Source organism: Stylophora pistillata, chromosome 11 (genome assembly GCF_964205215.1).
Source record: "Stylophora pistillata chromosome 11, jaStyPist1.2, whole genome shotgun sequence".
Lineage (NCBI taxonomy): Eukaryota > Metazoa > Cnidaria > Anthozoa > Scleractinia > Pocilloporidae > Stylophora > Stylophora pistillata.
Genome location: NC_142529.1, coordinates 14870292 through 14978300, shown reverse-complemented (window position 1 = coordinate 14978300; position 108009 = coordinate 14870292). Strand labels below are relative to the sequence as shown.

General features: G+C 38.0%; 5 protein-coding genes, 1 long non-coding RNA gene and 1 pseudogene across 17 annotated transcripts; 4 read left to right on the top strand and 3 right to left on the bottom strand.

Moving 5' to 3' along the window:
• Positions 1–19511: 19511 nt before the first annotated feature.
• LOC148720217 (uncharacterized) lies at positions 19512–22535 on the bottom strand. Its single transcript, XM_088739655.1, has one exon. It carries the CDS (start codon positions 22528–22530, stop codon positions 19666–19668), a length of 2865 nt encoding a protein of 954 aa, XP_088595781.1. The 5' UTR covers positions 22531–22535; the 3' UTR covers positions 19512–19665.
• A 4142-nt stretch (positions 22536–26677) lies between these two features.
• On the top strand, positions 26678–52269 carry LOC111346246 (fibroblast growth factor receptor 1-A-like). 9 transcript variants are annotated; one of them, XM_088739645.1, is made up of 26 exons: positions 27334–27504; positions 28507–28677; positions 34700–34873; positions 35571–35843; positions 36314–36637; positions 36817–37080; positions 37262–37546; positions 38258–38506; positions 39512–39757; positions 40280–40564; positions 41181–41462; positions 42852–43097; positions 43830–44114; positions 44866–44916; positions 45634–45741; positions 45834–45938; positions 46370–46385; positions 47050–47240; positions 47631–47747; positions 47877–48061; positions 48838–48957; positions 49268–49344; positions 49444–49484; positions 49961–50057; positions 50414–50510; positions 50981–52269. In XM_088739645.1, exons 1-26 carry the CDS (start codon positions 27471–27473, stop codon positions 51131–51133), a joined length of 4476 nt encoding a protein of 1491 aa, XP_088595771.1. In that variant the 5' UTR covers positions 27334–27470; the 3' UTR covers positions 51134–52269. The 9 variants fall into 9 exon arrangements, 8 of the variants coding, with proteins under 8 accessions (XP_088595775.1, XP_088595771.1, XP_088595769.1 ...); XM_088739643.1 differs by having other exon boundaries at positions 44866–45036; XM_088739641.1 differs by having other exon boundaries at positions 44866–45147.
• Positions 52270–52413: 144 nt separating this feature from the next.
• On the top strand, positions 52414–76695 carry LOC148720216 (uncharacterized). Of its 4 annotated transcripts, XR_015993516.1 has the most exons (4): positions 52414–52648; positions 55596–56038; positions 56432–56590; positions 63651–64717. XR_015993516.1 is itself a non-coding variant. In XM_088739705.1 (3 exons), exons 1-3 carry the CDS (start codon positions 56030–56032, stop codon positions 76602–76604), a joined length of 198 nt encoding a protein of 65 aa, XP_088595831.1. In that variant the 5' UTR covers positions 52414–56029; the 3' UTR covers positions 76605–76695. The 4 variants fall into 4 exon arrangements, 3 of the variants coding, with proteins under 3 accessions (XP_088595831.1, XP_088595832.1, XP_088595833.1); XM_088739705.1 differs by lacking the exon at positions 63651–64717 and adding an exon at positions 76575–76695 and having other exon boundaries at positions 52414–56038; XM_088739706.1 differs by lacking the exon at positions 63651–64717 and adding an exon at positions 74896–76164 and having other exon boundaries at positions 52414–56038.
• On the bottom strand, positions 72723–78614 carry LOC148720215 (matrilin-1-like). The gene is made up of 7 exons (XM_088739669.1): positions 78097–78614; positions 77488–77647; positions 76689–76862; positions 76214–76387; positions 74287–74723; positions 73519–73672; positions 72723–72894 (listed from the first exon to the last, which is right to left on the bottom strand). The coding sequence occupies exons 1-7, from the start codon at positions 78592–78594 to the stop codon at positions 72890–72892; spliced, it is 1602 nt and encodes a 533-aa protein (XP_088595795.1). The 5' UTR covers positions 78595–78614; the 3' UTR covers positions 72723–72889.
• Positions 78615–80967: 2353 nt separating this feature from the next.
• LOC111346350 (uncharacterized) lies at positions 80968–82828 on the bottom strand. The gene is made up of 3 exons (XM_088737585.1): positions 82726–82828; positions 81440–81457; positions 80968–81215 (listed from the first exon to the last, which is right to left on the bottom strand). The coding sequence occupies exons 1-3, from the start codon at positions 82772–82774 to the stop codon at positions 80968–80970; spliced, it is 315 nt and encodes a 104-aa protein (XP_088593711.1). The 5' UTR covers positions 82775–82828.
• A 4683-nt stretch (positions 82829–87511) lies between these two features.
• Positions 87512–89139, top strand: LOC111346351 (uncharacterized; annotated as a pseudogene).
• Positions 89140–89713: 574 nt separating this feature from the next.
• LOC111346348 (uncharacterized) lies at positions 89714–103493 on the top strand. The gene is made up of 4 exons (XR_002696382.2): positions 89714–89802; positions 90771–90823; positions 103176–103258; positions 103406–103493. It is a non-coding gene; the product is annotated as an uncharacterized LOC111346348 (long non-coding RNA).
• The last annotated feature ends 4516 nt before the right edge of the window (positions 103494–108009 follow it).

Genomic DNA, 108009 nt, shown 5'->3' with positions numbered 1-108009 from the left:
TCCGTGAAAGGCCCTCTCACTTGGTGATGTCGACGCACCAGAGTATTCAGACTCGTTAGCACGTTCATTCCTGTTAATTCCTAGCGAAGGATGATGCCATTCTGCTGCTTCGGGATTTAGAGTAGAACAACCAACAGACACTGATGAATGACCATTTTCTCCAACTGGCTTTACTTCAAAGTCCGATAATAGGTGCTTGAACCTTTCCCTCACCCTTCTTGGATTCTAGGTTTATCGGATTCGGCACAAATGGACGCGGAACAGCTTCCATAACTGAAGATAAAACTTTTTCTTTAGCTTTTGACTTAGCGAGTTCGGTTTCAAGTGTAAGACGTTCCTGTTCTTGCTGCAAACGTAACCTTTGCTCCTCTAACAATCGTCGTTTCTCTAGTGCAGCCGTCTCCGCTTCGAACTCAGCAATACGCGCCGCTTCCTTTGCTCGTGCGAACGCTAAGGATGACGTACCACTCCTGTTTGAACCGCTATGACTCGAACGTTGTGATTTCTTTGACGAGGACTTAGTTGTGGCCCGAGAACCGATCTGACTCGCTGAATCTTCAGGATTGACCTGAGAGTTCAACCTGAGAAGCTCCTCTGATCCTTTGATCCACTGTTGAGTTCTTTGATAAAAGAGGTCGGCCCGCAAAGACTCTGAATTTAACTGCTCTTGATATCTTGCTACGCTAACGTCATCCTGAAGATTCGACGAATAGGCTAGATGAGCTTCTTTAAACCTTTCAACAGCAGCTAGGAAGCCGGGCAACTTTTCCTTTACGAGATGAACGTTTTCCTTGCTAGATAACAGCGCATCAATTTCGTTTCTCCTGACACTAACTGTAGAAAGATAGCCTGATCTCTCATTCTTGAGTCGGCGAAGCCTTTCGAGGAGAACGCCTTCTTGATCCAGTTGTTTACTCGGCATCCTAGGTCGAACGCCATCCCCGTCACCAGAATCTAAAGCTTTATCAGCGCCAATATCCATTATCTCCTCATACCAACTCGACAATTTCAAACTATGTTACTGCCAAAAGGCGTGTCCTTTCTTGGCCGCTTACAGTAATGATTTCAAACGCTCGATAGAGGAAGAGGTTTGAACTAATAAAGAACCAACAAAAATACAAGTTTACAAAATGCAGAAATATAAAACTGAAAGGCGGCTAAAGCGAAGGCGATGAACATAATAACGAGGAACTTACACTGTATCGGCGCTGTAGGCCTCGAAAAAAGGTCAACTAAACCAGATGTTCTCTCGATGATATCAACGATGAAACTAAAAAGCTAGAATATTACAACATGTAAATTACAGCGAAAGCGGGAAAGAAAAACAAAACGTATTCCCGAGGGAATGCTAATAAACTGAAATAGAATGCAAAGAATGCTAAATTCTACACCGAGTACTGTACCTTCTTTCATGGGAATTTGAGCAGTCCGAAATCCTCTGACGATACGCCGTTAAACATGTCTGTCAATTGAAACATGTTAAAGTTGGCTGATCTATACGAAACTATCGTAACACCGGTCATTTGTCATAAACATGTTCGTTATCACGATGGCGTGATGCTGGATTTCTCCATGAAGTTTCCATCAGGTCGCTCCAAAGAAGACGAGAAATGGACATTTTTCGATATTTCACCAGATTTCCACGCATTCTGAAGTAAAAACAACTAAGAAAAAAACAGAGGAAAACCTCGATTGAACGTTCGTTACATGTAACACGGAGAGTGAGGGCATAAATGGCAACGTGTCAGCGGTTGTTACTCCATGTAAAACCCAGTTGCCACTACAGCAATTTGTACGACATTTATTGCATCTTCTTACAAAGAGCGGGTTCGGGCAGTAGTCATTTCCGGATGGAACGAACTGAGATATTTCGAATCATCTGAAAACTGTTAGAAAACTTTCAGTAAATCTGCATAAGATATGATAACGAGAGACTTATTACCATCGCAATCGCGGCAATCGAGTCAGTCAATGTTTCCTTCCATGTCTTGATCAAGAAAAAATCAAAACAAAGTTGAAATAAAAGATTCAATGGAATCATAATGTCATAATTCCACCTTTCAAACAACTCATTATCCACACACAGATCGCAACTCGTAACTGGAATGAAACTCCCCCTGGTTAACTTAATGTGTAATCTAGATTGCTTCAGGTTCCTCAGGAAAAAGAACAGTGATTTTATCACAATTATTTTCCACAATTTTTTTCCTGAATATCTTTTATAAGCTTACAGAAAGATGAATATAACACAATCTTCCGGTGATTTACACGACAGAAAGTCAAAGGTCTCTTCAATTTCCCTGGTTCATCGGTGACAAATCCGTGTACTCCTCGGTCCATGCGACACCGAAAAAAGAACCTTTGTAATTTTGTAGGCACTTACTGTTCCATTTTGTTGTCAAGAAAAAGAAGTCTCAAGGCTCAAAGCCAAAATATTGTTCAAGCATGTAAAAGATGCCCTGATCATGAAAAAAAGCTAAATTTGTGGAAAATGATTGTGATAAACTCCCTGCTCTATTTGCTGTAATGAGGGGATACTGAGTTGTTCAAAATCTTCACTTGTGATAGTTTTCGCGCAGGTGGTGGGTTTTACATGTAGTACTACCGCTGACAAGTTATGATTTATACTCCCACTCGTAGTGTTTACGAACGTTCAATCAAGGTTTTCATCTGTTTTTTTTTTGGTTGTTTTTACTTCAGTATGCGCGGAAATCTGCTGAAATATCGAAAAATGTCCATTTCTCGTCTTCCTTGGAGCGACCTGATGGAAACTTCATGGAGAAATCCAGCGTCACGCCGTCGTGATAACGAACATGTTTATGACAAATCGACAAGTGACCGGTGTTACGATAGTTTCGTGTAGATCAGCCAACTTTAACATGTTTCAAATGACAGACATGTATAACGTTGTATCATCAGAGGATTTCGGATTGCTCAAATTCCCATGAAAGAAGGTACAGTACTCGGAATCTGGATGATATGCACACGATTTAAGGTACATGTTTGTAGTTACGTCGGGTAGTCCTGCATAAAGTTTGATCAATTTTTTTTTAAATATTAAAGCTAGAGGCGAGATTTCTCTACGGGATATGTTCAGATAACATTCTTTCAAGGTCTTGCACTTTTCATTTGTCTGAAACGTTTGTAATGTTGCGAAGATTAGATGTAAACATCGCCAATTTATGCAATATCTGATTTTTGAGCTTTGTTCGCGAATTTCCACTGAAAAGTGGAGGCCGGCTCTCAGAGATTTTTACATATTTAAGAACTAGAATATTATAACTAACTAAGTGCGTAGTTTCAGTTCCAGAATCGGTGTAATTTTGGGGAAATTTAGACAAACGTTTTCCCTGTTTTACCCTAGAGCAAAAATGACCGAAACTGTACCAAGATAAGTAATCTATTGGTGTGTTCACATTCACTTCCAGGGAAAATTGAATGCATCAAAGTAAGGACGAATCACTATGTATGCTAGGAGTACCAATCTGTAACGTTGCATTTAGCTTGAGATAGAGAAATAAACATTTTACACTTTTTTGCAATGTTTTTGTTTGAAAATGAGGCCCCAGGCCTCCAACAAGCAGGCGTTATTACCATGGCAACAAGAGTGCTGCAATCTTTAAAAAGAGCATTTTTGTGCATCCCTCCCTGAGTGCCTAACTACATGCAAAATTTAAAGGGGGATTGAAAATTTTCATGTCCCAAGATGTTTGGTTCTTACAGACTCATTCTTGAAAATGAGCTGATGTTTTGAGCATTAGCCCTTCGTCTTTCACTCTGACGAAGGGCTAACACTTGAAATTTCAGCCTTTTAACTCTTAACACTCGCCAATTTACAATTTCAACTTAGTTGATATTACCAAATTTACCTTGTTATACCCCCACTGATGCAGCACCACAGTTTCTTCAGAAACTTACCCCCTTCATTCTTTTTATTGTACTGACTTTCATCTTTCTCCTTTTCATGTGGATGTTTGTGAACAAATCAGGTGGTAAGCTTTTCAAAGCTTTGATATTTTGTTTATTGAGAGTGTTCAGTGTTTTTCATTTTATCATTTTTGTGTTTGTATTGATAAGGCTACCTTTAGTCATTGACTTAGAAAGAATTCCTTCTCATTTAGTCAGTTGGTTGTAATTACCGTATTTAATTATTGTATCACTGTTATAATGCTCAAACCTAAATTTAAGCACCCTAACATCAGTATGCATATTCTCCATACTACTGAGGATACATTTCCTAAGATGCTGACAAGTAGAATTTGTTAAACAGTCAAGAGCTTCGTTATTTATGGATTGTCTCCTTTATTCTTTATGACCTTAGACTTGATTAAGGTGTGATATTGTTAGGAGGAATCAAATACAAGTACTCTTAGGGGTCATTTGAAGGGTTGAGAGTATCCTTAATGAGTTGATCTTATTAAAAAAATTAATGTTCTTTTTCTACCATTGACTTTCATCTTTTTCCTTTTCATGTGGATGTTTGTGAACAAATCAGGTGGTAAGTTTTTTGAAGCGTTGATATTTTCTTTGTTGAGAGTGTTCAATGTTTTTCATTTTATCATTGGTGTGTTTGTATTAATGATCCTTTAGTCACTGATTTTAAAAGAATTCCTTATGTAGTCAGGTGGTCTTTTTTATGTAAAATTATATGTTTATATTTTTTATTTATTATGTTTCATAATTATAATTATTCCTTTTCATGTGGATGTTGGTGAATAAATCAGGTGGTAAGTTTTTGAAGCTTTGATATTTTGTGGATTATTTCCTTTGTTCTTATGATGTTACTACTTGATTAATATGTGATATTGTTGGGAGGAATCAAATACAAGTATTCTCAGGGGTCAATGAAGGGTTAAGAGCAGGTGGTGTGTGCACGCCGATTGCATTGCATTGTGGTGGCGTTATTTTCAATACGGCAGTAAAAGCAGCAGAAATGGGTAGAGTTTGACTGAATATTCCGTAAAAGTTAGGTTGCTTCTTTTTCCTTTCACTATAAGTAAATATAATTTGATATAATTTATTCTGAATGTGTAGAAGTATTTTTCATGCGTATTTGTCACATATGATATCATTCTCAAGGACAAATGTAAGCACGGTATTTTAACATGTAATTTGAGACCAGTTTTTGAACAGGTCAAATTCGTTGTACATCGTAGTTTGAAGTCTTTCAAAGATTTGTATGGCTACTTTGATCCTTTTTCAACAGCTCTGACCCAACGCACTCAAACGCACTCTAACGGTACAAATGTTTTAAGCATTTTAAGTGACAGTGTTTGAGACCCTTTTGTGGAGCAAAAAAGCCCAATGTTGTGTTTAGTGTGTTGTGTTACATAGCGTTACTACCTCAAGGGTATTTATCAATCATGTAAATCTACTTCCGAAGTGAAGGAAAATTAAATAATCGCGAGTATTGTGGGACAAATCTTTGAATGGGGTAGATCATTGAATGAAGGACAGTTTAAGTAGAGCAATAAAAAGAGTCACTTGATCCATGAAAACCTCTACCTTGCGTGAGGCGACACACCGGAAAGCCAGAAAGCAAAAGGCAGTCGACCGTTGAAAGGTGTTGATAGGCCTGTGTGTCTCCTGCCATTCGCTAGCACTTTTAAATCTTCTACCCTTAAAGTTTAGCTCTTATTAGGATATCCTTGGATAACTTTCCTTTGCGATGTGACAATAAGGGTCAGTTTTGAGGTGTCATAATTCTTCATCTGTGTGTTCTTGAGGTTTGGCAAAGCTGGATGAGATTGTGTTACAAAAGGCAATATGTTCTTCTGTGTGCGTGCTATTTTCTTTGTTTCAGAGTATACTTCTCTCCTGAAGTAATAACTCCAGAGATACGTTTCTCAAAACCCTCATATAGGTTTCCTCTATTCTCGAAGAGTATTTTGAAACTGTACATTTTTACTTAATGTGGAGCGAGACAAATTCGTTCATTCTTAGGAGGCGCGGGGCGTATCCTTTAACAAACTCTGTATTTACGCTTGGTGGAAAAAGTTCGTCTATTACAAAGTCTATCTCTCTAATATTATGCGTTTGCATGTCAAGTTCACAGCTGAATAACTTGCGTCTAGGAATATAATTACTGACTTTGAAATTATTCTTGCCACCATCGGTTGTGAGTGTAACTGTTGCTATTTGTGTCGAGATTCTTAGGCAGATTGTAGTTTTGAATCTTTCTAAATAACGTCAGTTGCCTTCTAAGAACAAATTCGTCACGGAGGAATGACAGGAGTCGCACAGGCCTGTCAAATGTTTAACTTTCGAAGGAATGGCAACAGACAGTGAATCCCCATTACAATCCACGTATATTCACGCTTTATCTCCCTGCCACCAGAGATGTTCACTCCAACTCGTCAAGATACAAATGACTCAATTTTTGTTATACGACCATGATGCAACGTAATCAGAGTGCACACACCACACCGCCTGGGTTGAGAGTATCTTTAATGAAGATGAATTGATTTTATTAGAAAATGTTCTTTTTATTCCACTGACTTTCATCTTTTTCCTTTTCATGTGGATGTTTGTGAATGAATCAGGTGGTAAGCTTTTTGAAACTGTGATATTTTGTTTTATTGAGAGTGTTCAAAGTTTTTCATTTTATGAGGTCAATATTTTTATTGACCTATTTTTATTGACCTATTTAACAATATTTTTATTTTATTTATTCCTTTAGTCATTGACTTTAAAAGACTTCCTTCTCATTTAGTTAGTTGGTCTTTGTTACAGTACTTAAGTACTGTGCCACTGTCTTAATTCTCTAACCTTAATTAACAGCCTAGCGTCAGTATGCATATTCTCCATACTGTTCAGGGTACATTTCCTAAGATGCTGACAAGGAGAATCTGGTAAACAGTCGAGAGCTGCTTTAGTTGTGCATCATTTCCTTTATTCTAAGCTTATGACCTTAGTATTTGATTAGGGTGTGATATTGTTAGCAGTGTGTCAATTTCCTATTTTAACCTATCTTTTTTGGCCTGCCTCCTATTTTCTCCTATTTTTTCATGAAATTCCTAGTTTTTCCTATTTTTCCAGGGTATTACTAGGTGCACAGAAATGTTCTTTTTATTCCATTGACTTTCACGTTTTTCCTTTTCATGTGGATGTTTGTGAACAAATCAGGTGGTAAGCTTTTTGAAGCTTTTATATTTTGTTTATTGAGAGTGTTCAGTGTTTTTCATTTTATCATGTCTGTTTTTATTAAAAATGCTTCCTTTAGTCATTGTCTTAAAATTAGACTTCCTTCTCAATTTAGTCAGTTGGTCATTATTACTGTATATAATTACTCTACCACTGTCTTAATTCTCTAACCTAAATTGGCAGCCTAACATGATTAGTATGCATATTGTCCATACTGTTAAGGATACAAAGTCATTTCCTAAGATGTTGACAAGTAGACTCTGTGAAACAGTCGAGAGCTTCTTTAGTTGCGGATCATCTCCTTTATTCTTATGACCTGAGTACTTGATTAAGGTGTGATATTGTTAGGAGGAACCAAGTAGAAGTACTTGTAGGTGTCAATGAAGGGTTAATAGCATCCTTAAAGATAAATATAAATTGATTTTGTTAAAAAATGTTTGTTTTATTTTTATTGACTTTCATTTTTTTCCCTTTCATGTGGATGTTTGCAAACAAATCAGGTGGTAAGTTTTTTCAATCTTTGATATTTCGTTTATCAAGAGTGGGCAATGTGTTTCATTTTAACATTTGTGTTATTTAAAAATGTCAAGAGCTTCGTTATTTATGGATTGTCTCCTTTATTCTTTATAACCTTAGACTTGATTAAGGTGTGATATTGTTAGGAGGAATCAAATACAAGTACTCTTAGGGGTCATTTGAAGGGTTGAAAGTATCCTTAATGAAGATGAGTTGATCTTATTAAAAAATGTTCTTTTTCTTCCATTGACTTTCATCTTTTTCCTTTTCATGTGGATATTTGTGAACAAATCAGGTGGTAAGTTTGTTGAAGCTTTGATATCTTCTTTATTGAGAGTATTCAATGTTTTTCATTTTATCATTGGTGTGTTAGTGACTAATGATCCTTTAGTCACTGATTTTAAAAGAATTCCTTCTTATTTAGTCAGGTGGGAGTTTTTTATGTAAAAGTATATGTTTATATTTTTTATTTATTATGTTTCATAATTATGATTATTCCTTTTCATGTTGATGTTGGTGAACAAATCAGGTGGTAAGTTTTTGAAGCTTTGATATTTTGTGGATTATTTCCTTTGTTCTTATGATGTTACTACTTGATTAATATGTGATATTGTTGGGAGGAATCAAATACAAGACAGTATTCTCAGGGGTCAATGAAGGGTTGAGAGCAGGCGGTGTGTGCACTCTGATTGCATTGGATTGTGGTAGCGTTATTTTCAATACGGCGATAAAAGCGGCAGAAATGGGTAGAGTTTGACTGAATGTTCCGTAAAAGTTAGGCTGCTTCTTTTTACTTTCACTTTTAGGTGAATATAATTTGATATAATTTATTCTGAACGTGTAGAAGTATTTTTCGTGCGTATTTGTCACATATGATATCATTCTCAAGGACAAATGTAAGCACGGTATTTTAACATGTAATTTGAGACCAGTTTTGGAACAGGTCAAATTCGTTGTACATCGTAGTTTGAAGCCTTTCAAAGATTTGTATGGCTACTTTGATCCTTTTTCAACAGCTCTGACCAATTGCACTCAAACGCACTTCAACGGTAAAATGTTTTAAGCATTTTAAGTGACAGTGTTTGAGACCCTTTTGTGGAGCAAAAAGGCCCATTGTTGTGTTTAGTGTGTTGCGTTACATAGCGTTACTACTTCAAGGGCATTTATCAATCATGTAACTCTACTTTCCTAAGTGAAGGAAAATTAAATAATCGTGTGTGTTGTGGGGTAAATCTTTGAATGGGGTAGATCATTGAATGAAGGACAGTTTAATTAGAGCAATGAAAAGAGTCACTTGATCCATGAAAACCTCTACCTTGTGTGAGGCGACACACCGGAAAGCCAGAAAGCAAAAGGCAGTCGACCGTTGAAAGGTGTTGATAGGCCTGTGTGTCTCCTGCCATTCGCTAGCACTTTTAAATCTTCTACCCTTAAAGTTTAGCTCTTATTAGGATATCTTCAGAGAACTTTCCTTTGCAATGTGACAATAAGGGTTGGTTTTAAGGTGTCATAATTCTTCATCTGTGTATTCTTGAGGTTTGGCAAAGCTGGATGAGATTGTGTTACAAAAGGCAATATGTTCTTCTGTGTGCACACTATTTTCTTTGTTTCAGAGTATACTTTTCTCCTGAAGTAATAACTCCAGAGATACGTTTCTCAAAACCCTCATATAGGTTTCCTCTATTCTCGAAGACTATTTTGAAATTCTGTACAATTTTACTTAATGTGGAGCTAGACAAATTCGTTCATTTGTAGGAGGCGCGGGGCTTATCCTTTTACAAATTCTGTATTTACACTTGGTGGAAAAAGTTCGTCTATTACAAAGTCTATCTCTCTAATATGCGTTTGCATGTCAAGTTCACAGGTGAATAACTCGCGTCTAGGAATATAATTACTGACTTTGAAATTATTCATCCCACCATCGGTTGTGAGTGTAACTGTTGCCATTTGTGTCGAGATTCTTTGGCAGATTGCAGTTTTGAATCTTTCTAAATAACGTCAGTTGCCTTCTAAGAACAAATTCATCACAGAGGAATGACAGGAGTCGCACAGGCCTGTCAAATGTTTATCTTTCGAAGGAATGGCAACAGACAGTGAATCCCCATTACAATCCACGTGTATTCACGCTTTATCTCCCTACCACCAGAGATGTTCACTCCGACTCGTCAAGATACAAATGAGACAATGTTTGTTATAGGACCATGATGCAACGTAATCAGAGTGCGCACACCGACTGGGTTGAGAGTATCTTTAATGAAGATGAATTGATTTTATTACAAAATGTTCTTTTTATTTCATTGACTTTCATCTTTTTCCTTTTCATGTGGATGCTTGTGAATGAATCAGATGGTAAGCTTTTTGAAGCTGTGATATTTTGTTTTATTGAGAGTGTTCAATCTTTTTCATTTTATCAGGTCAATGTTTTTATTAAAAATGCTTCCTTTAGTCATTGACTTTAAAAGACTTCCTTCTCATTTAGTCAGTTGGTCTTAGCTTTTTTACAGTATTTAAGTACTGTGCCACTGTCTTAATTCTCTAACCTTAATTAACAGCCTAGCATCAGTATGCATATTCTCCATACTGTTCAGGATACGTTTCCTAAGATGCTGACAAGGAGAATCTGGTAAACAGTCGAGAGCTGCTTTAGTTGTGCATCATTTCCTTTATTCTTATGACTTTAGTATTTGATTAAGGTGGGATATTGTTAGGAGGAACCAAATACAAGTACTCGTAGGTGTCAGTGAATGGTTAATTATAATAACAGCATCCTTAATAAAGATAAATTGATTTTGTTAAAAAATGTTTTTTTTATTCCATTGGCTTCCATGTTTTTCCTTTTCATGTGGATGTTTGTGAACAAATCAGGTGGTAAGTTTTTTTAAGCTTTGATATTTTTTTTTTATTGAGAGTGTTCAATGTTTTTCACTTTATCATATGTCTATGTTTTTTATTAAAAAATGCTTCCTTTAGTCATTGTCTTTAAAAGACTTCCTTTTCATTTAGTCAGTTGGTCATTTTTACTGTATTTAATTACTGTGCCACTGTCATAATTCTCTAATCTAAATTAACACCCTTACATCAGTACGCATATTTTCCATCACGGCTCGACAGTAATTTTTTAAGTTACTAGCCAAGTGGCTAGTGACATCTTAGATGTTTTTAGATGTTATGACAATTCCAGTCTGTTTATACTAGCCAAACTGGTTAGTGGAAATTGAAGACCACTAGTCATAACTGAGTTTCTACTAGTCTCTGGCTTGTGGGCTACCATTAGTGTCAAGCCCTGCTCCATATACTGTTAAGGATACATTTCCTAAGATGCTGATAAGTAGAATTTGTTAAACAGTCAAGAGCTGCTTTAGTTGTGCATCATTTCCTTTATTCTTATGACCTGAGTACTTGATTAGGGTGTGATATTGTTAGCAGTGTGTCAATTTCCTATTGTTTTCTTATCTTTTTTGGCCTGCCTCCTATTTTCTCCTATTTTTTCATGAAATTCCTAGTTTTTCCTATTTTTCTAGGGTACGTATTACTAAGTGCACAGAAACGTTTTGAAATATTTGAAATAAAATTGCCAATAAAATTGATAAATTCTGCAAAAAATGGAAACTTCATGTCAAAACAGACCAGTTTGAAGCTTTTATGAGAGGATTTTATGTTACCACAGTATCCCACCTTTGGTCATGGTTACCCCTCGGAAATAAGCTCTTAAGAGATCTTGGCTGCTTAGATCCCCTCAAAAGGCACCAGAAATCCACAGATTCCTCCATCCAGAATCTTTCGAATAGACTTCAGCCTCAGCTTTATATCTCATCTGCGCTGGATGAGTGGAAATTGCTACAAGCAGATCAAGAGGTATTTGAACTTGAAACTAAGCAGTGGGTTGATCATTACTGGAATGCTCTGTTCCTGCCAAAGTGAAGTGATGGTAACAGTCGATATCAGTGTCTGCCCCTAGTGATCAAATCCGTACTTGTATTTGCTCAAACAAATGCTGAGTCTAAAAGGAGTCTGTAGGTAAACGCAAGAGTTGTCACAAGTGAGAGGTCAGCACTAGGAGAAGTTACAATTAATTACAGGTCTGCACACTGTAAAGGAGGCAGTCAGGTTTTATGATCCAGTTAATGGTCAACCTGAGAACATTGCAATCACAAGAGAGTTGAAGAGATCTGTACAATCAGCTCACACTGCATATCAGGCACGACTAAAGGCAGAAAAACGAAAAGATGAGAGGAAGAGGGAGGAAGCTGAACAAAAGAAGAAGGAGACCGAAAGAAAGAAAGCTAAAAAAGAGACGGCTAAATCAAGACAGTCCCTCCAAGATAGAGAGGATACTTTGATGCAAGAGAAAGAAGTGGTAAAAGTAGACTTAAAAGAGGCTGATGAATTAATGAGTGCTGCAACATCGAAGCTACATGATGCCTTTTCAGCAACAGCTGTCAACATACAAACTGTTAATGTAGCCACAGTGATGCTTGACACTGCTAAGACCAAGTGAGGCCTAGCAATGCAAAGCTTGGAGAAAATAGGACAAAAGAGAAAATCGTTCACTGACAAACAGCTCAAACTGTTAGAAAAGGCCATGTCCTCAACAGAAAATGCTGCCAAAAAAAGAGCAAAGCTAAGGTTACACAATCTACTAAAAGAGCGAAAACAGTATAGTGTTAGACTTTTTGAATGTTGATGTTCAAAAGTCGTGGTTGGCTTTTATTGTAAGGAAGACATACATTTGGTGACAGTGAACTTTGATATTGTTTTGGTTTGTCAAAAAAATAATTGCTGCTTATCATTCTCAGTTTTAAAGGACTAATGAGTTAAATTAAAGACATCTTGTGATGTATCTAATGAAATTTAGAATCTGGTAATTGTTGTAGGATGAGTTGTGCTTTGTAACAGAGGTGGTGACACTTGTTTTTGTTTATACGGCAATGCATTGTGGACGTATGCCATGGTGCCTGTTAAATATTAAAGCGTTGGGTTGTGGAACGGAGTTGCTGTTGGGAGTGTTAAGAGGATAGAACTCAAAGAAATCCTCCTATTTTTACCCTATTTTGGGGTGAGAATTCCTATTTCTTTCCTATTTTTTGGCCACTGTCATTCCTATTTTTCTATTTTCTAAGTGTCATTTGTCACTTGACACCCTGTGTTAGGAGAAATCAGATACAAGTACTCTTAGGGGTCAATGAAGCTTAAGGGTTAATTTTAAGAGTATCCTGAATGAGAATGAGTTGATTTTATTTAAAAATGTTCCTTTGTTACCATTGACTTTCATCTTTTTCCTTTTCATGTGGATGTTTGGGAACAAATCAGGTGGTAAGCTTTTCAAAGCTTTGATATTTTGTTTATTGAGAGTGTTCAATGTATTTCATTTTATCATTTTTGTGTTTGTATTGATAAGGCTTCCTTTAGTCATTGACTTAGAAAGAATTCCTTCTCATTTAGTCAGTTGGTTGTAATTACCGTATTTAATTACTGTATCATTGTCATTGTAAGAAACGGCAAATAGAGGTTTAAACGGTTTCATTAAAAAAAAATCACACTGCGCCAGGACGACCGAACTACGTGGTGCTCATCGAATGACACAAGGTCCCCGCACATGCCCGGACAATGACGCATACAAAAGCTGATTGACAGAATCACAATAGAGCATTATAAAAAGTCACGCAACTTGTCACATCTTCCCTTTTTCCTAAGAAACGTTAAACGAAACAACAACAACAAAAAAACATTAGGGAGTGACAAAGTCTTTGAAACAATGGGGTGGCTTCACTTCCCGTTGTGACCGCCTCGGTCCAACGTGAACTTCAGATGGAGGGCAGTTTCCGGGTGGGACAGTGGCCTCGGGCTCAGGGCTTGCTTCTGCTGACTGATCCGGAATAATAAGTTGTGGGACATCTTTGGGTTCCCCTGCGTCGATTTCTCCTATACACCGTCTGTCCTACCTGTACCCTGTAGCTCCTTGGGCCAGCTGTAGCCGTGCATGTTCCTGAACTCCATGTTTTCTCACCAGGTAGTTTCATTCGCACTGTCCCACGCTGATTGGGTCTAAAGGTTTGGCTTGCTTGTTGTAGTAGTGCTGTTGTCTTTGCTTGGTACCTATCAACTTGCGAGTGTCCTCCTCAGTGGGAAAGTTAGGCTGTAACAGTGAGCCTGCTACCGGCAGCAGTGTTTTACAACGGCGACCCATGAGGCGTTGGGCGGGGCTGGTGCCAATTCCTGCCGTGGGTGTGTTACGCCAGTCTAAGAGTGCCTGAAATTCTGATGCTCCAGACGCCTTGCACTTTGTAAACAAATTCTTAACTGTCCGAACTGCATTCTCTGCCTTTCCATTCGACTGAGGATAGGCCGGCGAGGATGTCTTGTGCTCGAACATCCAGGCCCTTGAGAAAACTGAAAACTCGGCGGACGAAAACTGTGGACCATTGTCTGTGACCAGAGTGTCTGGAACTCCAAATCTTGCAAATATGGCTTTCAGTTCTTTGATGATGGCTCGAGAAGTAATGCTGCTCAGGCGGGCTACTTCAATAAAGTTGCTGTAGTAGTCGCAAACAACTAACAACACCCTGTTATCGAATTCACAGAGGTCAGCGGCAACCTTTGCCCACGGGCGTGCAACGAACTCGTGTGACTGCATTGGCTCCTTTCCTTGCTCATTGCGATGGGATAGACAGATATCGCACTTGGAAATATATTCTCTCAGTTCAGTGACCATACGTGGCCAGTACAGGGTTTCTCTGGCCCGGCGCAGACATCCCTCAATACCAATGTGAGACGCGTGCGTCTTCTCCATGAGTTCCTTTCTCATCACTAAAGGAACAACAATCTGCTGACCTTTGAAGATAAGCTCGTCCTGGATAGTTAACTCATCGCGCACGTCAAAGTAAGGGCGAACACATTCGGGTGCTTGAGCTCTATTTTCCGGCCATCCGCCTCTGGTCACTTCCCGTAACTTCTGCTGTACTGGGTCATCTGCGGCTGCATTTTTCAGCTGTTGCCAGCGGTCAATGGTCACTGGGAGCCAGCTACGGTGGTCAACGTCTTCCAACTCTCTGGAGAACTCGGTGGCATTCACTTCTGGTAGGTAGGCGCGACTTAAGGTATCTGCCAGCAGCATTTCTCTTCCTTTCTTGTATTTCACTTTGAGACTGTACTTCTGCAGGCGCAGCAACATTCTCTGGAGTCGTTTGGGGGCTGATGCCAGTGATTTCATAAAGATCGCCTCCAGGGGTTTGTGATCCGTTTCTACATTCACCAGGTCTCGGCCATACACATGGGCGTCAAAACGATCGCAAGCAAAGACTATCGCCAGGAGTTCTTTCTCAATTTGGGCATAGCGTGTCTCGGCCGGTGTCAGGGCTCGTGAGGCGTATGCGACAGGCTGCCCATTTTGCATCAGAGCGGCTCCTAGGCTGGACTGGGATGCGTCGCACTGTAGTGTAACTTCTTCCTTGAGATTATAGTAACGCAGAACTAGGGTGCGCGTAACCATTTCCTTTAACTTCACAAATGCAGTCTGTTGAGGTTCATTCCAAACCCACTGTACGTCATTCTGTGTTAAGTCCCTTAGAGGCTTAGTTGTATTGGAGAGATGTGGAAGAAACTTAGCCAGGTACTGAGCCAGTCCCAGAAGACGTTGTACTCCTTGCTTGTGTGTAGGGGGTGGCATCTCAACGATAGCTCGGACTTTGGCGGGATCTATTCCCAGTCCCTGAGCAGTGGCCATGTGTCCAATGAAGAATACTTGTGGCTGTCGCAGCTTTAGCTTCTCTAAGTTTAGGCGAACATTTCTTTCCTTGCATCTTTGGAGGAAGAGCAGAAGATTTTTGTCATGATCCTGAGCCGCTTCTTCAAACGTGTCACCGTAACCGACTGCAATAAAATCGTCTGCCACCACCTCAATACCCGTCATGCCTTCAATAAGCTCGTGCATTTTCCGTTGAAACACTTCCGGAGCTGATGAGATTCCGAATGGCATGCGCCTCCAGCGATACCGACCGAAGGGGGTCTGAAAGGTCGTCAGGTATGAAGATTCTTCATTAAGGTTGACGTGCCAGAACCCATTCCTGACATCCATAATTGTGAAGACCTTTGCTCCATGGAGGCGTGTCGCAATGTCCTCAACTGTCGGAAGCTGATAATTTTCTCTCTGTATTGCACGATTCAGATCTTTGGGGTCCAGACATATGCGCAACTTTCCATTCTTCTTTGGTACTGCGACAACGGAGTTTATCCACCTGGTGGGCGTGGTCACCGGAGCTACGACACCCTGTGCTTCTAAATCATCTAATGCTTCCTTAAGCTTGGGCCTTAATGCCACTGCGATGCGACGTGGAGCATGCTGTACTGGGGGGATCGTTTCATCTAACTTAATTTTGTATTCACCGTCCAGTTGGCCTAGGCCATCACCAAAAACGTATGGGAACTTTGACATGAGCGCCTCTTTGCTTAAAGGTGAACGCGGGGCATCCACTACAAAAACCGAAGCACTGTGGATAAGGTCATTATCTTTGTACTGGATAATACCCATAGCTAAGCACGACTTGATGCCAAGGATAGGACGTAGTTTAGCGTTGTTGACTAAACGGCAGTCCAGACGGAATGACCTTTCGTTTCTCCAGACGCGGATGCTGACGCAACCAATGACCTTAACTTTCGAGCCCCCATAGGCGACAAGCGATGCCTCGGTGCGAGTTACCTTTTCAAGTGTTTCGTCTTTGGATGCTTTCTTATAAATATGTAGTGGCATCACGTCACACTGAGCGCCAGTGTCCGGCTGAAAACGAACGAAGTTACCCGACTCTAATTTCAATGTGACCAGTTGTGAATCATCAAGCTCCACGGCTGCTACGTCTGTTTGGTACATTTCGCTGGCCTCTTCGTCTTCTAAATCGGCGGCTTTGACCTCCTTGGACTTGCATTTCGCTATGAAGTGATTCCTCTTTCCACACTTCAGGCATTCCTTACCGAGTGCGGGACAGGATTCCAAGTTTTCCATATGTTGATATCCACAATTGTCACACTCTCTCCAGTTACGTCCGCGTTGACTTTGCTGTTGTCTTCTCCGCATATTCTTCTTTGGTTTTCTTACGTTAGAGGTACGCTCTTGATCTACTTTGTTGGTTTCCGATTCGGTGGCATCTCCAACAACTTTCATTTCGGCTTGCATGCTTTCGGCGGCGCGACAAATCTCGTCTGTTTTGGCTAAGGTGAGAGCAGCCTCGCGAAGTAATCTCTCCCGGACTTTTGTGTCGCGTATGCCAAAAATCAAACGGTCTCTGAGTATTTCGTCCGGAGTTATGGTATTGAATTCGCATCCCGCGGCGAGTTTACGAAGTGCGGTCTTGTACTGGTCATATGTTTCTCCTGCTTCTTGTGATCGGCGGTTGAATCGGTAGCGCTCAAAGGGGACATTTTTTCGCGGTTGGCAATATTCGGCAAACTTCGTCAAAACCGGGGCAATCTTGTTCTCGTCGCCCTCCTCGGTCCAATCTGTAAACGTGGAATAAACATCGCGAGCCTCTTCGCCTATGACTGTGAGGAGAGTAGCAACTTGGACTGGTTGGGCTTTCTTGTTAAGTTCCGTAGCCAGAGAATAGCTTGTCCATGCTAAGTGAAATTTCTTCCACTTCTCCGCGGCGTTTTGATCGTGAAGTTCTAGGGGTGCCGGCGGCGGTAAACTAAATCCTGATGCCATACTAGTAGTCTTCCATCCGTATGGGTCCTGTGACCGCTACCACCATGTAAGAAACGGCAAATAGAGGTTTAAACGGTTTTATTAAAAAAAATCACACTGCGCCAGGACGACCGAACTACGTGCTGCTCATGGAATGACACAAGGTCCCCGCACATGCCCGGACAATGACGCATACAAAAGCTGATTGACAGAATCACAATAGAGCATGATAAAAAGTCACGCAACTTGTCACAGTCATGATGCTCAAACCTAAATTTAAGAACCCTAACATCAGTATGCATATTCTCCATACAACTGAGGATACATTTCCTAAGATGCTGACAAGTAGATTTTGTTAAACAGTTAAGAGCTTCATTATTTATGGATTGTCTCTTCTTTATGACCTTAGATTTGATTAAGGTGTGATATTGTTAGGAGGAATCAAATACAAGTACTCTTAGGGGTCATTTGAAGGGTCGAGAGTATCCTTAATGAGTTGATCTTATTAAAAAAATTAATGTTCTTTTTCTTCCATTGACTTTCATCTTTTTCCTTTTCATGTGGATGTTTGTGAACAAATCAGGTGGTAAGTTTTTTGAAGCTTTGATATTTTCTTTATTGAGAGTGTTCAATGTTTTTCATTTTATTATTGGTGTGTTTGTATTAATAATAATAATAATAATAATTGTATTTATATAGCGCTAAAATCCACTAATTGTCCAAAGCGCTGTATACCCACCCAACCCACCCCAGGGGAGGACATCCATCACACAGTAATCTCGTGCGTGGGAAATTAACGTCTCCTGCCCCTAACCCTGCAGGAGACGGGACCTCCATTTATTCGTCCCTATCCGAGAAGACTAGAATATCTAACCATTTCTTGATGTTAAAGAAAGGAAGCATATTCTTCTCAGTTAATTTTAAGACCCTGAGTGTTGGTCCGGCCGGTATTGAACTCTCGACCTCCTTTAGTCACTGATTTTAAAAGAATTCCTTCTTATGTAGTCAGGTGGTCTTTTTTATGTAAAATTATATGTTTATATTTTTTATTTATTATGTTTCATAATTATAATTATTCCTTTTCATGTGGATGTTGGTGAACAAATCAGGTGGTAAGTTTTTGAAGCTTTGATATTTTGTGGATTATTTCCTTTGTTCTTATGATGTTACTACTTGATTAATATGTGATATTGTTGGGAGGAATCGCGAAAATACAAGTATTCTCAGGGGTCAATGAAGGGTTAAGAGCAGGCGGTGTGTGCACTCCGATTGCATTGCATTGTGGTAGCGTTGTTTTCAATATGGCAGTAAAAGCGGCAGAAATGGGTAGAGTTTGACTGAATATTCTGTAAAAGTTAGGCCGCTTCTTTTTCCTTTCACTATAGGTAAATATAATTTGATATAATTTATTCTGAACGTGTAGAAGTATTTTTTGTGCATATTTGTCACATATGATATCATTCTCAAGGACAAATGTAAGCACTGTATTTGAACATGTAATTTGAGACCAGTTTTTGAGCAGGTCAAATTCATTGTACATCGTAGTTTGAAGCCTTTCAAAGATTTGTATGGCTACTTTGATCCTTTTTCAACAGCTCTGACCCAATGCACTCAAACGCACTCCAACAGTACAAATGTTTTAAGCATTTTAAGTGACAGTGTTTGAGACCCTTTTGTGGAGCAAAAAGGCCCAATGTTGTGTTTAGTGTGTTGCGTTACATAGCGATACTACTTCAAGGGCATTTATCAATCATGTAAATCTACTTTCCTAAGTAAAGGAAAATTAAATAATCGCGAGTATTGTGGGACAAATCTTTGAATGGGGTAGATCATTGAATGAAGGACAGTTTAATTAGAGCAATGAAAAGAATCACTTGATCCATGAAAACCTCAACCTTGCATGAGGCGACACACCGGAAAGCCAGAAAGCAAAAGGCAGTCGACCGTCGAAAGGTGTTGATAGGCCTGTCATTCCTATTTTTCTATTTTCTATTTTTGGAACAAACTAGATAGTGTCTTCAATCTTTTATTCTTTTTTTATCAATAGTGTTTAACAATAATGATGAGTAGCACAGTCACATAGCCATTTGCTGTAACATAGTCCAAAAATAATTTTTTAAAATTTTTTTCTCTTTTTGTCACTTTTTGCCTTTAATTTTGATTGAAATGTACATTGTAATCAATATCTGTAAATATTTTTATTATTTTGCACTAATAACATTAATTTTGGCATTACCCAGAATCCCTTGTGGGCGTGGCACATTTTGTATTCTCATAAAATCTTAAAAAATTCAATGTAAAAATGGGGAAAAAAGGGTTTTGTAATTTTTATTTCACATCGAAGCAATGATCTCCTCATTTTCTTTCAAAGGGAGTTTGTAAATAGACTTTCGCCCTCTCTTTCTGACTGGTAGGTCACCACAAATGTGACGGACAGTAGCAGCATGTACAAAGGCCTTCCGTTTTTCGTCAATTGTGAAAGTCATGTCATGAATGTTCTCCCTTATATAAAAGTGCCCCTTGAGAACTCTGTCACCTCTGTAATAATGACACTGATAATCATCTGTGACATTACTGTCAAGTTCTTCAACTCCATCAGAAGTGACCTGAAGGAGATAGAAGTCATAGACAGGATCATCTTCAGCAGCTATGGCAACTGTACTTCCCTTGCTGGCCAGGTCAGCTATGTAGGAAGCAGTGTCGTGGTCTAAAATTGGTGCTTCAGTTGCCTGTCGAGTGGTTGCCAAATCACCCTCTCTGGCTAGCTCCACCATCTTCCATTCATCAAGCCATGCCTTGTTAGTACAGTTCTCCTCATCATTCACAATGCAACTAATGCAGTAACATGAACGGTGTCGCACAAACACCTTTCCCTGCTGAGGAGTGGTCTTCACGCAATGCAGTTTTCTGATTCCTTTTAACTCTGTGAATTTGCGTCCAGCTCTATTCCTGACAACAGATCCCTCCCCAGAAGATGGCACAAAATGAAAGATCCTGCGCTTTAGCTGAACTGACTTTGTTCTTGCTGAGAAGCTTGATGGTGCTGGCTGGGAAAAGTGCTGGACTAAGAAGTCATGCATGCTTCTAGCACTAGTGATGGTAGCTGTTCTTCTGAGGACAGCTTGGCTGACTTTTTGCTTTACGTGAGAACCTGCAGCATCCTGTTCTCCCTTGGCATGTGAGGTCTCGAAGTAGTTTCTCTGGATGGGAAAGCCAAAGTCAGCGAGGGAACAAGAAAGATCACCAATGCAGTGCCGGGATTTGTACTGAGCAGCACATCCGTCAGTGAACTCGTGCATCATCTGTGTGTTGTAGCCCAAATCATTGGTCAAATAGTTTTGAATGAACTCTTGCATCGTGTGAACACTGTCATAATCTTGGACAGGGTCATCAGAAATGACAAATATGTGTTCCTTCACAAGATGAGGGTCTTCTTCAGTGCTTGCTACTCCATCAACTTCTTCTACTGCATGGCGATGAAGTATGGTGACATGTAAGGACACTTTGGCAACATCGAAGTATTCTGATTGGATTTCATCTTGCTGCCGACAAGTGTAACCTTCGGAATAGTCATGCACACACACCACATGGCCTACAGGAAGGTTGTCGAGCAAGTTGTCGAGTTGCTCCCGTTGCCATTTTGCCATGAAAGAGTGACTGGGGTAGACTGCAAGGAGCTCCCTGAAATACTGAAAAAGCTCTGATGGGGGTGTTTCTTTCTGGATAAGTGCAATTTTCTTTTTTTCTTGACCATTGGCAAGAAACTTTCCAGTTGGAATGTAGTCATAGCGTGACCATTTTACAGATCCCTCATCTGAAGTTTCAGTAGGAAGAAGCTTGAACAAAGCTACACCACATTGATCGCACTCTCTTTGCAGGCACTTGATGTTGTGGAATGGAGCACCTTCTGGTTTAGAGCATAGGGTTGACTCCACAACCTCAGACAATGTTTTGGGTACTAAAACTGACGTGTCTTCCCCAGCAGAGGTTTTCATGGCTGCTTTTCTAAACTTCATGCATGTAGAGAAAACAATCTGTGTTTCCACATGTTTTCTGCACAAACAAGACTTTCTGTCTCTTTCCCTGGCCTGCCTGACAAAAAAAGGTTTCAAGGTTTCAAACTTTCTTTGTTTTACCTTAATTTCAGGATGAAGGTTGGTGAATTCAATGAACGCCTCGGTTTGTGTCTTTTCAAGCACATGCTTTGCATGGTGAATGTACTCCTTCTTTCCAATTCTTTTCCTTGAAAAATCTTTTTTGTCTCCTGTGGGTCGGCTTGCTGTGTTTGTCCAGTAATCATAGATCACTTTGCTCTCTTCGTCTGTAAGGGCGTCTCCTCTAACTTTTCGTTTTGCGTACAGCCAGTTTTCCACTTCCCCTTTCAAAATTTTTTCACGGTGTTCGATGGCTCTGCTGATACTCTTTTCACCAAGGTTGACAAGTTTGCCAACAGATTTTTTCGCCTTTGCTTTCTTAATTTCTTCTCCAAAAGCAAGAGATTTAAATGCTTTAAACACGGTCCGTTTTTCATTTGATCCTGAACTCTTAACGTGGCTCAATCCTTCAGAAATATCAGAAGCAAGTGCCCTTAAAGTTTCGGTTTCCTTTTCGTCTTCAGGAGTCTTTAGCAGACCACCCTCACATAAAACTTTTCTTGTCCGTGGGCTTTTGACGATGCTTTGAACAATCTCCGCCTTCTTTCGGGGCGTGGAAGGGAGTGTCTTCTTAACTTTATCGGTAGCACGTTTTTTCGACATGCGGTTTGCGAAACCTGGATAATCCACGATATTATCATAATCTTGCGCTTTTGTTCGCTTCTTTTCACGGTATTTTCTCACTCTTTCTCTTGTTTGCTGCCTTTTCTTGTCTCTTTTTTCTTGAGCTGCGGTACGAGAAGCTTCTCTGTGTTCCGTTTCTTTTTGTTGCCGTTTGTTTTTTTCGGCAATGCTTCGCGTCTGCGGTCGAATTGATTTCTCGGCTTGCAATTTTTTTCGTCGTTCTTTAATTTGAGCAATCTTTTTTTCCTTGTTTTGTTGGTAGTAGGCCTTCTCCCTTGCTCTTTTCGCCGCTGCTTTTTTTTCTTGTGCCGCCTTCTTTCGCGAAATACCTGGATTTAGATTGGACTCCTTTGTTTCCATCGGATGCGGATGAATTCCCTCAGTGAAAATGACGCTCGTGTTGAAAATCACGTAATACATTCATTATTATGCAATAGCCTGCCCCTGAAAACACTCTATGTACTCCCCTAATGTGTTATATGTTAACGATCGATGTTCTTTCAAAGAGAAGGCTGCGAAGGAGCCCATGTTGCGGAGTGTTGGACGTGGTCTTCGCCTTATTTCTTCGTCACTTTCCTTCGTTACGGTTCATGAACACGGTAGCAATGGCTGAAAGTGTTTCCGCGTCGATCAAACGTAAATTTCTAGCGTTAGATCCAACGAAATGGGCTGAAACGTTCTGTAAAGTTAGCTTAACACAAGCCCATTTCAGGAGATGTAACTTTGTTTATTCAACTTAACCAGAATCCCGTCCGACAACGGATCAGTTGGTGGATATGTGATGGAATTGAGCTCAATATGGCCATTACGAAATGTGTTTCCGCACGTTTTATTTTGATCTAGAAAGTATTGTACTTGATGGTTGAACTTCAGCGTTGGTTTGTAAATACTATGATGTATGCCCATGACATGTTTGTTATTTGTTTGTTTCTTACACAGTCGGAATTGTCATTTTTTACTAGTGTTGTACACGTTGGTTGCTTTAAGAGTTAGAGCGTTACATCGTTCAGTGATAAAAACAGACATTTATAACTTACATTAGAATAAACCATTCTTGTTGCAAATCTTACTGCCTTTTGCATTTGTCATAAACTACTAACGGCCAAAAAACAATGGATCCACGTGCATTCGATATTGACATATTTCCTTTTTTTCTTCCGTCTTACACATTTCATGTTACGCGTTACACTCAGAAAATCGCGCATTTTCAAGAAATATTTATTTTTTAAAATTTTAGCATCGTCGCAAACCATAATTTGTTTACACCAAAATAAGGTGGGATAACTAAGCTTTCATCGTGGAAAGTGTAAGATTTAGTGGTTAAACCTTCCCGACGATATTCGTTAGCAAAGGCACTCAAGTCCAAAATGGCGGGGTGACTGTGCTACTCATCAATGCCCCTAATAATAATTTAATAATAATTGACTTAAAAAGATTTCCTTTTCATTTAGCCAGTTGGTCAATATTACCATAATAAATTAATGTACCACTGTCATAATTCTCCAACCTAAATTCACACCCTAACATCAGCATGCATATTCTTTGTACTATACATTTCCTGAGATGTTGACAAGTAGAATTTATTAGACAGTCAAGAGCTTCTTTAGTTGTGGACCATTTCTTTTGTTGTTATGACATTATAGTACTTGACTAAGAAGTGATATTGTTAGGAGGAATCAAATACAAGTACTCTTAGGGGTCAACGAAAGGTTAAGAGTATCCTTAATGAAGATAAATTGATTTTATTTAAAAATGTTCTTTTTATTCCATTGACTTTCACGTTTTTCCTTTTCATGTGGATGTTTGTGAACAAATCAGATGGTAAGCTTTTTGAAGCTTTGATATTTTGTTTATTGAGAGTGTTCAGTGTTTTTCATTTTATCATGTCTATGTTTTTATTAAAAATGCTTCCTTTAGTCATTGACTTAAAAAGACTTCCTTCTCATTTAGTCAGTTGGTCATAATTTATGACTGTATATAATTTCTGTACCATTGTCTTAATTCTCTAACCTAAATTAGCACCCTAACATCAGTATGCATATTCTCCATACTGTTCAGGATACAAAGTGTTAACAAGTCGAATTTGTTAAACAGTCAAGAGCTTCTTTAGTTGTGGATCATTTCCTTTACTCTTGCGGCCTTAGTACTTGATTAAGGTGTGATATTGTTGGGAGAAATCAAATACAAGTACTCTTAGGGGTCAATGAAGGGTTAAGAGTATCCTGAATGAAAATGAATAGATTTTATTGAAAAATGTTCTTTCTATTTCATTGACTTTCATCTTTTTCCCTTTCCTGTGGATGATTGCAAACAAATCAGGTGGTAAGTTTTTTCAAGCTTTGATATTTTGTTTATCAAGAGTGGGCAATGTTTTTCATTTTAACATTTGTGTTATTCAAAAATATTCTTTTTTCTATTGAATTTCATCAATTGCTCAAATACAGGAACTTTTAGACTATAGAAATATGCTGAAATGATAGTTAATGTGGCTGGTGTGGTCATCCTGGGGAGCATGGGAGAGCTGCAATGTAACTCGTGGGGGTGGATTACAAAGACCAGTGCACAGTTGAACTATTCCCTCTACAGTGGGGTTGAAGGGATTGTCAAGGACCCACTCTCATGTTGCAACACGTATAACTGTCCATAACTTTCCAAGGGAGAGTCAGTAGTCAGTGTTTTATATCTCCCATCCACAAAAACCAAACAACGGAAAATTTTAAGCTTTACAAAAAAAAGGAAACAAGAAACCAAAAATTACCAAAAATGCTGTGACAATGAAAAAAGTGTATTAACCCAAACAGAAGTAATAATTTATGCAGTAAATTAATTCCTCAATAATTTTTCCTACTTTTAAATATAATGAAAATGTCATAAACATGTGGGGTGAAGCAGGTTTTCTGTTTAACATGTGAGACAAACATGCTGCAACACTTCCTTCTGGTGTTATTATAATAACAACCTCTTGTTCTTTTTATGGTATAAAAATTGTGCTTTGCTTGTAGCCAAGTGCAGTCTTTGACTGTTTATTTTTTCCAACACCAGCCATCTGTTATTTTTATGAGCACTAATTTTTCAGGTTAAGGTGCTCCATCCCCTTTTTTGCCAATTTACATGATTTTCTAGATATTAATGTGCAGGAGTTCAAAGGTTTTTTACTATATGCTGGTATTTTGATTTGGTAAAGCTTAAGTTTCTTTCTCACCTTATTCTCTAACAGTAATTAGTAGTACATATATAATTATATGTCATTTGCATGTTGGCAGGCAGTTTTGCATTACAATTGCAGAACTGCCTAGAGCATATTTAATCAGTTGATCTTGTCAACCACTGATATAATGATAGTTTATGGTGAGTGGTCATCCTTGGGAACCAAAACAAGACAGTGGAAAAATTTCAGCTTTATAAAAAAGGAAACAAGAAACTAGAAATTACCAAAATTCTTGTAACAATGAAAAAAGTGTGTTAACCCAAGTAGAAGTAATCATTTGCATGGCATTTCCTGAATAATTTATGTGATTCAATTTTTTTTTTGAAGTTTTCCTGCTTTTAATATAGTGAAAATACGTGGTTCCAGAAAATATCCATACCCCCCCTACGGAAGACTTTTTGATTTGCATCCCCATCCACCCCCAAGGATCTTCCGTTCCAGGGGGTCTCTGATGACTCCCCCCTTCCCCCCCAGGAATTTCCAGAATTTTAATCGGGATCTTCTTACCACCTTCGAAAATTCAAAGTAGTTTTTGTACGTATAAAAAGAGAAAGTGAACACTAAGTTGGTTACGTAAATGCGGTAGAATTTTACTACAACGCTGAAAACATTAAGGTTAACTTTGATAAAAATATAACGCTTTGTTAAGCTTATACTTTTAGCTTCTTCGCCATTATTTTGGCAAATCATATCCGTGTTGTTTTTATGTAAGATTATAAGCTTAAACATCTGGGTTGCAAAATTTAAACTGATTTAAAACGTCGACTGTTCCACGTACGTTTTCGTGCTAACTCCGATGAGAACGTTTCACTCGCTTAAACAACTTTGTAAACGATAGTAAATAAAACAGAAACTTACAAGGTTCCTTTGTCTACACATTTTGTCACTTTCTTCAGGTTGATTCTTATTTAAAGACCGAAAACTTCACAAGCACACACATGTTAACCAGGTTTCGTAAACATCGTCACGATTTGCTCTAGTAGCTAGGTAGCCGGGCATTTTGAAGGTCGAGCAAGAAATGGGAACCAAAGTACTCCAACAACCGTGAACAATGATAATGGGACTTTAAGCAGTCAGGACGGCAACGCCACGGAAGACGTCGATTAGAAAATGAGTTTCTACTTTTAGTTAGAATTTCGAAAATGGCTGCATGTGTTTACCGTCTCATAGGGCGCCAGACCTCAAACTTAACATAACGCATAAAAGTAGCGTGGAGTTCCAAATGTAAATTAATATAATTTGCCGCCGCGGTTTCGCTTCGCAAACGACGCAAATTTTGGTGATTTCACGTTGTTGTTTTGCAAAGAACGGCTAAGAAATGTACAAAGTTTTAATACCCACGTGCTGGGCTATTGTTCTGCCAATTAGATTTATTGTTTTTCCATGTTCTCGTTGCCGTAGCCGTCGGGGTATGCTTAAAGTCTATTTGACTCCGTTCCTAGCCGCTTTGGGAGGTTGTAGCGCTAGCTAACTCAAAGAAAAACAGGAACATTAAAGCTTTTAATGTTAACCTTATCTCAATGGCCAGGAGAACTGACTTTTGTTTCAAGCAACGTACGTGAGTATGTTTTTGCACTTCAGATCCATCGTATGTTGCATTCAATGTTTAGTACGTGGTTCATCACCCTTTGGAAAAGGAGTTCCCACGAAACCCCCTACCCCTCGGAAATTACTGCCCTTGAACCCCCTTCCCCCACAGAATTTCCAATGATTTTCCGTGAGGGGGTATGGATATTTTCTGGAGCCACACAATGTCATAAACATGTGGGGTGAAGCAGGTTTCTGTTTAACATGTGAGACAAGTATGCTGCAACACTTCTTTCTGGTGTTATTATAATAACAACTTCTTCTTTTTATGGTATAAAAATTGTGCTTTGCTTGTAGCCAAGTGCAGTCTTTGACTGTTTATTTTTTCCAACTTATTCCTTACGTTTGTTTAATTTGGTTCCAAAGTTAAAAGGACAGGTAGTATAGTCATGTTAAACTGTTAATCATGTTAATTAATTTGATGATAGTTGATGGTGGTTGGTCCTCATGGGGGTCATGGGGGAGGTGCAGTGTAACTTGTGGTGGTGGATCGCAGAGACGAGATCGCAGCTGTACCAATCCACCGCGAGTGTGGCCTGGAAAGTATTGCCGAGGAGATAGTCACATGAACCAACTTTGCAACACAAATCGTTGTCCAGGTAAGAAGAGTGAGTAATCAGTGTTATGCCAGCCATCTGTTATCTTTATGAGCACTAACTCTTGAGGTTAAGGTGCTCCATCCCCTTTTTAGCCAATTTACATGATTTTCCAGATATTAATGTGCAGGATTTGTAAGGTTTTTTACTATATGCTGGTATTTTGATTTGGTATTAAGCTAATGTTTCTTTCTCACCTTATTCTCTAACAGTAATTGGCAGTACATATATAATTATAATTTTTATGTCATTTGCATGTTGGCAGGTAGTTTTGCATTTCAATTGCAGAACTGCCTAGAGCATATTTAATCAGTTGATCTTGTCAACCACTAATATAATGATAGTTTATGGTGACTGGTCATCCTTGGGAACATGGGAGAGCTGCAATGTAACTTGTAGGGGTGAATTACAAAGAGGAGAGCTTTGTTGTACCAGTCCCTCCCTACAGTGGGGTGGAAGGGATTAACAAAGACCAACTCTCATGCTGCAACATGTATAACTGTTTAAGGGAGAGTCAGTACTCAGTGTTTTATACCTCCCATCCACCAAAACAAGACAATGAAAAAATTTAAGCTTTATAAAAAAGGAAACAAGAAACTAAAAATTACCAAAGTTATTGTAACAATGATAAAAGTGTGTTAATCCAAGCAGAAGTAATCATTTGTGTGGCATTTCCTAAATAATTTGTGATTCAATTTTTTTTTAGCTTTTCCTGCTTTTAATATAATGAAAATGTCATAAACATATGGAGTGAAGCAGGTTTTTTATTTAACATGTGAGACAAATTAAATATGCTGCAACACTTCTTTCTGGTGGTATTATAATAACAACCTCCTGTTATTTTTATGGTATAAAAATTGTGCTTTGCTTGTAGCCAAGTGCAGTCTTTGACTGTTTATTTTTTCCAACTTAATCCTTACATTTGTTTGATTTGGTTCCAAAGTTAAAAGGACAAACAGTATAGTCATGTTAAACTGTTAATCATGTTAATTAATTTGATGATAGTTGATGGTGGTTGGTCCTCATGGGGGTCATGGGGGAGGTGCAGTGTAACTTGCGGTGGTGGATCGCAGAGACGATATCGCAGCTGTACCAATCCACCGCGAGTGTGGCCTGGAAAGTATTGCCGAGGAGATAGTCACATGAACCAACTTTGCAACACAAATCATTGTCCAGGTAAGAAGAGTGAGTAATCAGTGTTATGCCAGCCATCTGTTATCTTTATGAGCACTAACTTTTGAGGTTAAGGTGCTCCATCCCCTTTTTAGCCAATTTACATGATTTTCTAGATATTAAGAGCATTAATCTGTGCAAAAATCAAACATTGTATGGCAAAGTTAAGAAACTAAAATTAGTTGTTCTTTTGCATACAAGTAGCCTTTAGAAAGTAGACAATTGTTGTGCAGTTTATTTTCTTAAAAAAGTTATTTGCTTCTGAAAAAACGGAAATGTTTCGTTTTTAGTCCTGGGATCAATTTGGCTACACTGAACAGGTTTAAAATAGGTCATGATTCACTCAACTCGTGTATCAGAAAAACTGCACTAGAGAAAGCTATCACAGTTCCAAGTTATTGTACAACTTTTCATTGTCTAAACACCGTGATTTCATAAGGATTAGATTGATTCCAGCATTCAAGTCAAAAGCTTATAGCTCTCCTGTGTTGCATAAAACAGTAGGCGAAAAACAATGATAATTTTTAGCATGTGCCTTTGCTAAGAATTTTGTAAGATTACAAATGATAATACTAGAGTTGATGATCTTTCAGAATAAATTATGTGTAGTTTAGTTTGGGGAAATGAATTTGGAATTTTTTACAATTTTTTGAAATTCATGAAGAAAGACAAAAAAATCCAGCCATCCTGTTGTGTACTTGTGACCATCAAGGCATTGATATAATAAGAATTAACACGACTCCGATGCATATAGCAATTGAAAGTAAATATAATAACCATAACTCAAATATGATATTCTTAGCTGTATATATATATATAAGTCCGGAGTTTCAGTCTGTTTTGCCGTTTTCTTCATTCTGGGGTCTCTGTAAGTTTGACATCTGCATCGCCACTTTATGATGCAGCTCAATAAAAATGGCTGCTCCTGAAAACGTCTAAACTTTGCAATTTGTATTCCTTGTGTGCTTGATACGACATGTTGGTGTTCTTTGCGACAAAATTCATTAAAACACTGATTGAGCCGACTATATAGACTGTATCAAACAACAACAAACATATGAAACATATGTGTGAACTGCGGTTATGAAACGTATATGAGCACGATCCTTCGCAGTAAAGCACTATTTGAGCAATAGTGAAAATCAGACCCGAAAAAAATTTCAGGCCTGTACGGGATTCGAACCACTGACCTCTGCGATACTAGTGCAGCGCTCTTACCAATTGAGCTAACAAGCCAACTGAGAGCAGGCCATCAAATTAATTCGACATAAACCCGTAGATGATAAATCAAACAACAACAAACATATGAAACATATGTGTGAACTGCGGTTATGAGACGTATATGAGCACGATCCTTCGCAGTAAAGCACTATTTGAGCAATAGTGAAAATCAGACCTGAAAAAAATTTCAGGCCTGTACGGGATTCGAACCACTGACCTCTGCGATACTAGTGCAGCGCTCTTACCAATTGAGCTAACAAGCCAACTGAGAGCAGGCCATCAAATTAATTCGACATAAACCCGTAGATGATAAATCAAACAACAACAAACATATGAAACATATGTGTGAACTGCAGTTATGAGACGTATATGAGCACGATCCTTCGCAGTAAAGCACTATTTGAGCAATAGTGAAAATCAGACCTGAAAAAAATCTCAGGCCTGTACGGGATTCGAACCACTGACCTCTGCGATACTAGTGCAGTGCTCTTACCAATTGAGCTAACAAGCCAACTGAGAGCAGGCCATCAAATTAATTCGACATAAACCCGTAGATGATAAATCAAACAACAACAAACATATGAAACATATGTGTGAACTGCAGTTATGAGACGTATATGAGCACGATCCTTCGCAGTAAAGCACTATTTGAGTAATAGTGAAAATCAGACCTGAAAAAAATTTCAGGCCTGTACGGGATTCGAACCACTGACCTCTGCGATACTAGTGCAGCGCTCTTACCAATTGAGCTAACAAGCCAACTGAGAGCAGGCCATCAAATTAATTCGACATAAACCCGTAGATGATAAATCAAACAACAACAAACATATGAAACATATGTGTGAACTGCGGTTATGAGACGTATATGAGCACGATCCTTCGCAGTAAAGCACTATTTGAGCAATAGTGAAAATCAGACCTGAAAAAAAAATTTCAGGCCTGTACGGTGGTTCGAATCAGTGGTTCGAATCCCGTACAGGCCTGAAATTTTTTTCAGGTCTGATTTTCACTATTGCTCAAATAGTGCTTTACTGCGAAGGATCGTGCTCATATACGTCTCATAACCGCAGTTCACACATATGTTTCATATGTTTGTTGTTGTTTGATTTATCATCTACGGGTTTATGTCAAATTAATTTGATGGCCTGCTCTCAGTTGGCTTGTTAGCTCAATTGGTAAGAGCGCTGCACTAGTATCGCAGAGGTCAGTGGTTCGAATCCCGTACAGGCCTGAAATTTTTTTCAGGTCTGATTTTCACTATTGCTCAAATAGTGCTTTACTGCGAAGGATCGTGCTCATATACATATATAGACTGTATGTAAATTTGATTCGCTTGAATTTATAATTAAATTAGCATAGAGGCCAAACGAGCTGGAGTGACAGCTGAATTTGTTCATGGAGTGGGGAGGGGGGGAGAGGAAGTATGTGGTCTTTCTCTATAATGCATTACTTTGGGGTAGCAGATTTCTCTTTAGATTGCTGATAAACTATTTTACCAAGAATTTATCTTTCTTGTTACTTACTTTTGCAGAATCGAACACCTCAATTTTATGTAACCAAATTAACCTCATTAGTGCATGTTTTTTTTCCCACGTGAACTAAATAAAAATTCTAAATTTAAGAAAGACAATACTTTGTGTGTATAGTCAGCAGTTCACAAATTTATCATATTATAATGTTGCGCTACGCAAATTACATAAGGTAAAACCATCGAGATCTCTTTCCTGTTTTGAACTGATTTGATTGAAAACTTTGGAACAACGATTGTCAAAAGCAAAAGAAAAGAGACACAATATGGCTAAAAGACCCAATCTTGGCCATTGAGAATACCTTATCCATACCAATTACTGTCACAAATTCTTGCTCAGCCTGATATGCAAATTTTGTGGTGCTTTGTGAGCAAGACGTAATTTACATATAGTCTCAAAATGGTCCACGGTAAACCGCATGGGAACACATGCTTGAACTGGTTGGCTTTATTGTCAGCCCTTTTATGGTTTGCTTCAGAATTTTCAGAAAATTTGTATTAACAGTAGAAAGAGTACAAATGTGAAAAGTGAGCTACGAAGAATTCATTGAAAACTAAGCGGGTTTTGATTGTGGCTGCAGCGGCGGGCTCGGTTCTCTGTTCATGATAAACCTCACAAATGAAATTAACCAAACGGTAAAATGAAGCACTTTGAAAATTCGAGAATATCATATCCCAGCTGGGGTCAGTATATTTGCATTGTTCTTTACGCTTTTTGAGTTGCCATGATTTCTAAAACAAAAACGATTTTGTTTTTGTTAATGGTCATGCATACATAACATGGCGTGATTTTAGGTATTTCGTTGACGATTTTCAACAAATTCTTAAAAATCCCACATTCCTTTCCACAAAGTAAAATTTACATATTTTGAAAGATTGTTAACTCAGGTATTGTCATTCTTAATCTTACGAAATTCTGATCAAAGGCACATGCTCAAAATTATTGTCACTCTTCACCTACCGTTTTACGTAGCATGGGAGAGCCATAACTTCTTTACTGCTCTTGAATACACAGATAAATCTAATGTTTAGTGTGGTGTATTTGTAGAGACTGGGCAGTATTCGTTCCAGTCTCCGACGTTTGTTGTTCTGGTTGTGAAGCGATGCCATGTGCTCGTAAATCGAAATAGAATTAAAGCTTTTCCTTCATTGAATACGTCTCATTTAGGAAATCATGTTGTTTAGACCATGGCAAGTTATAAAACAAATTGGAACTATGATGGCTTTTTCTAGCAAAGCAGTTTTGACAAGTAAGTCAAGTGAATCATGACTAATTTCCACCCTATTTGCACACGCTTGGGATCGCCAAATTGTGCCTTAGTTGAAAATGGCTTCCATCATTTTTCTCAGGAATTAACAGATATTTCAAGGAAAAAACTGCATGGCATTCATAAGCGGAAAGAGTGCCATTTAACCCCAAACATTAATTATGCATTCCACTTCTTTGTCTTTCATGACAAAACTTTAAAAACATAGTTTACTAGTCTGAATGCATAATTAATGTATGGGGTTATCTGGTACTCTTGCCTTCATATACTTACTAAAGGCTATCTATATGCAAAAGGCGAGTGAATTTGATTTTTTTCAGCTTTGCCGAAGATTTGCGAGTTTGTTTGATTCTTGCACGGATCTGCTCTTAATGTGCATTAGTTGCAATGTTTTTTACTATAATTTATGTTGATATTTTGATTTGGTAAAGTTTCTCACCTTATTCTTATTTGATACAGTAAAAAGGTTGAATGAATCAGCAGTATATATATATATATATATATATATATATAATTATAATTATATGTATCTGTTACAAATTAATGACAGGAAGATCATTTCACCATTACTCTGAGTTTCATGCAGCTTGCGCTGCGATCGTCAGACGGTTTCTGTTCTCTGAAGAGATCGATAGGCTTTTAATCACAAAAGAGGCTTATTGGAGTGCTCAGTTGTTCTGTTTGGCACCCCATGGTTTGAATAAAAGAAAGGAATTTCATTCAAGAAATAGAATTTGCTATAAATAATTAATTTTCCATCTTATATTAGGTGCTACTAATTGATCGTTCAAAGGCCCTTTTCTTGGATTTTGTCGGCCCTTTTGAGGTGTGGATTGGGCTCAGAGGCCCTGCCAAGGGATCTTATTGTGATTAGTATCATTTAAGGGCCCCTCCAGGGATTTTGCTGCTAATTTGCCCTTTCAGGCTCCAAAGGCCTTGTTTTGGGATTTTGTTACGGTTTACAGTTGTAGTTAAAAGTGGGCCTCCCCCTTTTTTTAATTACCGCATTGCTTCTTTGCAATTGGTTACGCCACTCATTTTAACATATTTAGTATTCTTATTTCTTGGTTTTTAGGGTTTGTTTCTTGTATTTTGTTCATTGCTTTCTTTGTAATTAGGTTTTTTGTTATCTTTTTATTAGCACCAGTTCATCAGTCGTTATCTGTAATTACGTAATCATTAGCACTTTGATCTTCTTGAATGCTCTCTTTTTTTATTTCAAAAGTAGTAAATATCTGAAGAAAGTCTTGGACCTAAACGTTTTTTATTAAAATTTTTTATATTTTTGACGTCAGAAGTTGTCCATCCTCGCAATTTTTTAAACTTTCTATATATATATATATATATATATATGTCATTTGCATGTTGGTGGGCAGGCAGTTGTTCATTTTAAATGCCAAACTGCCTAGATTTCCTCGTGCCTCATTGAATGCGTCTATCCAAGTTCCTTTCTCACCTTACTCTTATTTAATACATGAATGAATTAGCAGTATGCATAGTATTTGCTAATTGGCAAGCAGTTCTCCATTGTAGAGCATATTTAGTCAGTTGATCATGTTAACCTCTGATACCATGATAGTTAATGGATTTTTGGAGATAAAGTAATAATTAATCGTTTAGCTTGTGGAATTTTGGCAATTTTCTTTGAATTATGTGATTTTTCATGAATTGTGTGATTGGATACGATTTGAGGTCGATTGTTCCAAATTGCAACATTGCGTTCTATCAGGGGCCCTGAAATGAGAAACTAAAAATTACCAACAATCTTGTAACAATTAAAAAAAGTGTATTAACCCTGAGGCAGAGGTAATAATTTACGTGACATTTCTTCAGTGATATATGTGTTTTAAGTTTTTTTTAAATTTTTTCCTGCTCTTTATTAGAATGAAAATGTTGACTAGGCAAAGTAATAAATCATAATTTCGGAAAACAAAGTAATCACAGTGTCTTCTCCCGGAGGCAAAGTTTGGAGTTGTTTCTCATCTGCTTGTTATTGAAACATTGTCAGTCAATGGCGGTTGGAATGAGTGGAGTGCTTGGAGTATCTGCTCTAAAACAGTCAGTGGTATACAGATAAGGTTTAGAGAATGTTCTAATCCAGAACCAGCATATGGCAGGGAAAACTGTGATGGGAGCAGAGCAGTTGTTAGACAATGTAACAACATGTCCAGCTGTCGTGAAGGTAACTCATACAGATAGTGAAATCAGTGTGTGTGAATTGTAATTATATGGTGCAGTATTTATGGAAATACAGACATCAGAGTGTAATCTTTGTTGAACCCCATATTTAATGGATAATTTCTTTAAAAGCCTTTGCCTTTTAAGTTACTTCATAGTAGATTCACCTTTTCCAAAATTATCATTAACATTACATTGAAACTTGAATATTTAAATTCTAGTCATTATTAATGTTATCATTATCATTCTCACACCTATTATTATCATCAGGATCGTCATCTTTATTGTTTTGTCTTAGCATCCAATCCCATACATTATGTCTTGCAAATGTTTGTACTATTTTAATTTGGTGTCATCATTTATATGCATTTACCACTAAATTTTCTTGAAAATTACTTCTTAAATATTCCATTTCTTGTTGAAATATAAAATGTCTGATGCTAGCAGTATAAATTAATATTCAGTTTAAATATTCAGTTTCTTGTTGAAATACATAATGTCTGATGCTAGCACTATAAATTAATATGTTTTTGCCTTGGGCTAGTGATTGTTTCTAGACATCTACACCTAGAATTGGAATTCATTTGAACCTGAGTGCCTATCTAAGGGAATCATTCGCATAACGATTAAAACATGTAGAATGTATTAAGAAGGCTATTTAAAACAGACTTGCAATTTTGTGTTTTATTTTCTTCCATCAGAATTTCCACTGCGCTTTACAACGGAGGGGAACCCATCAGTTGGTACAATGGAAATCTACTCAAACAGCAGCTGGCAAAAGCTTTGCGTCAGTAACTGGAATAAAGCTGAAGAAGATTTGATGTGCATGGCAATGGGATACTCTAACAGCAGTTACTATGGAAGATGGTATGAAGACAGTGACAATGAATCAGAGATATCTATTAACTACAACTGCACCACCATTCTGACAAAATGTGGAGAACACTTCTCAAACAAATTGCAATTGTGCAAAGGTAATGATCAATTATGCATTTTGGACTCTGCAGTCAGATCTGCTTTAGTCTTCTACATCCCATTCTAGTTGCATGGTACCTATAGACTTGATCACTATTTGAGGTGATAGACCTCACTAAAACATTCTTTCTTGCTTTGATCAGTAATAATGTGGTAGCCTTTTTCACAAAGATTGCTCTTACTATTAAAAATATCACAAAGAAAGAAAATTTGACTGTTTTGTAAGATTAATTTAAATTGTAACTGAAGACATAAATAAAGGCCCAAAGAGGATACCCAGACAACTGCCTATCAAAGAATCCCTACAACCATATTGGATATCTTAACCTGTTTGGTCACACCTTGACTTTTTAAATTTGTCTATAACCATGCCATCTCCCTCTTTTACCCATATTTTCAATCTTTTTCTTACTTGACTACATAATTAACATACCTTCACTAATTTCTCAATATTTTGTGACTTTATAAGTTCCTGTTCGCTTGAATGGTGCAAATGTAGAGTATGGTGGAAGAGTGGAAGTATTTTACAAAGGAAAATGGGGGAAAATATGTGCCAATGGATGGGATTTCAATGATGTCAAAGTTATTTGTCGTCAACTTGGCTTTGAAGAGGCTCTTGCTGAATTCATCGGCTCAGACGTAGAGGGTGAGAACATTACTACTGTAATGTTTGATGTTTCTTGCACTGGAAACGAGGTAGAACTTGCATCTTGCACCCGCTCTGATGGAAAGTTGCATGTGCCAAGTCAATGTCAAGGAGATGGCAAAGGTTCTCAAGCACTGTGTCAACCAAGTAAGTAAGGTATTTATAATGCCCAGATGAAAATTCCTGAACATGACCAGTTACTTGTTTACAGTGTTTACAACAAGGATTAAGATACTAATAGTTTTGCAATCTCTAGCTAGCTTAAGCACCAAAAAGTTGAAACAGAATGAACTTATCATTGTTGTATTTGAAAAAATGTCTTTCAGAGAACAAACAAGTAATGGGGAGAAAGGAACTTTTCTTTGATATTGGTAGCCATGAAAATCTTCACTGCTCAATACTTAACAAAACCAGTTTTGCAATGTGGATTATTAATGGTAAAAAGATGCAAAATGTAACTTCTCCTTCTGAGAGGGTCAAGACCAAAAAAGATGGTGAGCTGGTCATAGAAAATGTGCAGTTGTCTGATGGAGGAACATATGAATGCCACAGATTGGAATATGTTCAGTATTACACAGTTTATATTAATGGTAGGTAAATGCTTTTAAACATAATTATTGAGAAGGCCTTAATTTTGGAGTATGTTAAAATAACAGTAAATGTGACCAGCATTCAGCATAATTATAGACACACAGTACAGACTAGGTGACAATTTCCTTCAATGCAGCCACAATTTTGGTAAGTGGTTGTCCTCATTGTTTATTCCAACAGCAAGATTCACTGAAAACACTCAAGATGAGCAGAACCTTATTGCAGACACATTTGGAATTATAAACTGTAACGCTGAGGGAAAACCACGTCCACAGATAACTTGGAGCAAACAAGGAAGAAATTTATTGCTTAATGGGGGAAGATTTTCTCAAATTCCCAGTGGCAGTCTACACATTGATCCTGTTCAACCTGAAGACAACGGAACATACATTTGTACCATGAAACAGAATAAAGGACCAAATAGGGTCACACGCACACCTAAGAACATACATGTGTCTGTTATAGGTGAGTGAAGCGTTGGCAAAATCTAAAACTATAGTTGGTTAATTATATCATTACACCCTTCTACCTGTCTTAAAAATTGAGAATTTAGTCCCTAAAGTAGTGCAGTTACAACATGTAAATGCTGCTGATAAAATGGGTTCTTCATTTAGTTTATTGAGGTTTAAAACAATCTTTGGCATTGTTCTTTTTTGTGTGTGTGTGTAAGGTCTTTAATTTTTGCCAATATCCAATCCTGTAAGGTCAATAATCTGTTCTTGTTGTCCTTCAGCAGCAATGTTGAAATATATACAAATTAATCGAATAATTAGCCTTATACTGCTGTAGAAAGTAAAATGTTTAAAAATCCGAGCTTTCGCCAGTCAATGGCATGATCAGGGAATATTTTTTTAAAAAGTAAAAGTTTTTAAAAATCCGAGCTTTCCCCGATTAACAGCATCATCAGGAATATTTTCTTATCCCTGATGATGCCATATATATATATTGTATATAATTATTCCTGCAAGGTCATTTTATGTAATCCATGCATTTATTGTTTTTAGCTGTCTGAAAAATTAACTTCATCTGGTTATTCAAATTAGTCATGTCAAAATGCATTGTCCATTTTGTAGATTGAAAGTAGAAACCCAAAAGATAACTGGCTTCTAGGAGACTTATGTTATGTGTGTATGACCATGCCAATTTGTTTGAACTTTTTTACTTGTTTATTCAAAGTTCGACCAGAGGTGAATGTTTCAGGAGCAAGCAATCTCATCAGAGAAGGAGACAATGTGACTTTGACTTGTAAAATCATTCAAGGTCAGCCTCAGCCACAGATAACCTGGCTCAAGAATAACACATTGAAAGGAAACACCAGGTCTCTCTCCCTCGATAATATAAAAAAGGAAGACGCAGGACTGTACAGCTGTGAAGCAAAAAATAGTGGAGGCAGTTCCACTGGAAATATTTATATTACAGTTAAAGGTAAGTTTTTAGGTTTAAAACTGCAGTTCCATCATTTAATTGTATAGACTGTGGCCTGTTGGATTCTGGAGTAATATCTCTGCATGAGTTCAAGGGGTGGCAAGTATCATTGTGTTGTTTTGGGTGAGGCAACAGTACCTATACATTCATACATACTGCTCTCCATTCGGTTAACATGTCCACATTTGTCAACCTAAATTAACTTTTAAATTTCAAACTCCAAATCTACATAGTACATACAGTGTGTTTGTGGTACTGGTTAACCGTGAAATATATATAATTCTGCAATATCCTTGAGGTGACAGTCTTCACTTAAGCATGGTCCCTGTCTCTCCACCTAGAAGTGTTCTTGAATTGTCAAGAAAACGGTTAAGAAAGCTTAACCATTTGAGAAGGGGTAATAATTAACATGAGGAGCTTGATTTGTGAGCTGGGAAACTCTCTTGGCTTAATTCCCATTATTCTCAAGTTAAGTTCAATATTGCCATGACAATATTTGCATTGTAACTCCCTGAGAAGATATCATATCTTATTTAGATCAAAGAGTCTGTCATGGGTAACAATACTTGCAATGTAACTCCCTGTGAAGATTATCCCGTAAAAAATTACTATTGTGGAAATAAAACTTTTAAATCTCAAATTCCGAATGGAAATGATAAGTGTGTACTGCTGATTATAGCTGTGCAAAATCATTTGTGTAACGACTCTGAGGACAAATTGTTAGGGGTTAGTAATTAATTTCAGGAGCTTGATACATGAGCGAGGAATATCTACTGGTTTGCCATTTCACAGGTTCCAAAAAAAAAATTTTCTACCAATTTGATAAACTGAGAAGTTAGGTCCTTGTTTCCAAGATGTAGTTTCCTATAGCTGAGTCATATTACCCAGCTGCCATTTGGGTAGTTGTGGGCTAGAGCAATGGGTCATAACCTAATCAAAAAGTCTGTGAAGATTGTTAGGTAATTTTTGTCATAACTTAATTTTATTTTTAACTTCGTTCTGTAGTTCCACCACGTTTAAGTCCTGACCTCAAGAATCATTCAGTTCCACTGAACTCCACATTTACATCAACTTGTTATGTAAGGGGTGATCCTCCAGTTTCTGTCAATTGGACCAAGGATGGAGAAGCTCTTGGTAACAGCAACACATTAGTCATTAAGTGGGTGACTTTTGATGATGAAGGTATCTATAAATGTGCTGCTGAAAATGTGGCTGGAAAAAATTACACCACCTTCTGGATTGATGTAACTGGTAAGTCAAATTCCAATTAACCTCAGCATTTTGAATGTTTATCAACCTTTCTGGAACTGCATTTGGCTTGACAGGAAGAAACTGGTTAACTATCAAATGTGAAGAAACTTAAATACCTGCTTGCTTTATTTTTGTGTTGAATATTTGTAAATAGAATTTCCACAAGCCCAATTTATTCATTTGTCTTTGATTTGATTACCTCACCAATATTGATATCTAGAAAAGGAATGGAAAGTCACCTTAATTATGTTGATAACAAGTAATATTCTCATGTAAATCATATCTTTTGGGGGTAGGGAAACTTACACAGTAGAAATGTGATATATCTTCTATCCATTCTCATGCACAGTATGAATTCAAGGTAATGTCTCTTATCCCATAAAAATTAATACATGTAATGAGTGGATTCTAAAATCTGATCTCACATTTAACTACTGCAAAATGACCAGGACTGGTTGTCCAATTGTATCTTCAGTTGATAACCTTGGTTGAAGATTATTGGTCTTCTTTTTTTATTTGTAGTTTCTCCTCAGATTATATTGTCTCCAGTAAAACAATCTGTTATCGATGGAGACCCTGTCAACTTTACTTGCCATGCCTCAGGTGTTCCAACACCAAAAGTGACCTGGACATTTGCTGGTGGTAAACTTCCATTTGGTATTAGTCAAACCAATTTTGAGGGAGACTCATTTGTGGAATCATTCCTGGAAATGCCAAAAACAGCAAAGGAAATGGAAGGACTATATAAGTGCACGGCAGAAAACAAAGCAGATAAAATAAGTTCTTCAGTAACACTTCAAGTTTTTGGTAGGTTCTTTAATGAAAATGATAATGATTGTTTAATCATGAATTTAAGAATGATTATGATGTTAACAATTATGGATCCACTGTAACAATAATCTATGACACCTTCCTCTCTTAAGTTTATCTCTTGTGTTGATGCATGAAATATTATACTCAGAAATGGAGACTTAAGTCTAAAAGTGGAACAGAAAATAACTGAGAACCTGTTAAGGCTGGTTTTTGTAATAATTGTTTTGCATTTGATTCTCAGTCATACTTTTGGAAATCATCTAAGACAAGAAAGCCAGTGCAAGCAGCTACATATTTGGGTTTAAGGCATCCTGTGCAATTATGGATTCGGGGAATGGTTATTCTTTGCACATGTGCCATTCACCAACTGTTTGGGGTGACCTCTTTATGACTTTTTTTTTTTTGGAGCTCTGATCATTTTGATCAGGAGGCCCTATATACAGTTTAAACAAATATTTTTTCGAAGCCAAGTTTCACAACTTATAATTTCCATTCAGAGGGTTGCTTTTGGATTATTTTGTGTCCATGATAAATATGTTACTAATTAAGATATTGTGAGTGAAGTTGTTTTTTTTTTAGACTTAACAGAAACTTGTCTCTTTTAACACAGAAAAACCCACCTCTCAAATAAGGCCAAATCCACATCCAATACTCACTCCAGGTGAAGAGCTCACATTGAATTGCATTGTTAATAAGGCAACAGTAAATATCACTTGGAAAAAAGATGGAGACCCAATAAAAGCAAGGGCAGTAATTGATACGACATTGAATGAGACAACAAGTTCTCTGCGTATTTCAATGGTTGTGGAGGAGGACAGTGGTGAATATTCCTGTGAAGCTCGCAACAAACCAGGCATTTTGGCCCACTCCACTGTGACGATAATTGTCAAACGTAAGCTAACATTATTGTGCTGTCCATCATTTGCCTTTAATGTCATTCGTTTTTCATGATACATGCTCTTTTTTAGTAGTCTTTTCAAACATGCTCCAACAAAGCTGAATTTTCTTATAGGCAAAAGAAGACCACTTTCTGATGCTCTTTCAGACCAAACTGACGTTTGATCTGTCCGATATACTCAAATACAAATGGCTCTACCAAAACATTTCTCCGTAACTGCCTGAAACCAGTTGCAACTAGTAACACTCGTGATGAGAAGGAACCAGTGACTGGTTTTGCTGTTATTCCTTACATCTGGGGTGTTACAGAGCCCATCAAGAGAATTTTGAATAACCACAAAGTTAAAGTTGTTTAAAACCTTTTTCAGACTTTGGGGCATATTTTTGCCAAACCTAAGTGTTGTATTCTGTCCGTAACTACGTCCCTTTAATCACATATAAGATAACTAACAACAAACGAATTCAATCGACATCCCTCGCTCCTCGCTCCGTGTCATTACCTCTTCAGGTCATGTGAGCGACACAACACTAAGGATCCTGTTACAAAAGAGAAACAAACTGGTAAAAAATTTGAAGATGAGAACATCATTTTAATTTGAAATACGGCCTCCCAGTTAGCTCAATGGATAGAGTGCTGGACTGCTGTGTGGGAGGTCGAGGGTTCGAGCCCCGGCCGAACGAACACTCAAGGTCTTAAAATAATTGAGAAGAATATGCTACCTTACTAAAACATCAAGAAATGGTTAGATATTCTAGTCTTCTTCTTGGATAGGGAGAAATAAATGGAGGTCCCGTCTCCTGCAGGGTTGGGGTAGGAGACATTAATTTCCCACGCACGAGATTACTGTGTGATGGATGTCCTCCCCTGGGGTGAGATGGGTGGGTTTCACAGGGCCCCATTTAAACTAGCTATCTGCTAAACTGGGCCACCCTGTATAAATACTCGTAAATACAAATACAAATACAAATTTCGGATGTTTCCTGCTCTGGCAATGAGTTAAAACTTGTATCTCCTGTTCACATAAATGGAAAGTCAAATGTCCCACAAGGCTATGCTCTAAGACAAATTGAAGAGAGCCCAGTGCTCAGAAACTGTGAAATCCAGGGTGCCTAGCATATGCTTTTTATGAAAAAACTAAAATTCCTGAGTCACCCAAGAGCAAAAGTAAGGCACCAGGGGCCACCAGGTGCTGCTAGACCATAGCCCTGTCCCAGGTAAATGGCGTGGAGATGACAAAAGTTTTTTTTAATCTTGAGTCAACTAAGTAACATATTCATAGCACCTGCAGAACGAAATTCTTAAAGTTGCTGACTTGTTATTTGTTTGCAGTGTTTACATCCAAGCTCGAGATACCAATGTACCTGTTAAAATTTTACTTTCTAGTTCCACCACAGTTAAATTCTGGACTCAAGAATCGTTCAGTTACATTGAACTCCACATTTACAACACCTTGTTTTGTAAAGGGCAGTCCCCCAGTATCTGTTAACTGGACCAGAAATGGAGAAGTTCTTGGCAACAACAACACGTTAATTATTAACCACTTGACTTTTGATGATGAAGGTTTCTATGAATGTGTTGCTGAAAATCTGGCTGGAAAAGCTAACTTGTACTTCTGGATTGATGTTACTGGTAAATCAAAATAACTTTATTAATATTTACAAACTGCACTCGGTAAGCTTATGATGTAGAGCCCTGAACTGCCATGCGTCACGTCGAGGGTTCAATCTTAGACCGTACCACCACTGAGGATCTTTAAATAACCTAGGAGAATGTGCTGAATGTGCTATGATGTTAGTGAATAGTTAGACATTCTAGTATTCACGGATAAGGCCAATAGACTGTAGGCCCTGTCTCCCTCATCTTCTCTGTACTGGTTAGGAAGGGGATGCTAAAGAACTCAAGAACTTCTCACAAAGAGTGCACAGTAGGGAACGTAGCCCCCGGTGCTGTGGTCTGACCAGTCAGTACCTGTAATTTTTTAACATGCTTTTGTTTAAGCTAGATATTTAAATAGGATTTCTACAAACGAAGTTTATTCATTTGTTTTTAAATTTGACTTTTATTTGCACACTTCATGATATTTCAAGTATTATGTACATAATATACTAAATTACTCTTTTCATGTTAATACTATCGTTCAGGGTTGAGGGAAGCTTACTCATTCGAAATATTCATAATATCCTCCTGACCTTAATTCCCATTCACTGTGTGGTGGTGATTCTTTTAATAATTTCTGTAAATATGTGTAGTTAGGGGACTCCAAATTTACTCTTACATCTAATTACTGCCAAATTAGTTGTGGTTATTTGGTTGTGTCTTAAGAACCTTGGTTGAAGATCATGGTCTTCTTTTTATTTTCAGTGTCTCCTCGGATTTTATTGTCTCCGGTAAACCAATCTGTTATTGTTGGAGACCCTGTCAGCTTTACTTGCCGTGCCTCAGGTGTTCCAACACCAAAAGTAATGTGGACATTTAATAGCGGTAAACTCCAATCGGGTATTAATCAAAGCAATTTTGAGCGAGACTTATTTGTGGAATCATTCCTAGAAATGCTGCAAACAACAAAAGAAATGGAAGGAACATACGAGTGCACAGCAGAAAACAAAGCTAATACAACAAGTTCTTTTGCAACACTTCAAGTTTTTGGTAGGTCGAATGATAATAATGATAATAATGATAATGATGATAGTGATACTAGTGACAGTGATGATGATGATGAGTTTAATAATGGTAACAGTAGCTATTGAAACTTAATAGCCATTAGGGTAATGATGGTGATGGATCCCCTTTAACAATAATAGTATACAATTCTTTCTTCTTTGATGTTATCTTCCCTGCTAATAGGTAAAACATGAGGTGTAAATGTTGGCTGGTCTGAAGGTTGACCAAAAATAACTGACAGTGTGTTAACACTGATTCTTATAATAATTGTTTTGAGATAGAGTCTTGATACCCCTGGAAATTCTCCAAGAAAATTGAGTCAAAGAGTTGAAATACTAACTTGGGTGGAAGGTATCTGGGAAAAATACTGTGATGAGTTGTGGGAAGCTTAGTTGTTACGCAGACGCTATTAAACAATTGTTTGAGATAACTTTTTTATATGATCACTTTGACCGTTTGTCATGGTCACTGTGATAATTTTAATCCAATAGACTTTTATCAGTACAACGATTTGTAACATTGAATGGCACATTACATGTCATGAGACTATTTATAGCAACAAAGGGCTGGGTCTGGGGTTACTTAGAAGCATCCTGGAAATTCTGTTTAGGGGGTCACTTTTGGATTGCTTCGTGTCCATGATAATTGCCTTACTAAGGTACTGAGAGTAACGTATTTTTTTTTCCATAAAAAATCAAGATTCGTATACATGCACATTATCTCTTTTTCTACACAGAAAAACCAACTGTGGAATTGAGTCCAAAACCATATCCAACCCTCACTTCAGGTGATGAGCTTAGGTTAACTTGCATTGTCAACAAAGCAACAGTAAATATCACTTGGAAAAAAGATGGAGAGGAAATAAAGAAGAGAGAGGACATCTTTACGCAATTTGAAGAGAAAAAAGGTTACCTGCATATTGCAAAGGTTGTGGAGGAGGACAGTGGTGTATATTCCTGTGAAGCTCGTAATAGACTAGGAAATGTGGCCAGCTCTAATGTAACAATAAATGTCAACTGTAAGCTGGCATTATTGTAGTGTCCTAAAAACAATTTATTATTTAACATCAAAGAATATTTCAACTTAAATGTAACCTGAAAGTTTTGCTTTGCTTTAATCATGCTGTTGGCTGCTTTTTTTTTCCATTGTTGTGGTTGTTATTGTTTTTTATGGTAAGTATGAGTTTCGAATGAAGATTTGGGTCCTTAGCCTCTTACATGCAGTAGAACCTAATTTTAGATACCGGTATAATCGTTTGCAGTATCATCATGATTATCTGTTTCCTACTGGGTAATGGGAATTGTTCTTCATCCAGTTTGCAAAAAAGCAGGTTATTTGTCACTATTATGGGGGGTAACCCTGCAATGGACTAGCAGGAGGGAGTAGAAATACTCCTGAGAGCTTCATGCTATGGGAACCAGAGTTAAGCGCCGGCTTGATAGGCCACTTTGCTTGTTAACAGACTTCACTTTATGGTTATTTTGTTATTTTTTCTACACCATAGTTTTGATTAACCTTTCTTGGAATGTCTGCCATGAAATAGTAAATGAGCCAGTACTGATAAAAATGAGCCAGAGAAACTCTAGCAAAAGACAGAATCCAGGGAGGATGGGTAATACTGAGTAAAAACCTTTCCATTATCATGATCACATGTGCTAGCTTTGTCATTTGGCTAATGACCTTGTGTTTACCTTATACCAACAGCTGCGAGGAGTCCATCCCTGGTGTGGTATTATATTGTTGGATCAATGGCTGCTGTCATTGTTATTTTGCTCGTATGCTGGTATTTTTGGAAGCGCCGAAGGACAGGTGAGACTCATTCTTCATATCTTGCTCTTAGTAACTTTTCCAGAGAACAGTTGTGTCAGAAACAAAAATTGGACTAGTTTCTGCTTACTTTTATTTCACTCCATATTCTAATTGTTCTCTCTAATTTTGCTATTAGGTAGGTATTAATATCATCTCGGTTTGCAGAAGAAAAAAAACATTTTGGTTACTATTGGCATGTTTTTATTGTTTCTGATTTGTAATCTACCATAAACCGTTGAACTTCATGGCACAAAGAATTCTGAGTAAACCACTGATTTCATTAATAATGAATTATTATTGTTATTGTTATTAACTGCTTTGTAGAAACTCCCTTCACAACCTAAGTGCGTAACATTTTTATTGAAATACTCAAGTTAAGGAGAAATTTTTCCTTCTTTATTTCTTTCTTGATTTATCATCTGAAACTACAGCCACTGCTATGGCTCTGTAAGTTAATTGGTTTACCTTTTACCTCTACTCGGTAAATTGGAATGTATTTGACTAAAAAACACATTGAAGTTGGGGTCTTATGTCATGTCAACCATTCCATTATGGATGTTAAGAGCCACTGGCCATAAATATCGAGAATCAGTCGATGTTTGAAAAATTTCGTAATTAATTTAATTAATCTTAAAAGATCCTTTTGTTGAACCCTGTTGAAAAATTTTATCAAAACTTCTATTGCGCTTTTCTTTCTCCGAAAAATCGAGAAGTTCAAAATACGACTAGATGGCCGTTTCCCTCCATCCTTGTTTCTCTGAAAATAAAAGTCTCTCAGCAGGTTATCACGTTTAAGTCTGAAAAGTGACCCGTTGAAGTAAAATGCTTCGCGTCTTTTTCGTAGAGGTAAAATATAGGTCAAATTCATTCATAATTTTTCATTCCATTTTCCATTTTCATTTCATTTTCCATTCCAATTTTTCATTTCATTCATTCATAATTTTTCATTGCGCGAGGGTGAAGAAAAGGTTTTGCCAACTTCAGAATGATTTTTATTCCATAGACTAAAGAAATGGTCAATTAATTTAGAAACTCAAAACTTTTCCTTAGTTGTTTTTTCTTGATCACATATACTTTGATTTTAATAGAAACTGATTTTCATAATATTTAGTCCTAATCAAGGGGAGGCAGTTGAGATGGAACTGTTGAATGTAGAAGTGGATGAATGGGAGATTGAAGTGAAGCGTGTTCTGCTTCAAGAGGTCATTGGGCGAGGGGCATTTGGAGCAGTGTGGAGAGCTCTTCTTAGTTCTCCAAATGGGAGGCCTGGAAATCGCACAGTTGCTGCTAAATGCTTCACACGTAAGATCAAGTTAACTATCTCTCCTCAAATCACGTAGATAAATACTTTACAGCCAAGGGTGGCCTGTTTCGCACTTCCAATGGTTGCTTATCACGGGTCAACTAAGGCACCCTGAGAGATTCATGCAAAGTCATTTTTAATAATAACGAAAATAAAAGTTTCAGAAGAAATGAAGCATTTTAAGATAGCAAGCTTGTGCTTCAATAGTAAGAAAGGATTTGATCGCTAATCAGTTCCATTTTCGCAGGTGTGAGCGCCACAAACTGAGCTTCAAAGACCTCCTAAAATGTGAGGTCTAAATCCTTACTCAAAGTTTTCTATTGTTAACCGCGAGAAAATTCGTCAATAAGTTTTTTCCCTCGTTATAAAGCATATCGTTTTTATTGTAGCCACTGCAGGGGAGGAAGGAAGAAAATGTCTGATGAGAGAGATCGAGCTGGGAAAAATTCTTGGTGAAAGCAATCAGCCCAACATAGTGAAGTTCATTGGCTGCGTTACCAGACAAGGTATATATTCAGTTTAAGGCATAATTCTTGGTATATGCAGTTACATTTTGACTGAGTATGAGATTGTTACTTTTGTTTGTTTTAATTGTTTTTGTTGGATTTGTTTTTCCTTTTGTGCGTTATTTTAAGTTCATCCAATCCTTATCATGGAATACTTGCCTTGTGGTGACCTGCTTGGTTACATGAGAAAGTGCCGAGGAATTAAGGATCGGTATTATCTTGGAGAAGGAAGAGCTCAAGATTTGGACAACTACGACCTTGTGCTATTTGCCAAACAAATCGCCGCTGGTATGGTATTCCTTGGATCAAGGGGAGTAAGTAAAAAAAATGCTACTACATTCAATTTTGCCTCAGATAAATAGTAAGAATTTTTATACCTTTTGATTGTCTTGAATATCGATAAATCTAAATTAAACGACATTTTTGAAAGCAGGTTTGACATTATGAATGTTTCTGAAGGCCAAGGATTCTTTTAATATTGTTAATGGGTCATCTGATGTCACAGTGATTTTGGTATTTCTTTGGTCTGTAACGAAAACCCTAGGAACAATAGTTCTTACCGCCCGTTGATATGGATAAGTATCAAGAGGACTTACTTGCATGAACTTTCTGTTGAACCCTCTAGAATATTCTGTTAGGTTTTGTGGTTATGATGTAATACTACCGAAATATTTGTATTGTAAGCTTTTGGAATGTTCCGGAATACTTTTTAAATGTATATAAGGACTCAGTCGTGTAGTAGGAGTTGTTGCTGTTGTCGGAAAAGACCGCCTGTCTGAACGCTATACTAAGATAGAGAGAGCTGCTGTGGAAGACTTTTCATCTCATGGAATTTAGCAGGAAACTCTGAAATTGAGGTAGTGGCGAGATAAGATATACACTGTAGTTTGTAGAGGGCTTAAGTAAGTTACTGAGGATAATTACTGTCAGTATTGTTTATTTGAGTCGCTCCTATTACACGTTATGTAATAAAGTAGTTGAGTTTGTATGATTGTAACTTTTTCTGTCGGTTGAATTTTATTGTAAAACCATGCAAACATCTACATAATCTTTCCCCTGGTTTACATTTTGGATCTTTTTCTTTTGGTAGATAATTCATCGTGACCTGGCAGCTCGAAACGTCCTCCTTGATAACAACTATGTGTGCAAAGTGACCGACTTTGGCATGGCATATCAAAACTTCAAATATGGTCATGGAAATGCCAAAAAGGTAGAAGATCTTTTTTGTCTTACCTTTTTTGCAGTGCCACTCGCAAAAAAATTCCTAAGGTTAGCACTAACTCTGTTTAAAATTCGCCTTCACTGCAAAGATGGTCCCACGTTTTGCTATGCCACAGCAACTGAGTTGGTTGACTTTACTGTTTTAAATTTATGACAACTGCTAAATTTTGACACTCGAAAGTCCTAGAAGGAGTGTACCGCCCACCTGAAGTGCCAAACAATTCGTAGTGTTTACGATTGTTTGCATGCAAAATGTCCTTTCTAATAAACCGGTATGATAGCACTGACTGTCGTTGCAGGGCCGTCTGCCAATTAAATGGACTGCACCAGAAATTTTGTTGGGAAATCTTGCTGGACTTTCCACCTTGAGCGACGTGTATGTATGACGTATAGTCTTACACTGAGAAGCTCATCTCTTGGGCTTTTTATCTTTCACAACTCTCACTTGGCAATATTGTTTTGAAATATTTTTCAGGTGGTCTTACGGAATCGTTCTGTATGAGATAGTTACCCTTGGTAAGTCAAACTATGTTCAATAACAAAATAACAAATATTTATACCTCCGGGCCGTCAATTGTAGGTATCGTATGTGGAACTCGAAAGTCATTGTCAATGCCTGTCAGACTGCATTGGTCGACGCTAGTTTGATGAGTTGTAACAAATAGATTTGTCTTACCAAAATTGACTTCACTGATGACTCATGCTTAGATTGTCGAAGTTTCAATCTCTGTTGTTTCGGGACTTTCCTCGCTTTTACCATCACACAAGACGGGTATCATTTTTTGTGCGACTTTAAAATGACAAACAACTCCCGTTTCTTACCAATTACGTAATAGAAAATTGGTCATCAATTTCAATAAGTATCAGGTTAGGAAACACTCTTTTTCGAATGCTCTGATCAAGCACTAGAAGTGAATCTCTCTGATTTAAATCTCAATATTTTTAACAAAATATTCTGGAGTATCACAGGCACATTTTTTATTCATTTACAGGAGGAATTCCTTATGACGGATGGTCAGAAGGCAAAGTAGTTGCACAGGTCACACGTGGCTACAACCTTCCAAAGCCCGATCATGTCGATGATAAACTGTGAGTCTTGCTTCATCAAGTTATAAAACACTGTGGTTCATTTTAAATCCCCCAATTGCCCCCCCCCCCCCCCCCTCCTCCTTCGTGGAAAAACATTGTCTTGACTCTAATCTGATTTCTCCTCTCGTTATTGAACTCTGTTAAATGAAAAAAGTTAACAATGGCCATTAGTTGGTTTTGTTAAGGGTTTTCTTTTCGCTTTCAAAGTTTTTGAAAATATCAATATCCCGTTGTTCTAGCCAGACATTTCTTAACATTTAACCATTATATGGCAAAGGCTTCAAGATTCTGGGTTGATGGTTATCACTTAATTATTAAAACACAATCCTGTATTTACCTTCATTCCTTAATTCCAGTTATGCTATAATGAAAAGATGCTGGAATTTTAACCCCGACTTTCGTCCTCCCTTTGAAAACCTTCGCAAAAGAATGGATACCTACCTTCGTGAAGAGGTTTGTAGCATGATTTGAACACGTCCTTAACTTAGGGTTCAGTGATTATTTAACCCTTCCTGGACCACCGATTTTAACTGATGAACTGAAGTGATTTGGGATTGTATTGTTTCATCTGACTTCTATTGGGGCTGCTTGCGGGAATTCTGGTGGTTTAAGCTTTCATTTCGAAGGCTCCTGCTAGTGTAACGTTTCTTCCTATTTGTCTTAGTCTATCAATGTTATTTGATTTTTGACACAAAAACACTCTTAAACATAAAGCACGCAAAGATTTCTCGTGCCAACGAACCCATCAATCTCCATCCCTCCCGCCATTCCCTCTACTTACCTTCTCTGCCCAACCTTCTGTGTCTTTAAAGCGAGGGTCCTTTCTGTACTTTGAGGTGGTCATTTTCATTTTCTACTTGACTTGACGTTAGAGAACATTGTGACGCTCATGAATAACCCTATTTTATTGTTTACCCCTTTAGACATGTCTGCACCTGCTCGACATGGGATCTTATGACACGACCAAATACTCCAGGGTTGAAGATCTCGGAGATGAAGATGCCGAGCCAAAAGCTCGACCTTCAATGAACGCTGCGGCAAAGAGATTGGGAAAATGGGCCAGCGATCGTCGTTAGACACTGTCATTTTGAATACTCACACTGTCTCGGCCATTGTCAGTGGCGCCGTCTCTTTCATTGTCACTGTCACTACCTCTGTTTATCTAACTGGCAATAGCACCGTAAATCTCCCTTTCAATCCCATTGTCTATTTCCCCTCTTTTTCGCCTCCAGTGACACCGTCACTCTCTTTGTAACTCTGACTGTTCTTGTCACTTTAAATGACACTAGATACAAAACCCCCAGACAATATTGAATTCTTTCAGTTTCGATGTGACATCCTGATGATGATATACATCCAATGAACCATCGACAACATTGTCCACAGAATCAAGAACCCTATTTTCCATCTCTCCAAACAAGATGGCAGGGACCTTTTCACAGCCATGTCCAAGATATTTCCAATATGTACCTCACTTTTGTAAACCAAATATCTCGCTGAGCATAAGGCTACTCGGTGGGTTCTATTATCTCTGGCATTTAAGCTATATTTTTCGTGGACAGATTGAAAATACTTCTCTCGTCAGTCCGTAGAGTAATAACAATAATATTTATATACCGCGCACATCAAAAGCTTCTCGTGGCTTCTTTGCAATACTATAAAGAGAAGAAGAGATACATCGGTCACAGCCATCCCCAAACAGCTAACGAAGAAATGGCAAACGACTTCCACTGACTAATCATAGTTAGCTCCCTCTATTAACTATGGACTAATGAATGACTTGCACCCCTAAACTGAAATTTGAGTTCAAGAAACCCATAATATCACTAGACTTTCTCTCCCTAATACTCACAAATTCTTATATTAAATCCCCCGAGCATATATGTTGTCCGCTTAGTAACAATTTCCCTGCCTCAGACCATAATTAATAGAGGGAGCAGTCTCCTTTACTAATTATGCTTAGACGTTCAATTTTTGTCCAGTGAATGCCATGTAGGATTCGACGCAAGCATGATACGAATTCGCCCAATATAATAACAACAATAGCTAGATGTGTAACTCAATTGTGGATGACTTTACTGTTGATGTGCACGATAGCTGACAAAACACATAAGAGAATCGTTGGATGGAGAATACAAAGAGCATAGTGTCAATTTACAAGTCTAAAACATTAAGTTAAACAGCATGATACAATGACTAATTTTGACAGTGATCACCGTTGCCACCCTTCCTACCTAATGTTGCAAATAGGGGAGTGCTCTCTTGTTATTTTTCAAATTTCTTGAGGGATAAACACTTCTCTTAAAAGTCTCCTGAGTTAATTAACTGAGCTGTTTTTTGTCTGGTGATCAAGTACCCTCAGGGAGATTTCTTAGAAAATCACCGAACCGTTATCGACCCCGACTGCGAGTTTGTCGAGTTCTGAGGGGACGTCATGATCATGGCGCAGCCTGTCATGTTGCGAACAATAGGAATAGATAATAAAAATTTAATTTTACATACGCAGGAGACACATCTAAAAAGATTGTTGTGGGAACTCTTTTTTACCGTCATTTGCTTGAAGTCGAAATCAGTTTATTCCACCTTGAAAGGTAAGTCTCATGCTCTTTCACTAATAGTTTGTTCCGGACTAATTCCAAAATATCAACTTTGCCTTTTCGCTTCAGTCGGCATAAAGAAGTCGAGAACGAGGTTTTACCGCACGTTACCGTCGATAAACGGAAGTTCAATTGAGGAAACAATCAAGCAGTTCTTCAGTTTTGCTTACGCCCAGCCAGTTACGGAGTCCTTTTTTGTTGTCTTCAGTCTGAGAACACTAATTTTATCCAAAAGGGAGATCTATTCCATTCTGTGGACGGAAGTTCTTAAAAGAAACTTGACACAAATAGCTCTTTAGAAGTTCACTTCTTCAGTCGGGTATTTTGCATAAATTTAAATCCGTTAAATTCCCGAAACTAAGCTAAATTGTCCGTTTCATCTGGGGTCGGTCGAAAAAAGATTTCAAAAGTGCGTTTGCTTTCATTCTTTTGTACTAGTACCTCTTTGAAGTTTCCATTATCCGAGAAATAGTGTTCCAGCCCAACATACAATTGCAAGTACATAAGCATAAGGACGTAACTGTTGGTGGGTGCTGTCGAAAAATGTCCTTGTTACGTGACTTTTAATTTAAGGGTAAAACATCCACTTCATGGTGCAGTGTGCTCTACGATGTAACAAGGGTTAGAAAAGTTTGATTTTACTATGATGTGATGGAAACAGCTTTCAGATAACTGGTTTAATGCTAAGTCCTTAACCAGCGTAAATTAAAGTTGATAAAAAGGCGTAAATGTAATCTCATCTCCGATCGAAAAAACCTGGATGGTCATATTAATTGAAAACTGCACAAAAAACGTAATCTTCGTACTGATTATCTTTCAATGATACGTGTAAGGAACATGGTCAGCATTCTCATTTACAAGGAGGTCTAAGGCATTTAAGCTAGATAGAAGGGTGTTTGTAAGAAGCTGTCTCGTTATGTTAGCCTCACATCAAAACGAATCGTTATCAAAATTTGCTGACAAGCGATTGATCATTCAGTTTCTTGAAACTATGTGTATTTTTGAGCAAGCAAACGGAAGAGTGTGATAGTATTGATCCAACAAGGAATTGGAGCTAAAGGATAATGAGGCCATGTAGAACCACCCAGAAATGCTGCCCTATAAAAATGCAAAAACACCCTTGGGTACTCTTTCATTTCTCTGCATGATCGACGACCCGAGAGGAGATTTCAATTTGTGGGAAAATCACCGAGCCGTGATACACACACTCCGCGAAGAACATTTAGTAAACCTTCAAAAGCGTTCCCAACATTTTCGTGACCCGTCGCAGCCCACGGCGAATAGGAAACGATGGTAAAGATACGTATTAAGTAAAAAAAAAAAAAAATTAAAAAAAATCGGAGTACAGTCCTTCCCTTCAGAAGCCCACCTGGTTGGCATGACGTTTCAGGGATGTAGATGAGTGGTTCGAATCCGTGGCCTTTAAGTCACCCGTTTCCTATAATTTAACAATCTTCATAACAATTGACAGTTTCGAATTTAGAAATATGCCCTTCTAGTCATCAGTGTTGCTATGAGGAAAATAGTAACAAAAAATGAGTCGCTTCTTAAGTATTCATTAAAAACCTGTTGTTCAAGAACAAACCATCCCATTTATGACAGGTTAAGTTAGATCGCGTGATGGATAATTCGACGAAATTTTCTCACATTTATCGCTTAGGATTTAATGCTAAAAACATTACATCTTCGGTGTAGTCGTCAAGGAAAGGTAACCAGGTTGGTTAATGTCAAATGTTGATATTATGGTAAAGAACTTGGAGAGGATGAGCATTTTGTAAGAGACCGTTTTGTAGTTTGGAGTTTAACTGGCATGACGTATGGTCATCACAAAATTCAACAGATATAATCATATTCTAAGTCACTCAACAAAGCTTTTCATTCCGGCGAATATCACACCTGGTGAGTTGTGTCTGAAAAAGCCAACAAACAAAGTGACCAGCGTTTTGATGTAGCAGAATCAATTTTAATGAAGGGGCCGAGGGCTCCCTAATGTGGGTGATATTTGCAATAGTAATTTTGTTCATCATGCATGGAATCTAATCATAAATTAAAGCATGCACATGTCACACTATGAATTAATGTTCACTGCTATTTTCTTCCAAAATTCGAGCAATTGTTGACAATGGAAACTTTTTGGGTCTGTATCATCTTAACTTTGGCCCTGTCTTCAGGTAGGAAGCATTTTATGCGTAAATTTTGTACAGAGGAATCATCTACAAAGGGACTCCGCTAACTCAAACTCCCAATGGAAAGGAATATGATTCGAGCTAGCAGGGTTCGAGTTATCATAAGAGATTATAACTGTTTCAACCGACATCTTATTGGGGAGATCAAACAAACCGATCAAACGTTATTGACAGTCACTGATACATGGTCATTATCTATATTATCATCATCATCACTATTCATAACTATACGGGTTTTTAAAAGATCTGTAGGGTTGTTTCCACAATGTCACATTGCCTTGGGTTGGTCACCGGTCAAAATAGCCTTTAACGCTTTGTCTGCGCTCTAACATCTTTGTTATGATTCTAGTTGTTCTAAAAAAGACTTGTTTCTTAGTTGCCCTCGAGATCCTTAGGACCACATCATTTAGGACGCTACCAGCATCAATATTTCATTTTATATTGTTTTTGGGTATTATAATGAATAGTATTTCATTTCTTTTTCATCCCCAGACTTATCTCAGGCAGAACGTTTGTTATTTTGCATTTTTCCCATGAATATCAGACCCAGTTATACGCAACAGATATCTAAGAGCGTATCGGCTCAGTACAATTATGTCGTGCGCTATCTTGAAGGCCAACTTTAATCTGTGCTGTAACCATGCGCAACACACGAGACACGAAGTTTTTCCTCAGACTGCGTAACTTTGTTTGCACGTCGACTCACAAAAGGATAATAATTAATAATTAATAATTAATAATGTTACTACCGGTAGGTGGCTGTCAAGATCAAATACTGGATATCGCAATTCTGGCTGACGTATCACGAAGTATGAACTCCAGGCAACGCAGTGATAAGATAAAACTCATCGATGAGCTGGTGGAAAAGAAAGGTGTTTTCCCGTCAGGAAATCATTTTGCTCTAATAACCTTTGCAAAGGAAGACATTATCGAAAGCAATTTCAACGATGAGTCATACCACGAAGAAGACAAATTAAAGCACTTTGTTGAGAAGACAGTCAGCGTGAGACCTAAGGCCTGGGGAACACGAACAGACCTTGCCATGGATCTTGCCGCCAGGGAGTTGTTTACCAAACAAGGAGGAGACAGGCCAGATGCTAAGAACTTCATAATCATGTTTACAGATGGAAAACCTTAAAAGTCAAAGAGGGATAAACGACCTGAGATTCCGTTTGAGGATTCCACTGAAATGTTGGAGGTAAAAAAAACAAACAGACCAGTTTAACTGAAAGGATTCCGTTTTCGCTCTTCGTTTTGTTTGAGGGCAAGTTTTGTTAGTTTGTTTTTAATTTTCGATCACATTCGGGGAGCTAACAACATTAACGTAAATACGCTTTGCTATGGAAAATACCATACCAAACAATGAATACAGACCAACTTGAATGATAATTCGTGTATCGTTTTATGGAAATTGACACGACAAAGATTATACCAGAGAAACTTTGAATTCTCTCTTCCGAAGTTGATTTTCGAAGAAGTATCGCGAAAACTTCAGAACGTTCCAGAATTTGAGCACGTGCGTTAAGCTGATATTAGAATGATTGTTGCAGCTCATAACCTTGTTAAAATCAGAATCACTGTCTTTCAACAGAGAAAAGGTGTGAGCATAATTGTTGTCGGAGTCGGTAAAAACGTACGTAAAGAAAAAGGAACAATGTCCAAGATTGCTGGCAAGAAGGGAAAAGTCCTTCTGTATCCTAATTTTAATGACCTCCCCGGACATTTGGACGACATCGTGAAAGCTAATGTGGTAAGCTGTCCTTGTCAAATTGCTTTATCTTTCAGTGTGTTTAGAATAGTTATTTTGACCTTGTATGGTAAACACATTTTCTTTAAATCGGCCGATAGTGTTAAGAATAAAGGCTGATAGTTTCGAAAGAAACTGTTTGGGGCTGCGTCGGTGGGAGTAACGAAATAATTTGGATATATCAACAAAGTTGAAGTGGTAAATTGGCCACCGTAATGATTACAGAAGCTGACGTTTCGAGCGTTAGCCCTTCGTCGGAGCGAATAGAGGAATTGTGGGTTGTCATAATACGTTAATTTATTCCAATGCCATTGCATTACAATTGAAGTTAAAACACTACTTATATCTATGAAATTGTTTTGCAGTAGGGTTGTTGGCTCCATGCATAAACATGTTATAATACTTCAACAATTACAAGTTATCAAATGGCTTTTTACCTTTCTCTCTTGAATATTAGAACCCTAATCCATAATAAACCGTTCTAACTTGAGCTGAGAACTTTTTGCCAGTTAACACACATCTAGAAATTTGCGATAAGCGCCTTTCAACTAAACTTGAATTACTTCAGATGTCTGTGCTTTCTAATTGTGACTAAGCCTGCTATTCTTCCTCCTCTTTGACGATATTCAAATAGCTTTTCAACAGAAGATTACTTTCGAACTCAAGGATGTTTACACAATACGCAAAAGAATCTCGCGTGATTGGTTTCTAATGTCCCACTGTGTAGATACAGGCGAGGTAAATTAATTTCGTTGCTGAGAAAATGAGAAAAAATCAATTAAAGGCTATCGTCTAGTCGCACCAAGAACTTTCAGAGGTAACTAATATTTACTGACATTGGGAAAAGGATTGCACTGAAAAGAAGATCTGGAAACGAAAATATTGTCACTAAAAACTCAAATTATGCTCAATTTGCGTCAGGTATAAATTAACGACTTTCTGTTTCCATCCTATTTGTAGCAGTATCGAAAAAAAAAGTCGTGGGCTCAACCTAAATCTCTAAATATATAACTCAGCTACTAGACATTAACCGGGAGTCTTATGAATCATTGATAAGTCAAATTAAAAAAGCGTATCCAATTCTCGTGAAAAGTAAATAATTCAGTTGCGGGCAAGTTTGACATGTAAATACTTTCCACCAACTATGTACAGCAAAAAATAATGTCTACAACTGTTTACACTGTTGAATAATTTAAAAGCTCTCTGCATTGCATCCCTACATGTACCCTGAAATGACGTCTGACATTCTGGTGATATATTTTGGGTTCTTACATTATATGCCAAGGAAATCTGCTTTTTCTGAATCAAACTTACAAGTGTGGAAATCTAGGCTCCATGATCCATGCTTGGAGCGATGCGAATATTAATGCATTTTAGCCCTATTTTTCTGCAATTTCTTTAAATTTTAATGACCACCAATGCATTGAGAATAACTCCAACATTTGTTATAATTTAGAATTCTAAATATGAATGAGTAATTTATTCCTAAGCTTAAGATTGTTCGCCTCTCGGAAGAGATTTGGGTTTGACAAAAATACAGGCATATTCCTGTTTTATGTCCAGAATCCAACATAAACTTCTCGCTTGATATTTCTGAAACACAACCAGCAGATATAGTAAAGTTTGTACCTACTCAGCATCCAACGAATGAAAAAGAGTTGTAAATATTTTACCGGACTATATTCCTTTCCATAAGTGTCCGTTCGCAGATGTAGGTACTCTTGTACTTACCCGACATCCAACGAATAAAAAGGGCTGTAAATATATATACCGGATTGTATTCCTTTTAACAAGTTTCCGTTAGCTGATGTCTGTGCACTTATAGTGGCTGGTGACTCAATTTGTTTATAATAAAACCTGTACATGTTGAATAAAATGAAAAAAACCTTGGAAACCGCTCCTGAGGTTTAAAATCTTCCCGTCGCTTTATCGATTTCGACTAAATTATGAAAATGCACCAATAAGGAGTTGTTAAATATAATCAACTTTAATATGTTTATGGTTAGACATCCATGTCGTCTATCTCTTAGCCACCTGTCAAGTGAGAACTTTGGATGTTCCCGCTCATTCGCAGCCAGTATTCCTTTTGCATTATAGGAAAGTTAATTGCTCTTCCTGCATTTCAACAATTTTCTCTATGATTTTATTAGCTTTGAAAAAACTTTCTCATTAGGCTTCAAAAAATTGCGTAATTCATAATAAAAGAAGGGTGTTATGACGAAAGCAATATGCCTCGAATGCAGAGTTCTAAAAATTACAAGACAAGCGTTTGGTATATGGTTAACGCCTGATTGCCCCAAGTGTGCGGGTATCTCTATATTTTTCATTCACCATCATCTTGAAAACAACAAAAATAAATGAAAATTCTGTCCTTTAAAATGCCTTTTTATTTCATGAAAAGCAAAGATTGGAGTCGCTGCTATCTCTTCATTTTTTTTCCCTTTCGAAGCCTAAATTAACTCGCTGGAAAAAAATAATTTGCACCCGAGGAAATTCGCTGGATAACTGGTAGCACTTCAAGTTGCGAAATATTTCTGCATTGAAATAAATCCTTTATCAACCAAGCTTGTTCGGTCAAGATGGCTGGATATAAGCCCCTTTCTTTGCGAAAAAAGAACCCGTCCAATATCCAGCAATATTGACCTCACGCTTGGTTAATAACGCATATAACTTGATACGTCGTCCTGGCATTCTAGGAAAGAAATCAGGGATGAAACTCCGTCGAAATGCTCGCAGCTACTACAATCTTTCCTTTCCATGAAAAAGTAATCTTTTATTCTAATTTGTTGCGGTGACTATTTGTTGGTTTCACGACCTCTTTCAGTTTGATTTACCCTCAAAAAGAGTCACAGAACAAGGGAACAAATAGGCATAATCACGTCACGCAATACATCAGGCCAGATTTGTCTAACTGGATTTCTTGATTACAAGGAATTGCTAAGTTTCTTGCTCAAGAAAGTTACGGTCAGATAAAGCATAAAATCATAAATGACAGGAAATTATTTGCAGACCAAACTAAACCGTTTCTGAAGTCACCATAGCGAGTGATTTTGGAGCGGAATGTCTGCCCGCTCAGACAGTTCCTTCTCGATTGCAACAAAGGAGTGTGTCTAAAGTCATTACTGCGCGTGATCTTAAGCTCCCTGCCACTGACCAGTTAGAACCCTGGGATGATCATGTCCACGATGTATGACGAATCAACGGTTTCTCCTACGGCTTCAGCACTGTCATACCACCAGTATCCTGAGTCATTCACCAGCTTTTGTTTTCACTGTTTGAAAACCGACCGAGAAGAGTCCAGGCCTCATCCAATGATACTATGTCGCAATAAACCTGGAGAGAAAGTATGAATCCCATATAAACTTGCATTCTTTGATCCAATTCTATTTTTCGTGTATTTTCTGAAAGTTAAGATACCGGTAATAATAATTCAGGTACTAGAAGTTTGTTGGATTTCATTTTTGTTTCCTGAGGCTCTAGCCAATATCTACCGCTGACTGCCATCCCTTGTTCGCTGGCTTTGATCTCTCCACACGACTTGACAGGAATCTCGGGAATGGAGCCTAAAGAAACTTGGAAAAAAGAGCAATAAAATGGTTATCGTTCGATAAAAATTACTTTCTGGATCCTCTTACATTTTATTAACCAAGCAAAGATCATTAATTTCAACAAGGTATATTTCATATCAAATCGCATAATATAGTTACATTTTTTCATTTTTGTACTAGTCTTTAATACAAAAATACTGATAAAGACTATGTTTTTTGCATCCACACCTCTGTTTTTCCACCGTGGCATGTAAAATCTAGTTTCATCTTCGACAAACTTCTCAGGTCTTGCTTCCTTGGTTCCCTTATTCAACAAACAAATTTTACCAGTTTTGACGTAATTGTAGCTTTGACAAGTGAGCTCGCTGTAGCAAAACACCAGACATTGGCACGGATCTTTTCACCGTTTTGTGTTAAAGACGTGACCTTTGAGAGCCTTTACACTCTCTGACTGCTCAACGGGCTGCACACCCCGGACTAGCGGCTATGCGCACAGGGAGCACAGGTAAAAATTAGGGTGGATACAGTACTGATAACATCTGGTTTGGATCGAGTGATGCTGCAAAGAAAAAAAAAAAACAGGTTAAGTGGTTGTGAATGACTACCGAGTAGACCTCCATTATAAGCAGAGTAAGACCCACGTGTTCTCCTCTCCCAAGAAGATTCGTAACGAATCGGAGAGTATTTTGCCGTCGCTGACTGGTATTGCTCAAGGCCTCATACGAAACACTCATGCCAAAGTACTAATAACTAGACGCATATTTATGTTCATTCGCGTATTCTATTGGCAAGAAACTTTGTTTTTTGTGTCTACATTTGCCTAAGTTTTTTTTTAGCAATTATTGGTATATCCCTTAACTGTTTTATGTCTGGGTATGCCAGAGATGCAGTTTACTCGCATATGTATACAAGGAACTGAAAACGGCATCCGTTACGTAATGTGAAGCCCTTTTCTGAGGTGGGGGGAGGTAGTGCCATATATTATTGGATATTGTTTCCATACTTTTTGCTAGACACCATTTTTTTTTTTTTAGTTTTGACTGAATTGAATTGTTTTTCAGGTTAAGGGGTTGTAGCAGGGTGACGGGGTGAGTCATTTGCCAAATAGGCTGTCTTCTCATGTTTTCTCTTTTTTGGTTAACAAAAGATTCTAGGTTGAGATAGCTTTTTTAGTTATAAACAGCCCCTAATGCTTATTTTTCTTATCACCAAAAGAAAACAAAAAGTCACTACCAAAGCTTGTTAACAGATGATAGCTGGTTGTGTTTTAAACTTTGTTTACGGTTGGCGGTTGATTATTGATCTCACTTACTTTCTACGGGACACCTAAAACAAATAGCTTCACATTTGTTAAACATGATACCGACAAAGTGTAACTTTGACAAGACCGAACTCCGATGAAAATTCGTACCCAAAAAACTTAGTAGCTTCCATTGTGTACATTATTTCAAATCACAATTTCCTCACCTATCCTGAGAGTTATTATGATAGAGCGCGCACGCAAGTCCTAATGGGCCACCGGGGTGTATATTTCTTCAAAGAATAACTTCGACTATTTGGATATATCAACAAAGTTGAAATGGTAAATTGGCCACAGTAACGTTTACAAAAGCTGACGTTTCGAGCGTTAGCCATTCGTCGGAGCGAAGGGCTAACGTTCGAACGCTAACGCGGCTCCGACGAAGGGCTAACGCTCGAAACGTCAGCTTTTGTAATCGTTACGGTGGCCAATTTACCATTTCAACTTTGTTGATATATCCAAATTATTTCGTTACCTCCACCGACGCAGCCCCAAACAGTTTCTTTAGAAACTATCAGCCTTTAATAACTTCGACTGCCGAGTTATAAAAGTTACAAGACAAGCGTTTTTTTTATATGCTTAACACCTGTCGAGAATATGTTTTTGCGGTGCTAGAATTTTACCACAAGAGTTTTCTTCAATCAAAACAAATGATTTCAACTAAAAATGACACCAGCGAATAATGATGTACCCAGAGAGAGACTCATTCCGTAGGAGAATATAAAAAGAAGGGAGGCAGTTACTCGAATTCAAACAATTTCCTTTCCAAATAATTACTACATCAATTTCAACTTCCCCAAGCGCGAGGCTTTTCATCAACGTAGACTCTTTCTTGAGTGCGTGCAAGCACCAAACATATCAACAGATTTGCGAAAATATTTTCATTTATTCTGGATAACCTTGATAAAATTTTAGTGGATCTTTATATTAGTGGTCGTAAATTCTTTGAGAGAACTTTAGTCTTGAAATATCTCTTGGCCTCACCAGCAACTATTTTACTACTCTCGTGCTCTGCAAACTTCCTGCGCGCGTCTATTTCACGATACGCATGCAACAAGCGCGACCAAATTTTTAATTTTCCGTGGTTAGTTGGTTTTGTTCTGGTTTGTTTTTCTCATATTCCAAAACAATTGAATTTGTCTTAGATCAAACGAGTACATATTGAAGAAAATAAAATAAACCCTCGGAAACTGTTATTGAAGTGTAAAACCTTCCTTCGCTTCATTGTGCATCGGTTTTAAATGAGTTAAGAAAATGTTCCAAATAAAGATTTGTTAAATATAACTAATTTTGATACGTTCACAGTTAGATATTTATTCACAGTCAGCATTCCTTTCGTATCATTAACAAGTAAAATAATTTCTCGTCTGCATTTCAACAGTTCTCATGACAGGACGGAAAACGCGTGCACCGTAAGTACCTCCCGTTGTCCCATACAAAGCCTTAGAAAAGTTTTCTAACGCTTTGTATGAGAAAACGGGAGGTACTTACAATGCACGGATTTTCCGTCCTGTCATGTGTTTGTTTGTATTAGCTATGAAAAACTTCCTCATTAAACTTCCAAAAATTGCGTAATATATAACACAGGAAGGATGCCATGACGGAAATAGTATGCCTCGAATGCCGAGTTCTAAAAGTTACAGGACAACTGTTTTGGTATATTTAACACCTGTCTGCAATATGTTTTCGGGGTGTGGAAATGAAAAGAATAAATCCTGGCAACTAATATGACAACAGCAACTAATAATGTACCCAAAGGGAGATTCTTATTTCACTGGAGAAAGTAAAAAATAAGGGAAGCAATAAGTCGAATTCAAAACGATTCCTTTCCAAATAGTTAATACATCAACTATTACTTCCCTGAGTGCGAGGCTTTTCATAAACATAGGCTCTCCCTTGACAGCATGGGAGCACCAGACATATCTACGGATTTGCGAAAATATTTTCATTAATTTTGGAGGACCTTGATAAAGCTTTGGTAGATCTTTTGTCTCAAAAGAGTTCGAGACTATAAGCAGGGAAAAATATTTCCAGTTAAGGAATTGCGTATATTTTCCGGTCATAACTAAAAGCTTTGTAAGCTTAAGTTTGCATTTTGTAAAAAAGAATCAAGATTATTTTTAAAGGGGACAATGAGTTATGTAGCCACTTTATTAGTTAGGCCTCTATCTACGAGAATTTCAGTCCTTGAAAATGTGTTTCCTTTCTGTTTTAGTAAATTGTATATCTGAAAAATTTAGAGGAGAAAAACAAAGGTCTCTCATCAGCAAATGCAAGATTCAATACCTACCATCCGAGCAGGATGAATTGTCCGAGGGGGAGAACCACAGACATGAGGAAAAAGTGAAACGAAACTCCCATGTCCTCGAAAAACCAGCTGAAAAGAAATCCTTTTGATGTTTTGGAACTGTTAAGCAAACTGAGGAGCTAAACAGCAGTTTTATTTAAGGCTACACTTCCTAAAAACGTTCTAGCCTATCACATTTGGCCAAGATATATGAAAGATGTTTCACCACCCGTCACATAGACGCTGTCAGATTAATTGATGTGTACTGAAATAGTTAAATTAGTTTCTTTTCTCCTCGAGAAGTTATTTCCGTCCTTCACTCGCTATCCTTAAGGACTCTTTTCGTACCTTTTTCAGTGATTATATATAAGCAGCATCAAAAGAACAGAAAGTATAAGGTCAACCCTGTTGTTAACTATCGCTGTCGCTTAGAGCGGTTTTCTCGACTTCCCGTTGAAGAAAAAAAGGCTTTCCTTTTTTTGCTCAACTTGCGGATTTATAAACGGACTACATGAAATGACTTCTTCTTCTTTTCGATTCGTCTGAAAAACTTGTTTGAAGTACAATAAGCTAACGCTTTTAAATCGATGTACAGAATTTTTGATCTCAATCACTCATCGTGACACATATTTGCTAAACGTAACGATATTTACCCACCCAAAACTAATTGGAGTACCTCATCAGTCGGTCTCTACGAAAGGAAATATTTATTAGTTCATCCGAAAAACGAAGCTGCGCGTCGCTATTTAAATTCGTAGATTAACTTCCTTGGAGAGAATGATTCGGTAAAAAAAACTCCATTTAAGGTAATTCTGCCTCAAAATTCCCCTAGACAAAGAATGCTGTCTTCAGTTTGTTTAATGAGTCTGATATCAGTCAATGGTGTCAATCGTCAAAGGTTAAACTCTAACCCCTCCCCCTCCCCCTCCCCTTCCCCTCCCACCGACTGAGGATAATCCTTGTGAAATAAACTCAAATCCCCTACCGGCTTAGCTGTCAATAAAAGTTTGATCTTCATATTTTGTGATCAAAATGGTCTGTGGGACTTTGTGTTGGCTATGTAAATGAACTCCTAATGAAAACACAAACCTTATTCCAACAACACCAATCGCGTTTGGATAAACACATAATTGTCGCAGAATCCAAATGGCGAAACTCGCAATGCAAGAAGTTGACAGGAGTTCAGCGAGACAAAATGGCGAGCGGTTTCTCGAAAATGATAAAGGTGCGCGGACAAAATACTTAAACATAAGGTTCGTGTGGCTCTAAAATTTGCTTTTTTACCATAACTAAACTTCAAACTGTACTTTAAAGCAGAGGTTATCTGGGTAACTTCGATGAAAAAGTTTGGTGCATCTTCTGAAATGTACGTAATCAATCGCAACAAGTACATTTGTCTCCTATAAAGAAAACTGCGCCGTTTTCCTCTTTCGTTGAAAACTATCACTTTCATATACATGACAACTATAAACACATTTTTGAGCTATTTAGAGAATTTCTTTGAGTGCATTCGTAGATACATTATCTTGTCTAAGATGTTAATGGATAATAATGATAAGCTATGCTTTCAATGTTGTGTCCTTCTTGGACATCCGAAGGGTTAAGGGATTTTGGTTTTCAAAGATCTATCGAAAGAATTCAGACAGTCACTATTCAAATTTTGTTGTTCTTCAGAATTCGACTAACTTTAATTTAATAACTTAAGTTAAGTTTTCTACCTTGCACGAATAATGTCTGGAAGCAAACACCTGTTATATACATAATCCTTGTCATGTTAGACAAAATATAATTGTCGTTGCGGACTCTCATAGCTTTGTTTTGATTTTCTCTTGGGCAAAAAGTTTCTCTAAGAGAGTCTAACTGAGTGAGGAATACAGCTGAGTGTTTGTAGAAAAAAACGGTAGACATAGAATTAAATGGATAACATACAATTTGGTGACGAGAGTATTTGGACATAAAAAAAAAGAAATTCCAGACCAGTATCGCCAAGTTACTATTTTTAGTTTGCTACGATTGATAATGATTCTAAGACTGCTCGACATCACATCAATAAGATCAAGGCTGAAACATCAACACGTAGCCATCAAAAGGTCAAGTCAATTCAAATTTATTTACCTACGGTTCATCCTTGAGGGTTTCAATGAACATCATGAATCGATAATACATCATAGATACCTACACGCCTGTTATGTAACTATTACGTTACGAATTTTAAAAGAATACTTAAAGAAATGATGTAAAGTTTGGATGACATCCTGTCACCATTGACAGATGTGGAAAAGATTTACTAGTGTATATAAATACAGAAATGTAGGTGTTAAACATTAGATTATTAAGAATATGCCTGAAAGCGTTGTTATTCAAACAAACCAATGGAGTCTTTTTGGGTGTGTAGAGGTGCTTTTTTCTATTTACTACATATTTATTACTCCAAATTGCTACGGACTACGAAATTCCAAAGGAATTCATTAGTCGTTTATCGTATTCGTCAATCAAATGCTTTCCGATAGCGGAATGTCCATGCTTTTCTAGTAGAACGTGAGGGCACAGGTGTCCCAAGTCCATCTAAATTGACCTTAGACCCAATCCTCTTGCGCGGCCGTGGGCAGTCTGTACGTCAAAGGCACAAGCAGAACGAATCGAACTTGGAAACAAGGGTAGAAGTCGCTCGTTTTCAGCATACAGCGCGGAAATTTTTGTAATTAAGACACTTTCCAGGGTGCAATGATCTTGGATCGTACGATGTTGGTAAAAAAGTTGCGGAATAGATTAATTTTCTTGGCGCAGACCGCCACCACATGGACAACGGTCAAAATCGTACCGTGCAGCCTTGACTTCGTCTGATAACAGGAAAAACAATGATGGCAAGCAAGCCCAAAAACGTGGGAAATCGCCAAAAACCACAACGGACACACAAGAAGTGAGTCAGTTTTATCAATCTTACGTGTAAAATGTTCAAATTTCGGAATATCCAGTGTGGTAAATGTGCCATATCCCGTTGCCCATAATATTCTTTATAACGCATTCAAATTCTTAACGGTTTCTCTTGTAACTTAACACCGCGTCGCACAAAGCGTGACGCTTTCAAGAAATAATCTTTCTTTTTTCCTCAAGACGTGAGCTTGGGACGCCTGTGATTGCACAATCCACATTTGAATTCCTCATTCGACAGTCAGTTGGTTAATTAGAGGAGGTTTCTGTTTCGTTTATGTTAGGTCTTTGATGATATTTCCGCTTCTAAAGATTAGTTGGACTAAAATGGCACGGTAATTTTTTAGTTTTTTGGTTTAATAAAATTATGGAAGTATAATTGCTTCTACGTTTGCCACCCTTTCAGTGCGGACTTACTCACTAAATTACAGTCAGTGCATGAAATGGAATTGATCACTGCTGTTTCTCGTGGTTTTTTTTTTCTAGCGCACACCAAATGTTTCTACAGGATGCATTTGAATGTAAAGATACATTCAATGTCGAAAAATACTCCAAAATTTTTAACACACAAAGGATAAACGACGAAACAACTGTCCCATTTTTGAGAATAGAATGATTCTTCTTCACCAATTGAAATTCTTTGCTATGTCAGTCAAATTTAAAGATTGAAATTGCTATTTGTTTAAAAAATTCATTATTATAAAGTGCAGTTAGCACTAAGAAGAGTTTTGTCCTATTACGAAATAGCAAGCCTACAGAAGTCTCCACAAGTTTGCCTCCAAATGAAAATTCCCCATTGAATTAATATTTACCGACTGAAAAACGTCAAACATCGAACAGTTGTTATTAGCTTTTCTTTTCCATCAGAGGAAGTTAAATCTTTTCCCGCATTTTAGATGAGTAGACGCTACCGAGGAAGTTATTCTCAACAGGGTTGCAAAATATCAGCTTGGTTAGGTGGACGCTCCGAAGACGAAATAGTCTTTCTTCGCGAGTACAAGTAAACTGCAGGAAAAACGAAACGACTTTGGAATGATGGCGACAACAACCAATATAACAGAAGATGGAACACAATTGAAAACATTTGAAGAAGTGTGATGCTCCCCCTCTTTGGCAGGTGGTTTACAAGAACAATAAATTTAATTTTCAGCAGTCAACATTTTCTTCTCCTTCACAGCATTTCTTGAGAATTCTCTGATCCTTGTTGCCCTTCGCAAGGAATCTTCATTTCATCCACGGTCCAAAATCTTGTATCGTTCTCTTGCAACAACTGATCTGTTGGTCGGTCTTGTTGCTCAGCCTCTCTATGTTACTTTTTCTATGTCCTTAGTTTACAAAGACTGGAATCTTTGTCGATACGCAATTGAAGCAGCCTATATAACAAGCCTTTTATTATGTGGAGTGTCTTTGGCGACGATTACGGTTGTCAGCGTGGACAGATTCCTCGCCCTGTCTTTGAGACTAAGATACAAACAAATGTAACTTTGAAGCGCATATATATCATTCTAGCTACCTTTTGGCTTACATCTGGTGTCGCTTGTTTTTCCTATATTCTAGATCCCAAGGTATCCTTTTGGTGTAGCTTTATAGTTCCACCACCTTACCTTATAATCTCAATCACCTCGTACACAAAGATTTTTCGCGCTCTCAGTCATCGTCAGGCTCAAGCTAGTTCATGTTCAACCGAGCCAGCCAAATGCACTAAACATGGCGCGGTACAGAAAAGCAGTGCACAGTGCTTTGTGGGTACAGTTAGCATTTATTGTATGTTTTATGCCACACAATATAGTGGAAATTTCGGTAAACCAGAGTAAATCGTATCCACCTTACCTAGGGGTCCTAAGGGAAATAGCAGTTTCCTTAGTTTACTTTAACTCGACTTTAAACCCATTTCTGTATTGCTGGAAGATAAGCGAAGTGAGGCAAGCAGTAAAACAGACAATCAGACAAGCATGGAGCTAGACCTTGTTGTTAGACCCAGGCTTTTTCGACTTTTGCTGGTAGTGCGGGTTTTTCCTTTAATCTTTAACACTGTGGTTTTATTGAAAAGAAAACTGGTTATAAATTGTCCCACCAGTTTAAAAAATCCAACCGGTCAGAATAATCCAAGCGGTTAAAATTATTCAATCAACAAAGACTTTCACGTTTCCAAGTTGTTTTCGAGTTACGTAATAATGCTATTTCGTCTTGTGATGTAAGGGAACCAGTTAAACTTACACGAGCCATCATTCAATGTTGTACAGTTAGTATTCGAACTGCCAGTAGGACAAGTGATACAAGAATAGGAAAAAAACCTTATTTATCAAGTGTATCCTAGGAATGGCATGCCGATCTCTAGTTCACTTGCTTCTAATTAATGATGTAATGATTCGCAATCGGAAAAAATAAATGCTTCCCTAGGGACACACTGAACTAAAGATAATGCCATTTGGACTCAACTTTTATGAGACTTTAAAGGGTTTTTAGTATCGACGTGTTACAAAAGGTTAGCGATAGAGCAGCTTTAGGCTTGATTTTCTTAAATCATGTGATTTGTTAATAACGTTTGTGACGTAATGTTAGATGTGTAGTCATCTTTTCAATTATGTTAAAGTCACTATTTGAAATAAATTAGAATATGACAGCAAAAGTGAATTGCAACAAGATGTATTAATCTCCTGCCGTTAGTAATCCACGACAGCTGCTTTAAACAAAATAAAAATACTATTCCTTACATGAGATATCAATCAGCTTTCCCAATGTCACAGGTCGATTGACGGGGGCGGACCTGAGAACACGGCCAGTTTTCAGTTTCAACCAGCGATGATCGATAATGGGGCCTAGTGAGGCTAAATGAAAACGCTTTTCTAGATTATCATAGGAAAAAGAGCTAAAGAGATAAAAATTCGTTAGAACGAAGTTAACCCAGAAGATTTTTGAGGCCGCAATCGTCGAGTTTTTTTTATTTTTTTATTTTTTATTGCATTGCACACAACTATTTGCATAACTTTCGTTACAATTCTTAACTACTGTACTAAAAATAATAAATAGGACCTACATACAGTATAACACAGCTAATTCTCACTCACTCACGTACACACACACTCACGAAGCAAAGTCGCACCTGTTTGAGCCCGACATATTCTAAATTATTCAACTACCTCTAGTATTTATATTGCCCACTTCTTCCTAAACATATCTAAATTATTATCTTTTTTACAGATATATTTTTCAGTTTCATACTTTAATTTGACTTTTGATTGAACCACTTATACTTGGAAGTTCTTTATTCCTTTTACACGTCCATAGATAAATTTTTCTTATAAGTAACAGATAGTTAGGTAAGGGAAGTTCTGGTGTTAAAAGACCGATTAATATATCCTTCCAGTTAAGATGTATCTATAAGATGTAGCCTTGGCATATGGCTCAAAAGCAACTGAATGAGGAAGGGAATAGACTTTTTTCAGTGCCTCATCGGTTAAATTAAATTCACACTTCAATTTTCTCGTGTTATTTGGAAAGCAAGCCTTTTTACTGACAAAAAGAGGGCAATAGTCTTTTGATTTCTTTTTAGTTACATCAAAAAGACCGCAGTCAATTTTGAACGATGGATATAGGAGTCTATAATCTGGATTATAATAAAAAAAAACCTTAGATCAAGCGTTACAGAGTGGCGAAGACCGGTCCATTCTAGTAAATTCGTCCTCTGTAGGTGTTTTGTGATTAGTTCTTAAAGAATCGACGCTGTTAAGATCAAAACGCAGGTCCCCCACTGTCTGAATTCCATAATTAAAGTACCTTTTGTAAAAGACTGGTTTGTTGTTTATTCTTATTTTCTGATTATTCCAAATTCAGTAAAGCCAATTAGTTTCAACCGTATTCTCTTTCCAAAATTCAAACCACCATTTCAATAACTCCTCAACTCCATGTAGAATTGAGAACTGATAGTCTTGAGTCTTTGACGTTATAGTTGCATTTAAAAAGAAACAGACCGCCTGTTCATGTTTCTTTTAAAAGATATTCTAAATAATATTTCAATGCGCCAGAATTATCGCCAAAGATTCTTTTCAGCCAGGCGAGACGGAGAGATTTAATCATACTTTCAATATGAACCATTTTGATGCCTCCTCCTTCATAATCATTTATCGCAGATTTTCTGATTACTTTGTCTTTTCCTTTCCATAAAAAGTTGTAAATCAAATGGTTTAATTCTTTAATTATATTTTCAGGGGTAGGTAACAAAGATGCCACGTACACAACCTTCGGTAGAAGCAAAGATTTAATTATAGTCACCTTTCCATAAAGTGATAATCCTCTAGAAAACCAGATATTAATTAGTTTTTTTATCTTGTCAAGTTTTTCCGTGAAGTTCTTCAGATAGAGCAGTTTTTATTGTAGGAGCGGAAGATCCCCAGGGCTTTTATGGGATCTTGTGGCCATTTCACTTCCTTTTAAAGATCCTATCCAGAGTCCCTCTGTCATTGAACTATTTACCTTTAAACCTGAAAATTTTTTAAATTTATCTAACAATTGAAAAATTTTATAGGCCGACTCTGTATCAGAGAGAACCGTAGTAGTATCATCGGCATATTGTAATAATTTGGTCTCTTGTCAATCGATAACAATTCCCTTTATTTCCTCGTTTTCCCTAATGGCAATTGCTCAAGTCTCAACAGTTAAAAGAAAGAGATAAGGAGATAAAGGGTCACCTTGCCTAACTCCACGTGTAAGGTTAAAGTATTCTGAAGACATGCCATTATTTATCACACAACTTTGAATATTATTATAAAAAGTACTTTTCCATCGCTTAAATTCATGGCCAAAATTAAAGGCGTCTAGACAGTTAGATAAAAAGTTCCACTCTAAAGTGTCAAACGCTTTGCGATAGTCAATAAATATCATCGCACTTGGTATATTTTCTTTCTCTGTGAAATCCATAATGTCAAGAATCGATCTTACTGTCTCACCAATATAGCGATCTTTGACGGCCAGTTTGATTGCTATGAATGATATAGGGTAAAACAATTTTAATTCTTGATGCAATTACTTTCGAAATTATTTTAGCATCAACATTAACCAGAGAGATGGGTCTCCAATTCTCTATTAGCGTGCGATCTTTCCCTTGTTTTTTCTATTAGAGTAATGACAGCTTGCTTTTGGGAATTGGACATTTCTTCCTTTACAAAGGACTTATTAACGCAATTGATGAACGGTTGACAAATAAGATCCCAACAGTTTTTGTAGAATTCAATTGGGATTCCTTCATTTCCTGGAGACCTGTTGTTTCAAAAAGTTTCTAAAATCCTTTTGCATTCATCTATGGTGATCTGGCCCTCACAGGTTAGTTTTTGTTCTTCAGATAATTGCGGTATACTTAAATTGTTTAGAAAAGACTTGATAGAATCCGTGTCTGCCACTCTTGTTCTGTACAAGTCGTGGTAAAAGGTTTTTTTGTTCGGAAAGTATTTGGTATGGGTCTGTTGTTATAGCGCCGCTAATTGCTATTTTTCTGATGTGTTTTGTAACACGATTTCTCTTTTCTAAGTTCAAAAAGTACTTAGTGCTTCTTTCTCCGTGCTCATGCCAGTGAGCTTTTGCACGTACAATAATTCCATTTGTTTTCTCTTTCTAAAATAATTCCAGTTTTTCTTTAATTTCATTTAACTGAGATCTGTTGAAATTACTTGAATCTCTGTAGATTGATACGATGGGAAATATGGAAAATACGGATATGAAAATGTTGCAACTACGTTGAATTGCTTAACGGACGTTTCCATTCTACGATAAGCAGTTTAAGAAAATATATCAATTGTTATCGTTTTTTCCCTTTTTGTATTTATTTCGTTTACCATGATTCGACTGGAAGATCTTTTTCTTCTTGTACTGCATTGAGTTCGCCTGCTTAAATCATGGGACTTTTCCTCTGAAAAAGTACTAGGAACAATGTGATTTTTCAGGCCCTTAGCCTTGGACAATAAAAGTCCTGTTTGCCAAGGTTGTATTGAGATTTCAAATAATACAGGTCTACACTGTTTTGGTCTCATAACCACAACTGAAAGTGCAAGAATTATCATACATTACTCATCAATAACAAACAAATGTAATCCCGAGCATTGCTTTTTTTACATATTTATTGTCACTAACTACAGTTGGCAAGTACAAATGAATATGTCCAGGCATTCTGCTAGTCGCAAGTACCCCACGATGGAGGGCCCTATTTGGACATTGACTCCACTTGGTGAATTCCAGGCAGCTTTTTATACTAAAAATTCAAGAAAGAAACTTTCAAGTTGATTATGTTTGGGTGACTCAATACACACTCCCCGTTCTTTTCCTCTGCCACTCTCATAAGAGATTCACAGGCTACTTCCTATAATTAATTGTGCAGCTAACAGGTGATAGGGCAGTTTTCAATTCTAAACAAAAATTAATCACAGCTACTAATCGAGACAGAGGTTATTATTGTCATCAACTAATGATATTTTAAAGTAAAAACAGGCAACCTTCTTGAAGCGCGGGAAAACGCGAGTGACCGCGTAGGGATTGGTTTCAGTTTTCCATTTGATTGGTTGAGATGGCGTCGCATGTTTTTTAAAACCAATCAAAGAGTGAAGTAAGCCAAAACTCAATGGAATCCAGGATCACTATCGATACTCAGTCGACAACTTCTGAATAAGAAGGCAATCTTATCACCCCGCTGAAGAAAGGTATCCCTAGACAAGACTAAACTCTGTTAAAAAAATAAAGAAAATTTACAGCAGCCTTCTGATGTAATTTCTATGAATGGTACCATTTACATCGGTAATGGCTTTTTTACTTTTTGACTAATTTTAAACCGTTTATGTCGAATAGAGTGCAATGTTTTCTGTTCTGCATATCACCATACCTGAACAAGCTTTTGATTTTATTTCTTCGATCGTTCCTTTAAGTTTGTTGACGTCCTCCACCTGAACAACGGAACCTCCACCTGCAATCTGTTCAAGGGTTTCTTTTTCTACGTTGTTACCAATTCCCACGGCCACTGTACTAACGTCCTTTTTCTGTTGTTGAGAGGCGAGCTAAAATAATTTTGCAAACAGTATGGTGAACTCGTGGATATAAAGTGCAGAATGTAATTAGAATGTTTAGTAATGGTGCACTCAGGTTGAAAAATGAACTTGGTATTTGATTCCTAGCCCCCTAAAATGAGTAAGTTCCGAAGAAAGAATCGTTAGTTGTTCAAATTCTGATTGATGTGCCCTATCTAACAATCGCAACGCCATCTTTCATAAAACGCGTGCTCTCACCAGAGTCCTAAGGCCGAAATTTGCGTATGGGATCCCCACATCACTTGTTACTATGCTTCGCAGATCTACCTGTAGAAATGACATCTGGTACCAACTGCTGAAGGAGAATGGGGTATTTACATAATAATCTGAATTAGGAAAGCAAAGTAGACTGACAAACCCACAGCCTACCTTTATCCTGCCCCTTCTACCTTTAAAAAAAATTCAGTCTGGTATTGCTATGGTTAAAGAATTTCGTCTTGCCACACAAAAAAATTAAATAGTAATAAAAAAAAAAGAGCATGGCATGTTAACGAAACTTGATTGGTAAGCGGATTTATAGAAGGGGAATTTATTATGATTGACAGTTCCAGTGAATTATGACTCACTTTAAATTCTTTTGCCATTTCCTTCGCAAATGCCTTGAAATTGAAACTTTTGTCGGGATGTGTTGGTTTTCCATCTGTTAATACAATCATGACATTTGGTTTGTCTGGTCTGTCTCCCCCTGCCTTGGTAAACAGCTCGTCTAATGCCATTTTCAAAGCCAGATCGGTGCGAGTTTTCAGAAACAGTTCTACTGGCTCATCGGCTATTCTCTTCAAGAGAGCTTTCTTATTATGGAATTTTGAATCTGCAAAGGAAAACGCCAGTTCCGCTTGCTTGTTAAACGTGATGAGGCCGAAGTGATCTGCTTTCGGTGCAGGATTGAATTTCTTGACAAGGTCACCCAAGAATGTTATAACCTTCTTCAGATTAGGTATTTGGACACTCTTTGATTTGTCGAGTACAATTCCTATATCAAGCCCAGCTTTGCATGGAGGACCTGCGGAATAGAAAAAGAAAACAATTTATTACTTCCTTGTACTATTTGTAAAATAAAATCTTGTTAATACTAAATCTTGTTTAGAAGAATCGATTAAATTGCTTCGTATTATTTAACCCTGTTTCCATTGATGAGCCATGCTCTATTTTTAATCTATTTTCTTTCTCCGTAGAAAGTTCTATTTTGTGCGAGAGGCTGAGCAAGGTTCATGATATTCCTCTTAAGCAGTACTGCATCTGCATTTTTTAGTTTACCATCTTCAAATGGTCCAACGAATTCAATTGCGTTGCCATATCCTCAACACTTTTTAAAACTTTTTTTGGTGCAAATTGATTCGTTCGTTGGTGTGTTCTTATTGAAAATGTGATGCAGAATACGGTGATCTTCAGAGTGCACATGAAAGAATGTAGGAAGTTTGGGAAAGCAAAAATAAATCTAATTTTAAAACTTGATTCGAAGACAGAAAAATAAACTTTTCCAAGTTTGACAAAGCTGTGGTCAGTAACATCACTCGAAATGGATGTTGATGCTTCTTCTAACTGGCGTTTTCTTATAAATAAATTAAAAACAATAAAGATCACCTAACACGGAGAGTTTTAACGGTCACCCATCCCAGCTTGAGTTCATTGATCGTTTAATAGTTTCAAGGGTGAAATGGCTAAACGAAATGCGACTTAATTTGTAGATTGGACAGAAAGTTATCCCATGAACAAATGGCTTCTTGAGTGCTTTGCAAATCTTTCGCGTGCATCCATAACTCAGTCAGTGAGTGTACCCTGTGGTGTTTACCGTCTGTTTTTATAACATAACGTCGATACATTGTAGTAAAAGAGTTCCCTTTTATTTGACAATGAAATCTTACGTGACCAGAAAAAAAAAACGCGCACCAAAAAAATGGCCTTTGCATTTGCTCACGTCTGCGGCGTACACCTATAGGCAAATTGTAGACACTGAATTGTCCGATCAGAGTGCGTGGTTTACTTTGCTTATGTTTTAAATTTCGAGCAGGTTCCACCACGATGATGAGTATTTCCCTTTTTTGTTTCTGTTGATATGTCTGTTGATGGGTAAATAGGTAAAATGGCTTATAATCCTGGTAGTCCATTCAGCCGGAGAAGTTACAGGACAGCATACAGTTAGCCCCCCCCCCTCCCTTTTAAGCAGTTTTCCAATTACAGTTCATAGGTCGCCTGTAAATAATTATAATCCATGGTGTTGAGGGGCTTTGTGAGATTATAACGCCCGAAAAACACATTGAATCAGATCTTTAGATCCGAAGTCACCTACTCTATATTCTTTAGACCTCTTAAACTAAGGTTTGAGTATGTTTTAAAAACAACACACTAGAAGACAAAAGGCAGAACTATGTCAAATAACGATATGAAACGTAGTGGACGTCGCAAGATTCAGCAGATTTCTAAAATCCCTTTTAAGCCCTGGAGTTTCAACCACAGAATCTGTCTGAAAGAAGACTGAAGAAGAATACTCACGACAGCTTCCTTCGTTGCTTTGAACTGTTCTTTTATCTGGTCCCAGTTCACTACAGTCGTTTCCACCTTTAGATGGTGGGGGATTGGTGCAGGTTCTTGTCAGGGTCTTCACTCCTCCTCCACACGTCACACTGCACTTAGACTCGGACCAACTTGAATAACCACCGTTAGTTGCTAAGAAACAAGAACATACCAAATAATATAATACATTTTTTTACTGATCAATTGGACAGACACAGTATTTCTTTTTTAAAAAAATTGTAAAGAAAAAGGGATTTTTCACACACTTTAAATTAACCTCAAACATAAAAATGCCAAGGGCTATTCATTTTGCAAATGTTTAATTTTTCTATTTTTGCAGGAAATTTTGTTTCACCCATCTCTTTCGTGAATCTGAAGTCATCAACAGCCTGGAAATAATCAATACAAACTAGGAGCTGGCTAGAGAAAAGTTAAATAAAAAATTGTTACTAACGACATCTCTGTAGATTGCATGAAACTGTCTTTTTAGCTGGTCCCAGTTCACTACAGTCCTTTCCACCGTTAAATGGCGGGGGATTGGTGCAAGTTCTTGTCATTGTCTTTTTCCCTCTACCGCACGACACACTGCACGCAGATTCAGACCACTCAGTGTATCCACCGTCAATGACTTGTAAAAGTGAGCAAATAATAGCACGGTTTTCACTTGGTTAGCAAGGTGCAAGGACAAATTAGATATTAAACATTTCAACTGAACACTATCAAAATCAATCCAGAGGACAAGTCACAAGTCATACCTAGAGACTGGACTTCGAAATAAGCTAGACATTGGAAAAAGATGTTTTTGGTCCTATCTTGAGTGTGGGACAAGAGACAAGACGAAAACTATCTTTCTTTATATCTTGACCGAGCTCAAAATTTACCATCTTTCTCTATTTACCAGCTAGACATTGTTTGTTGCGCCCGTCATAACAAATTTTATTAGCCCCTCCCCTTGATTTTAGCCCTCTGCTCTCAACAGAATAAAGAACGTCCATTACTAGGTAACAAGGTAGGTTATTTACAAGATTAACTTTGTATTTACAATAGACGAGTGTGCTTTTTTCCCTGCATTTGTTAACTTCTATCCATTAAACTCAGTGAGACCAATTTAAATAACAGAGTTTTCGAACTTCTTTTGTTTCAAATGTAAATTGAACCGGGACTTTTTAATAAAATGTCATTTAAAAAAAACTCTATTTGAACTATTCTTAACACGCTCCTTGATAGAGAGCAATTCAACAAGAACAGCTTACCACACGTAGCTATCAAAATATCGTCCAACTGTCCAGAGAGGTTGTCAAAATCAGGGTACAGTAACACTTTTCCATTCTCGCCTGCAATCTCTGACATTGCCTTGCCTTCTTTGTACACGTCTTTACCTACTCCCACGACAATTATCCTCACACCTTTGCTCTGTGAAAAAAGGATGAAACCTTATCAAGGCCATAAATTTCAAGGTTGCTTTGCCAGATTTGTAAGAAAATTCCTATCTTCGTCCACTATTGAAAGTGTGCTATCTAAATTTCCTGAAATTTCGTACGAAATATCGCACTAAATCTATGAGAACGATACAAGAATTCTGACGGAGTCTGTTTGCATTCTTTGCTTAAGTTGTCCAGCTCCTGGTATGTTTTGTACGGTTACATGATCTTTTCTTTTACTTCAATTCTGAAAATCTGGATATTTCATCACTTTCGTTGCTTCCCGGATGCACATCCTGCAAGAGGAAAGGTTACAGGACGCTGGTGTTCTGTATCCTTATTTGAATAGAAGGTATATAGCAAGAGGAGGGCACCAAATGTTTGTCAATGCATCAAAGTATTAAGGTGAAGTTCAGTTTAACTGAATACTAAGTCTTTTACCTTCAAAATTTCTAATGAATTCTCAAACGATATATCAGGTCGGTTATCCCACTTCGACTTAAACGGTTTTCCATCTGTAAACACGACTATAAAGTTCTTAGCATCAGGTTTGTCTCCTCCTTGTTTGGTGAACAGCTCTCTCGCGACGAGATCCATGGCCAGATCTGTTCGTGTTCCCCAGAACTTAGGTATCACCCTTAATTTTTCCTGAACAAGGTCTTTCAAATCGTTCTCCTGGTGGTATGACTGATCGTTGAAGTCGCTTTCGATAACAACCTCCTTCGCAAAGGTGACGAGAGCAAAGTGATTTCCTGATGAGGAAACGCCTCTCCTTTCCACCAGCTCATTGATCAGTTCAGTCTTCTTACTTCGCTGCCGCTTGTCTATGCTTTTTGATACGTCACCCACTATGGCGATATCCATCTTTTGATCAAGACACTTACCTACTGAGGATATCATCCTTATTAATGATTTATCACTGATTTGAAAATTCAACATACACACTTATTTGTACACTCTGAGAGGGTGAATTGTGGCCTTGTATGCTGGTTTAGGTGTTATAATATGCTGCTCAAAAACTCTAACTTCATTATGAAGAATCAAAAGTCCTCTGGTGATTTTTTAATTCTTCAATGTTACGACTTCTACTTGAGGTTGAGTATAATGATTACTTCAAAGAAGTAAATTGTCTATAAGAATTCGAGATAAACAAGCTAAAGTGATCTACCTTGAAAGTCACCATTGTTTTTACCAGCCAATAACATCCATTCTTTTTTTTTTTTGTTATACCCTGCGCATTCTCAGTTCCGCTTCGTGGGAAAAGAACTGGTTCCCCGAGCAAGCGCATAGCTAGGATTTTTCTTTTCTTTGTATTTTTTACCATACCCAGTTATATACAAGCCCTCTACATGTTTTAGAGCCAATGGCACTCGTTATTTACGAAGCATTTCGCATGGAATTACGCTGTAAAACTAGGAAAATCACGAACCTTCCGGTTCAGGAACAGGTGTTTCTAAAAGATAAAAAGGTATTGTTTAGACTACAATCGTCTCTCGGTAATCAATAAATGTTCAAAACTTTAAGGCAAATAACGATAACAATGATATTAATGATAATGATAAAGCCAGGTAGCTATTTCTATGATATTTTTTCCAAATCGAACAAGCCAAGAGGTCTCAAACGTGAGCCTTTCCACTCGGAATCCAGTGAGCTAACACTTAAGTTACCTCGTTCCGGAGCTGTGTTGGATCGATAGATTAATTTTACTTTCATAGACAGAATGCGCAAACTAAGCTCTTCAAGCCTCTCTTTTCTCGATCTTGAGGTCATTTGCCGGCGATGACCGTCAATTAGACCCATAAACATCGCAATCTTGAAAAACCGCTTGCCATTGTGACTTGCGTGGCAAAATCGCTTCTTAACGTTCTCCTTTAAACGAGTAAGATAATAAGGGATGGTTGAAGGACGGTTACTGACTTACAAAGCGTTGTTACGTTTTGTTCTAAACGTAACGCGCTGGAAGATTGGCTGTTGCGCTATTTGAAGGGCCTAAGCTATTCAAAAGTCGACAAAATAAAAAATAAATAAAAAAAACTAGGAATATTGTGAAAGCTTTAAGAGGTAAGCCAGCGGGCGATAGCCCAACCCCAAACGGCTGAATATCGCCTAACGGTATTGGCCCTATTAATGGAAAGCGCACCCACAATCATTGTTAACAAACTGAAAGACCAAACAAATAGTGAAGACAGCTTACCACAAGTAGCTTCGACGATATCGTCCAAATGTCCTGAGAGGTCATCAAAATTAGGGTACAGAAGCAATACTCCCTTCGGCTCGCCAGCAATCTTGGACATTGTTGATTTTTCTTGAAATGCTTCTTGACCGACTGCTACCACAATTACGCTCACACCTTTACTCTGTTGAAAGAACATGAATTGACTTCATCGACTTTAATGACTGAGCTGAAGGATGAATCTTACCCCAGTTTTATAAGCGGATTCAAATTCACTCTTTTCGCGATCTTTCTTTGGAAGTCAAATTCAAAAGAGAGAAAAAAAAAATTCGCTGAAAATACTGTAAGAATTTTCATAAAACAAGGGAAGAAATATTATTTTATCCATTTTTCACAGTAGTGTGTACTTGGGCTAAATGTGTTAGATCCCACAATATGTTCAGAAGTTAAGATTAAACTGAACTGAACAAACAAAAACAACAGCAACGACGACGTAAAGTAAGCTGAGAGCGAAAATTTGCGGAAAAATATTCGTTAGGGACTCAAGCAGTTCCAGTCCCCCCCAACCCCCTACCACCATCAGCGTGCTTGTCCCGATACTTTTTATCCTTAATCAAAAGCCTATTCAAATATATGAATAGGCGTGACGAAGACATGATTGTGAATGGAGTAGTAGTGCTTACAGCTAACGTTTAAATTTTTCACGTCTAACGGTTAATTTTTCAGCCTTTTACGGCTAACGCCTAAACCCTAATGAGACCTTCAAAGACTGAACTGAACTGAGGAGAACAGCCAGCCGTATAAAGCTACAACCAAAGAATCCACTATCCATGAAAATACTGTTACGTATATCGCGGAGGAGTATTGCATCGAATGATTAACTTTCGGTTATCGTATTAAGAGAAATTTCTGTACAGCTGAAAATCCGTTTTATCACCTCTAATGCCCTTAGGAAATCCTCAAACGGAACATCAGGTCGTTTATCCCACTTCGTCTTGACAGGTCTCCCATCTGTAAACATGATTAGGACGTTTTTAGCATCAGACCTGTCTCCTCCTTGTTTGGTGAACAACTCTTTGGTGGCGATATCCATGGCCAGATCTGTTCGTGTTCCCCAGAACTTAGGTAGCACGCTTGACTTAGTCTGAAAAAGGTCTTTCAAATTGTCTGCTTCGTAGTATGACTGATCGTTGAAGTTGCTTTCGATAATGACTTCCTTTGCAAAGGTCATGGGTCATGAAAGCGAAGTGATTTCTAGAGGAGGAAACGCCTTTCTTTTCCACCAGCTCTTTGATTAGTTTTATCTGATCGCTTCGCTGCTCACGAGTCATGCTTTTTGATACGTCGGCCAGAATCGCGATGTCCATTTTTTGATCTCGACAGCCACCTACCGGTCGTAACATTGCGTTAATATGTATCTTTAGGAGGTCGACGTACTGACACTTTGTGTCTCGCATGTTGCGTGTAGCCACAGCTGAACTAAATGTTGCCCTCAAAGATATGGCGTATGACATAAATTTGCGTCCATGAAACTCGCCAGATATGATATATGTCTCGCGCATGATTTAGTAATATATCCATAAATGCAAAGAGTAGTGTAAAATAACAAACCTTTTGCCTGAGATAAATCTGAAAGAGAGAAAGACATTCAAGTGAAATATCTATAAACATGATATCAACACAAATAAATAGTAATTTTTCGCTACGGGCTCAGTAAAAATTGTTGATTAATTGTTCTGATATAATTTCCTAGGTGATTTCGAATTCTTTTGCCAACATTCCTTGGGATGCTAAAACCGTCCTGTTTCAATTGTTTCGATTACTCGTATGGGAAGAACATACTCATACATACCGACATTTCGCATATCGCAGAAACAATCGAGATGCATCAAGAGACCGTTTAGTAGCAAATTTCTGTCCGAAGTAAACCTCTCATCGAGGCAAACCGTTTAACAACATAAAGACCTTACATCTTTGTAGGCTATGCCTTTTGACACTACCTACAATTCAGCCACACCGCAACTCGAAAAGCCCTTGAGAAACTTCGACATCTTATTTGAGACCAGATTGTCGGTTGTCGTTAAGTCAAATCGCATAAAATCTTTCTTTTGAAAGCAAACTGTATTTACTATCAAGACAGACATCAGATGAAGTTATCTTGCATAAATTCTATGACAAATTTCAGGAGAATTAGTGTAAAACGTTGTCCGAAGCTCCTTTGAACCCTGACGAAAACTTATAAACTTGTATACGGTTTCCAAAAGCTTCGGAAAGAGCTCCCATCACTAAATATTTGATACGGTCCGCAAGGTTAAGGTTTAACAGCTGACGCACTGAAAGATTAAAATTCGCGGTAGTTGTGGATAAATCCACAAGTGCTATTGATTCCGCAATGGGCATTGTTCACTTTGACAGGTGTATTGTTATTCATTTCTGGGCTCAAGATTAATCTGCCATTTGCCGTGCGTTGCTGAATAGTTTGACCTTGCTTTACACCTGGAGAGATTTATCGCGTTTAGAGATCGTAGATCGGTGTGATAATGATTATGATAACGACTCTTAAAATTATGAAAAGGATCGTGAAGTCTGGTCGTTCTGGTGAGTGTGTTCCTCCGAAGGACCGCTGTCTAAAGTAATAAGTGACGTTTAAACAACAACAGCAGAATTCTTCAGTTGATCAACTCTAACGATGACTTCCGTTGTCACTAATTCTGATAACACTCCTTCCCAAGAATGTCCTCACTCGGACGATTAAACTTAAAGCTGTGTTCAAACAATTTATTCAATGACAATTACAATGACGAGGGCAAGGACAACATTAATGTCAGTACTAATAAAATAATGTGCATTGTTGATAAAAGTTCGGAACGAAGTATGTGCATTTAAATGTCTCCTACCTGAAGACAGGCCCAAAGTTAAGATGATACAAACCCAAATCGTTTTCATTATCAACCACTACTTAAACTCTGGAACATAATAACAGTGAGTAGCTCGTTAAAGTGTGACACCTTTAAGCGTAACGCGGAGCCAAAATAAATCTCTAATTAGAATCCGCTAATAAGTGCCATAGGCGTCTCCTACCAAGTTGAACTTAGTTACGCCTTATTGCCGCATTACCGACTATACTGAAGACGTGATGTTTATGAGCCTTTCAAAATCTTAAGCGATAAATATACGACGGTTTCATAGGAAAACTCATCGCGAGTTTCAAATCATATTATGGTAAATGCGAAAGTTCAATGTTATGGAACATCTAACCAAAAAATCAGAAGGAAAGAATAACGTACACAGCACGCTTTTGTCGACACATCTGACTTCGAGAAAAAAGAAACTAAAGTACAGAGAAAAAAATTTAAATCTCGATAATGGTCGGGGCCCAGTTGTAGAAAGGGCGGAGAACGCTATCCAACGGATAAATCGCTGACCAGTGGAAAAGTGATACCAAAACGTACATTGGTATCCACCGGATAGAGGATTATTCAATGGATAGCGTTATCCGACCTTCGAACGACCGAGACCAGAACTTTTCAATTTATTTTGAAGCTTCATACGACGTAACGTCATTGTTCACAAATGTCCCAGTTCAGGAAACCATCAACATCCTTGTCGAGAAAGCCTTCACCGATGATTGGTTCAATTCAACGTACGATCTCAACTTACAGAAGCATCAGCTCACTCAACTTCTCAGAATGGCTTCCACTGACCAACTTTTCCAATTTGATGGTCAACTTTACGAACAGTATGAAGGAGTTGCTATGGGGTCCCCCCTTGGTCCTTTGTTGGCGAACGTGTTTATGTGCCATCTGGAAGAAAGACTATCTAACGATGATTTAATTCCTTCTTATTACAAGCGTTATGTCGACGATACGCTTGCAATAATGCCTGGACTCGATGTAGCTGTAAGTTTCCTCAATGTACTCAATGGACTCCACCCTAGTATTCATTTCACTATGGAACTTTCCAACAACGATTCAATTCCTTTTATTGGAACGTTGATAACAAAGAACGGCAACAAGCTGGAGACTCAGGTCTATCGTAAACCTACGAACACGGGCCTTTTACTTCACTTTCAAAGTCACACCGATTTGCGCTACAAGAAGTGTCTTATCAAAACAATGGTTCATCGTGCAAAGGAATTGTCCTCTACGCATCAAGCATTCGTCGATGAGTGTAGGCATCTAAAATCTATGTTTCATCGCCTTGGTTACCCTAGTTCTTTGGTGAACTTTGTTATCGACAAATGTGATTATTTCTCTACACCAGATACTAAGACAAAATCTGTTGAAACTTTAAGAGTCAGTATTCCTTTCAAAGATCAAATCTCAGTGAACATTGCCAAAAGACAAATGCGCGATCTCAGTTCAAAAATTGGCATTGATGTACAACCAGTCTACACCAGTAAGAAACTTGAGCAGGACCTAAAGCTTAAAGAAATCAAGCTACGCATCTTAAATCAGCATAGTGTTGTTTACTGTTTTAAATGTGATTTGTGTGATTCAAATTACGTCGGATATACGACGCGCCATCTGTTTCAACGCATTGCTGATCATCGATACTCTGCCATTGGTCGCCACCTGAGAGATGCCCATGGGAACATTGACTTACTCAATGAGAGCCAGTTTAGAATGCTTAAAAAATGCGGCACGAAATGGGATTGTCTTGTTTATGAAATGTTGTACATAAGAACAATAAGGCCCAATTTAAACACCCAGAGCGACTCCATTAGGGCTAAACTCTTTGTTTAACTTTTAACGTTTTGTAATTTATTCACCGCTTCATTATATATATACTCGATTTTATTATTTTAGTTTACTTGATAATGACGTTCTGGAAACGTCGAAACGTCGTGTCATGCTTTATAATATTTTATCGCAGTTTTTTATTGTCAAATGTTTATAAATTTTGTCTAGTTTTTTCAAAGCGCCTCAACGTTACATTGTCACGATAGGATTTCAGTTGAGTTGTCTGCTAGGAGGCGATTTATAGCGCGAAAGCAAATTATAGGAGGCGACTGCCCAGCGTTTTATGCGCAGTAAAAAAAATAAGACAATTTTCGTGACGCGGAATTTGATTGCCCTAAAATGATCCTGGATTCCATTGAGTTTTGGTTTACTTCGCTCTTTGATTGGTTTCTAAAAAATATGCGACACCATCTCAACCAATCAAATGGAAAAATGAAACCAATCCCAACGTGTTCACTCGCGTTTTCCCGCGCTTCAAGAAGGTAGCCTGTTTTTACTTATCATTGGTTGATGACAATGATAACCTTTGTCTCAATAGGTCGTAGTGATTACTTTTTAATTACAACTGAAAACTTCTCCATCACCTGTTAGCTGGAGAATTACTTATAGGAAGTAGCGTGTGAATCTGTTATGAGAGTGCCAGAGGAAAAGAACGGGGAGCTTTTATTGAGTCACACAGACAAAGTTAACTTGATAATTTTTTTTTCTTTTTTAATTTTTATATAAAAGAGCTCCCTGGAATTCACTAAGTAGAGGCAATGTCCAAATAGGGCTCACCACCATGGGGTACTTGCGATCAGCAGAATACCTGAACAGATCGTCTTTGCAAACGGTAGTTAATGACGAAAAATATATATATAAAAGGCAAAGCCTCTGAATACATTGGTGTTTGTTATTGATGAGTAATTTCGGCTGTGGCTATGAGACCAAAGCATTGTTGTCCTGTATCATTTGGAAACTCAATAAAACCTTACCAAACAGAACTTTTTATTTTCCAAAGGCTAAAAGCCTGAAAAATCATTCATATCGCTCCAAGTACTTTTTCTGAGGAAAAGTCCCATGATCTACTTAGGTGAGCTCCATGCTGTACAATAAAAAGTTCTATAATAGTTTCATCTGGACGACATTTCATTTCACGTAGGTGTTTATATTTCGATTACTCTGTCATTTACACGTTTGTACTTAGCAAGAGCATTCCACCTACACCTTCACCCTCTATACGGTCAACTTTCTTCGCCTCCTTGTTCATTAGCACTTTACACCACTGTATCACACGTTACCATCTTATGCATAGTTATGGTATAGAATATTAACCCTCGCCATTGTGGTTAATCCAAAAGATTGTTAGTTTTTGTACAGTTTTTCTCTGACTGATTTGATCAGCATGCGAATCTGTGAAAGTAAGAACATTTCAAAATCTGATTGATGCCATATAGTTTTGATTAAGGGAGATTTAATTGTTTTTTTTTGTTTGTTTGTTTGTTTTAGTTAGCTGAGTAGTTTGAGTCAGCGGTCGGCAGTGGGGTTGATTAAAAGATTGTGCGATGTATTGTTTTTCTCTGACTGATTTGATCAGTATGTGAATCAGTGAAAATTAAAACGGTTGAAAATTGTATTGATGCGACATCTATTTGATCACGGAAGCTTTGATTTGTTTTGCTTTTACTCTGCCGACTATTTTGAATTAGTGGTCTATGATAAATAACACTGGGTTACTAGTAATTATGTCACCCATATGACGTCATTCCTTTGAAGGGTCATTTTGTTTCTACTTTTTTTGTGAAATAACGACATTCGTATACATTGTAAAGATGGGATCAAGCACGTGACGAAGGAGACTTGGAACCACCGTAGATCGTTGCTAAGCTACCGACGTTCCTAAAGTTTACAAAGTCAGTCACATGTGGCGCCACATGAAGAGGCTACTGGAAACGAATCTTAGCCAAAAGCAATTGAAGAGCACTATTATATCTATAATATAATGCTTATAAAATTTATGTATTAAATTTTAATGCAGTTCAATACAAGGCCCAAAAGAAAAACTTCATTACTACCCTACACAAAAACACTCCCTTACCACAAGAAAACAACGACACAACTTTGTGGATTGTGACCGATGGACAGCAGACAAATGAATGAATAGTAAAAAAAGGCTCTTATTTTGAGATAATACGCGCGCCGCCGTGAGAAATTTGTGCACAATGTATTGTATTATAGGAAAATCCAACTGTTTTTTTTCTTGCAGTTATTCACCAAGACTTGATATTTTGTGAATGTTCCCCTTTTCAAGAGAAGAGCGAAAAACGAGATAAACCTACCGATAATTGTTTTTAGTCAAAGCGGATGAATAAAGAGATATTTAGGGACAATCTTTAAACATTATTTAAATGACGTTAAATTATGTTCCATTAGTTCATGCTTTAGGGTCAATTGAAACCAAATTTTCTCGGCTCTACGAGTTAGTAGCAATTAGAACATAGCTAGCAGAGCCGCACAATCCAATTCATTATACGTAAGCGTGCTCAAAATCCCGATAGTGCACGCTGATAGCGTGAGGAAATCGCTTCGCCAGAAAATGTTTTTCCTCGCGGGAGCGGCCATTGTTAGCGCGGGGAAAAATAATATATTTTGTGACAATAACGTATACAAACAGAGAAAATTTTCCGACCTTTTCCCTTGGCTTAGAGTTCTTAAATGTGGCATAAAAAAAGAAAAACAACGGAAAAGGAGACTCGGCATCAGCGCCGTCACGATTCGCTTCTCTGTTCGAGGGTGAAATGCAACAAATTTTGACAGAATGACACTCTGGTAATACCAGACAAATGACAAACTGGTCTGTTTCAACCTTGAAAGGTAAGCTTAAATTTTTCCGTTTTAAAATTGTTAAATATATATTTACAGTTGTTCTCGGGAATAGTAAAACTCCCGGAAAAATTGTTTGCAAAAGGATTAACACATTTAATTACATCAAATTACAAATGTAGCAATAACAGTCTTTCTGTCTGGTTTTCCTTCACGAAAGTAACTTTTAAATGGTTTCTCTTTTAACTCAAAGAAAACTTGTTTTTATTTTAGCTTGGTGTAACGAGAAACAAATACAAACTTCAATGGAAAACATGACGGTAGGACAAATGGACAGAAACCTGCGCAGGTTCTATGGCGAAGCGAGGAACAAGTCCGGGGAATCCTACAGCAAATACTGTCTCCTTGGTTTCAGGCACTCTTTTGAGAGATACCTGAATGCACCTCCCCTAAGCAGAGGGCTCAAACTGAGTTCAGATCCTCAATTTCAACGATCAAATGAAATGTTAAACGCTCAGATAGTCCGTTTGAAGCGCCAGGGCAAGGAAAATGTCACCCACAAGCCAGCCATAGAGCGAAGACTTGATGAAGTTGAGAGCCTCGCTAGCCATTGCACCGAGTAATCCACTCGCCCTCCTCCGCAATGTATGGTTTCACGTTATTTTATTCTTTTGACGGAGAGGAAGAGAAGGTCAGAGGCAGCTGAAGAAAACGAGCTTCAAGTTTGAAGTTGATGCGTAGGGAAGAAGATTTGTCACAATGTCGCATGATGAAGCGACAAAAAACATCCCGGAGGAGTCACTGATGTATCCAGCAACGAGAAATTGGCAAGAATGTATGAAACACATGAAGAGAACCACGTATACAAAGCTTTAAAGTTTTACATGGCCAAACTCAATCCTCGGTGCGATGCTTTCTTTCAGTATCCGAGAAAGAATTCTAAGTGGAATTATGACGATAAAGTTTGGTTCGACGCCCGACCAGTTGGTGGCAACAAACTCGACGGGATGATGAAAAGCATCAGTGAGGAAGCAAAACTCTCCACAATGTACAACAACCACAGCGTCAGAGCCACCGCAATCACCTTATGGTCGAATACTGGTGTAGAGAACCGCCACATAATGGCAATCTGGTCACCGTAGCGAACAGAGTCTTTTACATTACAACACGCAGCCCTCGACATCACAGCTCCGTACCTGCAGCGAAGTCCTTTCGAAAGGCTTGACCTCTGACAGATTCGAATCTCTTGCCACTGTAACCGCCATAAACATACAGAAAGAAGTGCAGGAAAACGGCCTCGTTGTGTCCACTGCAACTGAGAAAACCACAAGCGGCTTCGGATCTTTCTTTAACAACTGCACTGTTCAAAATGTCCACATCACTCTTGGATCAAATTTTAGCCACACTTGTTGACATTTACTGTTATACTGTTCTCAGTGTTAACTCAGACCGTTTTGCAATGGTCTATTTTCGGTAATCGATATAATTTTTGCAGCATTTTGACTTATGCTAACTCTTCTCTTTCGCGAAGTGTTCGTTTTCTCAGAGAAACAGAAAATCTGGCGTGTTGTAAATTAACCAATTAAACCGCAGAGTTTCTTGTCTGTCGTTAGGAGAATTTTATATTTAATCAGGAAATAATTGTTAAATAAAAGTTCCATTCTTGAGCTTGACTTCTTTTTTAAAAATAAAGAATTAAGTATTTAAACTGCAGTAAAATAAAGCTCGAGCCTTAAACAGAAAACTTGAAATAAAAACTATTTCCTATTTTGCTTCATATTTCGCTTACCGCGAACAATCAATCCTGATATTGTTGTCCGTTTTTCGTATCAGATTTGATGCAAAATTCCACCGGCTTTGTTCTAAAACAATTGGTTCATGCTTTCAGCTGTGCACTATCGAGTTATGGAGCACGCGGGAAGTTTGGAGAGCACTCAAGAAGCTTGAGTTGCCCTCGGCTATCGCCTCGGGCAACTCTTACGCTTCTTTCGTGCTCTCCAAACTTCCCGCGTGCTCCATTACTCGATAGTGCGCGCTAAAGCATGAGCCAACTGTTAAATTGTATGAGTATGAGGCTACGCTGGCTTTGTGAGCTCTGCTTTAATGAGTTAAAATAGACTTATAGGTTCGGACAAAGTTTAAAAATGATTGATGATAAATGGACTCTTCGCGCGGATAAAGTCAATTCTGTGCTCATCTGGTTTCAGCTGGTCTGTGCTTATTCTAATTAAAGGCGAAACTTGTTATGTTTGAAAACCTCTGCTCTTTTGTTTCAAAAGCCGCGATAATTGGTTGTTCAACACTTTATACGTATATGTTTTAACCGTATGCCAAAATAATGCTTGTACTTTAAACTTCCTGTGCGCTTCTCACGCGTTAAGTTCGGGGGAAAATTACTCCATTGTTGAAGAAGAAACTCAACTTTAAAAGGTAAATGCACACTTCCATATTATTTTTTTATTATCATAAATGCACGGTGCGAGTATCGATGCGGCCTGTTTTCGCTCGTAAAATTTTCTTTGAATTTTAATTTTTTTTTAAATACAAAAAAAAAATTAAAAACTTTAAGGATACTTTCCCTTTTCACAATGATAATGTTTAGAAAGTTTTGGTCTTCACACTAGCGAGTTCACCATGTTAGTAGATGAAAAACGACGAGTTCAAACCTGAGAGGTTTAAACGTGTGGTGTATACTACCTATTTTAAGACACAGTTGCCTGAGACAGCCATTATCTTCACAAGAAACGCGACTACGAATGAGTTTATTCTTTAGTGCAGAGCTGTGTTAAGAAAATATTTTCAGTTCTCCGGAATAAAGTATGACCGAGCTTCCATTTTATGTTATAGTCGTAAAATGACCTATTGTAAAGAAAGAACTGGAAGTAAAATGTTCTTTGAATTTTTATCATTAAAAGAAAAACTCAGCTTTAAGAACGTCTTTCCCATATCAATAATGACAATTTAAAGAGGCTAAGATTTCAAAAGCGTTATGTCTACCAGTGAGTTTAAAACAATTGTTTCAGCCAGAATCTTCACTGGAGAGGTGGCTTAGAATGAATTAATTCTTTTGTGAACAGTTGTGGTTGAAACAAAGTTCAGGTCTTTTGCGTCAAATCGACCGAGCTCCCATTACGTACCACTTTTCAGGAACACAAAATGACCTGCTATAGATAGAGAAGTTGGCGCACGATGAGGATCATATTTTGGCCATTTGAGATTTAATGGATTTGAAAAGAAGTGCGAGGCCCTCCACCCAGTTTGTTAATTTAAACACAAATAGTAGTACTTCGCCCATGTGGCATGGTACTAGGAACTTTGCAAATTTTAACCATATAAAAAAAACCCATGTGGATTGCTGGTCTGCATCTGAAATAACGTGTTCGTTTTTTCATTACCAGGATGAATGATACCTAGTATTCTGCTTGCTGCTCCAGAGTAAACAGGCATGAAGGTAATAAAACGTAAAGATGTTTTGTTTATGAGATCTAAATTTAGAATTATGCTACTTTGCTCCAAGCTGATGTTCTTGAGAGAGGTATTTCGCATCTTGAAATCCAAAATTTGTCACCTAAATGAAAAGTTGAAAAGAGAAGAACAGGACAAAAACAGATCAAGACCAACCAAAGACGGAAAACGCACTTTGCACAATATTACGGGAGGTAAAGTTGACCTCCCACCACCTGTCTTTAGAGTAAGGAATAGGATGAGACATTTGGCGACTTAATGGCTGGCAATCATTTGAGGAAGTTCTAAAACTTCTAAAAACCTTAAGAACTAGTCTCTGTAAGATTCAAAGATCTTGAGAAATTCTTCAAATATTGCACACAGTTAGGCATCCAGAGGGGATGCACAAAAATGCCCTTTTAAATATTGCCGCATTCTTTTTTCCGTGGTAATAACGGCGGCTTGTTCGCGGCCAGGGGAACTCATTTTCATACAAAAACTTCGCCAAGAAAGTATGAAATGTTCATCTCTCTATCAAATTTGTACTCCTACCATACATGGTGACATTATTTGTCTTTACTTTGATGCATTCAATTTTCCCGGAGAGTGAATGTGAACACACTAATCAATTATTTTATCTCGGTACAGTTTCGGTCATTTTCTATGTTAGGGTGAGATAGGAGGAGGGCTTATCTGAATTTCTCCAAAAGTACACCAATTCTGGAACTGACACTATGCACCTCGTTGGCTATAGTACTGTAGTTTTTAATACGTAAGCTCAAAAATCATATATCGCACATTTTGGTGATGTTTGCATCAAATGTTCTTAACAGCAAAATTTTACGACAAACGGAATATGCATGGCTTTGAAAGAGTGTTATGTTATGAGCAATATCCGGAAGAAAATTATCGCTTCTGGCGGTCATCTTTTAAAAAAAATTGATCAGCTTTCATGGAGGACTATTCGACGTAACGATAAACATATAGTACAGGGTTCTTGCTAAATTTTTTGGATAGGAGGTAAAAAATAAGAAATAGCTGGTAACTTTGTTACCTTCCCTTCGTGCTGAGGGTGTGCGGGCCGCAAAGGCCCCTACTGGGGTCTACGGATAGGTTTTCCACGTGTAGACGCCATGTGGTTAACCGTTACGTTTTTCAATGAATACTGGGCCTCTTCGTTTGGTCACAAGAAGAATGGAAAGGAACATGGCGGAGGTCATTTCGCGAGGTGAAAGCGAGGGATGAATTTGGTCAAAAAAAGCAAGCTTTCTTCAATATATATGATGTATTTTCGAACTGGTAACATGTGATAGATATCTTCATAACATTAGTTGGAAGGAGACAAGTAATATTTTTCCAAAAAAATTTTAGAAAATCGATGTAGGGCGTAAAATTAGCGTTTTTTAATGCCACTTCGCTCCTAAATATTCTAAAAAGGTAGCCAATCCCAAAAGGTTGGTAGCCATTTTTCATTTCTAAAGACATTGAACTAGATAGACCCTCCAAAATTATAAAATTAAATACATTGTAGTTGCTCAGCAGCAACAAAAATCAAAGAATCTTGAAGACCTTTCTTTTTATCAAGGATAAATTGCTCCTCATACAGTCATCATGGAACAAACTCACCTGCTTCAAAATATTTATACATATTCAATACCCAGCCATTGCACTGCTGAAAATAGATATCAAGTAACAACTGAGTGAACAATCACTTCATCAAGAAATAAGTGGAAACATTTTCTCTTTGTTTATGATTCTGCTTATCGAGCAGTATGAAAAAAAGGCCTCTAATACCGTGAACTTTCAAATGAAGATTTAAACCATGAACTTGATGGTCTGCAATGCCTGTCGCGGCTGATCGACGCACGGCCGTCGCCTGGGTTGCTGTACGGGACTTTTAAGTTTTCGTGCATGCGCGGTAGCGGCCTCTTTGAACAGTGCCACGAGGCTACCGAATCAAAACCTCTCTCTATTTCTCTCTATATATCGTTCAGTGTCACGATTTTACGGTCTTAAAGTTGCGTTAAGGATTGTAACGTTTAGGGTGAGTTTTCTCAAAGCCTTCGTGAAGGTTTCATTAGGGACCTTAAGCAGTCAGGACGGCAACGCCAAGGAAGACTCCGATTAAAAAATGAATTTCTACTCTTAGTTAGAATTTCAAACATGGCTGCAGGACCTTACTGTCTCATATGGCGCCACAGCTCAACTTCAGTAGGACGTATAAAAGTAGCGTTGAGTTCTAAATGAAAATTAAAATAATTTGCCGTCGCGGTTTTGGTTCGCAGACGACGTAAATTTTGCGATTTCACGTTGTTGTTTTGCATTGGACGGCTAAGAAACGTACAAATTTTCAAAACGCACGTGCCGAGCTATTGTTCTGCCAATTAGATCTCTTGTTTTTCCACGTCCTCGTTACCGTCGCCGTCGTGGTTGCTTAAGGTCCCTATTTTATACGGTTGGTCACTGTTCGCGGCAACAGTTTCAACTCGGCCTCACGGAAGTTTTTCTACGGATTATGGTTTAACCTGCACGGATAACTGTGGTTCACTCAATTTTTCTGCGGGTTTCCGATGGATTTATGGTTGCAAAGGTTGACTACGGATATGGAAAAAGTCAACAGGAAATCTTCGGTTTGTTTTGAAGAGGTCAGTTTTGAAGTGTTGCATTCACGTTCGTCTTCAATCGATACGGAATTATTTCGTGTTATATCATCAGTTAGCTTCTCAAGTTCAGTACCTGCTCCAATGTCACTCCATGTAAGCTCTACTCTCATGTATGTATCAAGGCCACAAGGTCCCCCTCAAGCAAATCCCCTCGCAACATATATAGTAAAACAGAAAGGACCCCTGTACGAGACGCCGATTATGGCATGTAAATCAGCAGATGAAGCGTACTTCATTGAAACCTCTAGAGGCATTGCAACTTTGGGAAATATTACACACCCCCACGGACAGCCTTTAGGTACAGATCATATCAAACCCAGCCTGCGGTCATATATTCCGCTGGAGATCAACCGATGGGGATTACACAAACACCACAGTATTTATATGGCTTTTAAGGCTACTCAACGTACTTGTCATCTAACTCATAACCAACTCAAGGACACTACGTTTCAGGTTATTTTTGACATTCCAAAAAAGCAAACGGAATTGTCTCAAACTATAGATACCCAGCAAGCGAAGTCTTTTACCATCAAGCCACCTATGTTTTATGGCGACGTCATGGAATTTCCCTCATTCATGACAGCCTTTGAAACATTGATCGAAGCAAAGGTTGACGACTCCTGTGAAAGTTTGTATTTTCTTGGCCAGTACATCTCGGATAAAGTTAAAGAAGTTATTCATAGCTGTCTAAATCAGAAGGATGCTAAGAAGAAGCTAAGGGGCTGTTAAAGAGAAAATTCGGCGATCCATTTAAGATAGCTAACGTCCATATCAAGAAGCTGTCTTCCTGGACATCAATCACACCGAACAATGGCTCAGCTCTCCAAGATTTCTCTATCACCCTTGATCAAGTAAAGTCCATGATGAAAGGCAGATCACATATGGGTGATTTAAACACTGCTCACGTACTAAGACAATAGTTGGAAAAGTTACCTCGAAATTTGAGAAGTGAATGGACCGAAAACAATAGTGGGACCATGAGTGTCAAAGGAAGAATCGCTGACTTGAAGAAGTTTTCACAATTTGTGCGAGAACAAGCCGAACTTGCCATAGATCCTGTTTTCTCGGAAGAAAGGGTTAACAAGTAAAATCGCGAAGAGCGAGACAAGCCCACTCACGTTAAGTTCATAAAAAAGCCATTTAAGAGAGGAAGAGGAACAAGCCAAGTCACAAACGTACATCGAGAAAGTGGATACCAACGGACAGAAACGTGGTATTTATGCAAGAAACTACACAATCTGAATGAGTGCGAACACTTTTTTAAGAAATCTTTGAGTGACCGGCGAAACGTTGGTTTGGAGAAGAAGGTATACTTTGGTTATTTTAGTGACCAGCGCATTGCAACGCACTGCAAGGAAAGGCTGAAATGTAAAACTTGCAGTTAGCACCACCCAACGATTGAAAAAAGAGATCGAACGACGTGAGTGACAATAATCAATCTGGAGACAAACCTTGAGTTAGTACAAGTCACACTGCCACCTGCAACATGATAGAACCTGGAGACGTCCCAATCAACATGGGGATATTGCCTGTCTGGTTAGTTCACTAGGAGAACCCAGCCAAGAGGATAAAAGTTTATGCCGTGCTAGACAATGCCAGTAGCGGAACATTCGTCAATGAGAAATCAGAAAAGTTACTCGGTGTTGTAGGGAGTAACACTGACCTAATTCTTACAACGATCCACGGAACAAGTAGCGTGAGAATAAAGGCTATCGAAGGATTAGTGGTAGCTAGCTAGGAAGATGTTATGTTAGACTTACCCAGAGCATTCACACGCCCTACCATTCCAGTGGACCCCAACGAAATACTATGGCCTGATGTGATTAGTAAGATGTCTCATTTAAGAAAAGTTAGTCCCGAATACCCCCCTACACGGAAGACATCGAAGTGGGGCTTGTCATTCTAATTGTATTAAATCTTCCAAGTGCCTTACGACCTAAAGAAATTGTTTACGGTGAGGCGTCAGATCCATACGCAGTATGCTCGCTCCTTCGATGGTACATAAATGGCCCCATCTTCTCTTCTCAAAGCATTGCGTGCAACAGAATACATGTTGATCAACAAGAAGGCTCCTCATCAGCCCGTGAATATGTGGTCCCACCAAGAATGGTTAAGGAACAGATCACACCACAGGCAGTCCAGCGAATGTTTGAATTGGACTTCTCCAAGAAAGAAAAAGGGACGGCATTGTCACGGGATGATATCAAGCTCTACCAAACAACGGAAAATGGTGTTGTCTATGTAGAAGACAGGCATTACGAGATGCCCCTCCCATTTAAACATCAGAACATTCCGCTCCCAAACAACTATGCGAATGCAGAGAAGCCCCTGAATAGCCTTAGCAAGCGTCCGGTGTCCGATGCCAGATATTACACAAACCGCTGCAGCTTTATGTCTGAAATAATTTCCAAAGGATATGCTCGTAAGGTGGGAGAAGAATTCAAAGGTCAATAAGTTTCTTTTGCTATGGGTAAGGCTCGCGTAACGCCAAAGAAGACAGTCAGCATCCTAGGGCTGGAATTGGCGGCTGCCACTCTATCTCTAAAGGTTGGTGACATTTTGAAGGATGAGTTGGAGTATGGAAACATTGAAGACCACCATTGGACGAACAGTAAGGTCGTTCTAGGGTTTATAAGTAACGAATCCAGTCGTTTTCACATCTGTGTAGCCGATAGAGTTCAGCTCATTCCTGATCACACTACCCCAGAACAGTGGCACTAGGTGGACTCTACGTCGAATACTGCAGACGAAGGTTTAAGGGGCATACCACCGAATGACTTTGTAGAAAAATCAGGGACCTGACTTCCTTAGAGTACCCAAAGTCAGCCGGCTGAAGGAAGAGAACTTCGAGGACCACGTAAGCCCGATTATCTGGAGGTTAAGAAAATTGCATTTAATACTAGTACGGTGAGAGACTAAGCAGATTCTCAAGTTGGCAGAAAGCGACGATAGCTGTAGCGCTTGGCTTGAGATACAAACCTCAGAAATAAAGTCGTATCCTAGGGGAAGGAGCCTAGTGATGGTACAGTTGGGCAGGAATCGACCGAGGATACCTCTGCTAACACAGGACCCAGTGTCGCCGACGAAGAGGAAGCAGAAGTAGAGGTTTCCTTCAGAAATAAAAGCTCTCCAAAACATCCAAGCGAACGCCAAGTGCGGTAGTCGTACACTGGACAAAGAAAAGAAGACTGCGTTAAAAAAGACAAGTTTTCTTCACAAACTGGATCCATTTCTAGACAGAGACGGTATCATAAGAGTTCGTGGACGAATACGTAAGGCAGATCTGTTAGAAGCTCTGAAGACCCCGATCATCCCGCCAAAGTGAAGCCATGTCACCTCACTGGTTATCAGTCACGCACATGGAAGAACACACCATTGAAACAATAGAGTGTTTCTGTCGAGTAACTATCGGCTGATAGTTGCCCCGCGGAAATTTGATGTTCTTAAAACAAATATGCTAGTTTTAAGAACATCAAATTTCCGAGGGGCAACTATCAGACCGATAGTTCCGGGACATAAACACTCTATTGTTTTTATTGTTGACCACTAAATTTTTTTCCGCGCCTACAGCTTGTCACAAATGTCAATAATTCGCAACCGTACATTGGCTAAATAATACGTTATACCTGTCAGAATTAAAAAGTCACTGTTTTCTGATCTGCCTAACTTCGCGGCCGTCAAACTACTCAAAACTTTTCACGGATGACTACTATCAATCCAGGTATTTTTCTCGGACGGGCACTATACATCCGGGTATTTTCCGCGGGCGGGCACTATGGGCTCATAGTGTCTCTCCACGGATGAACACTATCGCGTCACGTGATCGATTTAAACCAATAAGAACCGGAGAAAATTTAGTGGTGAACTTTAAAGTGGAAGAGGGATTACCTTGAACGAAATTCGTTCCAGTGGCTAGTGGATTATCAGCGGAAACACAATGGTGAGACAGTTTATTTCCAACTGTGTCACATATCGTTATCTGTGAGGTACCCTGGGAGAACAAAAGATGGCTGCCGCACCAAAGTCGTGCGTTCAGCAAGCACCCCCATTTACCCGTTGTGGTATAGATTTCTTCGGTCCTTGGTATGTTCAATGAGTAAGAACTGTCGCTATTTCCTCATGTAGATTTCGACTCCGGCATGAAGAAATATATCCTGATAAGAGAACCCTTTTTTTAGAGAGAAAAATTTATTATTCTGCGTCCTAACCGTTTTTCTTTTTAAATACAAAATCAAACTCGCTCGGAATAATAATTATTTAGCGCGATCTACAGCTAATTAAATATGGGCAAAGAATGGTACGTTCTGGGAATAACGATCTAAACAATCCTTGGCTAATTGAAGATGCAATAGCATGTTGCAACTTCCTCCTACAAATACATTTCTCTTAAACTCTTATAGTGTCTCTAGATTTGTTCAGTTAGTCTCCTAGGTGGTTTAATAGCTCTTCGTGGACGAGACAACGCAATTCCGACAGGGGTCTTTTCCAGCACACACTGTTTGGGCAATGGCTTTGGTGGTGGCTGGTCAGCAATATCAGCTGCTCTTGAGCTGGGATGTCTGACAAGTCCAGGTCTCGGTGACTTTTTTTTCGTTCCGGGAATTACCAAGGCCTGGTTTAGTTCCTCTGCTTGGCTTTCAATCGCTTGATGAATATGTCGACGATTCCTGAAGTACCGGGCACCGGATTCAGTCTGTACCTCATATCGCCTGGGCGAACTTCCACTTGAAGATCCTTTAGATACTCTGCTCTCAGTGAAGTTGGAATCACAAGTGGATGTGTCTTGAATATCAGGCCATCTTCAACTGCGAGTTCTTCACAGTAATTCCAATAATGTTGCAATCGTTGTGGGAGTTACTTCCTCTTAAGCGGCCAGCCGTGAAAGATGTAATCCCTTACCTGGTTCAAGGCCGAATCAGCAGTGATGGCAACTCTGGTTCTGTCAAGTCAGTTGTCTGTAGTTGGAGCGTTTGAAGTGATGTGGTACACTGGAATCACATCCATCTGCTTTGAGTCCATAGGTTTTGGACTGAGAGGGTCGACTCGACTAAGAGCGTCTGCAATTGAGTTGTCCTTCCCACAGATGTACTCGATTTTAATTTCGTATATTGCAAGCCTCAGAAGAAGTCGTTGAAATCTCGGGCTGGTAGGGGCAATACTCTTCTTCCAAATCGTTGCTAGAGGTTTGTGATCTGTTTCAACTCTGACTGGTTCACCATACACATAGTTATAAAGCCTCTCCATGGCGAACACCACTCCTAGCAATACCCTCTCGATGTTGGTATAGCGTTCCTCGGCTGGAGTGAGAGTTCTGGATACGTAGATCCCTGGTTTTCCTTCTTGCAGCAATACGGCACCCAGCCCTTTTATTGAAGCGTCAGTCTGAATAATGTGCTCTGCTTTCCGGTCCAAGTACGCGAGTACTGGGGTCCTGGAGAGCTCTTCTTTGATGGCATCGAAGGCATCTTGATGGGAAGAGTCCCAGGTCCATTCCGTTTCTTCCCGAGGCAGTGATCTGAGTGATTCGAATAGTCTCGTCAACTTGGTTGAGTAGCGTTTCAAATAATTGACCATTCCCTGGAAACTCTGTAGAACTTTCTTGTCTTTTGGGGCTTTCATCTGTTTGACGGCCTCAACCTTTTTGTCGTCGCTCTTCATACCCTCTGGCGTGATAATCTGTCCGAAAACTCACACTTAGTTGTTTTGAACTGCAACTTCTTTGGATTGAACTTAATTCCGTTCATTCGTGCTGTTTCGTGTAACTGAAGTAGATTTACGTCATTATCCTTGGAATCCACCCCTCTCGTGAGGATGTCGTCAATGCATCCCGTGATTCCTTTCACTTCTTTAAGGACTACATTCAACCTCTCCTGAAATACGTTTGCGCTGACTTTAAGAACAAAGGGAAGTCGGAGCCACTTGTATTTCTCCCATGGAGTGTTGAAGGCAGTTTAAACTGAACTTTCATTGTCCAATTCTACCATCCGGTAGTCCGACTTGGCATCAACAAGCTTAAAATATTTTCCTCCGTGGAGTTCAGCGCTAACTTCATCAATAGTCTTCGTGTAATACTGGTTCCTTTTGATGCTCTTGTTAAGGTCCTTTGGATCTAAGCATAGTCTAATTGATCCATCAGGCTTAGAGACAGGAACGACTCTGTTGATCCAGTCTGTGTGTCCCTGAACTGGTTGAATGATTCCCGAACTGCACAATCTCTCAAGCTCTTCTTTGTATACTGCTTTCTTTTTCTCAGGTACTGCTTGTGGTGGATGTTGTACAAGTTGTGCGTCTGGCTTGAGTTGGATGTGATACTTGCCCCCTGGTAGTTTTCCTATACCTTTGAATATGGATCTCTGAATTCGGATAATACGTACTCCTTTGTCGGGGGAAAATAGTGCCGTTATCCAACACCTCACATATAGGCTTGCTAACCTTACTAGTCGCAGAGCGTTGACACTTGTATGGATTTGCGGCATACTGGTTAAGGAGGGCGGGGTTACCTCTGGAAAGGCAATGTACCCGACTTGCTGGGCTGTAAATTCGTGCAATCAAATTAAATTGCGCGAGCCGGCGTCAATTTCCCCTTGTGCACGCCGGTGAGTTCAGCAGACAACTGTCTCGCGAAGAAATTTTTTTCTCGCGAGTGACTTCGAACAAGCCGATGAAGATCTGTTTACTTTTTCTTTGGGAATAGACCTTTTTACCCCTTAGAAAGAACCAAGAGAAAGGTAAAACAAAACAATCAACGGTTTAATCTCGTTTCGTAACTCTTCATTTCCACGCTTGAATTCATCTGTCAGTTTTTGACCAATCTGAGACAAGATCATTGAAGAATAACGAAATACTTTTTAGAAACAAAATAAACAACGCACTGAAACGTAGGAGATGGAATTTCCGCTCTTTATACATTAATTACCGCGTTGAAAATGTTATAAAACAATTTTTTAATGTGTCAGCTGTGCGTTCAAGAAGACCTGAAGCACTTGGGAAGTTTGGAGAGCACTCAAGAAGCTAGAGTTGCTCTCGGCTGCGCCTCGAGCACCTCTTAGGCATCTTTCGTGCTCTCCAAACTTCCCGCGTGGTTCAAGTCTCGATGAACGCACGCTAACGCATGAACCAATTTGTTAATAGTGATTCTGTACGAAATACCAAATCGTACTTTACAAGTATTGAACCCAATAAACACCAGTAACAGAAACGGAATATTTGACGGAAGAGCTAAGCTTATATATTTAACCTAACTATTTCAGTTGCTTTTGTCAGTATCCTGTTGTTAGCGCAACCTTCGAACTTGTGTTCACGGACATTCTTGATTTTTTTTAGCAAGGGAGGTGTTCGTCCCAGCATCATAGTTTGTTGTTAAATTGGCCGTCACAGTTTTGCCAGTATTTTCGTAGTTTGAACCCACGTATGGCTTATTTGTTATCTCGTGAGAACTAGTGTGAACTTTCCACATTTGGCCAGCTTTCAAGCAATGAAGTTCGTGAACCGGCCCATTCCATTGTTTACGAAGAGCGAGCTCACGACAACACAAGTTGTCGTAGTCTCATTCCCAGTACCCGCGGTTTACGCAAGGAGCGCCTGGGACCATGATCCCCCTTTTGGCGACCAAAACGGCTTCCATTTTCAGACTCGGGCTTTCCTGCGGAAGCCCGAGTAATGATCGAAAAATATCCGTTTCTCGTCTTCTTATGGAAACCTCATGGAAAATTAACTCGTCACGCCATTTTATTGGCAAATGGTCGGTAGATCGGTATCCGCCGCTTTCGCCCCCTATCGAGTTCGGCCCTTCGAGTTCACCCGTAACTTATATCGTGTTCGCCCCCACAATTTTCGAGTTCGACCCCGCCAAGTCGAGTTCGCCCCCAGAATGAGTAATGTACCTTTATTTTTTTTCGAAAATTGCAAACAAGTTAGAACCAAGACAAGTTTTGAATTGTATTTGACTGACGGCCATTTTGAAAGTTCATAAGTGCGCGAGAGCTGGGGCGACTGGAAACAAGGAATAAACAAACCGGAAACAACTATGCTGGAACTTTCGTTGGTCATGACCTTTATAGATTAGGTGGCTCCTAAAGGAGCCGTTTTTTAACTTGACCGAACCCAAAGGCTTAAAATCTTAAAGTCTTAATAATCAAGAGCGTGATCAAATCGTGATTTCGTAAACTCTTCCGTCTTTTTTTCAAAAATAAAGCTAAACGAGGTAAGTATCATTAAAACTGTTACACATTTATTACAAGGCTAAAAACTTAAGCAATGCTGTCGCGATGGAAGCGAGGTTTGCATCTTCTCAGGTCTTGTTGTTATGATCAACACTATGCGATGAAAGTGTGGTTTGGATCTTCTTAAGTCTGGTTGTTATGAGCAATATATTTCGTGTTCGTTAGATAAACCGAGGTTGTTTCACACCTTTTCCGTCCGAATAATAAGTTGAGCAATGTTGCTTTGATTTAAAAGTGCGGTTGCCATTATCACTTACTTCAGTGTATACAGTTGCTTTGGTAACCCTAGATTGCCGAAATTTAAAATGGTCGTTGCTGACTTGACATTTGGCACATTCTGCTAGAACCTTCGTCACAAATCAACTCATTTGGACATCACTCAATCAAGGGGCGAGCTCGACTTGGTGGGGTCGAACTCAAAAGTGTGGGGGGCGAAAACAGTACAAGGTAGGGGCGAACTCGGTAGGGGGCGAACGCGGTGCAATTCGGTAGATCAGCCGAATCAGTTGACAAAGAAATGGAGCAGTATATCGTCTGAGAATTTGGAATTGTTCAAATTCCCATGAAAGAAGGTGCAGCACTCGGAATCTGGATGATATGCACACGATTTAAGCTATATGCTTGTGGATACGTCGGGTAGCCCCGTACAAAGGCTGATGAATTTTTGTGGCTACTACATCCTACAGGAGGCGAAGCCACAAAAGGTGTCGAGATGAGTGAGTGAGTGAGAGTAAATATAAAATTCCCAGTTTGACCCAATTTTGACCCGATCTTTTACAGTGCTACTCAATTTTTTTCTTTTTTTTTTTTGGAGTATCCTAGTAGTTTGACATTAATTTGCACTTGACACAGAGTTCATATTGAGTTCTTTTCCTTTGTGATTTCTGGATTATACTTGAGCTTCATTCACAAATTACCCCCATGAAGAGTAGAGGTCCACAGAGATTTTTACATTTTTAAAAACTAGATATTGTAACCAAGAAGGTGAATTTTTTAGTTCCAGAATCAATGTACTTTGAGAGAAATTCAGATAAGCATTTTCCCGGTTTTACTCTACACCTAAAATGACCAGAACTGTACTGAGATAAATGATTAATCAGTGTCTTTACTTTCGCTATCAGGGAAAATTGAATGTATCGAGTAAAAATGAATGATATCACAATGCATGGCAGAGATACCAATTTGTAATGTCACAGAGAGCTTGAAATAGAGAAATGAACATTTTACACTTTTTTGGCAATGCTTTTGTATATACTTAGTTTAGGCAGCAAACAGTTAAAATCAGCTAAGCTTTGTAATGTGCCATTTTAAATCTAAAGTAATTACAATAATAATGAGAGAGCCAACTGATCATAAAGGGCATTGGTCAATGTTTTACGCAATCAAACTTGAGCATGTGATAAGGTGGATATGAATCCCCTGTGGTTTTATGAACTTCCTCATGATGTATTTTGATGTGATAACCACTTTGCAGGAAAATAAGTAAAGCCAACAAATGTGCTTTTGAATTATCATCACCTAACCAGGACAAAATCTAGTTGACGCCTCCATCTTTCAGTAAGTGACCTACATTGATGTGGTTTTTTTTTCACTTAAGTTTTTGACCAGCTAAAAACTACCAACTTGAAGTTTACACAAGTGATAAACAAATATGATTATGGCTTTCATTGATATTATTAAAAAAGTCACTTTATTTTCCTGAAGGGATGCTTCGGCCACAAATCATTTTTCTGATAGTAATATCATTACTGGAACAATGCTCAGGTATGTCAACACTCTATTTTTATCACCTTCACATAATTAGTGTGTAATAGGTTTTATCAGATGCCTCAAGGTGAGAATTTTTTTAAATGTGATTGGCTAAGACAGTTTACCTTTTGTAATAAATAGAAATTTCCTGTTCATTGCTGAGAAGAATTCTCAGTCCTGATTTCAAATATACCACTACTTTTAGTAATAATTGAAATGATAATAATTCATTATGGCAAATGGATGTTTCTGAATGAAACATACAACTACTTTTAGTAATAATTGAAATGATAGTAATCCATTACGGCAAATGGATGTTTCTGAATGGGTCAAGGGTAACAATTCATTTAAAAGTATAACTATTTTAAATTCGTGTGAATTAAGTTCATTTAGAAAATTAATGTTTTTTAACAAATAATTATATCATTTTCTTTCTTTTCCTGTGGACATTTGCTAACAAATGAGGAGGCAGCGTGGCCGAGTGGTTAGGGTGCTGGCCTTGCAATCCAGTGTCCTGGGTTCAAGTCCTCCACCCTGCCACTCATTGGATTTGTTCTCGGTTGCCCCTAGCTCAACTCCTCGACTGCACTCTCCAAATAGCTCACTGGTCTGCCTCCTGCCAGTGGGGATTTTCAAGCTCTTAGTTAGTCTACATTGCAGCTGAGAAGCCCGCCGTTTGGGGGAGCTTCCATTGACATATATTATTATGATTATTATTGTTATTATAGATAAGTGTGATACAATGAAATAAATGAAGTTCATATATTTTGAACTGCTGTATTAGATACGTATGATGCATGATCCCCGCAGTAGATAGCGCTATTTAAGCAATAGCGAAAATCAGACCTGAAAAAAAATCAGGCCTGTACGGGATTCGAACCACTGACCTCTGCGATACTAGTGCAGCGCTCTACCAATTGAGCTAACAAGCCAACTGGGAGCAGGCCGTTAAGTTGATTCGTAATAAACCCGTGAAAGTGATAAATCAGATACAATGAAATATATGAGGTTCATATATTTTGAACTGCGGTATTAGATACGTATGATGCACGATCCTCGCAGTAGATAGCGCTATTTAAGAAATAGCGAAAATCAGACCTGATTTTTTTCAGGTCTGAAAATTTAAGCAATAGCGAAAATATCGCTTAAATAGCGCTATCTACTGCGAGGATCGTGCATCATACGTATCTAATACCGCAGTTCAAAATATATGAACCTCATATATTTCATTGTATCTGATTTATCACTTTCACGGGTTTATTACGAATCATCTTAACGGCCTGCTCCCAGTTGGCTTGTTAGCTCAATTGGTAGAGCGCTGCACTAGTATCGCAGAGGTCAGTGGTTCGAATCCCGTACAGGCCTGACTTTTTTTCAGGTCTGATTTTCGCTATTGCTTAAATAGCGCTATCTACTGCGAGGATCGCGCATCATACATAGATAAGAGTCGGAATGATTTTATTCACCATTAATTAGAAATTCATGTGTGTGGCTTTATCCTCTTCCTGAAGATAGAAGTATTGACAGTCATCAGTTTGTCAATATTGATTAAAATTTTAATGATTTATATAATTGATATGGATTTATATGAAAGTTAGGCTCGATCCTTTAGCAATGAATCTGCTTGACTACTTGATGTACAAATAGACTGAAACATTGCTCCCAAGATGACTCTTTTCTTCATTAAAAAGTTTCATCTTTTTTTCCTTTTAATATGAAATTTTGTGAAACAAATCAGTGTGTCTTTATGCTATTCTACACTGTTTAATAAGAATGTAAAATTGCCTTTTTGTGTGGATATTATTGTAATATAATAACATAGATACTATCAGTATTGATTGAAATTTAAATAATTCCTCATCCTCACAAAAATCTTTTAATCAAAATCAGGGGACAGTATGCCAACTGAGTGAATTTAACTTTTAAGATGATAATCTTATCTGTTGCTTAAGTATAAGTTTCATCCTTTTGATTTTCGTGTGGATTTTTGTGAATCAACTCTGTATCTAAGTCGCTCCACGCTTTTATTAAAAATTCTTTCCTAAGAACGTGAATGCCATTGTGATGTGGGGACATTTGTAATATTTACTGTCAGTTTTGATAACAATTCACCTCAGTACTAATGTGTATGTTTGTATTAATAATGCTCCTTAAATAATTGACTTCCTTCTAATTTAGTCAGTTGGTCATTATTACGGTAATTAGTTACTGTACCACTGTTATAATCTTGTAACCTAAATTAACCCCCTAACATCAGTATGCATATTCCCCATACATTTCCATTCTCTATACATTTCGTAAGATCTTTACAAGTAGAATTTGTTAAACAGTCATGAGCTTCTTTATTTGTGGATCATCTCTTTTATTCTAAGACTTATGACCTTAGTACTTGATTAAGGTGTGATATTGTTAGGAGAAATCAAATACAAGTAATATTTGAGGTGAATGAAGGATTTTTAATTTAAGGGTATCCTGAATGAAAATGAGTTGATTTTATTGAAAAATGTTCTTTTTTAACGTGGACTTTCATCTTTTTTCTTTTCACATTGATGTTTGAACAAATCAGATGGTAAGTTTTTTCAAGCTTTGATGTTTTGTTTATTAAGAGTGTTCACTGTTTTTCATTTTATCATTTCTGTTTGTATTCATGATGCTCCTTTAATAATTGACTATCAAAGAACTCCTTCTCATTTGGTCAGTTGGTCATTATTACCGTATTAAATTACTGTGCTACTGTCATAATTCTCTAACCTGAGTTAACACCCTAACATCAGCATCCATATTCTCCATACCGCGCTCTATACATTTCCTAAGATGATGACAAGTAGAATTTGTTAAACAGTCAAGAGCTTCTTTAGTTATGGATCATTTCCTTTATTCTCATGACCTTTAAGTGCTTTATTAAGGGGTGATATTGTTAGGAGAAATTAAACACTTTTTAATAAATGGTAAACGCCACAGCGTACAGTATTGAGTTATATGGATGCTTACAAGAGGTTGCTAAGCATGAAAGAAGCTTAAGTGTCGTGCTAGGCGATAACCGAGTCGGAGAGCAACTCAACTTCTTGAGTGTTTAGCAAATCTGTCAAGTGCATCTATTACTCAGTAGTGTACACTGTGGCCTTTGCCATTTGTTTTACAACATATACAACCTTGATACATTGTAGCAAAAGAGTTTTCTTTCATTTAACAAATATTGCGTGACCAGAAAAAAAAGTGCGCACGGAAAAGTAGTCTTTGCATTTGCTCATGTCAGCAGCGTACACCCATGGGCAAATGGTAGACGCTGATTGACCAATCAGAGCATGCGCTTTACTTTGGTTATGTTATAATCACTGTTGGGGGTCAAAGCTTGGGGAATTAATTGATTTTACTTTAATATGTCTTTTTTATTAATTGTATGTCATTCTTTTTTTTCTTTTTATGTGGATATTTGTGAACAAATCAGCACGTAAGTGTATTTATCCTTTTACATATTGTTTATCCAGAGTGTTCAATGTATTTCACCTTAGTAATAATATGTGTGTTTGAATTAATAATGCTCCCTTAGTAATTGACTCTACAAGAATTCCTTCTCATGTAATCAGTTGTTTTTTTTATATATTAAAAAATATTTATATTCTTTTATATCTTGCGTTATATAATTATTCATGTGGATGTTTTGGAATAAATCAGTTGGTAAGTTTCTTCAACCTTTTATTCATTGTTTCTCAATGGTGCTCAATAATAATGCTCCTTTAATAATTGATTTGGAAAACATTCCTTCTCGTGTAAGCAGTAGATTTTTCTATATTTCAAAAAAATATTTTTATATTATTTATATCTTGTGTTATATAATTATTCCTTTTCATGTGGATTTTTTTGGAATAAATCAGCTAGTAAGTGTCTTCAACACTTTATTCATTGTTTATCAACGGTGCTCAATAATAATGCTCCTTTAATAATTGATTTTAAAAGAGTTCTTCTCATGTAAGCAGTTGATCTTTTCCTATATTTCAAAAAAATATTTTTATATTAGTTATATCTTGTTATATAATTATTCCTTTTCACATGGACGTTTTGGAATAAATCAGAATGTAAGTGTCTTTAACCTTTTATTCATTGTTTATCAATGGTGCTCAATAATAATGCTCCTTTAATAATTGATTTTAAAAGAATTCCTTCTCAAGTAAGCAGTTGATCTTTTTCTATATTTAAAAAAGATATTTTTATATCATTTATATCTTGTGTTATATAATTATTCCTTTTTATGCGGATGTTTTGGAATAAATCAGCTAGTAAGGGTCTTCAACATTTTATTCATTGTTTCTCAATGGTGCTCAATAATAATGCTCCTTAAATAATTGATTTGGAAAACATTCCTTCTCGTGTAAGCAGTAGATTTTTCTATATTTCAAAAAAATATTTTTATATCATTTATATCTTGTGTTATATAATTATTCCTTTTCATGTGGATTTTTTAGAATAAATCAGCTAGTAAGGGTCTTCAACATTTTATTCATTGTTTATCAATGGTGCTCAATAATAATGCACTTTTAATAATTGATTTTAAAAGAATT

Bases quoted from the DNA above. Each gene is read 5' to 3' on its own strand.
- LOC148720217 (XM_088739655.1), bottom strand. From the start codon at position 22,530: ATGTATTACGTGATTTTCAACACGAGCGTCATTTTCACTGAGGGAATT.
- LOC111346246 (XM_088739641.1), top strand. From the start codon at position 27,471: ATGAACCAACTTTGCAACACAAATCGTTGTCCAG. The intron at 35,844-36,313 runs GTAATGATCAAT...TGACTTTATAAG, and splicing joins CAAATTGCAATTGTGCAAAG to TTCCTGTTCGCTTGAATGGT. The intron at 40,565-41,180 runs GTAGGTTCTTTA...CTTTTAACACAG, and splicing joins AGTAACACTTCAAGTTTTTG to AAAAACCCACCTCTCAAATA.
- LOC148720216 (XM_088739705.1), top strand. The intron at 56,591-76,574 runs GTAAGCTGTCCT...CTATTTTTGCAG, and splicing joins ACATCGTGAAAGCTAATGTG to GAAATTTTGTTTCACCCATC.
- LOC148720215 (XM_088739669.1), bottom strand. From the start codon at position 78,594: ATGTTGAATTTTCAAATCAGTGATAAATCATTAATAAGGATGATATCC. The intron at 76,863-77,487 runs GTAAGCTGTTCT...CACTTTTACAAG, and splicing joins TATTTTGATAGCTACGTGTG to TCATTGACGGTGGATACACT. The intron at 74,724-76,213 runs GTGAGTATTCTT...TCTATTCCGCAG, and splicing joins AAGCAACGAAGGAAGCTGTC to GTCCTCCATGCAAAGCTGGG.
- LOC111346350 (XM_088737585.1), bottom strand. From the start codon at position 82,774: ATGAAAACGATTTGGGTTTGTATCATCTTAACTTTGGGCCTGTCTTCA.